Source organism: Crassostrea angulata, chromosome 3 (assembly GCF_025612915.1).
Source record: "Crassostrea angulata isolate pt1a10 chromosome 3, ASM2561291v2, whole genome shotgun sequence".
Taxonomy (NCBI): Eukaryota; Metazoa; Mollusca; class Bivalvia; order Ostreida; family Ostreidae; genus Magallana; species Magallana angulata.
This window is the reverse complement of record NC_069113.1, coordinates 23,477,498-23,599,393: the sequence shown is the minus strand read 5'-3', so window position 1 is coordinate 23,599,393 and position 121,896 is coordinate 23,477,498. Positions and strand designations below refer to the sequence as shown.

The 121,896-nt window shown below is 33.1% G+C and overlaps 2 protein-coding genes across 10 annotated transcripts; one reads left to right on the top strand and one right to left on the bottom strand.

Moving 5' to 3' along the window:
• Positions 1 to 1,078: 1,078 nt before the first annotated feature.
• On the top strand, positions 1,079 to 66,906 carry LOC128175991 (small conductance calcium-activated potassium channel protein 2-like). 8 transcript variants are annotated; one of them, XM_052841933.1, is made up of 12 exons: positions 1,081 to 1,378; positions 11,961 to 12,270; positions 31,418 to 32,701; positions 43,519 to 43,614; positions 46,485 to 46,906; positions 54,440 to 54,575; positions 54,986 to 55,096; positions 55,631 to 55,758; positions 58,011 to 58,080; positions 61,271 to 61,342; positions 63,846 to 63,947; positions 64,064 to 66,906. In XM_052841933.1, the coding sequence occupies exons 3-12, from the start codon at positions 31,835 to 31,837 to the stop codon at positions 64,433 to 64,435; spliced, it is 2,376 nt and encodes a 791-aa protein (XP_052697893.1). In that variant the 5' UTR covers positions 1,081 to 1,378; positions 11,961 to 12,270; positions 31,418 to 31,834; the 3' UTR covers positions 64,436 to 66,906. The 8 variants fall into 8 exon arrangements, with proteins under 8 accessions (XP_052697900.1, XP_052697893.1, XP_052697902.1 ...); XM_052841936.1 differs by lacking the exon at positions 1,081 to 1,378 and adding an exon at positions 7,400 to 7,543; XM_052841938.1 differs by lacking the exon at positions 61,271 to 61,342 and having other exon boundaries at positions 1,084 to 1,378.
• Positions 66,907 to 72,178: 5,272 nt separating this feature from the next.
• Positions 72,179 to 96,817, bottom strand: LOC128175226 (kinase suppressor of Ras 2-like). Of its 2 annotated transcripts, none has more exons than XM_052840694.1 (12): positions 96,347 to 96,817; positions 95,615 to 95,741; positions 95,190 to 95,248; positions 94,170 to 94,823; positions 91,816 to 91,861; positions 79,371 to 79,469; positions 77,885 to 78,046; positions 76,967 to 77,188; positions 74,052 to 74,186; positions 72,944 to 73,073; positions 72,654 to 72,734; positions 72,179 to 72,550 (listed from the first exon to the last, which is right to left on the bottom strand). In XM_052840694.1, the coding sequence occupies exons 2-12, from the start codon at positions 95,695 to 95,697 to the stop codon at positions 72,464 to 72,466; spliced, it is 1,758 nt and encodes a 585-aa protein (XP_052696654.1). In that variant the 5' UTR covers positions 95,698 to 95,741; positions 96,347 to 96,817; the 3' UTR covers positions 72,179 to 72,463. The 2 variants fall into 2 exon arrangements, with proteins under 2 accessions (XP_052696654.1, XP_052696655.1); XM_052840695.1 differs by having other exon boundaries at positions 96,227 to 96,352.
• Positions 96,818 to 121,896: the final 25,079 nt, after the last annotated feature.

Here is a 121,896-nt window from a genome sequence, read left to right as displayed (position 1 = left end):
CATTTTTCAATGTTTATTGATTTTTTGGGAAATTTTAATATTCATACGATTTTATTCATCATTTTCATCGTCCCATTTTTTCATCATCTTTTTCTTTATAATAGTCATGTCATCACAGCATCATCAGTATTCTTACAATAGAAATACTATATATAATTGAGAGGGGGGAGAGAGATCATGAAGTATAGGTTAAATAAATATTTTCAAAGATAACTTTGTAATAAATATTCATATCACTCTCGTTGCATTTCATTAAGACATTTGATGGTTTTTCAATAATGGAAGCTTTCACAACCGAATCCCAACGTACATTTATCAGTTTAGTATGATTTGCATAGACAAATACCAAACCTATATACTATACCAATAATGGCTCTCTCTCTCTCTCTCTCTCTCTCTCTCTCTCTCTCTAGCTTCTTATAAGGTCCAATCAATCTGGAGATATATCAGCAACAGGTTGCGGATACCAAACATTGCATACATTACAAATATCTCGGGCTGTCGAATAAAGAAGCCTGGTCATTGATTGAAGAACTAAACACCAGAGCAAGGTGCAATTAAAGACATGCATTTACATAGAAAGACAACCACAGCAGCATCTTTGGTCCACACAATCAGCGCATCACTTGGTGTTAATGGCGTCTCTAGGATCCAAGTGGCAATAAAGTCATGTTTATTATCTTTTCCCCTCTTCCTGCTGAGTTTATGAACACACCTGGTTATAATGATATCAAGTTGCCAAGAAGAAAAAGGTTATATTTCAGAAGAGAATTACTGGTATGTCGTCAAAATCTCGATAAGGATTAATGGAATCTGAACCTATCAAAGTCGCGCTGGAAGTTCTAGTCTGTCGCATGGATTTAGTATTAGTTTATAGTTCATCATGCGGACTGGTTCATAGCTAGAACAAATGATGATCCACTTGTCTGAATTTAAATAGAAAATTGGTTTCTTTTCAAATGCGAGGAGGTAGTGAGATCAATTAAAATGTATTACGACGCATCGGATCGAGTCAGCAATCACCGCTTATTGATGTGAAAGAACACCCAGAGAAACGCCGCGTTAAATAACAGAGAGTACGAGACTGTACGCAGTTGTCTATATTGTAATTACAGCAGCATGACCCGAGGAAAATCGGACTTCATTTCTAGGAAATCACCTTTTCCGGGTGATCAAACACGGGTCTTCGTTTTATCATTCGCTTAAGCGACCCTCAGGAAATGCCGCTTACTGTATTTTGGTAATTGGTTCAAGGATTAATTATCTGGCATGCTCGTGATGTAAAAAAGCAGTGTATGTTCTTGAGTCTTGGATGAATATAGATGCAGCGATTATTTATCACTCTGTACCGGCAATATCTCTTAAACAAGCTTTTAAGGTAGGTGTTTCTTTGGATGTCATTTTGTGTATACATGTAGATATGCTCATATACATGTAAGTATATATATCAGATAACGCAAAATTTGTGACTTTGAGACGAATTAAACTATATCCAAAATTAATTTAAAAAATTGTCAACTCCAATTTAGTGAGTACATTTTTTCTGTTGAAGAGTGACTGTGTTAAATTTTCATGAATGATGTAAAAACTTTTATTTATATATGAAAAAGACCCAAACCACACCGAGATGGTATTTTGTTGATAAAACTTCGATCTTTTAAAATACCACCACTTTGTTAACATCTGCTACACCATGAAACAAAAACAATGAACAGTCTTCGTTCAAAATAGAATATCCTGGAGTAAATTAATGTTGTTATGTACATTCAAAGGGAAAGAAAAATTGCTACAAACAATGGTTAAGATTCAACAAGATAACTCTTAGTGAAGGATGGTTCGGTGGAGTTGTATGCAGGAATAAATGTCATGGTTATTATCATACAAGAACTCTAACATATACTAGGGCTTTTCATTTCTGCTACAAGGCTTTGGGTTGAACCACCGTTCATGAATGCTAGATGGCAAACTACAATAAAACACAATATAGAACAATATGGAACACCGCGTGTGATTGATGAATGGGCAAAGAAAACATACCTTTATGTTTTATAAAAGTCAGCAGCAACATACTCATCATTCATCTTTATTAATTCCCATTTTCAACTGTACATCAAAGCGTAATACTCTTATTTTATTTGTATCTTTGATATTATATATTTTATTAATTAAGAGTCATTCCGTGAAGGGTATTAAATGGTAGTATATTGCAGGCATATTTTTCGAATATGTCGAGATCTTAGCTTCATTTCTTACACACGATAGATTCAAATAAAAGATTATATAAGAAAAGAATTTTTTTTTAATTTCATATGCTACTTAATTAGTTGTCCGAAATCTGTGAATAATTTCTTTTTTACCATTAGTTAAGATTTTTACTGCTTTGGGGTAAATGGACTTCTTTTGGGGGGAAAGTGAAGAGGAGTTGTTATTGTGGGGGTGGGGGGGGGGGGGGTAGGTTAGGTAACCCGTGTTTAAATTTTAAAAACAAAACTTAAGACAATTAAATAATTCTTTTCAAATTTACAATATGATAAAATCGCTTATAATAGTATGAAATTACTTTTTTATTGATTGGAAAATATTTGAACATAATATTATAAAAAGTCTTTAAACATGGAAGCTGTAGCTTCCCAAAAAAGTGTATGGTACATCATGACATTCCTTCAGCTGTTCAAATTAACAATGTCCGGACGTAAACAGCCGATCAATAGTTACACACACTGGCCAAGCTAATAGCCACTGACTTATTGCATAACCCTCAGATCCACTAATGACCGATCTTTCCAATTTGCATATACTGAATTGTTGGAGTTTCATTATACCGGCATTGTACCCAAAACGACGGCCATTACGTTTAGCAAGTATAATGCAAAATTATTAGCTGAGCTTCACCGAGCATGCAAAATTACAAAATGTCTTTTAGCGAACCTTGTGGCGGAAACAACGAGGCAGAGTGGCCGTATCCTCGTCATGTCTTCAACAAATTAGTTTGCCTGGGTTCATCTTATTAATTTTCAAGTTACTCGTAACAATATTGATTTCATTGGAAGCAGGGTTTTTTTTTCGCCTGCTGCCTGGAGTAGTGCGTTCGCTCCGAGTTTTCTTGTTTTGTTTTTTTTCAACCCTGGTTTCTTGTGAATAGAAAAAGACATAAAGTCTTCAATTATACTTCTTAATTTTCCATTATCGGTTATTTATGTACATATGACCACCAGAAAATATTTCGTTTTGATCACTTCAAAAATACATCCAAATTACAGAGTACAAAATCTCCTACTGAACACGGAACCCGCCACTTACTTCCTTGCGGAAATGCAACTATAATCCAATGTAAAATCTTGTTGACGTAAATCTATATACGAAATTTAAAGTACATTGTTTATAACAGACACTGTGATGATCACGAATGAAGATTCCTAAAGGTTGGTTGATATTTTTGTTCATTACATATTATCATTTTTCTTTGTTATAAGGAATTTCCCTGATTAATATTATACGATAAAACGACCGAATTGCGTATTGATGAATTGGAGGTTTGTCACTTTGTTGAGTTTCATATAAATTTTATACATATGTACCTTATATCAAGAACGTTTCGTTACTCTTCGGTAGAAAGGTGGAGTACCGTAACTCTACTAGTCGTGGGTAAAGCATATATATTAAATATAATGATACTAAATTACATGCCAGTCGAATTACTTGTATATATAACCGTGAGTTAGGATTTCTTTGACATGTAAACACATATCAATGAATAAATGACACTATCTCCATCCTACAAAAATTTGATGGAACGGCGGCCATTTTCTTTCCTTCTCTCACCCACAAATGTAATCTTTAAATTCGCCAAGGCTTCTATATAGTGTAGAAGTGGGCATTAAATGTAGGAATTAAATAGTGTAAATATAGTTACAAGACCAAGTTTTGATTGCAGATAGTGTTGTTGCGTCATAATTTATACCTTTAAGCAGACGGACATAATTAAATTAAAAAAAAAAGAAAAAAAGAAGAAAGAATTGCAAGACATCATTTGACTTTGATGGCAACAATTTTGCGACGGCTGGTTGGCCAATGCTTTTATATGTCAATTGAAACATGAAATTAAATGTATTTTTTGAGGAAGTTAGGATTCAGGCTGATAGTTGGCAAGCTAAAAGAGGAAAGTTAGATAATTAAATTTGTTACCGGAAATACGGATATGATGCAGGCGTACTGTCCTTTCCGATATATTTCATTTTATCAAATGAATTATACAACATGACTATTTAAAGTAGTCATGTTGTATATTTTATTTGATGAAATGAAATATGCTGATGACACGGAAACAAGATTTGGATGGTAAATATTCTGTACTGTACAGCTACATGTATGTATGTACGACACATCCCTATGAACGTGTTACGTACATTTTGATGAAATACTTTGTGGTTCATACAAATATGACTGTTGTAGGCATTTCAGGAAAAAAACCCCATACTACTATTAAGCCTTGTCAATGAATTACGTGAATTTCAAGTCAGTGGTTTCTACCATTATATCCCATGTGCATAAGAAAGCATTTCACTGTTAATATCTTTAGAAATTTCTCTAGGAGAACTTGTAAGTTGCAAGAACTTGTTTCCAATCCTTTTGATTTATTCAATGAAATATATTCAAAACAAAACTCTTTGCAAGTTCTATTTAATTAATAGCAGATAACAGATAATAATAATAACAGACAAACGGAGAAAAATACGTAAATCATCACATGATTGGTCAGTGTGCTATATATCACACGAAAGACTAAAAGAAAGAAAGAAAAAGACGACCATATAATTTCTTCCATATTTGAAAGTTTTACGACATTTTGTGCATGCTTTTCTTGTTGCTATAAGAAACGGCGATCCCGAAATAACCCATGCATAGTAAAAATTAAAAAAAATTGATAAGAGGAAGACGTCATTTGTGATTTTCTGAGTTTTTCTAGGCTGTCTTGATAGTGTTGATTTTATAAGTGAAAAAATTGTGGAAGTCATGAAATTGATGGCATATAATGACATATTTAACGTGTATATAAAAATAATTATTTTTGAAACTTCAGAGTTTTAAAACTCTTCCTTGTGATATAGCATTTTTTCTGACATTAACATGCTGCATTGATTTAACATAATGACTCCGTTTTCTGATATAATAATTCAATAAATCAAGCCTTGCTTCCTTCGTATCTTTTAAACGGAAACAAATCTTTCAGCATTTTCTCTTAAAATTCCACAAAAAAATATTATAGATTCTCCCGAATATTTGAATTTAGTTGCATTAGGAAAAATTTATATCATATTTTCAAGCTACTGGAGAAAATGTTCTTCCTAATTAACGTTATAAAAAAAACCCGTATTCTTCAGGGTAACTCACTTTCCTTCTCAAGATGATTTTACGACAATGTGTCTTTTGATCTCCGACGACATTTTACGACAGCCGAAAAGCTCATTATGACTAAAAGCAACTGGGAGATGATGGTGCGTCTTCTTTAAACATAGGAATGCGTTGTCAATGTTACCCAAACAAACTGTTAAAGATTTTATACTTACCTTATTAATTCTAAATATCACGAATCATCAACAGTAACTGGAACTATCAACAATTTATTGCAACGCGCTTCAATTTTGCTACATTTGAAACCGTACGTCATTTTTTTCTTGTTCCTCTTTACGACCCGTTATGTAATCTTTCTGCATGTATCTAACGTTATAAGGTTCCTATTACTGTATACAGGGTTACTTTCGCCCCTCGCGTTATTTTCGCCCCTCTACACTTGCAAATGGTTTCGCCCCATCTTAAATTCGCCCAGACACGATTGTGTACTTAATTACCTTGGAACATTGGTATTTGTTCAGTCTTAAATTCGCGCTCGCTGAAAACGAGGTCGAAAGGGGCGAAAATAAAATGGGGGCGAATATTTCCCTGTATACAGTATTGCATTTGTAACGATAACAACTTTCCTGAAACCCTGATCAGCTGAACTAATATGGTTTCATCAGAATTCGTTGAACACATTTTTTTTGGTCAATTTCGATATGAAGTCGAACCACGAAATCAAATGATTATTCAAATAAGATGCATGTCAATGTATAGGTGTGATATTAAAACCATTGATAACGAACGAAATAACTTTCAACTACTAACGCGCGGTATTCAAGTTGTCTGCACCGCTTGGTGTGTTTTAGGACCAACGACATAAAAAAAAAACATTCAGTGCTTAAGTTACATGTAATTATCCTACAGGACTCCAACTGAAGGACTTTTGTAATATAGGACTATGAATACAAATGAGCTCCCGTTTTTTTCCCATTAAACTCGATCCAACTAATTACAAGAGCTGCATAGTCGACAGTCAGTACCAGTGAGTTTATTAGAGGTTCATGTAGATATAATTACTTATATCGGATACCGGATCCGAATTCAGTACATGTACAGTGCTGCTGAAAGATTACTTTCATATCATTTCATTACATATACTCAGGAAAATGTCTCCATTGCCAAAAGCTAATCAAGAAATCTTTAACCAGCCAGCAAAAGCATTGAGTGTCATATGCATTCAAATAATGCAAAGGTTTGTCGAATTCGGTAGTCTGTTAACGCGTTTTCCTGGAGACATTATATACACATGAATCGAGAGGTTTGCCAAGTATTAGCGCTGAAGTCTCCAGTTTCCATCAAATTGTGTTTCTGTAGAAAACAATACATACTCAAAACGTCTCATCTTTCAACTGACAGCCCTCTGTATCTAATATTAATACACATAAGAAAAGTGAATATATCAGGAAAGGAGATTATAATCAGTTATAAAATTCCAACCCAGTGTTCATAACGGCCTGATACAGAGAAAATAATAAGATTATATTTATTTATCGAAGTGTTCTTTATCGTGTTGAACTTGTTTGTTAAACATCGATATGCTCCTATTTATAAGATATATTTTCCACACCTAAAATTATACACGTAATATACGTCATACATGCGAGACTGTACCGCCATCAGCAAAAAACACACTACTGCATCAGTTTGCAGCTTCCCTGTATCTGAACCAAAGACGGACAGGATTTTATTATTTTCTAGCCCTGTTACTTTTTTTTCTTTCACGTGCTATGAGGAATATAACCCCAAGTGGATTGGTGGCCCACGGATGAAAGTTTTTTCCTCCGACTTTCTGACAAATGAGTTCCGACAAACCCTGGACAGTGAAAGATCCATGAGGAGAAATTTGAACACTCAGCCTACTTTGAATGACGGGGTAAACTCGGTCTGAGCGCAGCAGATGGACTTTAAACATCAGATTTTTTTTGTAAATTGATCTTGTGTCAACTCTGTGTGGAGTCATTTTGGTCACAGATGTAATCGACGGCCTCAGCAGCAAAATAACAGACTTGCAGTAATGAAAAAAGTAGCGGGCGAGACACTATATCTATATAATCATATGTCTTGATCTTTGGCCATCTATTTCTCCGTGTTAGTCAGAGCCTTGGTCGTGTTGTGCTTTACTGGTTTTACTGAACAAGGTTAATGGGTAAGTCTCTCTCTCTCTCTCTCTCTCTCTCTCTCTCTCTCTCTCTCTCTCTCTCTCTCTCTCTCTCTCCTTTTTTACGACTGTAACTGCATCAAAAGATATCAAATTTTGATCACCGTATATAATTTACGATTAAAGTACTTGAATAGCGTCTGTGGAAATATTTTATGATTTTTCATAAACAATGAATGAAACAAACAATCGCCATTATTGTAATATATGCAGCAGTAACCAAGAAACGCAAACCTTTAGAGTCATTATTTATTATACATATTTCAGACGAATGAATACATGTATCGTAGTGTTGTGCTAATAGGAATAGTGTTAATTGAATAACAAGAAATATGAAGCAGTGGCCAACGCAACAAATCTCAGTAGACAGATAAAAACGATTTTATCAATATATTATGTATAATTGTATATACACAGCATTTTTAAACTCCCACATTTTGGCAGCATCTAAATCCAGTAACCATGCAAGGCGATAAGAGGGATATTCATGAAAATGGGTTAGTGCTTTCTAACATTAGGTGACCCTCTCAGTGCGTTCATTGTAATTTACTCAAGTGCAAAGTAGCTTAATGTAAAAGAGAAGCCTCATTTCATTGTCTTATTCAACTCTTCAAATTAAGGGGGAAAAAGGGGGGGGGGTATAAACCACTTGCTTTAAAATTAGTGATGAAGATGCCTGCAATCATATATGCCATGTTGTATAAGAAGAGAATGACTGTTTTGATGGCAGCAGCTGTTAGCTGATGTTTTCTGATCAAATCCAATGTTAATTAAACCTGACAAATTTGTTATGGTTCTTAACTGTCTCCCAATACAAAGGAATTCGTTATTATGGCAGGTTATGTCTTTCGCTTGCTACTTTCGTCTGTAATGAGGCCAAGAAAAGTATTTCACTTCTTCAAGTCAACAGGTTGAAGTTCGAATCTTTTTTTCTCAAATTGTTTTCTAATTGTTAATTCACAAGAATAGTATTTCACTTCTTCAAGTTAACAGGTTGAAGTTCGAATCTTTCCGTCTCAAATTCTTTTGTAATTGTCCATATTCATCACTTTCATCATTCCGCCAAAGATTTCTTTTTCATTGTATATTGGGAAAATTCTATATGATAAGCAAAGTAGAGGAAGGGTGTTTTAATTGTTTCGGATTTTCGCAAGACTCTCCTCTGTTTTGAATTTAAATGAATAAAAAGAATTGTTTGACAAATGGCAGATGAGTCAATTGGTATAGGGAACATACCTACATGTACCTGTAGTAAGCTGTTTATATGTATGCAATAAGATAACTTGTGTGTATGATTATAATATCAAAAATAAAATTTCAGGAGATTAACCCTTGGCTCATGCAACCACTTGCGGATACCGGTATTCCAATTTCAGTGAAAAACAATGGGAGTAGCTACATGTAAATATAAATGATGACGTGAATGCTAATGCGGGAGTAAGGTTTTTATCCATTTTGTTCAATGGAACTTCTGTTAAGACCCAGATCAGCCCGGAACTTCAGTTTCTTTTGATTTACCTTAGAACAACATTTACTAATTACTTTAGGCTGTTCGAAGTTGTATGGTTTTGTTGTTTCGTTGAACGTCATGATTTACTTAAAAGTATATGAATGTGTATTTGATGATACTGTATGCTCGAATCTAGAGGGGATTAGGTAAAGATAATGAAGGTAAGGATTCGAATTCGGAGTCTTAGGATAAGTTAAAATTTACTAAAATTGTGTAGTTAGATAATTTGAAACAGAAGCGACCGTTTTGTCATAAACCCTCCCCATTTTTTACTCTTGCACAAAATAAGTTTCGTTTGTGGAGAAAAGCTCTTACTATTCCTATATAAGTTTTTTTTTTACTGATGTGGTACAATCCACGCTAACCATGCGGTAAAAATTGAAAGATCTTCGCCTTTATTTTATATAAAAATCACAATTCAACTCTGATTTGGTACAAAATCGTGGTTTTTTTTTTAATTTTATATTTACTACGTACTTTGTGGATATAGCCCCCAATCATATTTTTTTATTGAGTTTTCTTTGATAATAGATTTGGAATAATTATACATGTACATTTTATGGTTTTTCAGCTGTTGTTGCTCAAAGGACTAAGGGTTTTTTTTAGATGTGAACAACATAGCTTATTTCTTGAGCAATCAAAATGCAGCAGCAGAGGGAATTCAATGCTTAAATCTAATGACAATAAAGGGAAGACAGGGTTGGTGGTGATTCTAACAAGATTAGAAGTTTTTTGTTTTTTTCGTGGAAATGATCACAGATAATTTGAAGCATCGCCATGCATCAGATCACATTAAATCAGATTTAGCTGCTATCGACCACCCTAGAAAATATCTGTAGTTCGCACGCATCAACTGACTCATTTACCGAATCACCCCGACCTCACACAGATGCTTGGCTATATTTACTACGCCATTTGTTGCATTAGGTTAGTATTTTTAAAATTTTACCAGGTCTTTTACAGCAGGTCAGATACTTAACGTTAGTACCGTAATATGTTTCCAAACAAATGACACAATATATGAAAGAAAGCCGGAATACGTGTATACATCTGAATCTTCTTTTTTATTTATTTGGTATTAATACTTCTTGCACTAAAAGTTTCTAGCTTCAGCCAAAATCTTGCCACCATTATGACACATGTACCTGTACAATGATGAATTGCTTCTGGTCTGATTAAGAGCCCCTTGCTATTAGGAAAGATGGAGTATATTTTTATTGAAGGGGAAGGGGTGAAATAAACTCAATAATGCAAAGGTCTATATGAATTAAATTACGATGTTGCTTCTGTTTTGGTCTAGACCCTACGGTAACACTGGTAACAGTCAACAAAGCATAAACAATATTTGAGAATACAGTTTGTGGTGTCTTTAGTTACATAATGCTTCTTCAATTATCGCAATTAATGTACCTCTCAGCGAATAAGCCTGCGAGAGCTCGTAAAATGCATTTCACTAATGACTATGTCACAGAAGACTAATGGCAAATAGCAGAGAGTTCCTCATGGTTGTTAATTTGGACAGTAGGCAATGGAGTCTGTATACATACGGAGCTAGGTAACATTTTTCTCGAGTTTTCTTCATTTTTCCTTCTTTTTGATTGTGTGACACTCACGTTCAATTTTTTTTATTCATGTATGGGAAGAAGAGTATAAGTCTACTTAAGTGCAATATTTGCCTTTAGCATTTATACACTGCATAAAGATTTACGGTTGGTTTGGATGGAATTAATGAAGTTCAACTTTAATATAACCATGATGGAGGTCCAATGTACATGTATTTCCTTTGGGAAATTAGTGTATTTTTAAATTAAAAATAAGGTCAAAATAGAAATGGCAACTGATGTAATTAAATACAAAATGAAGAAGTTATGTTTAACAAAAACCTAACTTTGTAATGTCGGCAATGACATGTATCAATGACGATACCAATCTTTGATTTTTAGCTGGGATGCAACAGCTTTTGAGGGTTGCCTATCGTATTGTTATCAAAGTTCTTTGATATCCCTCTTTTGATATCCTTGATATCATCTCTTGATATCCTTGATATCCCTCTCTATAAAACCCAAAAAAATCTACAGAGAGAGAGAGAGAGAGAGAGAGAGAGAGAGATTTTCACAATTTAATATTATATTCGGTAGATTTTTCTTCTAAGACTTGTCACAAATCGTAGGTATAACTTTTTTAAATGGAGAATCACGGAAATCCTTAAACATATTTCCAAGCCAAGCCAACAATTTTACTCTCACCGAAATGCTGTATTAAAACGTAGATGACATGTGGTTCTCGTGATAGCGATATTTTGATTTTTAAATTGCAAATACTTAAACGGGAAATAATCGTTTACATTTGTATGTGTTCTATACAAAAAACATTTGTGACAATCAGTTTAAACCCCTTGACTGTGTATGTTTAAACACTTGCTCTATAATACCAGAGATCTTTTCATTATATAACAAGACCACGTTTAGCTCGTTGTAAAAGCACAGTTCAAATATTTATAAAACTTCTCAAAATGTTGTTTTTCTTTCCAATCGCTTTTAAGACAATTTGTTTTTCCTTGTACAAGTTGTTTGCAGTATAAATCTGAAGATTTATACTGCGTCTGCGATGAATGTATTATTCCTTTTTGTTAATTGCATTTGGTTGGGAAAGTAAACTTGGTAGAATTTACTCGTTCTTGTAATGGATTTACACGAATGATCCGAATAGCAGACATTGGTGTTTCTTTGACATCACTCACTACTCTCGTTACAAAGGTACCGTTGATAATCTATGCATTTTTATCTTTGGATGCAGATAATTTGTTGTCATGACAACCCATAACCCTGTGCTTGATATCCAGCCCCACAGAAACTTTGAAACGATTATTACAGGTTGTTTCCTTTTTCTTTGCAGGTGGATGATAAGGCAACGATTTTTGATAGGCACCTGTAGTTGTTCCCAAAATTTTTCACGATACGGACAGCTATGCGGCAATCCGAGAACTGTGATATGAATTTATACGAAGAAAGTGAAATTGACCACTTTTAATAAAGTCAGTGAATTGTACTAGGATATCCGTTAGAGTGTATATACATACATGTCTAGTTTGTGGATCATTCGAAGCATCCGGTTTGTCCAAAGACAATATGTTTCAATGACTGAATGAATGAATTATAAGATATTATGAACAAGAATGGGGTGGATCAAAGTATCATAAACAAAGGTATGTACAATTTTTTTTGTTTTCGTTTCTAAAAGCATATACTAAGTAAACTAACATTTTAATTTTTACTCTGTTTTAACAAGATGATGATGTTATTTGAAGAAAAAAAATTACGCACTTTTGATAAACGTTTGCAAATATTGCGTAGTTATTGGTCCGTGTATTTGACGTTAAAATAATTATATACACATTTAACGTTTACTTTAAAGAGACATCGTTTATTCAAACATACAGTCACATGTATATTATACATGTAGCAAATTGATATTGGTATAATTGACACCACCTTACATCCATGTATATCAATCCAATTTTGATAATTCCGTTCGTTTGATATTCAAGAGTATTATATCAATACATATGTATACTAATAGGCAATGCCTGTTCCTTTAATATCCAAATCAATCTTGAAATATATAAGTTGACCTCCTCTTAAATTTTGTATTGCCCCATTATCCTTGACCAATTTAATGTAATTGAATATACTAGATACAATTTAATACTTAATGATTTAAAAAATACAACTCGGATCATATTCAAATTTTCAAATTCGATAGTCTGTTAAATACCACCATTACGCAATAAAAGTTTCCGTTTGTTTTAGAAATGAAATAAGAAATTATAATCCTTTCCGCCATTGAATACCAATGTTCACATCGTATTATGATGTATTTCCTTTCTTCATTAAAAAAAGACTTCGATTACTTCCTCGTGTATGGTATAGAATAGATAATTCTCGATGAAATTTTAATTTAAAAAAGTAATAATAAATACATATATGCTATTTATATCAATAGCTTTACGTGATAATACTATATAGTAACCTTTTTTTTTTCCTCACCGGTATCTTAATTGTTCAGTTTTTTATCAACACAAATGTGATACAGTGGGTGTATTTGGCACTTTGAAAAAATTTATAGATAAGTGGTGAAAATATTATCAGATAACGTGTTTATTCATCACAAGAAATCATGCAATAGTGTGGAATAAACAACTGTTAAACTATATATGTATATGTATATATCAAAAAGAGAAACGATAAATATGTACTGTAAATTCCTTATATTACGCGAGTACATAATTCCGCGAACCTGCCGTTTTGTATCAAATCGCGAGAATGTAAAATCGCGAACGCGGGAGATATATTCTTTATTCTGATAGTTGTCAACTCTCAGAAAATAAAAGCGATGTTTTAAAATCCGCGAGGGATGCTTAACGCAATTTTACGCGGATATAAATTCCTCGCGTTTAATAAGAAATTTAAAGTATTTGGTCTGCATGACATAGCTATAACAAGTCTGATTTGTATTGTTCATGTATCGGCCGTATATATGGCTTTCAATGCCAAGTTCTATCCACGCCCAAAATAATCAGTGAAGAGATCTACATTTATACTAGTATGCATTTGTAACTAGAATACCTAATCCTAGCAACGCGACTTATGTACCAGTGACTTGGTCCTTTTCCAGGCCTGTGCTTAGCATTCGAAAAGAAAATGTTGGAAAAAAAATGCAATATTTTACAACATTTGATTAGTTTTATATATGATCGACGAATTATTTGTCCTTAAAATTAAACGCTTCTATTGAAGACGTTTGACATAAAAATTCTACGTCTGCCGATAAAAATTGAAAGTTGTTATATACTTGCTTTGAATTGGAAATCGGAGTCGATTGGATAAAAAGTTAAAATAGTATTCGAAAAGATAACAATTTAAAAATGAAAATGAATTAAGCACAAAACACTTTAAGCAAACTGCATCGAAAGCTTTCTCTACCAAACAAATCTAGGCTACTAGAACCCGGTTTATATTTTGCCCTAACTTCCACGCAAGTTTAACTTTAGCAATGCATATTTAATGACCGACTGCCCATTGCGGGCCAATAATAGTCTCATATGCATGACTCCCAGAGGTCAAATCAAACCACAGAGAATACAGGCAGACTCTAAAACGTTAACTATCTTGTGCACGAAGGCGGAAGCGTAGAAAATAGACCTTATTTCATGCGAAACAGTTGTTGTTTCTTTTATCTCGTTGGCAACCAACGGAACAGCACACTCACACTGAAGTAACAGATAAAGAGAAAAGTGGAATATTTTAGAATAAAGGAAAAAAAGTTCAAGTTTATTATTTCAGAGGGTAAATTGGCTTAAGCTGACTTAGTTTTGAATATATTATTGGAGGCGGGGTTCGAACATAAATTTCGTTAGAACTATAGGGTCAATAAATGTTTAATCTGTACCAACTTTTATGGATAATATTTTTACAAACTTTTTTTTTCTACGAGAATAATTTGGTGTTAAGAAATCGGAACTGTGTACATACTTTGCAATTGGACTTAACAGTAGATTGTAGAAAAAAACCAATTTGAATAACTATCTGGCTTAAATTTATCGAATTAAAAAAATAAATTCCTATACAGCAAAGCAAAACATGTTGAAGGTCTCAGTTATAAGCAATTTATGACTCAAGAGCTATAGATGCATACTTGCAAACAGTGAAACAGTATCAAAATACATGAACGTGAGGATTCAAATTGTCAGAAACTTTGGTACAAATAATACATGTAGGTGGCACATCAAATACATGTATTGCAAGAAAAAGGATATTTTGGTAGAATATCATTTCTTTTTCTTTTTTTCACAAATAATCCAGACATTGCTAATGCGTTGCCATGGATAAAAATCATCGGTGTACTTAATATTGTTACGTGAGTTGCGCGTTCATTTCGACTCAAGTGAACATGCAACAAGTAAATGTATACTGTTCTTATTTAAGCAAGAATTCCTTTTCACTGGAATTGCATAATTTGATACGTTTCAGAAGTCATGAATGTACATCATGTACATTGCAGTTCTGGAAATAATTACAAATCGAATTAATTGTATTTGATATTGAAAATGTTTCTCTTCCTTTTTGTTTCATGTCTAGTAAGGTTTGTAACGAATACTGTGTGCAGTTTTTAACAATTTTATACTGGTGTTCATCGTTTTAAGTTATTTTGGTTGAAACCGCTAAATTTATCTTCTTTGACGTTGTATAATTGATTTAAGATCGGGGTGCAATAGACTACTATCGTCATTTCTTTGAGAAATATAGCCGTCGAGGCTAGGGTTAGGTTATCCACAGATAATTGCAGAACCAAACTGTACAACTTGCGCGTAATTTGCGTCGCGTAGCATCTGATACGATGGTTTGATAAGTTATTATGAAGATATCTAACTATGGAAACATGTATGAAATTATGATGAAATTGAAATATTTATTATTTTGCATTCCGAAAACACATAAATTATCAGAATATCAGGCCACTGATGATGTGATGATTATTAGTGACGTATGAAGAACAACGTACACAACCCCAATTCGACCAATCAAATTGTGTGATATAATTTTAAAAAAAAATATCTGATAGCCGTTGCTGCAGCTTTTTTGTGCAATTTAATTATATAGAATTAGTCCTGTAAAACCGCTCTCCTACGAGGTCATCTCGGAGCGACCTTTTAAATAGCCTATGAAATCGCTGCTGTCAAATTCTTGGCTGGTAGTTCGGATATGTGTTTCCTTATCACCGATGAATCTAAACCCCCGAGGTGCCTCGTGTAGATTCGATTCTCAGCACAGAGATTTGATGCAATATGCGCTAGAGAAAAAAGGGGGTATATATACATAGTACAATTGATGTATAATAGGGGAGAAAGAGCAAACAAGATATCATTGATATCTCCGATACTATTATATACCTGACTGCACAAACATTTTTTGAAATTATTCAAACTTCCGAGAAAAAGGTCGCCGTCGTTAGCTCCACACCATATCCCCCTACAATACAGTTAAATCTGGTTAACCATATTTGACAATCGGAACTCCTCGCGTGCCTTCCCATAAAGCATAGCGAAGACAGGTAAGGAATACGCATTTTGCTAGACTAAGTGCTCTCGAGCGCAAGGAACTACATTAGTCTTTTTTACTGGAATATCATGGTCCGGATAATTTTGGAAAACTACTGAAGTTAGACTGAACGATGACAATTCCAATTTAAGATAAAAATAGATATAATCCGATATCTGAGGTTTCTTAATCTATTGTTCCACATTACACATGAAAGTAAAAGAAAAAGTTTGTAATGCTAATATTTTAAAGCCCAATTGGTAAAGCATAGCTTTCCTTACAGTTAATAAACCTTTTAAGATACATGTAATTCCGGCAATTCAAGCCCAGAAAATCCCCATAACCAGAATATCTTTTCAGAGTATGTCGGAAATGACAAGAAGCAATTGATCCAACGCTGTACAATTTAATTTTTTGTTTATACATTCACTTTAAATCATCGCACAATCACAGCTATTCTAATATTACAACAGCTGTGCGGACCATTATATAGTGAACACAAACAATTCTGAGTATTAAAATGACGAATTTTTAAAAGTTCAGAGTCCATGGTTAGAAAAAAATGAATAGATATACTAACAGTTAATATGCTGTGTACAGGTTCTTTGTCTTAAAAAATGATTCATATTTTACTTTAATTAATGTCTACAAACATTACTTCGGACGCCATTGTCGATAAAAACTGCACCTTCAACCTACTATATCGAGCGCCCCCCCCCACGGCAGTACTGTCTACTCCCCCCCCTCCCCCGGCAGTATTGTCGACTTCTCCCCCCCCCCCCCCCCGACAGTACTGTCTACTTTTTCATAATGAAAGGTATCCGGTCCTCAGCCTAAAAGTATTACGTTCATCATTAAAATGTTTTTTATCCTTTGAATTTAAAACTTTAAATGAGATAAAAAGAAATTTATTGATGGTATCCAAGCTTTTACAAAGTTATAGCAATTTTGCCCACGGTGGATATAATAAATAAGAAATCATTTATTAAACTATCTTAATTTATACCAAAGTTTTGAGACTTTGAAGCGAGGTACCGTAAATTAATGGCGGCTCGTTAGCTCCCTTCTCCCTTTTTTATGTTATATATCACCCTTTTTATCTCTGGATCAGATTGAGACGAATTCCTGTGATTCTAATAAAGTGTAAGTTATTGTCATTCAGATGTATCATGGAAGAATAGCAGATCGGACGGATGTTACTCACAATTTTAAAAACTTAACCTAGCATAAAATAGACGACAGGGCATTAGCTAGAGTTTTACGATCGCGAGATAAGACTGTAAAACTATTTTAAGATTTGTTTCTGATTGGCTAACATATTTATATTTATTCATAATTGACAAGGTGCTCTGAGCTGACCTCGGCTGAGATGCTGTATGATCTTGTTTAGCCTATTATAGAGGAGCTAGTCTAATTTTAAGTAGATTGCTGGTTTTGGTACTCTGTTATCTGTGTTTTGATATTCCGATTAATAAAATAAGAGGGTTTGATTTTTCAATTAAGATTTAATAAATATATATTAAATTACATTTACCGAGGAATTTCTCCTCTATTTGTTAAGGAAACGACTGTGTTTCGTAGGTCAATATATCGAAACTGAAAGGGCTAAAATATACACGACCCAGTTCTAACCAGTTCTAGTCGATCGGTCAAAGAAAAATCACTGACCACGAAATGATCATGATGGTGTCAGACTAAAAATTCCCATATACGACGACTTTGCTATTTCTTTTATCTAACGTACTGATGTAAATTAACACTAATTTAATGAATTTTACTTACTCTTTACGATCAATTCAATGATTTGTTAAAAGTAAATGAAAGATGCATGTAAATATAAATAATAAAATGTTTTCGTTGATGATTCATGCGAGTTATGATTGTAGTTATGATTATTTCAAAAAGAAATTGCATAAATTACATAATCCGCTAACTGCACGTTACAATAAAATGATAAAATCAATTACAATATTTTCATTGTAAAAAGATACAGGTGGATCTAATTATAAATAATGCACGCCATGTTTTCATAAAAAAATTGCTTTTGAGCGAAGTACATGTAAGAAAATATAAGTGTATCAATTTGTTATTCTTTGAAAATAATCGTTCCAAAACATAGTTTATATATTGAATAACAAAGTCATTTGTAAATATGCCTTAAAAACCACCTTTTACTTTTAAGATCTTAAGACGGAATGCTGTGTATACATAAATCTGCCTATGCTTTTAGACGGCACTCAGTATGTTGGTTAATGGCAATGCTGAGTAGTCTGCCCTTGTTGTTGTTCACTTACGAAGTATTTCAAGGCTGATATACTAATTACAAAATCCATCCTGTACTATCATTCCGGCAGAGTATATTACTCAAAGTTCGAAAATGTAGGAGCTCCCTCGAGGGTTTATATAATCATCAACTATGCCAGAATTTCGGTTCGTACCTTATTGCATCGGAATGGCATTTAATACATTTATGAAATTTTCAATATTAGGCATATATCGTAGAATATTGTTTATTGAATATGTACCCAGTTCATATATTTACATACTTGTGCTTATTATCTGAATGTATTACTGGATCATTTATATTTTACGAAGGTTTGCTTTTTTTTTTTCAAATTTAAAACACGACTCAACAATGCTGCATGGAGAAGGCGCTCAAATATCACAAGAGTTATTTTCAGTCTAACCCTTTTTTTATCTTCCTCATAAATTAAATTGGTTTTATATGCCCGTAGGAGAGATGTAATTTACTGAATAATCGATGTTTGAAAGGGTCCTTAGTAAAAATAATACAGAACATTCGTCACATTACATTAGTTTCAACCAGACTTACCACGAGAGAGAGAGAGAGAGAGAGAGAGAGAGAGAGAGAGAGAGAGAGAGAGAGAGAACAATTTAAACATGATTTAATGATAAGGTGTTATTATTATTTCAAATGATTAAGTGGTACAAAAATAAATTGGAGAGAGAGAGAGAGAGAGAGAGAGAGAGAGAGAGAGAGAGAGAGAGAGAACAAATCGAACATGATTTAATGATAAGGTGTTATTATTATTTCAAATGATTAAGTGGTACAAAAATAAATTGTAGAGAGTAAGAGAGAGAGAGAGAGAGAGAGAGAGAGAGAGAGAGAGAGAGAGAGAGAGAGAGAGAGAGAGAGAGAGCATAATTTATGATAAAGTGTTAGATATTATTTCAAATGATTGAGAGGTATAAAAATAAATTGACGAGAGAGAGAGAGAGAGAGAGAGAGAGAGAGAGAGAGAGAGAGAGAGAGAGAGAGAGAGAGCTGCATCATGATCTGAATATAGCGTTACTCTAAATTAACAAGAAGACTAAAACTAAATACATGTAACAGTTTAAATAGAAAATGAAAATTATGCAAAGAGCACTTTACAAGTTCGTAATGATGATTAAAAAATTAAAAAAAATATATCAGAAATTCTGTACTGAAAATAAATACCGTGTCCTTTTAATGACAAGATGAGACTAGTTTTGCCCGCTGTGCTTGTGTTCTCTTTATTCTGAGCATGTCAGATTGTTTTACTAATCTTCTAAAATAGGAAATTATCTTTAGAAATACGAGACAACAAATTCGATAATGATAATATTTAGGTCTCATTACTCCACGGTGCACATCTATTAATAAACATCTCTTAAAATGATTGAATATGTAACAGATGGGCTAGTATTGATATAATAATTCCATTTATTGGGTTTATGGTTTTTACTTTGATTTCATTAATCAAAATGAAGTTTTATCTATGATATCTAGAAACATATATCTATCATCTATGACAAATTGATATGCTTAATATACGTTTAATTATCTTAGAAAAAAAAACCCTACAATATCTTAATCACTGAAATCCAACGGTCGAGCTTTCCATCACCAATCATCCTGGTTATCTATTTTATTATCTGCTATAAAAAAAACATTGACTCCTGAACAGGATCAACTTTGAAATATGTCATATAAATTCCAACCATTGCTTAAACCAGCAAACCAGTGCGATCGTCGTCTAGCAGTGGTCGATATCAGATCCCCATGTTATTTCCCCTGGGGGGACAGATAGTTTATGATCACACCAAAGGCGGTTAACGCGACTCTCTGCGATTCTCTGCTTTTACTGAGCCACAAATAAGATCTCCTAGCATGGAAGAACAAAGTTTACATGTGTATCCCTGGATGCGTGTGTATTTCTGTTAACTTTCTAATTTACCCGCCTTGTTAACGTATTATGATGTCATGAGAATGGGGTGACCTTTACCTTTTTCCTTTTTTTGCTTTCAAATATAAGTGGGAGGGTGGATGTGGATGTGGATGTGGATGTTTTATCTATAATTAATTAGAGTTGAAGGGTTCTTTACATGTACGTGTCAATGCAGTTGAGCACGTGTCCTAAAAGTACACGTGTATGTAGAAAATATATAATATATAAACCATTTTAACAAGAGCTTGAACTTTGGGTAGTTGTGACAATTAAACAGCAATGTGACGTAGGCCTGTCTAATTCGTCGTTGGCCACTCAGCCATGGCTCTTTGAAATCTGCAAGATTTGTCTGACTTTCGAGCTAAGACTACGCAATCAGTGCATATTTTGCTTAAAACCAGCGTCATTTTGAATTGTTTTGACGCAAGAAATAGTCACGTCCTACCGAAAGTCCAAGCTCATGTTAAAATGATTTTATCATGATGAAAACGCAGTAATTATGGGCCATGTTAATGTCGATTAATTATTATATTAAAATCTGACATTTTATTAACTTTGTTTATTGTTATAATGTAAAACTGTAGTTCACCAAAAGTAGAAAAAAAAATTAATGTCCTGTTAAAATTAATCAGGTGGAAGATTTTACCTGCTGATAAAATTTATAACCGGATTTTTGCTCACAATATATATTACATGTACGTACATGTGCATGCACATATAATTTAAGTTTAAATTTTGTATAAATGTATGGAACAGATCGATTTTTGAACCAGTAGTTGAAAGCATTTGAAATATCATAAATCTATATAGATTTAGATCACAAAGTATCATACAGTGAGCAATTTTTGACGGTGTAGTTAATATATAGTAAAACAAGTTTTATTTTCCTTTAGCATTAATCAAGAGTTAGTGATGAAAAGTTTTACATTATTTTCAAACCTTCAATCAAAAGACGAGGGTAAAACTAATATTTCCTCTTTCTACAGTTCCTGTTTCTACGGCTTTTAGTCACATCTGTACGATTCACAATTAAGCTTAATAGCGTATTTTCAAAGCACTCTATTAGCTTTTGATCGCTATTATCCACTTAGTCGATTGAAATGGATTGTGATGGTTTCTAAATTAATCTTTACTGCTGACAAATTTTGTTCTATTGATATGTGAATCGTAGACACTTATTTTCATAACGATGGCAAAAATAAGAGATTGAAGCAGTCTTATTATTTACTTTTGTCTTGGTTAATTTGTAAGGGGAATTATTGATTTGCGCTTTTCTGTTTATATTAAGAGGAACTCATTGTAGTTTTTGAGATCTGGTAATAGCAAAGATCAAAAGGAATTGCTAACAATCATAATAGTTGCATTTTTATATTTACATTGTGATTTTTGTTTTATTTACTAATTAAACTTGTTGAAGAAATTGAACACGCTTAGTGGTTGAGATGTCAATCAGCTTTTTTTAAATGACAGTGAAAGATTTGATACAAAGTCTAGAAAGGGGAAAGGGGTCAATGTTTATCTTCTTTTTTTTTTAATGCAAAAATCAGGGGTGGGGCATGGGATGAGGAGGGATGAAAACAACCCATTGTTTAACACAGAGGAAAATTTCGTCAGTTTCTAACATATATATGCAAGAAAGAAAGATTAAAACACATTTCATATACACGTTCAAGAATTAAGCCACGGTTTTCTTCATACACCTGTAATAGGTTAAAAAGTAAGCTAACGCATGGTCCAATCTGCTCTTTATAAACCAGCATTCTTACCTTTTTTTTGGTGTAACTTAGGTTTATATAGGTACTTCATTGTGTAAAAAGAGAGATAACTCGAAAAACACTTGATCAACGTTATAAACTGTGTATTGGGACAGTACACACAATGAAGACAAAGGCCTTTGTACTTGAAATAAAAGGTCGCTTAATGTAGGTTAATAAACCGTTGATAATTAAGGCTGATTGCAGAAATGTAGTGAGATATGTTGATAACTCTTAGCACTTGTCTTACAATTTTTTACAAAAATGTTATGCTTCTTAATCAAAGGCCATACCCTGATTAAATAATATCTTTAAAAATCTCCAAAAGACATTGCCAAAACAACACTAGGACTCTTCCACCCGAAATTATTCTGTGAGGTAAGATGGCAAATTTGAAAAAAATAATTGCATACTTTTCAAATGTTTTTTTTTTCAATGTTTATTTTCTTCTGTTGGACATGGGGAAACGTTACGTTTTAATTCTGCTTGTACATATATATTGAGAGAGAGAGAGAGAGAGAGAGAGAGAGAGAGAGAGAGAGAGAGAGAGAGAGAGAGAGAGAGAGACTTTTCAAATGTAAGGAAAATTGAAATATCAATATCATTAATTTGATTTGTTTATAGTTTGTTTTGATTTTCGGATCGAGATAAAACTCTTTAAAACATGTCAACGCAATGAGCTGTGCATTGAGAACAAAGATGTCGCAAAATCAAAAGATGGGAGCAAACCCCTGTAATAGTCCGGCAGACGTCCATTATTTCTAAACGGTGCATATTATGAGATTAAATACGAAACTGTTCATCCTGCCATAACAATTTTTTCCAGCAACATAAACGGCAAAAAAAATTGATTAATTGGCGATCGTAGAAAAAAAACACTACACAACCCGCCCGCTACCTCGTTGTACCAGCTGTTGCAAACGGTCCCTGGTCGATAACACTCCCACTCCATTTTTATTATTGATGGCGAGGTTTATTTTCAGCTTTGCAAGGAAAATTTCATCAAGTTTTCATACATTTTTTTTTGTTCTCACAAAGATTGAGTGATACCTCTGCAATGAAATATTTATAATTTATATTTGGTGCACATGTGCCAGTGCACAAACCTCTGGCTGGCGCTGATGTGTCATAAATGTGCACTAGGTTTATTTTTAAATTTAATGGCGCGCTTGAGGTTTTTCTCTGTTGACATTCAAGAGAAAATGTTGAATGTTTAATGAACTAGAAATGTGATCAGTGTTAATTTGTATCATTATTTCAATCTTCTTACAATGCATAAACGTATAACATGTATATTATGTGGGTTTTTTTTTTTAAATATGATCATATAAATTCCGATAATTATACATGTAGCTGAATAACCCTTTGAGGGTTTTTTTTTAAACAATTAAATGCTTTCTTTGGTGATTCGTTCGGGATATAAAGGTAGCGACATTGCAGGAAAAATACATAACCCGCTAACGCGGGTTATGTAATTTTTTGCTGCAATGATCGCTACCTTCATAACCCGCATGAATCATTTCTCATGTCGCATCTTTCTTTTTTACTAATTAATAAATTGATTATGAAAAGTAAGTAAAATTCACTAAATTACTGTTAACGTACATAGTAAGTACGTTAGCTAAAAGAAACAGCCAAATTGTCTCCTATGAGACTTTGAGTCTGGCATCATCATGATTATTTCGTGCAGTCCGTAATACATTTATTTCGTAGGTCGCTGTAGGTTAGGACCAGTCGATAAACGGGGCGTGTAGATTTCAGTCTGCCTGTTTCTATTACATAATTATTGCATACCCAATTGTTCAAAATAACATGACTTAGTATACTTTCCTTTCTGACGGATTTTATTTGAGAATAAAATATGTCAGAAAGGACAATTCCTTAGTATAAAATTAGAAGGAATTCTGTTTAATTAAATGTAGGTGGTCAATTTATGGAGACATACTAAGTATACCATATATACTGTACGTGTATATACACATAAGTACTAGTATCGACGTCACAAAAAAGCATAAAGACGGACCACGAGATCAATATAGTTTTCTATGAGTATGAGGTCAATATGTAACTCTAGATTGACCGAATTAATGGGCGACATCTGCATGCATTAATGATTGTATTCGTGATAAACAAGTGACAAAACCGTTACAATTGAATTGGCATGTTGTCAGAGAAATATACCCTGATTTTTCTTTTCAAGTCAGCATCAAAATATATATTTACGTATTCTCTAGCATGTGTTTCTAAGCAAACCAAATGGAATTTTTGAATTTCCTATCATGTGTTTCTAAGCAAACCAAATGGAATATTTGAATTTCACAGTTAAAAAAATAAACAAACAAAAAAATCATTACAGTACTACCTTAAAAAAATATCCTTTTATAGTTTCGTTTAGCATGTATATCAATGTGTAACCAAATTGTTCACATTAATATTATTAAATGTTTATGAACTAAAATTTAAAAAATACCATACCCTACAATGTACGCCATGTACACGTATATACAATAGCCTTAAAAAGCACTTCGCATTGTGGAAAAAAAAATGTGGTATAATATCGAATCAAAGTGAACATTTATTATTAAAAGCATCAAAAACCAACGGTCCCTTATAATAAAAACCAGAAATAAAAGTTTGAAAAGCAGCTTTTGATAAAAAAAAAATGAACAGGAAAAAAACATGAAAAAAACATGATATGCAAATAAAGCATTTGATTTTTCTTATCACCGTCGACTTAAATATTCAGTTATAATATAAAAAAAAAAATGAGCAAATGTGATACATACATGTAGACTTGTATTTTACACCAAAGGTAGATCACGCTAACATATACAGAAATAGCCCTGAATAAATTCTGATACTTTCTTTAGCTTCAGAAAAACCATGCGAGTTACAATTGCCTTCCCATTTCATATCCCTCTACCACGAGGGAATTACAATGTACCCCCTCTACTTGTACCTTAAAGAGAAGTATTGTTACATGACCTTGGAGTATATTTGAAGGGTCAAGGTCAAATTGAAAATGATACATCAAAACGAACACTAATTAAAATTAAGATGAAGCATTTTATTTACAACCGGTCGTGTGTTCAGTGCGATTGTTTTTGTAGCCTCATCATGTATTTTTGAATTCTGTCTTCCTATCGTATAGTGTTGGTCATGAATACCCTATAGATGCCGCTGGTACTTGTATGCCATATCTTCAATTAGCCCATTAAAGGACTTGTGGCCAAAGAAAGTCCCCTTTCCATCTTTAATTAGCCTCTTCTTCACGAACTAAGTCATCATGGTGCTATCAGAAAGGAAGTTAAAAATTAATACGTTGATGCTGATCAGATGACAATGCATGTAATTATTCTTCTTAAAGGATTAATCAATCGGTAAATAAGATAAACATATAGCAAAAGTCGACGAACAGCAACACCTGGTTGTGTCTAATTACTTTACAAATAAGGGGGGTGAGTGTGGAGTTTAGAATTTATTTTATTTTTTGCATTCGTCCAAACAAATATGGACGTTAGGATTGAAAAAAAAAATCATTTATTCCCTACTATTGAATATTCAACGGTCAATGAAAATGACCGACAATTATTTTGAATTTGTTTCATGATTTATATTTAAACGCTTTTTTGTTTGCCATACGTTTTGAACTACAAAGAAAATCTTTTAAAAAATAAAACACGTTCAAAGGAAACCCTTGCTTTCATGCTAGAGGCATTTTTTTTTAAATCTTGGTTGTGAAAGCAAAGATTATGGATCCAGATTATCTTCTTAAGACACTTTTTAAAAAAAAATCTCGGCTGCATTTCACTCGTTTGCTTGGTTCAAACATTTTCTAGATAATGGTCTTATATTTGAAAAAAAAAATCGATATCGGAACGAAAAAAAGGAGCTACAAAATAGGGCAAAGCAAAACATGTACGGATAATTAGGATTTCTTTAAATGTGACAGACTACAAAATTGTAGATCTAAAAATCAATATTCATACCCTTTTGCTACCATGGTAACCACTTTTATGATAGAGCTATACTTATTGTTAGGTATAGCATGTATCTGTGAAAACAGAAATAAAAGAAAAGCTCTTCTTTACAAAGCTTCTTCTAATTTTCCTTTATTTCTGCTATTGTTTTTTTTTAAATAGCTTTTTTCTCCAATGAGTTTGGTGTAGGGTGTTGCGGTGTTGCTTTAGTGTATTTTTTAAAATTGTTTTTCATAGCATTTTTCTCCTGACTTAAAAAAATGCGATAAAACAATGAGTTTGTTGTAGGGTGTTCAAATTATCAAAAATTAGATTTTGTTGTGTTTTAATCTGTATATTTTACAACATTATAAACGTTAAACGTTTTAAGCTGATGATCTTCGGTGCATTGCATTGCCTGCAGGCCCGATTTTTATCCAAGCTAAAATCAATTGCATCAATTTATCTGCATTATGAACATCCATGCAGGAATTTCCGAAATACAGGTAAATGCACGTACATATAGATGAACGAATGCACGTACATTTAGATTTTCGTGTTCGGGTGTAACAATAAGTGTATCAGTACTGCCAACATGACTTAATACGGTGTGTGTATATATATAAAATTATATACACGTGTTTGTGTGTGTATATATATATATATATATATATATATATATATATATATATATATATATATATATATATATATATATATATATATATATATATATCACGGCCTTCGTATATATAAATGATGAAGATTACCTAATTTATAAATGATGAAGATTACCTAATTTCTGAAGCACTTTTAGTCTGATCTCATGTGCGCTGATAACAAAAAGTACACGTTTTTGGTTCATATTGATTGACAAGCCTGGTTCTGCTAATAAAACATCTAAAGAAGATCCTGGTTTGTCTAACGCGGTGCTTCCGGCACCAATGACAGCCGCTGTTATTGCGCGAGATTTCCGATATGAAATATGATATATTTTCATCAAGTTGGGCACACCTGTCGCTGATTATATATTTTTTTCTTTTTGCTGTTGTCAGTCGTGAAAAAAAAAGAATTACGCCGAGAAAAATCAATTTTGGGGGGAGATAGTTTTCTTTTGGTATCAGAGAACTACTAAGTTTTCTACACATTTTGCATTAAAAAAATTGTAATGGAAACGCTCACGTCTCCAAACTTTCCTGTTTTGCTCAGTGTATCCCGTTTTTTTCATTTGAGGGTTGCCTCAACCCAGCCTCGATCCCATTTCAAAAAAAATCTTAAAAATAGAAACTGTAATAGATACATGTATGCTTTACCCAAAAAATCTTATTAACAGTTGAAGTTCAATTCCTGGAATCAAATTATATTTTGGGTGTTGTCTTGTATATGGCAAAGGCAACTAAGTACATCGATACATTATTTAACACCGTTGAAAAAAAAATCAAAGGTGTTCAAATGGTGGTAACTTATCGATGTGTACCCATTATGCACCTGGAAGGTAATTTCAAATCAGATCTCAGTTGTCAAGATTTGATGATGTCATTACGTCATCAGCACCTCGTCCTGGTAAAATTGTCGGAAGATTTTTTTTTTACTATCGCATTCAAGCCCCTGGCCAAGAAAAATCCCTCTGATATATTCTATCAAATCATCACCATACATATGCCTCACCAACTTCGACTTTCCCAAAATAGCTAACGCTGCGACAACTCAAAGCTGTGATTTCCTAAAAGTTAAATTAAGCGTTTTATTGCAGCACATTTTCTGCTAATTAAGGCTCTCTCCCCCGCCGAATAAAGACTTCAAGAACCAGCTATGTGTAAACAATTATTCATGTTAGAGTGCGCGCTCTTCATTTAGTTCAATAGAGTTCTAATGCGGGTTAAAAAAAAAAGGTAGAAAAAGAAGAAAGGGCTCTCGGCAGGAACCTTTTATGTGTGCATTGTCCTCAAAAAACCAACTAATTAACGTAAAATTAGATTTTAACGAAGTTTTTTTGTGTTCTCTCTCCCTCTCTTTATTTTAACGGAGAGGATTTCTCTCTCTCTCTCCCCCCCCCCCCCCCAAAAAAAGAGGCCCGCGTTCTTTTGTACATATATATCTATGTTTAAAGCAAATCAATTCGCGGTATTATAATCCACAATTAAAATCCGATAAGCGGGAATCCTCGCTGGTTAAACAAAAGGGTAGGACTGAGGTTTGCCAATCAATAGCTTTATTAAACATATAAGGAATCGTGTGACGCGGCTATGAATTTTGATTCTGATAAAATAACGGCTTATACTTCATGTTATGATTGTCTTTTGATAATCGGGGCACATACGTATGGACACATTCTTTAGTCATGTTTTTGGGACAAGATTGCTTTCAAAGTCATCAAGAGGATAGGGTTTTTCTTTTTTCATTTTTCTGTTTTTCATTTAAACTTCAGCGCGAGGCCTAAGCTGCAAAATTCCTTTCCATTATTTATATTAACTTAGTTTATGTTTCAAAAAAAAGAAAAAAAAATGACGGTTTTAAGGTAAATTCAAATCTGTTTTAAATGACATAACAATAAATATAAATAACAGGAAGTCTCCACTGCTTAACGATCAATTACAAAACTGGAACGAAATCTTCTACTCTGTTAAAGCTAAAACTGAGTCTCAGGGGACTCATTGGTTAAATATAAATTTTAGAAAATGGTAATATATGAATGGCTCGAAAAGTTTATTCCGAGTCCTGCTTGAGCGTTGTCGCTTTGAAATGATTACACTACACACACACACACACACACACACACACACACACACACACACACATATATATATATATATATATATATATATATATATATATATATATATATATATATATATATATGTGTGTGTGTGTGTAGCTGAAAAACCAATGGTGCTAGTTCATCACTGCCCCCCCCCTTCTCTCTTTCCCCATTTCTCTTCCTCACACGCACCAACTCATTCTTTAATAATTTAGGAAGTGAGCAATTATTTTGATAATGATCTATCAAAAATATATTTGTATATAAAATCTGCTCACTAGCTCCTAAGGCAAGTAGACTTACTTTGTATGAAAAACATGTTTTTCATATTCTTTGGAGATTGTAAAATAATATTTTTTTTTGTAATTTGTTTCCCCCTCTATAAAAGTCCATAGCAAGAGATATGTAAACACATGTTATATGATGATAAAAGGGTATGCTTCCCTCAAGGCTGATTTGTGTTAGTTCAGAGTAAGGAAAAACAAAGAACAACATTAAGCAGAAAAAAGTCTTTTTGAAGTCAAAGAAAATGTAATGAGTGATTGAGCAAATTTGATTTCCTCCAAACCATTCCATCGTTGAACAAAGACAAACACGAGAAGAAGAAAAAAAATGACGAAGGCAAAATTAAAAAAAAAAGAAATCATTACAATTTTGCTTCCTCTACCCCCTCCCCACATGTTTCGAAAAAAGAAATCTTTTTTATTTCAATATATTGGTTCTAGTTATAATGATCAATGAGAACCGAACACCCGATGATTAATGGGAATATAGAAAAGGATTGTTATCTACAGGGCATCTTACCATATATTTTATAGAACATCTTAATTTTTGATGACTCCACAGAGATCGAAACATGATCTATGTATTTTAAAACCCTTGATACAGTCGGAATGAACATCAGAAGAACGATTTATTACAATACATGACCAACCCTTTGTAGTCCTAACCAGAAAAATAAGGGGTCGGTATCAAATTTAAAATCATGCCAAGAAGAACCGCTCTTAATCAAGATAAACGATTGAGAATTAATGGTTACATCCACTGCGCTGACCTAAAATGTAAACGGATACGGTATTATATTCCGGCCTCAGTATAGGCATAACTGACTTGGTAAAGAAATATCTTAGTTACTAAAAGACCAGTATTCTGGTAAGTCTGCATGCTTATTTTTTTTTCTACAGAAAGTTATTTATTTTATTGGAGAAAAGTTTATTAGTTTTTAGTTATAACCATCCTCAATTTACTTTACCAAAATTAATTTTAGACGCATGGGTCGTTTGGTATTTCACATGAAGACACACGAAGTTTTTTTTTTTTAAATAGTATAATCTAATGCATTAAATCTGAGACTTTGGTCTATGTGATAGAGACGAATTAACGGGTCATCGTCCTGCATGGAGAAAAAACAATTTGTGTTGAAATATTTAAATCTTTTGAATCGGCTTTTCACACCTATAAATAATATCTAAATAAAAGAATAAATGTATAAACATACATTGACTGTGTAATATTAAAACCTCTAATGAAAAATAAGTTAATACTCAATGGAGAAATGTTCCTTTGAACAAGTCAATTTTTATGTCAAATGTTTTTGGCGTTGTTTCATTTTTTACTTTGTATCTTTGAATATTTATACAATCCTCTGCAAAAAAATCGGCACGAAGTCTTTCTTTGTCATTTCAAGGTGATCTGTTGTAGTGTAATTAAGGCTAAGTGAGTAATTCCCTTTAGAGTATGGTACTTTAAGGCGTACAACTAAACTATTCAAAGTGTAAAGATATGTAAAAAACGATTATCAAAGAAGAAGGGTTTCCGTGTTGTTGGGGGTGTTAATCTCCCAGGGTGGTCTGTGATTATTTTGATCTTTTACAAACTCCATACACGAAGTAGCAAAGAAATATTTTTCACCAGTAACAGAGAAAGAGAAAGTGAGTTAAAATTATTAAAGTTTTTCTTTAAAGCTCAAACGTAATGAACAAATCGGTAAAAAAAGAAGATGAAAAATACCACGTGATATAAAAACTGTTGTTAGTTCATAGTTTATAGGGCTCTGGAAAAGATGATTGCATGTAGTACATGTAAAGTTAAATGCATCGACAGTCAATATATTCCAGTGCACTATATGTCACATTGCAAAACGAAAATTATATACTGATTGCGATTGACTTTTGCCTAAGTTATTTATATATAACTGAAATATTTTCCCGATCTAATAGAACGTATGAACCATGTGATATCAAATTGTTTCTTAAAATGTTGAGTTGTGATTCAAAAATATATTAAAGCCAATGCCTCATCAAATTGTTTTCAAAATAACATCTTCAGGTGGTCCTTCTTGTTTCGTAACTTTTTAATATTACCTAATCTTTTAATTTAAGTAGGAAGTCGGCATGTTCACTACACAAAATGCTTTTGGCTTCAACAAATATCAATCTCATTAAATCAAAGCTACGGGAAAGAGTGGACCAAAAATAAGTATGTGATCTATAATTATTTCAACGCATTCAGCACGAAAATCTAGCACTACTTTGTATATGTACATAACGTTCTGATTCCTGTTTTCGTTGTAGGGACAATCCAGTTGGCTTACATAAAATTTGATGCCTGTTTTCAACAACAACACCAACAAACTCCAGCGTCTAATGAGCAGACGTGCTTCTATCGTCTGCGTTCTTTTCCCGTGCTTCCATCATAAGTAACGATATATTTAGCTATATTTTGGCGCAAAACACACCGAGGTACATAACAGCTGGGTAATATTCAAGTAATTATTCACATTATAGAGCCATTTTACATGTGTTCGACTGTAATAGGTATTATCCTATAGTTAAAAAAAAAATTTGATTAATTTGCGTGATGTCGAGAGAAGACAATGCGAAGGGAATGCTACGAGCAATGGTGTCACGCTCTCTTCCCCATTTGTCTACCTGTAGTGAATGACAGCTGTTGAATCGATATTTTGATTGAATTTTCCATCACATTTGAATATGTCAGCTCTCGTCATGGTCGAACCAGCCAATGAAAAAACACGTATTGATTCTACGGAGCAGCTAATACGCCAAGTGCCAGTAGCATTCGCGGATCCAAACGATGAAACCAGTGCAAATGTCAAACGTCCCAATTCATTGCCGAACAGCCTCGATAAACATTCAGAATGTCGTACTGAGCACAAGCAAAATGCCAAACTTTTGCAGGATTTAAAATTCCAGGAACATGGAGAAATTGACGGCCGCATTAATCAGGCCTACTCCTCACCTGACATCGAGTTACAAAATTATAGCTTTCAGGTAAACAAGAAAGTTGACCACGGCAGCCAAACAGACGAAGAAGTAGGTAAATACGATTCCCAGATGAGTCTTCAAAATACTTCCATTCCACACACGCGGTTGCCGCAAATAGATTGTGCCATCATCGCCGAAGAGGATACGTCGAGAAGCGTATTATTAGAGGATGGTGGGGGACGAGAAGAGGCGCGAAACAACAACAAAGCCACGAAGGACAACATCATTTCGGACATTGGTGCCGATATAATGAGAGTGAATGGGGCCATTGGTTCGTTTAAGCAGCTACAGAAGCCAACCTCCATGCAGTCACTTCCCACTTCCTCCAAAATGAGTTTTAATGACGAAACCGGAGCCGGTACGGCTCTAGTGGAGAAAGGTGATTCCGGAAAGTGTATGGACGATAAACAGAAAAAGGATAATAAACCGAATGCGGGGTATAGACTCGGCAAGCGGAAAGCCTTGTACGAACGGCGGAGGAAAATCTCCGATTACTGTCTCGTCCTCGGCATGGCCGGGATTCTGCTTATGATCCTGGAAACAGAGCTCATAATGGCCAAAGTTTATGTCAAGGTGAGTGCGATTTTGTTGGGGTCATCTTAAAGTCTGTTTTTGTTTTATGCTGTTGTGTGTTTTGATTTTGTTTAAAGGCGCCGTTATAAGTGCATAATATTTTTCGGTGTCGAGGCAAAAACATTGTTTGGATGCCGTTAAGAACAAGTTGTAGTAGGAGTCGATGATGATGAGTAACAAATTATGAGATCCCCCGCTTTGCCCTGTGCATGAACACATACATATCTACTTCGATGCACAAGGCATACTTCACGAAAATAATAGCGCTCCAAGCAATTACCCACTGTATTTGACTCAGCCCGTTGGCATAAATCCTCATCTGCACTCTCCCCAGGACAAAGATTTTAACTTTCCCCCATCAAACGACCGAGATGTTTTTTTATTGTTTTTCATGCTGTGTTAAATATCATTTTATGATCTGTCGCATCCCACATGTCATTTTTTATATTAATTCCGACGCTACACGATTTGTCTTTGTATCGGAAGTTTTCCCAATTGTGTCTGTATATATATATATATATTTTTAATTTTCCACAAAAGACCTACAGGGAAACGAGGAACTGTCAAAGACACGGGCTCAGGTGTTCTTCGTTAAGTAAATATGCTGCTCACTGCATTGAGCCATCATGTATCTTGGCACATGTGCCTAAAATTAGCCTTTCGTTTTCTATCTTTCATGTGATCCTAGTGGTGTGTTTGTGCATTGTTTTCATCTTCATCTGTCATTTATGTGTCGTGAGAGATAACATAAAAAAAACCTCACATAACCTCCTGTTATCATATTCGGGGGGCTGATGAGATGTTATAGATATTGAAGAGAAGGGGAGAGGAGAAGGATTCAGAGAGAGAGAGAGAGAGAGAGAGAGAGAGAGAGAGAGAGAGAGAGAGAGAGAGAGGGATATATACACCCAGAAAAAAACCTGCCATTTTCATTAACCGCACGCAGTTGCTGAAACAGACATAGTGTGCCGGGGGCTTGGGTCTCAGCGGGAGTTTTGTGTTCCACGTCATCATGGCAATTAACGCTGATCAACTTCTCCTGACGGCGACATCGTAGGTGAAATAAACATATTCCTTATTATGTAAAACACAGTGAAAAAAAATCAAAAACCAGAGAGCGTTCAAAAAGCGAAAAGAATGTTAAGAGAGGGAAAAATCGTGCTGTATCTTGTCCGGTATCGGCAGAGTGTACTTTAATTAACCGTTCGATGTTTCAAAAATAAAAGAGTTGGCTCGGAGGATTGAAAATTGATTTGTTTTAATGAATACTGTTTTAATGTAAATCCGGGGCTAATAGCTGATTCTCATAGACGTTAGTCAATTGATCATGCGGGTCACTGATTTTAATGTTCAACATGAAACGGTTTTGAGTTCCATTAGGGAATACAGTTTCATATTGAACTAAGCGGCCAAAACAGTCCGTCATTGTCATATTAGACAACACATATTTATCAAATGTTTAATTGAGTCATAAGCATATTTGTGAATGTCCATGCCACTTAATCATTCAAAAAAGAATGAAAGGAAGAGGGTTTAAATTGTTTTTTCGATATACATATTTAGGTTATTTCGATAATTTAAGCGTGTCTTGTTTCATTTGAAAAGTGCACTTACATAAATGTATGATTATCGAAGCGATTCCAATGTACGTGATATCAACATAGTATTACCAAAAGAGATTTTTCTCAAAAGACTCCCTTCTTAGTTAATCTACTTCCCTTTGAGCAAGAGCAGCCAGAATGCTCCTACAGCATGCATGAGACTCAAAGTCAAATTGACGATTGTTTCGTCAGATGTTTTGCGAGCCTGAGAGAACAGAGCAATTAGTCAACTATACTAAGATAATGCATAATTTACGAACTGATAGTTTCGTCACAGGCAGATAAAAAAAAAATTCCATAAAGAGCCAATAGAGGTTCCTCTTGAAGCACAACTACGTCACTTTCTAGAATAAATGGCAAGTTTTCACAAAAATTTGAATTATTTATTAACTTTTTCCCCCGGTGGCACAATGGTACTCTGTTAAGTTGACTGTACATTTCTCCATGTGCGTTGGGATTTGAAACGGAGTATTCTACTTTGGAATTGAACAAACGAATTTGAAATCACAATCAATGGATTTGGTAGAATGAATAAAGATTCTCGATTCCATATTTTATGCTCGTTAACCAATGTTACATATCAAATTGAAATAAAGCGAATCGTATATCCCCTCCCCAATTAAAAAAACCAAAACAATACTCCAGATATTTCAATGTTTTTTCTATGATAATTATACTTTAAAGTAATGATTTAAGTATAGGTGGATTGGGTTTCTAGTACAAATAATAAAATGTTTAGTTTCTAGCTAGGGTCATTTAAAGCATTACACGGATAAATTGTTATAGATACACACGGCTTTTTGTTTAATTCAGATCAGATTATCTAAGGTTGTAATTTTTTTGAAAAAACACGAACCTTAAGATTTTTATCAGAAAAATGATTTCTTGTAAGATAACATTTTGTTGATAAATCGATGACAATGTTTGAATGCACATGAAAGAGGACACTAGGAGATGGTACGAAAATCGTTAGTATGATGTTATTTCGAATATAAGATTTTCCATTTAAATGATGAATAAAAAATTAATAAAACAAAAATTCAGAGATATAACTTTCAAATGTTTTTGGCTCAAAAATATCTGACATCGATATCTGACTTTAGTTGCATATATTGTTGTATATGTCTCTCGGTTGTTTAGCTTGTTTGGTGGGGTTTTTTATAGGGGGGGGGGGCAGTTGGCGGAGAGAGAGAGAGAGAGAGAGAGAGAGAGAGAGAGAGAGAGTATTAAATGCATAATTTGTTTTACATATATGTATGCTTATCTCTAGCGTTCTGAGCCACAATTAATGTTTATATTCGTCTGCAGCCCACCCGGATTTGAACGAGATAAAAGTTTCGATTGTAGGTGTTGATACATTGTGCAAATCATAGTTCTGATTGATAATTGTTGGGTGTTTAAAACCCCGTATTCTTCTGTAAATCGAAGTCCAAATGGGGTTCATATCCCCCCGGGGTCTCCATTTTTACGACGATCGCACAAATTAACAACAAAACCAGTTTTCGATATCAAAACTGTAACCTTTTTTATCGAGCTAATGGCGTTCTTACGTGAGAAGAAGATTCATCAGTCATGAACCACGGTTTATCCGACGATTCCACGGAAATTCTCTTATCGGGAAAAAATATTCCAGAACACGAGAATACCACAAAAGGCCTGTGACCTTGTATTGTACCCAAAACAATAGCCGCTGGTTTTAATGGTCGCCAAAATCGTTTAGTGTTACGTGTTAACCGTCTCTTAATTGTTTAGACGGATTAATTAATCAACCGATGTTCATCAAGCCCTTAGACGAGCAAACGTAGGCTTGGTGTGTTATGTAGCAATAAACTTATGTATGTTACCTTTGCGAGCTTTCTAAATGAGTGGGAAACTTTGTACACGTAATCTTTATAGGATTTAGTAGAATTACGGCATTGACGAAACCAGCTTAAATCTGAACAGCTCACTCCACCCCACCCAGTAGAAAAGGTTAATAAGAGGGAGAAAAAAACCCTAATCAGATTTTGATTGCAGTCGAGTTATGACATATGAATATATACACCAAATCATCGATAACAAGCAGCAATCTACATGTATGTATACATGTGTCTGTAGTTCATTGTCATCATGCCATGCATGTTCGGGAAGGATGCCTCTGATTAATAAATCTAAAGAGAATGTATATACCTACTTTTACAATTTTCATCATTTGTCCTGCATGCACACGATGTCTAGTTTTTGTAGCTAGGCTCAAGTTTTATAACATTATTAACGTGAATCCTAACCATTACATCATCATTGGAGGCCGCTTCTAAGAAACAAGCATTACTTTATTTTTTCCATTAAAAAAAATAACATTAAAAAAATCTGCCAGCAATTTAAAACAAGAGTAGAGTTAGAAATTCGTGTACCCCAGATTTACACAGGGCATCAAGGTAAAATATCCCCTCAAACCCGAAACCAACCCCTCCCCCATCACTCCAAAATTTCTCTCAACAACTCCAAAATTTCTCCCAATCACAAACCTGATTCCATTCAAAGCATTTGGTGTTATTAATTTAGCAACTTTGCAAATTACAAGTCAGATTTTATCGTTTTATTGGACTGTACAACCTAATAGTATCATTATTACAATAAGTACCTATACTTAGCGTTTCCCCTGAGGTGTAAGGTGAACGTCTTACCGATTTTCTGGAAGGGACGCCATATTTATGCTTTTGCAATTGGCCTAAGTGAACCCACACGTTTCTGTTATCTGTCCTGTCTCGATGAAGTAAAAATAAACCTAACAGCTGATTGACTTTGACTAATGAAAATGAAGACTGTGTGACTGATTAAAAAGAAAATACTGATCATCCTCAAGATGTCATGACTATGTAATTAGAAAACCCGACTTCAGCTTAGAAATATAAAAATCAATAGGATGGCCATTTAATAAACTACATAGTATTATACATATTTAGAATATCTCCAAGTACAATTATTGAATCACTGGCCATGGTATCTTTTTACTTCTTTTGTTAAACTCTTAATTAAATTAAAAAGCACAGGAATTCTAGCTGTGTCTTTATTTACAACTGACTGACTCGTCGTTAAAGCCCCATTGCTTCTCTCTCAATGAATAAGTACACGTATTATGGTACACATCTATAATTAAACACTTAGCGAGCAGGCTTTCTCTGGCCCAATCTCCGACCGGTGCGGAATCGAGTGCTCTTACTGTCTACAGACACAAGATAAACTCTATAATAATTCCCATTTTAGGAATCCCATAAAACACACCTCATTTAGAGCGGTTGGGCCGGTAATAGGCGAACCAATATCCACAGAGTGCTGGCGATCCCTATACAAACACTATCTAGAGGTTCAATGAAGTTGCCGATAATTGTTTTGTTTTGGTTTTTCTCGAGTCGGTTCAGTCAGTATATATTCGTTCATATGTGCATATAATGGCATAGAAATCCTAACCATAATATTCTCATTCTCTCTCTCTCTCTCTCTCTCTCTCTCTCTTTCTTGCTCCCCCCCTTTTTTTTTTTTTTACATGTAAATAAAAAAAAAATGAAATCGAAATTCGCGTTCTTTAAATAAGTTGTAAAAACAAGTGCAAAAAATTTCACGACGCTAAAAATTCAAAGGGGAATACACCCCCTCCCCCTTTTCCCACTAGTAGAGCGCGCGCATCAGGTGTATCTCCGATAAATCCGCCGACGTTTAGTACTGCTCCTGGTCGACGGATCTTCATTGAACCTGACAGGTACTTGCATACAGACACAGACCTCCTGAAGTCAACCACCGAGAGAGAGAGAGAGAGAGAGAGAGAGAGAGAGAGAGAGAGAGAGAGAGAGAGAGAGAGAGAGAGAGAGAGAGAGAGAGAGAGAGAGAGAGAGAGAGTGTGTTCAACATTCATGATGCATAATAAAACCGATTGCAAAATGCAAAGTAAAAGTACAATGTTTCTTTTTTTTTCAAAAGGCCAATGATAAGAGCTGCATACAATTGTGCGGGGGAGTTGGATCACAGAAGGCTTAATGTTCTAGTTTTGCTGCACAGGGGCGCGCGAGATGCGCTGCACACAGGATTCTCCGCGGCAGTTTTTATGCAAATTATGCCAGCGCACTGCAGCCAATTTAACAAAGTAATAACCACAACAATTATTTCGTCAGCCACACAAATTGAAATTGCAGCATATTGTGCCTCCATCATCTACTAACTTTCATCACCATCCGAGCTGCCCATTATCATTCTTCCTAATAGTCTAATATAATACACGGAATTGTTTCATCCCGGCCACATTTGATAACGTATCGGTGCCGAATTTGGCATCACTTTCACCTTACGTTGACCTCTATGCAATGTCGTTGCAAAGTTGTAATGGATGTAATTGTTAATGTTGGTGTTTTTTTTTTAAAGAAAAAACCCCTTTTGAAAATAATATGATTTTCTCCGAAAGTATATTCCATGCATTGCACATACTTAAAACTACACCATATGATTACGTATTTTTTTTCCATTTTTTTTTTCTTTCTTTTTTTTCAATGTCATAAGATAAAACATGTGTTTAGTGTCCACAGTGACAAGAAAAAATGTCACAAAGCGTCCAGACGCTGACATATCCATGATTTCATCTGATAAAGCTTGTCATCAAGGAGTTAAAGGCAGATATTGTTTTGCCCATATATGGTACATTTAAATAAAGATTTGTCTTTTCTTTTCCCCTATTACTGATCAACCCTTTGATCTGCAAAATTAGAACAACCCCATGAAAAATCCATCGTAACCATAACGTATGTAAGCTCTTATTAAAGAATTACAAAAATTGATTCTTTGTGCCAAAGTTGAAATGCAACATAGAAATACAGACTGTTACAACAGTATATAAACAGTTGTGATACCCCCCTCTTTTTCATATTCCATAGAAACAACAAATAGATACGGAGCATGAAAAATATTAACCTATCTGAAACATCGGTTCCATTTCACCTGCAACTGTTCAAAGGCTTACCGACTTCATTCACTATCGATTCTACTTTAATACAAGTAATTGCATTCTATCAACTTTTTTCATTTTTATTCTGTGTGTTTTGCACTATAAATTTTTTTTATATAATTTCCGAAAACATCTCCCATTTTCCTTTTGCAAACAGAGGGGAAAAAAGGGAGCAAATTGTAATAGAATTTGCAGACTTAAGTGTTAACGAAATTTGTGAGCATCTATCGCGACCCAGTATCTGATCTGTCAGACTAGAAGAAATTTCCCCAAGGCGCAAATTAAGTTTCTGGAACGTGATATCTTTAGATTTGACCACTCCATTCGTGCAATATATCCTGTCCAACGCACGAGAATGGAACTTGATAATCATTAATTGTGAACACAATGGCGCTGTGACTGATTGAGAGTGATTACAAGTATTTGTCATGAGCGACTCTTGACTTCCATTATTCCTCAGTATAAAGCCATAAAGACATGGCGGCGAGCGGGTATATTGATTTTCATTGGCTACAGAATTTTCTTGCTGAAAATAGCGCGGGTCTTTAGAGACCACAGTCGACACCTTTTATGGACGAATTAATATTTGATTGAGGAGACTCGTCAGGGCTGCAATGTGTATCCGAGTGTTTCTGTAAATTTATTGCCGACATCAGGTTTTGTTAAAATCGTTCATTAACTTCCCATTTGAACCTGTAAACCGTATCATCGGACAGGGAAATAGCTTTCAAAAAAAACCTTAAGAAATCTATTTCAAAGAGTACACAAGAAATTATTTAAACATTGACCAAAACGACAACCAATTTAGAATCGATACTTGTCTATTGCTACCTTTTAATTTTTTTCATATTAGCAGGACTAATGCTATATCATTTAGAATCGATTTCATCTCGGTTTGTTTGGGGGACAGTTACCCCCGGGAAATTATATGAAAGTCGTGCAAAAACACTTAATTAATCCCTGAAATAGAATTTAAATATTTGCAAACTGTATATAGCTTTTTCATGATAGCTGGTATAATTTCTTTTTAATGTGAAGTCTATCGAACGAGGCTTTTCCGTACATATCGGGGGTTTCAGCGTCATGTTTAATAACGCACCATAAAGCACTTGACTTGAGTATGATCTAAACACGTGATTTTTACCATTAACGAAGAAAAACAATTTGAAGGCAACTGTAGAAAACGTGTGAGTAGGCATAAAATTAAAAATATGAAAGTATTTGATATTATTAATTTCGCTATTTATATTACAAATTGTCTGCTGTAAACATTCTTTAGCAAAGTGTGCCTTTGAAAAGCAAAATCTTGCTTTGTTCTATTATATGAGCTATATTCAACAGAGAAACAAAGACAAGATTGTGACACAAATTGACCTTAATCTCTATAATAAGAACATTCAAATACCATAGAAACAGAAACACGTACATTCTACATGTTTTTGAATATTATAGGGTTTATGTCTGATTTGTTCAATTTATCCTCAAACCGCTTAGTTCTTGTATTTGTTATTATACCATATAATTGAGGGTATTATTTTTGGCACGTAAAACCATCTGTTTTAAACAAAAAAGATGATTTGTGATGCAACAATTGTTGGCCATCTGTTGGCAGCTTATCATGTCATCCAGGTATATATTCAAAAATTGTCTGACGGGTTTCTCATTTTAACAGCGGTATTTTTTTTAGTTGAAATCCCAAACTATTGGACATTCGAAAGCCAAACATGTTATAAACTTCATATGTGGATTAGAGAAGGAGAATGGTAATCGGTAAATCGGTAAAACGACAAAAAAAAAAAACCCGCACTGCACCTGACCTGAAGAAAAACCCTTAAAGTAACAGAGTTTTTCTGTCTGTCGAGACATATATATTAGACAAAAGTCCAAATTGTACTGGAACCTTAGTTCTTAGTTGTTTTCGAAGTTTTTGTTCTTACTTAAGACCTCAAAAAATTCTAATTTCCGTTTCGACCTCCAATTCAAAGATGCAACTCAAATATTTATGTATCTCAATCGATTTGGTTTCATCCCCTCCCCCATTGCTTGGCACATTTATCTTACAACTTTAAACAACGCTTTCCATTCAAATTTTTAAATACACTATTTAAGGAGTTGTCTTTATACATTACTAACACAAACAAAACTTTTATTGTCAACAGTTCAAGTGGACATATGGATTTTCTTTTATTCCATCGGTAAATACTAAGATATTTCTACGTTTTTGTAGAGTGAATCAAACTGCATTACACAGATGAAAGAACGGACTTTGGTTGCAGATTCCGGGGGTTTTCTTTTATGATCTTTACACAGTTGATGAAATATTTGTTGAGCAGTTCAATATTAATTTTGTAATTGGCTTTTTATTTGACGGTAACGTATGACGCACGTTTCTGCTTCTTCCTTGGGTTTACTAAGATTAAATATTTAATTTCGTTAAGCACTTGGTCATTTATTTGTTTTCTTGTTTGATGCTTTGGAAATAAAACTGATGGCAGATTGATTTTCAATACTGGGTTGAAATCCCTAATTAATTCTTAAATATACCTTTTTTCTGATTTACATTGCATCTTCTTTACAATGTACATGTAATACGTGTTTTCAAACTTTAAGCATTTATTTGTGTGTGCCCACTGGTAAAATTGGATAAGGAATTTAGATCCATGATGACCATGATGATATCTGTTTAAACGTTAACAGTCATTCGCCTACTAGGCTTAACCTACTCAATATCTGTAAACATGCACTCTTCAATGTTACACCCCCCCCTTCCCCCCGAAATGCATGCAGTTGAATTGTTTTGCGTGATGGACAATTTTGATTGCCATCAAGATCAGCGATATTGTGAAAAGTGGTTTTTTTTTACATTTCTGTGGCAGTTGGAATGCACTTGTAAGTCATAAAGTCATATATCCAGGTCTCACGAAACAAGACTAGACAAATAAACATGCACGAGTTTTATTATTACGAGACACTGTGTTTATGGTTAAATCTTTAAACGATACTGCCAGCGCTGGTAAGCTTGATATTGCAAATAAATGTTTGTTTTTTATATTCTGATTTGCTGTCGATTTTGTCGATTTAGAAATAGTTTCTGTAATTTTGAGGGATTCGTGAATTTACCAATTTTTCGTATCATCTTCGTATCATCTTGCTGATTATTTATTGTTCTTTGAAGGTAAAAAAAAATAGAGACAGAGTTGTCGTGCGTTTTCTATTCCATTTAATAAGCATGAAATTGTACATAATTATAATTTATCAAGACACATATTAAGTTATTTTGTTTCACATTCGGTTTCTTTGAAGCCCAGATTTTCCTCTTTGGTCCCAAAAGTAAATGAAGAATTCGCGTGCGTAGAAACCGTATGCGTGCACTGTTCTACTTTGGTCTGAACTCTTTGATTAGTAATCTGTAATTGTAATAAGCATATTAGAACGAAACATGTTCATTTCCTTCCCCAAATGGAAAAATCGTTTCTGGTCCAACCTTATCTACTTGGGGTCAAATAAAAGATTTAGTAAGACACCAAAAAACGTCTAAGATACATGCACGCAATTTGTCGAAAGGAACACTGATTTTTTTTTCTTCTTAAGAATGGCCCCCGTCAATCATGCGATTCTCATCAAGTTATGCATAGTTTCTTGTCAATCTCTGGTTAACCTATTATTTAATCAGAACGAGAGAGTCTACGATAAAGAGCATCAAAGACTGACGAGTCCAAATTATTAAATCCAGAATCGGAGACCGTTCGATCCAGCTATTTCCGGTATGGCGGCTGTGCAGACATAATGGAAAATCAGAACTGCTGAAACATAGGGTTTCTTGACAAGCTACCTTGGATGGACTGTAATTACTTGATGTTTTGTTTTATAATGTTGTTTGATAGGATGAAAGCGGACTTTGTCTCATTAAAATGACCATGACAAGCTATGATCCCTTTTAAAAACGTTTGCATCGACTCCTACATACCTGTCTACAACTACAAATGTTTTTTTATTCGAAAAAAAAACCACAATACTTTTTTTGGTGAGTGACTTCATTAAAAATACAACCAGTATTGCAAGGCAAACCAGCCATTTTAGTGATAAATCATGCAAATTTATCAAAAGGCAAAAAAAAAAAACCAAGAGGATTGTACCTAAGTATCATGGCATCTAAGCATTTGAATGTGTCAATATGCAGTAAGATGTCAGATTCATCTCCAGTTTAACGCGATATATACTTGAGAACTGGTTTCTATTTTCAGGACAGTTATTACTCACTGGTGTTGAAGGCCTTCATCTCTCTGTCCACTTTTTGTTTGATTGGTCTTATACTCGCCTACCACGCCGTCGAGATTCAGGTACGTCTTTATTTTTTTTTCTAAAAATTAGTAGTTCTCTCTCTCTCTCTCTCTCTCTCTCTCTCTCTCTCTCTCTCTCTCTCTCTCTCTCTCTCTCTCTCCTCTTTGTTTTATTGTTGTACAAGTGCAAAGGCCTAATTCCTATCTCCCGGTACATTGTACATGTACACATATTACAAGAATATTACACTAGGTTTTATCTCTCATAATTATCACGTTAAGTTTAACACTTTAAAAACGAAAAGAAAGAGGGAAAAGAGAGCTGCAGATTATCAGTATTTATGACGAGTGGGAGACAGTTTCATTCATGAAAATGAAAATAAACATAATTAAATGAACAATTTTCGGATCTGCTTCTAGTAAACATGTTCTGGTTTTCCTCATGTATCTTATGATTGCAAATGAACTATTTGCTGATCATGGGGTACATACCTCAGTTACCATTACGCTTGTAGTGCTTTAGAAACCATAGCCTACTATCTGTGTTGTAAAAGCTTTCAAAAACATTTACAACTGTACAGACACTAGTAAATGCAGCTTATAAAATATGCTTCAATTGACGTATTTTGGACGTTGGGTATGGGTAGTGGGTTAACAATTCTTGCAATACCCGTAACACTTCTCACTGATGACGAAATATTTTGTTTTGCTCTCTGGATGACGCCATTTTTTCTTGAGTAGATTAAAGTAAGTACCAGCAATGAATTACGTTTTGAACTTTTTGCTTGTATCACTGTGAGATCAGCGTTTGCGCTTAATTAAGAGGAATGAAAATTGCGATCATGGCAAATTCAAGTTTATATATGAACTTTTATATGAGTTTCAAACGGCATATTGCTGCATAGACGCCTTACCAAATGCATAGAAGCCTTACGATATAGGGCGTTCTTTCCTTTATGTTTTGCATTTTGATAGGTTTTAAGAATTTTTCGTAAGCCATGAAAGAATCTAAATTAACGCCAGTAGATATGATTTCCTAAGTAAATATGTACTACTCTGCAACATTTGGTAATTCTTAAAAGTATTTTCTGGTATATCATAACAAGCTCTCAAGATTGTGACGCCTTGCTATACATATCTACACATTTACTTGCGAAGAAAGCTCTTTTTTGGGTTTTTTTTTATGCTTGCACGTGTGTGTATATATATATATATATATATATATATATATATATATATATATATATATATATATATATATATATATATATATATATATATCACACTCACACTTATTTTAGCTATTTCTAACACCTTTTTAGGCAAACTGCTTACGTACACTGTCTCGTTGTATAGCTTTACATGTAATTTATCCTCAGGCTGGTTGTTTAAGATGGATTTACAATAGTAGCAATGTTGTCATTTAGTTGTTCCCCCCTCCTCCTCTTATCATTTTACACAATTACCTAGGACGACACCGGTGTATTTTGAACATCTATGACAATGCATTCAGTTGAAATTATATGCGATTTCTTTTCAGTTCAACTGTAAGTACGGTATTTCTATAGCGTTTGATCACGTGATGTTGATTCAAGATAAGATCACTTCCGCTATGAGGGCGAGGCGAAATCCTTATTTCAATAGAGCAGCAGGCATTAATTGTAGACGATTTGTAGATGTACTTTAATGAAAAGTTACGGTAACTGGTAATAGATGGTAGATCCTGTCTTCACCTGGTACAGTTGAAATTCGATTCATTATCCTAAATGAAATACAGATAAACACATTGTGGAACATCTATTTGACGTTTATGGGAAATTTGCGAATTGAATGCGTCATTTATGTGAGACATTTCATAATGAATTGTCGAAAGGGCCTGGGGCTTTTAAAATTTCTATCATCTATATAGATTTTAACAAAAATAGCTCCTGAAATTGCCAAAATAAATTTTACAGTGTACACAACCCCCACATCTTTATTCTATCAAGGATGGAAAATAGCGGTTATTAATTTGACACTAGCACATCTTCCTAAGACGCGATGGTCAGAAAGGTATTATATGAATGGCACATAATTTGTCTGTAAAGCCAATTGCTGATGTTGCCACTTATTCAAAAAGGCAATTTTTACCGCAAGGCTACATCGATCTGAAATAAAATGAGCATTTGCAGAATAGACTTTTACGATAATTTCCCAGAAGTCCGTGGTCCCACAATCGACATCTTTGCAAAAATTTTCGCCATAATACCGTTCAGTAATTGCTACTGTAATATAACGATTTCTGTTGATAAGCACGAGCTGATCATTTGTGATAGGACGTATTAAGCCAAAGTTAGGCACTTGCCTTTTGGCCATTTAACCAGATTCGCCAAATTAACCCCAAGTTATTATCACAATTGGGCTTGAGTGCGAGTTTCGAAACAAGTGGATTTTGAAACTTTAAAACATGGATATCTACATGATTGTATTTATATGGTTTCTTTATTAAGGGTTTATTATCAAGCTATACCTGAATTTTGTTAAGAATGGAAAGAACAAAGAAAATTAACAGAATGAAATGATATAAATACTGACTCAGTCTGATTGTGATACCAATACAAATGTTACCAAAATATATTTAGTCAAAGCATACAATAAAAATCGTTCAACTATTGAAAATTGAAACTTTCGATTCGGAATTCTGATTTAGAAGCAAGAGAGAGGTCGTTCTATCGGTACAACACATGCATTCTCAAAATATTACTGTGGTTTTGTTCCAATAATGTATTTAAACAATCTGTTTATTAAACTACATTCAGAAAACTAGAATTGATTGTACATATAGATGAAGTAACAAATTACTTATTAACAAGTTGTAGTTGTTTATTAACCTTTCTTTATAATTAATTGAACTCCTTACGAAAACGAATCTAATTTCTCTATTTAAATAGTTGTTTGCCATTGATAACTGTGTGGAAGATTGGCGGATCGCGATCTCATGGAAGAGAAGTTTCCAACTTAGCCTTGAAATCCTCATCTGTGCGGTCCATCCGATTCCAGGGGATTCTTTCTTCTTCATATGGAAGACGGAACTGTACGATGGGCAGACTGTGAGTGAAGAACCAGTGCCAGTGGATATACTTCTCTCTATTCCAATGTTCATGAGACTGTATCTCATCGCCAGGGTTATGTTGCTCCACAGTAAACTATTCACGGACGCTTCCTCGCGGAGTATAGGAGCGCTGAATAGGATTAATTTTGATACACGTTTTGTGTTGAAAACTTTAATGCACATTTGCCCAGGAACTGTGATGCTTGTATTTACTCTTTCTATGTGGATTATCACCAGTTGGTTACTACGTGCCTGTGAAAGGTACAGTAAACTCAACATTAAATCTTTTTTCTTTCAAGTACAAACCCGTCTTCGCTAGCCAAGGGTTTTCGGTCCACTCCGCTCCGAAGTGGACCAAAAACCCTTGGCTAGCGAAGATGGTGCAAACCGTATATGGTAAACTTTTATCTGCAAAGTAACCTTTTGTTAAATAGTCACCCTAATGCAACCAGCACCCCAGGCGCCGACCCCCTGGGCCATGCACTAAGTCACTTGACATACATAGTACATATAAGCAGCAAAGCAGGGGAATTGATGTTGTGTTTTTCTATATGTTACATGTACATACTGTTGAGACATTCAACCAATTCATTTTTATTATTCATGTGAACCCATCGACATAAATTGCGGCTTCCAGTGCTGACAACATTTCGACACTAATGAGAATACGATTTATATATCGAATGCTCGTTAACATGTAAAATCATATATTTCATTTGGTTGCATTAGGTACATGATACTTGTAAGTGATCAATGTAGACTATATTATCGGTCGTAGATTTGATTGAAAGGGCTATAGTAGAAGGTTTGGAACACAAAGTGAAGAGGTAAAATTACCGACTACTTCAAGATAACATGATGTCATTTTGTAATAAAGAAGAAACACTCAACCGTCAATAATCTGTATGTGTGTGTGTATGTGTGTGTGTGTGTGTGTGTGAGAGAGAGAGAGAGAGAGAGAGAGAGAGAGAGAGAGAGAGAGAGAGATTTAAAGTTGACATAGCAAGAGGTACTTAGTGTATGAATTTATTCGTGTAGAGAAAAATCTTGTTAGAATAAAATGGTATTCCTTATGATTTTTTTTTATATTACCTTGCCTACTTTGGTCTCCATGGCAACAAGTCTATAACAATGCTGTTTCTGAGTTTTATTTTCTAGAATTATCACAGACAGATAATGGTCAGAATAGGTTTTTCCCCGAATATTTGATCTTTTTATCAACCTGCAAATTACACGTTTTAATCCAGTCATGCTTTTTCTTGGTTTTGTACCGTATAAAAAGTAAAACGAATGACGAGAAAATTTGGGTTGATGATTATTTTTTGTAGAAGAAGTGATATTATTTCAGTTTTCACATATTGCTGTGCGTAAACGCTAAAATGATTTTTTTTTTTGCTGCATTCTCTTCGACCGCAAATAAGAATGAAAACAAATCATCAACTTATTTTTGGCACTAGTATCAAATTGGTCGTATGCATAGTAACCGCGGCTAATCAAGTATGGTCCATACAATTACACAATACTCTTGCTTTAAATTGCTGGAGATGAAACGACGTCAGACAGAGCACTTCCGTCTACAATTTTAGTTTTGGATTTTGGAAAGAGAAATTTTGATAAATTACTGTGGTGGATTTTCCTCGCTTATTGAATAACGTTCATTACGCTAAACCAATTTCCAATTCGAATTTAGCTACAAAGAAGGTTTATTAATCGGCAATTGCCTCCGTTATAATTCAATCTTCCATCACAGTTTGTACGCGATGTTGCCATCACCTTAAAATAAAAGAATGAGACAAAAATTGATATCTTGGACATTCCTTCTTAAATGTTAGGGGCGAAATGGGAAAAAATGTTTCGCGAGATCAACGAAATTTTAAAGCTTTTATATTGTTTGGAAATCTTAAAGTTTTGTTCATATTTATGTAGATTGCAAGTGTTTGAAAAGCCTTTTATAAAATTAATTTAAGATTTTTAATCTGTCATCTTTATTAAATTCAATAATACTTAAGGGTATTTCAATACAACTACTTTTAATTTAAGCAAAAAATAGACAATATTTGCATGAAATTGATATTTTCCTGGCAGTGCGAAATATTTGCAGTGTTTATTATACATTTGTAAGTCATTTCCGGTCCGCATATTAAAACATCCGGTGTCCTGGTAGGTTTTGACACGAAATCCTTAACATCTAAACATATATCGACATTTGAAGTCAATTACTGTCTTTCTTGACATTTAAATATATTCCTCCCGGAATCGACGAAAGGTTCTGTATTTGTTATTTTAAAATTAAAATAATGGATAATCTGAAAAATATACTAGTATATTTAAAAACCTAAAGAATTACTATTTAGGTTTTTAAGGTATATATTTTTTAGATTACCATTATGGTTTCCCTAGTTTACTACAATATACATGTACATTGTATTACATCATCTAGTATATTCTTTTACCAATTTTAAGCGCTTGATAAATTTGAAATCAAGTATTTGGGTTTTTTTTTCTCCTTTTAGTGAAACAAAACTTTCAGATTACTTTCAGTAAACATTATACGATAAATGTGATTGTCGCAAGATTAAAATAAAAGAAAACTCGTATTGATAATCGACAGGAGAATAAATGGTAGGCTATACCGCAATATGTCATTCGCAAATCTTCCTCGACAGGAAATTTAACACTATACCAGATGTATAAGCCAGTCCCAAGGTTGAAATTTTGCAACCATCTAGGGTACAGTTTTCCTATATATACTCCGTATTTCATTGGATAGACCATTGCTAATGTGTAAATAGCTTGTAGTCTCTTTTGGTTTTATAAAAATTCCATAAAATACTTTACAGCATATACTGTGGGGAAAAGCTTTTTCAAAGTTTAATATCCTACGTGTCAGGAGAAACAAAAGCGACCATATTTAGTCATGTACTCTTTAGGCAATGGTCTGTATGAAATATGGATCGTAAGATAATTGCACCCTAGACGGATGCCAAAATTAAAACCTAGGCACTTAGTTATCTAGCAAAGTATATGAAGATTTTTCATTATTTAATTAGTGTGGTTAGTATCACATGATATTTCATATCGAATTGATGCAGTGTTTTCCAAGTCAATTTCACTTAAGCGTGCTTATGCGTTTCATGAATGTCTGTTAGTGACTGTTCACAATATTAATGGCCCCAGGAGAAAAAAAAATCTCTATTAATTTTTTTTTTCATATGAATAAATATGATTTGGAAATGATAAATGAAGTCAAGCATAGAAAATCAGTTGTTTTGGAATAAAGTACTGTCCTTTACAAAAAAGTTGTGATGTACAAATTTTGATTCTCAATAATCTAAATTTTTGTAAAGGACAGTACCAACAGCTTAGATTCGGGTACAGGAGTGAAAGATATAAGGAATAGAATACTAGTTAGCTCACCTGAACCAAAGGTTCAAGTGAGCTTTTCTGATCACCCGTTGTCCGTCCGTCTGTAAACTTTTCACATTTTCGACTTCTTCTCTAAAACCACTGGGCCAAATTAAACCAAATTTAGTACAAAGCATCTTTATTGAAAGTGGACTATAAATTATTAAAATAAAGGGCACATCCCTTTTCAAAAGGGAGATAATTGCGAAACAGTGAGTATAGGGTGCGTGTCTTTAAAAATCTTCTTCTCAAGAACCACCATACCAGAAATGCCAATTTTTTACACAAAAGCTTGTATATATAGTGAAGATTCTAAATTGTAAAAATCGTGACCCTCTGACCAAAACTGGGGCCCCAGGCGGGGTACAAAGTTAAATAGAAATACATAGGAAAAATGTTTAAAAAATCTTCTTCTCAAGAACCACTGCACCAGAAATGCCAATATTAACACAAAAGGTTGTATATATAGTGAAGATTCTAATTTGTAAAAATCGTGACTCCCAGACAAATAATGGGGCCCCAGGCGGGGTTCAAAGTTGAACATAGAAATACACAGGAAAAATGTTTACATGACTTTTGTTCCATTTATTCAACTAAATTGTGCCCCAGAAAACCCAACTGTGTCTCCCTGATTATTGACAACTCATTGCATAAGTATATAAGGTTGTTTAATCAAGAAATGACGGATGAATACGATAAGGTGTAAAAATTCACTAAATATTATTTCAGTTTATCGCTTACATTTTATTTGGATACCCTGCCCGATAAAAATAAAAATTAATATGTAAATTTATTTGTTATCGGGCACGGTCTCCAAAATAAATATAAGCGATAAATTTATCTTGTGATTTTGTTGCAATTTTACATCTAGTTTGGTTGAGCATTATAGATACGGCAGATCAACGCACGTGGTGTGGATTTATTTGTAAAAAACCATACCATAGATAATCTTGTTTCACATGGGAATTAAATTTTTAAAAAAGTATGTTTTATTATAGTTAATGTGTTACCCTTGTATACAAATGATGAACCTGTGAAATTTGTTCAAAGAGTGTTTAAAGCAGAAAGAAGATAATTTATTTTTGAACTTTGAAATTTCTTCGATCTTTGTAACCATGATGAGTTATGATTCATTGTATTACAAATGCATCACTACGTATTTTATAAGGAAATATACTGAGTATACAATCAAATGGTGATGTTAAAATTGCATATAAAAATATAGTTGCATATTGTGGTATTTATGGACTTATTGTACGTAAGACCTAACTCAGACAGCGCGTGCACGGATCTCCGCGGGCTCCCTGGTCGAGGATGAATGTGTTCCGGTGCATGGCGAAGGCTATTGTGAACTCTTGTTGATGAACTCATGTTATATGTGTATTTGTTTGTTGTCTGCTTGGCAATAAATACTATAATATGTACAAATTTAGTTACACAAAATATTTTTATTCTGATATTATTTGATATACAACTATTGGTACAGAAATTTAAATTAATGATACCTATCTTAAAGAAAATGTCAGCTCAAGGCCTTTGTGGGCGTTCTGGCCTTTGATATGTATAGTGAAGACTCTAAATTGTAGAAACCGTGACCCTCGGACCAAAACTGGAGCCCCAGGTGGGGTTCAAAGTTTAACATAGAACTACATAGGAAAAATGTTGAAAAATGTTCTTCTCAAGAACTACTGCACCAAAAATGCCAATATTTACACAAAAGGTTGTATATATAGTGAAGATTCTAAATTGTAGAAATCGTGGCCTCCAGACAAAAAGTAGGGCCCCAGGAGGGGTTTAAATTTTAACATATATAGGAAAATGTTTTAAAATCTTCTTCTCAAGAACTATAATGCACCGGTTTGGGATATTACTATGCATACATGTACATCCTTAAATAATGTAGATTCTAATTTGTAAACATCGTGACTCCCGGACAAATAATGGGGCACCAACAGGGGTTCAAAATTTAAACATTTTAAAAAATATAAAGCTAAAGGAAATGCCTAAAAATTTTCTTCTCAAGAACTACAATGTTATAGTTTGTGGAATTACTATGCATGCATCCCTAGCTTATGTAGATTCTTAAATGGTAAAAGCGTGACCCCCGGACCATTACTGGGGCCCCAAGATGGGTTCAAAGTTTATTATAGAAATATAAAGGTAACATGTTAAAAAATCTTCTTCTCAAGAATTACAATGCTTCAATTTGTGAGATTACTATCATGCATACAACCTTGCGTAATGTAGGTTTGATAGTTTTAAAAAAGTGACCCCTGGACTAATACTGGGGACCCAAGCTGGGTTAAAAGTTAAATGTAGAAGTAAATATGGAAAATGTTTAAAAATCTTCTTTTCGAGAACTACAATGCTTCAATTTGTCAGATAACTACGTAAGCATCCTCAAATAGTGTAGATTCAAAATTATAAAAGCCGTGACCCTCGATCTAATACTGGACCTGAAGAGGTGTTTAAAGTTTAGCATAGAAATATAGAGGGAAAATGTTTAAAAATCTTTTTCTAGGGAACTATAATGCTTCAGCTTGTGAGATTACTATGCAAGCATCCTTAAATATTGTAGATTCCAAATAAATAAAGCTTTGGCACTGGACTAATACTGGGGCCCCAAAAGGGGTTCAAAGTTTAACAGAGAAAGATATATTGAAAATGTTTTTCTCGAGAACTATAATGCTACAGTTTGTGAGATAACTATGCAAGGATCCTCAAATTGTGTTAACTCTAATGTAGTGGAACCAAGAGTTATCTTTCTCGATGTTGTACAGTCTGAGAGTTATTCCTTTTGATGTGGAACTCTTCTATGTTCAGTTTTTCAGGCTGTCTACGTTCGGTCCCGGCGCATTGCTACACATTTTCATTCCTATGTTACTATTTATGTTGTTAAAGCCAACTATAAACCTCGGACCAATACTGGGGCCCCAGAAAGGGGTTCAATGTTTAAAATAGAAAAAGCATATGCTACGAAATAGAATGTTACAAGGAACTGCTGTTCAGGTGAGCGATGTGGCCCATGGGCCTCTTGTATATCATATTACTATGGTCTGAAAATAAAGTATGTCATGACAGCTTCCGTTAGACATTTAGAGATAAACTAGTGTTCACAATAAGAGCCATTTCCGGGAATGATTGAAATTTACGAACGGAAAGATATATTACAAATTTCCCAAAGGATCTGCAGGATAAAATATCTCGGAAAATCCAGGACTCTAACGTCCGGTTCCGCAGCAGTACAAGTGCGTAAAATTTCGCACAAGTACAAAAAGGTGCGGACGTGATCATTTATCTGAAAAAAAGATTTTAATGCTTGTTTATTAATGTAGCGGGAGTGTTAATAATTCATTTAACAAACGATTCTATTTGGTATAGCAAAATATAACCTTGGCCCAAATTCAATGCTTTCACTTCTGCGTAAATATCTTTTTAAAAATTTTGCATTTCTTGCATGTTGTCAATTGCTATTAAGCTAAAATCAGATCTGGCTTTCATCGATTTGGTTGCTGAAGACTGTGGATTTATATCAATTAGTCAACCTAAGACCGCCTTTACCCACAACGTGACAAATGACTGTAGAAGGATCAATACTTTTTTTGTAAAAAAAAAAGAAAAAAAAAAAAAATAAGGTTTAGGTCGATATCTTCTAGGACAGTTGTGAGTTGAATGCGCTTTGGCATGAAATTCTGCAATATAAATTATTAAAGTATTTCCCGCCTGTTTTTCTTGAATTTAAAAATCAATAAAGCTTTTTATATTGCATCTCAAATTTTGTAGGTTGCCAAATGAAAATTTGATATTTTAAGTCTTTTCTAATTGTCGTTTTTCTTGGCTAAATTTCTTAGAAACGGCTTAATTAATTAATATTATTCCATGGTTTTTATTACAGCAAGTGCATGAACAGTAAGTTCTTAGCTTAATTTCATGTCTTCAAGACTTCATCTCTCAAAGCTGGTGTCTTCCCGCTTGAAATTGAAATTTTCTTAACATTTTGGTGTAAAAATATTATTGCATATGTAAAGTAATGTATACACAGTGGTGAATAATTACACACATAAATTACACACACGTACACTCATACATGAACATACGCTTGAAAAATAGCAGGTGTTATATAGAGATCTGCTAAGGACTCCAGTAACCTATATATTAGACCGATTTATTTATCTGTCTATTTATCTACTTTTTGCAAGAGAGAGAAAGAGAGAGAGAGAGAGAGAGAGACGGACGGACAGACAGAAATTTGGTATACGTTGTGATAACGTTATAATTATGAATTCAGATCAGTCTATAGTGATGCAGATATCTACCTAACAGATGTACATGTATATAAAATTCTTACTGTTTAAAATTTAACAAGATTCCTGGTCGTTTTTTCTACAGCTATTTTGATCATCGACATGAGAACATTCTGAACGCCATGTGGATGATTTCAATCACTTTTCTGTCGGTGGGCTACGGTGACATAGTCCCAAACACGTATTGTGGGAGGACCATCGCCATCGCGGTGGGCTGTATGGTAAGATGTGTACCATTCATATTGCATTAGCAATATCTTTAATAAAACATCATAAATGGAAGAAAAAAAATTTGAAGTTTGAAAAATTGTGAGTTCAAAACCGTGATCATGATCATGGCCCTGTAATACCCGATAACGTTAACATTTGGAAATTATCGCACATGTCTGTACTTATCAGGAAAAAATGTTCAATGCCAATAAGAACTAGTACGTAGTTCCATTTCAACACAATGCATATTTTTTTTTTAATTTAGCATATTAAGTTTCGAGTTTCATGGAAAATCGTAAAGTGCGAACAAGTTCGTGGTTTTAGCGTCTCCACGATGTTCAAGATTTTCATGGTTTTTGCGTGTGATAATTTTACTTTTTTAAAAAAACATCAATTAAAATGTTAACATTTTTGTTTTCAGGGTGCTGGTATTACTGCTTTGATCGTTGCTATTTTGTCCAAAAAGTTAGAACTCAGTAGAGCCGAGAAACACGTCCATTTCTTCATGATGGACACCCAATTGTCAAAACGAGTAAGTACATGCTGGACTCACAACACGACACAACTCTACGTATAAGGTTACTGTCCTTTTTGATATATTTCATTTTATCAAATAAAATTTACAACATGACTAGTCGTGTTGTATATTTTATTTGATAAAATGAAATATATCAGAAAGGACATTACCTTAACTTCGTCTGAACCACAACAACCTCCCTCTCCTTCTCGCTTTTTTTTTTTGCTTAAGGCTTTAGTTAATTAAATTTAACACACAAATGGCATTCTAGGGCACATACACATATAATGCAATCAAAAGAAACTTGTATTGTCTGTAGTAACTTAAAATCAAAATATTTTCTTCTATTTTAACTGTTGCGTATAATTTTATTTATTACATTGTACTTTGCAAAAGAATTATTCACTTTACCACATCCTTTCAAACTTTTCTAAGCAAACGTACCTAATGAGCCGTTTGAATTTTATTTTCATGCTTCATATACTACATTGTTTGCTACGTAGGTATTAACTTTTTAAAAAATTTTTCATGTTTTTTTCTCATTTTCAGTTGAAGAATGCGGCAGCTAATGTATTGCGAGAGACGTGGCTAATATACAAGTACACAAAACTTGTCAACAAAATCGACGCCGGGAAGGTCCGAGCTCATCAGAGAAAGTTTCTTCAGGCAATCCACAGGTAAACGCGACATAATACAACATTCCTCCCCCAAATAGTATTAGCTTTGTAAGGGGCATGGTCACGATTTTGGTCAACAATTATTTTTTTCGATATTAATTTTATAATGCTTCAGTAAGGCATTTTTAATTGGCAACCAAAATTTGAGTGTCATTGGTTGTGTTATAAGTGAGTTACAGAGCTTACAATTTCTTGCTATGTAAACAAAGCTTTTGTTTACATTTTGAATGTTGAAATGAAAATTCCAGTTATAGACCTAAAATGAATGTGTTAATCGTTAGGAACTGTTTATTTATGCTTAAAATGAATAAGAATATAGACAAATTATCTTGAAAAAGATTTGTCACTGGTATATTGAACCTATGTAAACAAAAACAGGGCACGAACCTTGTTTACATGACCAAGAATTGTGAGCCCTGTATCTTGCTTAAAACTCATCGACGGGCACCCAAATTTCATTTGATCATTAGAAATGCATTCATAAAGCATTGTAAATAATAAAAACAAAAAAATAAAATTTGACCAAAATCGTGACCATGCCCCTTGAAATAGAAGGAAATAACTTTAAGACGAAATACAAAAAAAAAATATGTGAGATCACATATCAACTATACGGACTGGTTTTGAACGTACGGTATAACAATTACTTAATTCAAGTTGTTTCAAACAAGAGTCTGTAGATGGTTTGTATTTGTAATTTTTAAATCTTTACTTGAAACTTTTTGATTTTTTGAATGCTAAGCTATTTAGATAACTTTCCAATTGATGTCTGCTTTTCAAATCATAATTATTTATATCTATTTGGAGGAATGCCGCTTAATATATAGTCTTGCATTGTTATTTTCTTGATGGTGCCAGCAGCCACTTGCAGCTATATAATGATGTTAACGTATTCTTTTCGTAGCTAGAAGTACATAAACAAGATCTAGACAGTTAATCAGTGTTTGAGTATCGAATAATTTGCATTTAAACGCCAACTACCGATGTAAATTATTAAAAGAAACGCCATCCGTATTATTCTAATGAAAAATATGTCAAACTTGATATTGCACAGAACACCATTTTTCACAATGACTAAGTACAATAGCGGCATTTTATGAACAAAGAGTGACACCAGTTTAATCACCTTGATGTGCAAAGTGACTTTTCCGCAACCAAAAGCTATGTCCCGGGTGCATAATGGATTGAAATGAAAATAGCTGTTCTCATTAAACTAATGCAGTTGTTCTTTTGTTTGTATGGGGGATCCGGCGACTTAAAATTCTATGAAATGAAACAGCTAAATGTCAAAGGCTCAGCACGCCTCTACTATCACTGTTGCATAGTGTGACACATTTTTACAATATTGAATGCAAACACTTTTTGATGTAGTGGGAGATTTGGTGCAGTCGATCGTAGATTTTATTTTTAAAAAAAACTGTAAGCAATCAAATCTGTTAATGGGGTGGGACGTGATGGGGTGGACAATTATCAACCTATACAGAAGTATCGGGTCAAAGGATGAAACTGCACCATTCAGTCAACTGATAGGTGACTGAAAGGTAACTGAAATGTGACTGAAAGGTGACTGAATGACGTAGCTATACCATTCATCGCATTTCCAGACCTCTCGGTCAACGATCAGTTGACTAAATGGCAGAGCTTCATCATGCACGGGTATTATAAAAAAAATACATTACCGACATTAGTCCTATTCAATTTTGTTATGTTCTACTTTCATGTATGAATACAATTTTTATATCACACATAAGCCATAACGAGAACATCTTACTGATTCTTATTAACGCCGTTCTTTTAATCTTTCTTTGACTCTCTTGATAAAATGACCGAGTAAAAGATCTTTGTTAATGAACAGAAGAAAAATATCTACCTTCTCTAGTGTTAAGTTTTTCTATTTTCTTTACGTGCCCATTGAAGTTGTATCCGGTTTAAAATTAAATTGAATTGATTGCGATAAAAAATCTTCCTTCAAATATATTATTTTTTCTACATTGCGATATTTGTTTTATTATTACAATTTCATTCCAGGTTTGTTTTAAATTGCATTTTTTTTAAATCAAATGCATTGTTTAATGTTACCAGAAGAGGTATTCAGCGACTTTAACAATGTTTATATTTCATCTGATTTATTTCAGTATTCGCGACATAAAATCTGATCAAGACAAAGCAGACGACGAGAAATTTTCTTTTGACGACATGGCGAAGGTAAAATGAGGGTGATAATACTAACAAACTTAATTTTTCTCTTACAGTTTGCGCAAAGTAAAAATGGGGCAAAGGAAATTGGCCGAAAATCAAAACACACTAGTTGATATTGCGAAGGTACTCTCGTCAGTTTGTGTTGTAGCCTTGCAATATATATACACCCTTCTTTGAATGTCTTAGTAGTCACTTGCACGTCTGTATTGTGTCATGGATGTGACGTCACACCTTCGTCACGTTTTTATTATCTTTCTTTCCTGCTACATGCATCAAACCTGCATGATCCCTTCTATAAAGTAAATATGAATGTAGATTTTGGGGCTTTTATGCTTCTCAAGACCTCTGTGTTAAAGCCTTTGATAGCTTAAACGTTTTACATAGCAAAGAAGGCGAGTAGGTTGCACGATTGCATCTGGTCTTTTGATATATATATATATATATATATATATATATATATATATATATATATATATATATATATATATATATATATATATTTAAGACCTTTTTTGAAATTACTCCTCGGATGATTTTTAAATTTAGGTACCAATAAAATGATTTTGAAATAAAGGATGCCATTTTGCTTAATAGTGTTTCAGAAATCAAATGTGATGATTCCATTTCAATTTTTATTTATTCTTTCTTGCAGAATAGCATGGTTCCAATAAGAATGCCTTAACTTTGGAAAAATTATTATTTAAACAAGTTCGGTTTAAATTGTAAAAATATTCTTAAGTATATATTTATGATAATTAAAATTATTTAAATATGGCATACTAGTATACTAGTAATTTCGTTACAAAGGATATTCAATTCACCGGATCCTTAAGGGTATAATTGAGGAATTTAAAATGAATATCTTGAATACTTAAATACCTTGATATACAACAAAGGCTTTGAAATTGTTTTAAAAAGTTAAACTACAAACTTTCAGATAAAAACGTTCAGATAAAATCCAGTTATCAATTAGGATAACTGGAACTGCTTTTTTCTTCATTAATTTAAACTTGTTTCTATTTTTGTGATTTGATATTTGTGAATTTTATGAAAGTAAAATTGTAAGAGCATACTTGACGACGGTACGTTCTTTCGTGATCACTGGGCAGCAAATCCTACTGAGTGTGTTGTTAATCAGAAAATGGCATACAATGATGATTGAGAAATATGACCCTACTCCAAATAAATATCAAAATGACGTTTCTCGATTTAAGAGATTGATATTCAACGTTTAAAAGAACATTTGGAGTTATATCAACAGTTCTAGTATATTGGTAATTTTTGGGGTAAGACCTAATGCTTTATATCAGCAAATATTGTTTTTATTTGGCCTACAATATGTAGTATATGGTTTTTTTTTCAAGTTATTCAGAGTGCATCAAATTTCAAACCCAATTAAAATGCCTAGATAAAAGCATATTGTCTGCTCATAAAAGGATGTATGAAAGTCGCTTTGCAAGATAAGATATTTCGTCAAGATTAACCCCTCCCCCCTCGACCTTATCAATTAAGAGTTAGAATTATACAACCCTATTATTATAAATAAAACTATATCAGTAACCACGTAAACAAATCGTTATATGTATCGAATTGTAGTTTTGTATTTCTTGTGTATAAAGAAATAAGACAAAAGACTATATTTTACATTTAATGGCAAATAATAAGACTATATTTTACATTTAATGGCAAATATTGCTACATGTAGTAATGATGACATTTAAAGCAATATGAGCTGTATTTTTTAGAATTTTATTTTGCTGTAAAAACTGCTAGTATGCTAAGTCTGCATGTAACTTAAACTTTTATGATAAATAAGGTTGGAAAAATCATTTATTTCTGTCAGAGGAAAGATATCTCATCGAAGGAACATAGAGCATTCAATTTTTGTATAGGACAACAATAATTCAATTTCGCTCCAATTAAGGCTCCTTAACGGCCTTTTTCACAAAAATTTCTCGAAAAGAAATTTTAATACCATGATATTTTTGTCATTTTAGCTGAAAATAACATTTTTGTTAAAAAAAAAATCATCATGAAAATTGCAGCTCATATTGCTTTAAACGTCAGTTTCAAGAAAAGAATAAAGTGCAAATGATTATTTTAAATACAATATAAGTACCTGTAAATATAATTGATTATATAATCAGTTGGTACTATACTAGTAATTAGTTTGATGTCTTTGTATTTTCATACCTACATGTACATGTAAGATTTATCATTAGAAATCAGATGATTCCAAATTCATACAATAAGGATTGAATAAATTAAATGAATATTCTAGAGCATGCCAAAGTTAGGAACATGCATATAATATTTTGTTACATGAGTGAGAATGTATTATTGCATCCTGATAGTTTGTCTATGAAAGTTTTTCTGATGGAATTGTTCGTAGAAGGATGCCGTTGATTTAACGCCAAGAGAACTTAGAAATGGTGTTTTGAACTGTTTGGTATTAATTTAGATTTGGTAGGATAATTTCAACCTACATTATGCATGGAAATCCCTTTTGTCTTCCACATTGCTATTGTTCTATGGTGTGAATTCGTTGTTAGAAATAGATTACAAAGAGATCAACGCACTTATCGGTGGCAGTAAGATAAAAGAAAATATAAAGAAAGTGATTTTTTTCCCTAAACCTTTAGTGCACCCCAAAATAGTTGAATAGCCTCGTTACTTTTTTCTGAGTGTTTTATGGCCGTCAGTTAAAACACTCTCTGGAAAACAAAAAAAGACCGTAATTAAAAGTCATTGTCAACAGAAAACACCTGCTTTTCTAATACATTCCATCTTTCCTTTCTTGGCTTCGTAATTGGATTACTGTGAGCGAGTTCTTGGTGAAAGTGTGAGCATTGTCTGCTACAATGGAGCAATAATTCTTGTCATGAGATTTGTAGTGTGTAAACAATCCTCCTCCCTCCACCAATGTATATAGTTTTTATATTTTTTTCCTTAATGTATATATCATTGCACTCCTTCCGCAGAAACCTTTCTTCTTTTTGTATTCATTTTAGCATTTCGTTAAGTCTTTGTAAAAGACATTCAAAGGAAAGGGATATATCCCCACTTGATTCATGTTAAGTCCAAAAATCGTTTTGCTTTCAATAGCAGCAGGCTAAAATGGATACAAAAAGAGTATTTAAAATAAATCCTAACAATAGTAATTGGAAAAAATCATTTTGATCAGGTACATTTTCTATCACCCTGTCTCTTACTCTCTTAACTTTTTCATGATTATTTTTAATGCTGCTCACTTTTTGTAGATTTTATTGGTCTGAGTCAAGAAGGTTCGATTATCCCTTTCCTTTCTTTGTAGAATTTAGGTCGTACAGGCCTGGAACCGCCTCACAGCGTCTATATTTCAATCCCCCACGTGCAATTCAAACAGGTTTGACTGCATAAATAACTGTGCACACTGTGCAGTTATTAATATATATATCTATATGTGTAGCAGGCAATATGCATCGTGGGCTGTAGCTATTAGTAGTTAGATTGTCCCTTATATCACGCATGCACGCGGGGCACATTGTCTGTCGGTTTATTGTCAATTAATGTGGCGTTTTCATAAAATTATTTTTTATTATGACAATAAATTAAGTGGGATCTTTTCAAAATGGTTTTTGTATATTAAAATTAGTGCTTGTCCTGGTTGAATTTTCACTGCACGAGCTATTGTCAAGTTACTATTACGCCATAAATATATCGTGTGTTGTGGATACAGTTGGCATGGAACTGAATACATGACATGCATTTATTTAGTGCAATTGCAGCTTTTTTCCAGCACTGTTGCATAAGTTTCACCACAGCGTTTGCATCAAACACATACCTTTTCTTGAAAAAAGGCAAAATAAATGTCTTTGTATCTGAGTACATGTAATTGTGAAAATCTAAAATTAGAACAAACTGAATATACTTCAAAGTCAATTTGTTGGATATCTAAATGTGTATAATATTAAAAAACATTTAAAGCTTTTGCAAGAACGGGGGAGGCATTTGAACAACAAATAAAAGAACATATATATTTTTCCAGCTTTCCTTAATCCTTCATTTTAATTTTCGTGATGCAATTTGCTTGGGCGCTTCTAATTCATAGTGTGGTTTTATATGGAATCGGACACATCAACCTTTTTCTTCAACACTTGTCATAACAGTGGACAAGTTCAGTTTCCATTAAGCCAAAAAGAATAGGTACCGAATATCTGACAGGCATACAAAAATCAACCCATCACAATGTGATTCTTATTATCCCCTTCCTTGCAAGTGATTAACCGCGCGTGTTGACGTTCTTACATAATTGTTGCGATAACTGAGTACAGAAAACAACCTGTACGCATTCTCTAAACAAATGGTTAATTAAGGTTCTAAACATAGTATAAGCCATGTTCGGTTGAGAAAGTACATGAACAGAGATAGAGAAAAAGAGGGAAAATGTAAATTGAGACATGTTGAAATAATTATCTCTAGATCAAATTGAATTTCACGTATGATAATACCTCTAACTTTTAAGGTTATTATATTTTGTCACTTTTCATAACAGATATGACGACTTTGTTTGTCTGATCTATTATGTTCAATAAGTGATAGTTGATTGCAAGACTTCATGTACATACATGTACTAAAGCATGGTGACATGAAAACTAATGTATCGTTCAAAATTCTAAGTTTAGGCGCCATTTTTAGGTTAGAATTTTTAATTATGTCTGTATCTCACCATCCTTATTTCTTGTTCACACAGAATGTACAGGTGAGATGACTGTTTTCAAGTTTCTTGAATTTTCCAGGTGCTGGTCATTTTTCTTTGGTTTTTCCTAATAACCCAAACACAAAGATTTTGATGAATTTTCTTGAGAAATAACAAACGTGTCCTTTTGGGCTATAGACGTGATTTAGGCAATACCTCAAACATCAGTATCTTATCCGTACCTCATATTAAACACTTTTCATCATAAAGTATATCAAATGCAGACATTCATGTTTTAAAATTATATTTACATACGATTTTTTTTTCATGTTCAATAGAGAAAAATAATTTGTTTCTCCCGTTTGAAAAATCAAACCTTACGCTTTTTTTATTTTGAAGCTGAAAACATAATGAGGATAGCGATCTCTTTTTTTTTTGAAACACAATCATAAAACCTCATTATGTTCAACAAGCTTTAAAAACCTCTTCGCATAGTTCCCTTTCATAGGGCTTTGAGGCTGTAAGTCGCCCTATATTTACACTGTTTGATCTTAGTTATAAAAAAACCCCGTCGTTACTGTACTATGAAGAAACGTTTTTGTATCTATGGATACAAAGTAGTTGTTTCTCCATGTTCATATGTCGTATGAAGACTAAGTCGAATAGAGGCATTGAAAGGCACTATGGCCTGTTGATTTCGTGTTTGTTTGGGGTTTGTTGTATGATTGCTTCATATGAAATGTGCTATATGTGTATGTTACGCATACTGAGTGAAATGTTGTGCTGCTGTCGTTAGATGTATACATGTGTCGGTACATGGTTGCAAAATGGTTGGTTGCGGTAGACTTGGCTTATGATTGATTTACCTTACTAATTTATAACAACTCTAAACATCGCTTTCCGTTTCTTTTGATTGGAAGCAAACTGCTTGATAATGAATTGGACTAGAAATTAAAAGTGATGTTTTTAGAGTTTGTTTAAAGCATAGCAATTTTTTTAAACGCAGATCGTTGTTTCTTTGATTTGCAGGATATTAATAAAAGAAAAGGACAGCTGCAAATTATAAACTGTTTAAAGGCACTGTTAGTTCTGAACGAAAAAAATTAAATATCGATTTCGGGTATATTTATTCCAGAGATCTTTTGGGGAAAAAAACACATTTTGATCCAAACCACATTCAGAACGAAAAAGATATTCTTGTTTTTTCCAGACACAGGGACAAATTCATGACACAGTTTCAGATGTCTTTACGAAGACATCTACGCTGGAAGATCGTGTGAATAAAATAGAAAACACACTCGTGTCTTTACAAGTAAGTATCTATAATCAATCACCAGAGTACAACTATGAGAAGTGGAAAGCCTAAGCAAAATTAAGATAAAGAAACTATGAATTTTCCATAGGCTACATCAATATTCATTTTTACAGGGTCAGCTTGAGAAACTTCCATTTTTAATTGCGGAGAAAGTGTCCTTACGAAGGAACGAGCCGCATTATTCTCTACCTCCCGTTAGGGATTTGGACAGGGATCGTAATTCTCGCGAAATACACGTAGAACGTGAGAAGCACGTAGAGTCACGTGACAAACTGTTTGAGCCACGTGAGCAGGTAGAACATCGAGAGCGAGAGAGGAGGCACGAGGATGTTTTTTCTGACCTTCGGGACAGTGCAGAGTCCACCCGATCAGAGTTTCATCAACTTCGGAAAACCTCGCCCCCTCGTCGACGTCAGCAATCCGCACCTTCAACAAACACTCTTACACAATACCCACCTTCTCAAGGGAGTATGAGTCAAATCTAATATTGACCCAGATTGTCTCTGGAAACCCCCTCAATTAACGATAGCGGTTTTTTTGTCATGGAATCATGTATGGTGCCAGTATAGTCATTCCAGTGTTATTGTGTGAATACCACTAGACTCCATATAGCTTTATATTGATTTCTTATTAACAGGACTATCAACGATTATTGCTACATGAATACTTTAATCGCTTGTGAACAAGGTGATCATTTATTTGATGATTTTTTTTTTGTTTGGTTCGACTTTTTCCATTGCATCGATGAAGGTTTTCAGAGAAACAGGACTCTGGTGATTTGGTTGCTAAGTGACATGGATGTTTCATGAAAACTATATTATTGCCGTTAATTTTTGTTTGTTCTGTCGAACTTGATTGGCAAAAGCTGTGATATACACAATGTTATTTTGTGATGTTAAATGTTGTTTGACGTTCCATAGAAACTGAACGTTATATAAACGTTAAGTGTTGAATATACAGGTGTGGTTCCAGTGGTGAATGTCATCTTATAATTAATACAGTGTCTTCCGTTTGCAGGGCTCACCCTTTGGATCCGCCTCAGACACATTCCTCATGCTTTAATTCCTTTCCTTTCTTTAAAAAAAAAAATATGCTACAGTGCCTCAACGATTAACATTAAGCATGCTTTTCTAACTAAAACAGCATGCATACAAAGAACTGAAAAAAATCCAAAGGTTTTACCTGTTTTCAATCTTTGCAGTGTATCAACTAAATTTTTTAAAAGACATTGCTCTACGCTCATATGGTATGACAAAACATATGTTATCAATGTTTTGTGGTGGAAAAAGAAAGATAACTCTTGAGGAGGCAATCGTCTCAATTCAACAGAAGTTTTTTAATGAATTATTCGTTATTGTATAACTGCGTTAGTAATTATGTTTCTTGTTGTATTTTATGTAAATGAAACTGAAAATATAAATCCTGCTTTGGCTTTCAAAATTTATTCACTAACAAAATGTGTTAATACCTTAACATATAACTTGCCAGAGGAAATTTTGAAAACGTTTTGTTACAATTGGCAGAAAGAATATATTTTTGTAGACTTGTAAATATATAGTTCGTCTTTTCGAAGAAGTACGTTTTTTGTTTTGTTTCGTTTGTTATTTTGTCAATACTGTGTTACGTGCTTAATCATTCCCCATGTGCTCAACAGATTTCTATAATTAAACTTTAACACTTTTTTAAAATTAATGAATAACAATAACCATTATCCAAACAGCAGCCTCTAACCTTTTCCCTCTTTACTAACATAAGCATCAGCGCATTCAGTCACCCAGGTACTTTTGATTTAAAAGATGTATCTAAGCACATCTGCACGAAATTCGCCCTTACATTCTTTTTAATCTATGAAACATATGACTTGTAAGTTAAAAGATATTCCCAACTTAAATGTATCTCCACTTCTTTGATACTATAAAAATTTCTAGGCTCATTGTTATGTGATATTCTGGGAAAGCAATTTACGTTACAATATTGTACTTCATTTAAATATTTGGTTCCTGGGCAATTGCAGATTATTCAAAATGAAATGTTCAGTCTGTTGATTAATTTTATCAATAAATGTATCTTGAGTGTTGAGAAAACAGATCTTGCAATTAACATTATCATGGTATCCATGGAAATGTTTAATTATAACATTTTTGTTCATATTCAAATTCAAAAGAAAACGTGCAGAAGATATATCTTTGAAGCAAACTATTTTAAGGAAAAGAACTTTAAGATCACAAGTACTGATTATGTAGGTTTTGTTACAATGTATTATTTATCATTTGCAAGAATTTTTTGTTCCTTTGAAAAATTCTGATTCTCACATTCTTGAATTACACTTTTTGTGTTACTTAATTCATTCATAGCCATTTATTTTTAAGAAAAATAAAATGGAAACTGAAATTTAAAACTGACAAGTGCCTGTAGTTTGCAATAACAGAGTGTCAAAATTAAACAAAATCATGTTATTAAAGCAAAGAAAAAAATATAACTTACCGTTCCTCTTCCTTGATTTCATAATTTTGCATCAAGACTCTGTTTCTCCTGTTGAATCATCTTCCCGAAGTATGAAGAGATGAAGAAATGACTTTACACATTCCAGTTTAAATATCTTTTTTCTCATGAAATCCTTTAATGAATTATGTTTTTTCCTCTTTGTTTTACTAATACATCGTGTGCTAAGACAATCACAATTATCTCCAGATATTTATTTGAAAATAAATATTTTTGTTCTTTATGATTAATTTTAAAACAGAAATCACTTGTGAACTTGACAATTTCTACTTTCATAGACCTGTTTATAATGCGTTTTTATTGTTTTATTCCAATGTCATTGTCTTGTTTTTCTTATGGATATAACACCAGCAAGCCCTGATATTAAAATAATGCACTCATATAATATATAAAATCATTGAAAATTATGGTTTGGAAGTGATACTGCGAAATAAAATGATATATATAACAAACATTGGCAGTTTGTCTTTTATAGAATTTAGAAAGATTTTCCCTATGAAACATTTATTTGTGGAAGTAGATTCCAATAAATGCACACGATAACAAGACTTGCTCAATAAATCTGCAGGCATGTTCACGAAACTTTCCTAAGATATGACCTAAGTGTGTTCCTAAGATATGACTGAGGAAAAAAGTTAGGAACATCCTAAGATCAACTTAGGACACGTCTTAAGATGTAGCTCGACGGTTACTTAGGAACATCTTAAGTTAGGATATCCTAACCTTCTACAACCATTCTTATTTTTCACGATTATTCATTCAGATCGAATTTGAAAGACTTGTGTAGGGATGAATCATTTAACATTTTGTCTCGGTAGTTAACACAAAAGGCCTAAAACCAGTAATTTTAATTTATGCATTTTAATAATTTTACATTTACCTATTAAATATATATCAGTTACCAATAACAATTTAGTTTGTTTTTCTTTAGATGAACACCCCCCACCCCCCCCCCCCAAAAAAAAAAATTAAAATAAAAAATATTACAAGCCCTCCAAAATTCAAATAACTGTTCTTTAAAAAAAAAAGAAAATAAAATATTTATCAGGACAGAATTGGCTTACAGGCAGATAATTATGTAAACAACACGTGTGTATTGTCAATTCATAATTAACATTAGAGAATCTTGTCATTCAAGTACATGTAATACATAAACACGCGATTTTCATAGAATTTGAAACGTTACATGAGGAAACACATGTACTCGTACAAACACAACCAATTTCCCTTTAATCTGCAATATATAGAATACACGAACATGTTAAATAAGAAATAAGTTGTAATATATCTCGAAAATATATAAACATAGTTCATTCAACATTACAAATTTTTTAAAGATAATTTTTTTTCAGAATAAAGTGATAAAAATTAGGAATGATCACGCATGGTATATGTAACCCGATGTAAATTTACTTTTATAGCAAAGGACATTTAAATTATTGTTATCAAAAATTATTATAATCAAAACAATGAATGTAACTCATTTAGTGTACAATGTAGATAAAAAAAAATAAGTGAATATATTTCATTCGTCCAACAGAGATAGTATTTGCGGAAAAAAATCTTAATTTGTCAGCCCCAAGGCAGGCATATAGCAACGGGGAATTGGTGAGAGTTTGGGGTCCCCCTCCACATCATTTTGTTTACATGAACATACATGATAGTATAATTAACTATGCCCCCCCCCCCCCCCCGGATCAGGAATTTGATGTTTGTCGAAAATGCTGGAACTGTGGAAAATATTGCCTTATTCTGACAGTCTTAAGAAAAGGATTCACAACATCCCAATATCCCTATAAACGTGATTTTATAGCTTTAGGATGGTCTTAGGACAAGGTAGGTGATGTCTTAAAGTTAGGACAAAGTTATGGCGGTTCCTAAATTTAGGAGAGCTTCGAGAAACAGACTTAAGACTAAGACGTATCCTAAGATGTACTTAGGACACACCATAGTCCTAAGATAGCTTCGTGAACATGCCTGCTGGGCTTTAAGTGAAAGATAAAATAACAGGCGACGTATAAACATCATAATACGTAATTACATTTGCAAAACCTAGTTTTACCAAAAGAAATCAATTCTAATTCTATTACGTCCACATGCATCAATAATAAAAGATTGTATTTATTCAATATCTTTTTTCGCTGTCAATTACGTGGTAAAAACTTTTTTCTGGAAAAGTGTCTGCTAAAAAGAAAGTATTATAAAGTCATCGGTTCTGTGTATCATTTACATTGTGATGAGACAGTACCTGACAAGTGAATTTGACCCAGGCATCGCGAGCTAGTAATAGTAGATTTCTAGTTTCTCGTTTTCACCCCTTACAAGGACAATACATGACATAACTTGCTTATGAATAATGGAAACCGGTGAACATATCATATTGAAAACGGGTACAACTGAGCTTGGACTGTACGAATTTAAGTCGCGATCCTGAGAATGAAGAATTCGTTAACAGTAAGGTTCTCATAGACAACATTTCACTGACAATATACTCTTATACTTTTTGTTATTTTCAAATTTCATAAGCATTATTTCTTGACGTATGACCCCATTATATTTCATAGGGTTTCTTTAGGATATTTTAATATGTTAGGAGCCCGCAAGTGATATTGCCGAATGAAGATCATTAAGACTAACAAAACGTCAGGGACTGTACATTTCCAAAAAGTTTACCAATATGAAAAAAAATGAAATGTGATATATATATATACAAAAATGTATATATATATATATATATATATATATATATATATATATATATATATATATATATATATATATATATCTCACATTTCACACACACACACACACACATATATATATATATATATATATATATATATATATATATATATATATATATATATATATATATAAAATGTTTTCAGGTCTGTTCTAGGCTAAAAGTTTGCAAAACCCCAGCTGACCTGGTGTACATTACATTGAAGGCTATGATTTAATCATCAGAGGCTAACGGTTTCGCTAGCGCTGTTAAACAACTAAACTGAAGATTAAGTTTATTGAACAGTAATAAAACGTTCATAATATGGAGATTTCTGGGATGCCTTAACGCCCCTTTATGCTTGAGGATAATACAAGCCTATAAAGGTCAATGGAAGGGCAAGTCGAAGTTGGATAGAGCTACTTCTTCCAATTGTATGTCATAGTTTGTGGATGCTGTTAACGAACGTTTTAATTCTTTTATGTATTTTGCATGTATGAAAGTAAATGCAATAAAGGTCATCATATTTTTTGGCGGTAGCTGCCGATTGTTTTTCTATTTAATTTAAAAATTTAACAATTTTTTATTAGTGGCATTATCATTACGTTATGCAAGTCTTAATTGATATAAATATTAACGTTGGTCGTGATGAGCCGTGATATTTTTTTATTTAGTATCCAAGCGGGCTTCTTAATAGGTCATATAAAAATTTACTAGTCATTTAACTACTAAGAAGTTACTACATTATATACTTGCAAAACTGGAAAAAGCGTTTAAAGACAGACACCCAATGTTTAAAAGGTGACGATTGCTTCATTTCAATAAATCGACTTGATGACGAAATTTCACTATAATTATAGTTTGTTAATTTGTAAGGTAAACGTAGAACAAAATATATAAAGAAGAAATCCAACTTATTATTCTACAAGTTCTTACGAGAGTTACGACCCGTACAATCTTCGAGGACGGCTAAACAAGTGAATATTCTTCAAAACAAAGAAGCAACAAATGTAGACTGAATCATCGCATTATATCCATCGCTTTGAGCTCTATAACAAATGTTAGGTTCATCTACAATATACTCATGCCACATTGAATTTTGTTTCTGTACATTTGTTTCTGTACATTTCCATCTTATATAAAAAAAACAAAAAAAACATCGAGCACTAGTATATACAGTAGTTAACCATGAATGAGTTCCCGAATTGGCGGCGTCGACGATGTAAACAAACTTAGTCTGCTAAAAATCAAACTCCGATATTATGAATCACTTACCTTAATTCTTGTTTACCTTCTTGTTAAGTATTTAGTTATTTGTCCTTTTGTGCGTTTTACACATCTAATTCTCCGTATATATGTATAGTGAAGAGGTAACTAAATTAATGCGGTCCACGTTTCCAACGTAATGCGTTTCAAGTCTTCGGCGTTTTTAATTTCAGATGTTCGTTGCTGTATGCGAATTTTCAAGGTTTTCCGGACATTTTCAACTATGTTCAGATCTTCACTTTTGGGCTGACCATGGTATTGTGTTTATATTATTGATGATTTTCCAAGCATTGGCCCTATAGCAGACACATGGCAAGGGGCGTTATCTTCCTGGAAGATCCAGGGTCGGTTCGGGAAATGTTGTGCAACCACAGGCCATAAATGATCATCAAAGATAGAAATACATTTATCAGTATTCATGTTGTCGTCAACTGGTGAAAGGATTCTTACGCAATGGTATGAAATACACCCTAAAACATAATACATACCCTGTCTCCCAATTCACCCAGACACTCGGGTCGTAGACGCTCCTCAGGCTTCCTCCAGACGTATATCTAATTGTTGTTACCCGACATGATTTTCGTTTCATCACTAAAGATGACTCTAGACCAATATTCAAAAACAGTCCGCGTTCATTTTTGTCTACAAAATCGTGTCCGTTCTTCTCGATTTACGTGCAAGAAAGTAGTTTGATTAGAAACCACACGCCTCCTAGCTATATCCATCATCACAAAGTCCTCTTCTTTCAGTTCTTTTAGACACATTACACCTTGTAAAGTTGTTAAACCTACTTCTCAGATCTTGTAATGTTTGTCTTCTGTTGCCTTTCTCACGTCTAAATAAAACTCACTTGTCTCGAAGTGTTGTTTGTTCTTATCCCACTTCGCCGCTTAGGTTTTGTAGTTCCTCTCTCGTTCATCCTTCCAAAAATTTCTGAATCGTTTTGCTGTTTATATTAGTGAACTCATCAATTTTGTAGCTTTAAAACCCGTTATTTTTAAAAAAGATATCATAATAATGATGGTTTTTTTTTTTTTTAAATCTTCTGTCAAATCTTTCCTATGGGGAGCCGTTGTTTCTATACAGACGATAAATTGTTTACAAAAGGGGAATAATTCAGAAAAAAACAACCCAGAAATCGGTTAAACGTTTTTTTCGGATAAAATTGAGTTTGATACGCTCATGATTTACGGTAAAGTTTTACTCACAACTTTCAAAGCGGAAATTATTTTCAAACGCCGCTGCAATTTTGCGAACTCATTCATGGCCAACTACTGTTATAAACAAGATGATTATATATGATAATGACAATGATCTTTTATCAATATATTCAAACTCGATAAAAGAAATGAACAATTCGTAACAACTTTTTACATAAGCATGACTTGGGTAAGTCATTGCCTGGGTTCCTTTATATTTCGGTATGACAGTAGTAAGTAGGACTTGGGCAGATCCTAAGATTTCACCAAAGTCCTACAAATGAACCTACTAAAATCGAAATCTTAGCACAGATCCTAAGATTTCACCAAAGTCCTACAAATGAACCTACTAAAATCGAAATCTTAGCACAAATCCTAAGATTTTACCAAAGTCCTACAAATGAACCTACTAAAATCGAAATATTAGCATGCTTTTTATGTTACAAGTCCCTGTATTGCATAATTTTAAAAATAAACACGTCATTGAAAAATACAAAGTCGTTAATAATCTCTACCTTCACAAAACAAAAAGAAGAGGGTTTAAAAGTTTACTGATAAAAAGTACTAATATTCAAAGAACATATAGATACGAAAACTACAATGACTTTAAAATGCAATATTTTACACAATCATGTTTAATGAAACATTTTGTATAACATATAATATACGGCCACATGGCAGCCACGGAATATTTTAATTGTTTTTCCATCAATTTATACAACGTTTAATACATGCATACTCATTTTGTCTTGGGAAAAAATGTAATTCTATCATTGAAGATTGATTTGATTCGATTATTTCTAATATCTGTACATTTGATTCCTTCACTTTAGAAAGCCATTCAAAAGGTTGGTTCCAAATCGTCCTGAAATGTCGGGCTCCGATACACTATGCTGCTTGTGAAGATTTGCCTAAAACATAAAAAATGAAATATATTCATTTGACGAATGTCATCAAAATTTTGTAAACACTTTGAAATAATTTCAAATTATTTTCTTTTTTAAGTAATCTTACGTTTTTATGCAACGTTTTGCTGATATCCTGAAAACTTGGCCGTTTCGCTTGATTGTGCGTCCAACATTTGCTTGTAAGAGTCTGAAAAGTGTCAAATATTCTTTTTTTTCTCGCAATTCGACACTTACAATGTATTATGCCGATCATTGATTGTTTTTAGTGGAGTGCATGTTAATCATAATAGAGAACATTTGATAAAAGACTAAGATCTAAGATTTATTACTAATAAAAGCCTGGGTAGGTCTTAAAAAAACTTTCGACCGTTAACAAGATGAAGAAGTTACACGTACCTCTAGAATTTTCATGCCGGTCTTATTAGGAATCCCTCGTTTTTTGTCCTTACAAGTTTGCCAAATAATAAATTCTGGGAGTTTTCCGTAGTATGGATAATGTCCTGTCAGCAGCTCATAGACAACGGTTCTTTAATTAGAACGAGGAACATAAACGTCAAACATTTAGTTATTTACAGGCGACATTTGACATTACGGATGTGACAATCAAATGAGGCACTATGACGAAAATGACGTAGGCGTTCTCTATTTGTCTTGATTCCTAAGAGATATTAGCAGTAAATAATTTCCTTGTTTCAATCTTTTATCCACAGAAAAGCACCAAATTTAGCTGCAGCTCGCGTAAAATTGCTAAAAGCAACTCTCAATATTGTTTAAAGAAAGAACTTTTTGAGTGGATTTGCATTATTGCATTTAGGTAACAAGTCTCAAAAATGTCTTACTTCTGTCTTCAATTGCTGATGATAAATACTTTGACATTTCGGGGTTTAGAGATTTATTATATCTTTGCATGCAACTGTCGAAGCTGCCATAATGGTGTTATTTCAAATTTTGAATTATGAAAGCCCATTGCCATTAAGCCAAAAAGAAATAACAATTTAAAAAAAGGACGTTTTTGTTTTTGTTTTAAATGCGTTAGTGATCTTTTCTTTACAATCATTGAATCACCATATATTTATGGAATGAATTCAATTTTTAATAGTTTTATTCGATATATCGGTATACTTGTAAACCCTGTAAACACGTTAAAAAAAAAGCTTTCGTTTTATCTGTGCTATCGCGGTAATTGGGCCGACAAATTATCAAAAATTAATTTCTTGTAAGAAAAATACCTCAGTCAATATTTGTAACGTTTCCGACCATTCAATCATTAAACCAGCGGTGAATATCAAAATACGTCTAAGTGCCAATAACAAACATTATAGAATGACGTGCCACATTGCATCACGTCGAGAAAGTTGACAAATATACTGACGTCACTGGTGTCACTAGCTGCAGAAATGAATAATATTTCAGCACGATTGTAACGTTACCATGGAATTTTACGTAATGATAATATATGTTCATTGTTCACTTGACTGTTTAAAGTTGGGATGGAGAGACCTACCCGAAGGCATATACATCGGTTTCATTAGTGAAAGGAACGCTGGGGACGAGCATTGGAGGAACAACAGACATGGAACATAAGACTTCCGGCGCAATGTACGTCAGGTCCCCTCTTGGCAAGCATGCGAATCCGGGTCTGTTAATGAGAAAAAAAATATATAAGCTCACGTACATAACTATAACATAAATGTTAAACATAATGAAAGACAAAGTTTGCATTAAATACACAAAATACTAACAACTTAATACAGGGATACAAGTCAATTACAATCATCTTATCAAATGTTCTTGCAATATCTATGCACATCTAAACTTAAGGTAGTCCATCTATAACTATCATATTTCATATCTAATAGATTGCAAGTTTGATCACTAAAATCTTAGTGTGGTTTTAAGGAGTCTATTAAATAATAAAGTTTCACCTTTGAAATCTTTAAAAAAATTAATTTTAATAAAATGTATCATATGTTGAAGTTAACATTGAAGTCTATGGGAAAAATGCATTTTTAAATACATTTCTATAGTACAAGTAATTTTCTCACATTTCTCTTGGTAAAAAGTTTTCTCTGTCTTCGAATATGCTAAAATAATTAATAGTTTACCATACATTTTTTCAGAAAATGGTGTTTTTTTAATTTTCCTAAAGGGCAGACAAATCTTTAAAAAAGTTTTAAGTGCAAAAAGTTTATTTAATTGACTACATACATAAACCCAAGTTTGGTTTATGTCAGCCTCATAATAGCTTCAAAATAGGTATTTGATGTAGTATAGATCAATCAAAATTGTTAAATTCACCTTAGTTATAGATGGACTACCTTAATTTGTAAAATCCTCCAAATACAATGTCGCTTGTTAGAAACAATTAGCATTTTCATTTCCGGAATTTGTTTCTCTTTTTCAAAGACAATTTCTTCCTTTACTTTTTGAGATTCTTGTTGCCAAGAATCAGACAGTTTAATAACAACAACACTATAAGTTCAAACGAATCGTGCTTCACAGAAAAATCACTAAATTGAAATTCCGTTGCGTGGACACAAAACAACCCCCAGACTGCCGGACGGGTCAATGACATTATACCCGCGTAACTTATTGTATGAGGTGTAATAAAAAAAAGCCTTGTTAAAATAGTATGATCATGGGAGGGGGGGGGGGGGGGGATATAAAGGAAGAAAACATAAAAAAACACTTCTCTGTTGGTATGGTTAATTAAGTAAAGTTAATGCATTAATATTTCGTTCATTTGATACTAATTAATTTACTTCTGAAAAGATATTGTTTCTGCTACCATTACTGTTCCGATACAATTGCGGCTGATAGCCAAGTCTGTTTATTCAATATTTTTTTTAATAGTCAAACGACCTAAAGTTTTCGAGATAGTCATACCATAAATGAATATGTTATTACGGTTTTTTTTAATTCTGCAAATCCTCGAAGTTTGTGTTATCAATCATACCATAGTTTGATATAACATTACAACTTAATTCGGGATATCTGATAATTAAGCATTGAATCATTATTTTTTGAAAGATGTGGTCTCATAACTGCAACGATGTGTGCACACAAATTGAATAACGCGCGCTAGCTAACGAGTAATGCGCAATTAACGGAAAAGCCATTGGAACAGCCGAATTGTGCTATCAAAAATAGTGCAAAACGTTTTAGATTCTAATTATAACACAATTCTATTTTTTCATTGTGTAATTAGATGAATTTACTTTTGGTATACTAAGAAATTATTCAACTGAATTCATTTAACTGTTGAAAAATATTTACATCAATGAAATAATAATCAGCGTAAGTATAATATCAGATCGTGATCCGGTTTGAAGTCACGAGGAGAGTCAGACTGAGTCATGTTCACCTAGAAGTAAAGAAGGAAGACTGAATGTATTCATTCGCACCAGATTAGGTGATTGAGTCCTCAGTGTTATGCGTAAATATCACTGTAAACAATCAATACAGTGTAATAGGGAGAAAAAAAGGAAATGTAAATATATTAATAATACATGTATCTACTTGTTAAATTCAATACCATTAATTCCTATACCGAATGACGTCAAATCAAACAATGATGCATGATGAAAAAAAGACTAAGTAAAATATTTATATATTTGATCGATATCGATATTTTAGTAAACGTTAACGCAGCTCAAAATCCAGTAAAATTGTTAAAATCAAATCCCTTGCGTTCGAGTATGACGACAATATAATTCGACGTTTTTATATGTTATTCAAAGAAAATAGACTTCTAGTGTTTCGTTCTCAAAGGGGTTATAAAGAACGTACCGCGTGAATTCTACTGGGTTTTTTTTTTTTTTTTGTTAATTAAAAAATACAGCTTACTCTGGCTTGCTATCGAAATATTTGTTCTGTTTGCACATCATCACTTGTCTAAATACATGATGCGCACCTTCTCAATTATAACTTGCAATTGGTGAAATCAATTGATTATTGTAACGTAATAATGGATTATATTGGGAGACTTTCAATTCAGCAGTCATTTACTATCAAAACACAATTACAAACGACATTGGATTAAAAAAAGAAGAATAAATATTGCATGCATGCAACGGAAACTGTAATAATAATGTTGTTTTATCAATATTCGTTTAATACCGATTTTCATCCCAATCTTTCGTTACAGAGTTGATCCATAAAGTTTTATGTTCATTAAAGTGCAATATCTACTAGACTAAGTATTGATTAAGTAAACGTATTGTATTGATAAGATAATTGATCACGAAATTACATATCCTTAGACAATGTGATTTCCACTAAATGGACGTTAATTGACACCCACTGATTAGAGTTGAAAACACGGTAAGTGGCAATCGCTACTCCTCGGGCCTAATCGCAACTTCCCGGGCCTTTCCGAGCCTGCCCGAGAAGTTGCGATTGGGTAAGCGGCTTACGCACCTGTCGTACTTGACCTCCGCCAACCCATAATCAACAACGCTGATTCTAACGTTGGGACACAGGAATATATTTCTCGTTGTAAGCCGCTTGTGGACGATGTCTCTGGAGTGTAGGTACCCCATTCCATAGGAAACCTGTCTGATGAACTGGATTTTTGAGATCAAGGAAGTTTTTTCACGTTGTATGTGGATGTGGTCATACATAGAGATACCGCCCTGGCAGCTATAGATATAAAACAAAAATGGTAATGGTTAAAGCAAAAACAACATCAACAGGAGCAGTCAAGAAATATAAATGCAACGATCATTATTTTGAAATTTAATGAGACTTAGCTTTTTAAATGTTTTAATGTGTTCACATTTTAGGATATTTTTCAGTTGAATTCTGACAAAATATTGCACTTAATAAAGATGTATCTTGTACGAAAGGTATTCTATAAAATAAAAGAAGGATGCTGCTTTCAATTTCGAAAGAACTAAGGTGAGAAATCGGAAATATCGATTGAGGAAACAACTGATTTTTTAAAATATCGTCTGTACTGTGGTTATGGAAGAGTAAACTAAGGTGTTCAGTTCATATTACAATAGTTATAATGGTGTACTGGCATGCGCTAATTTAGTTTTTATTTTCCCAGGGAGCAGGGACCTAGGGATAATTATTTATTTTGGGGTGGGGGTGGGGATAGGATGGGGGGTTTACTATATGAATTTTACTATATAAAAAAAATTGAACTACCACCCCATAGATCCGCGCATGATTGGCACCTTTTCAATAAGCTGTCTTATAGTCAGCAGAATTATCATTTACTTCCCTTCTGTTCCAATGTCGGTAGCTTTCTATCTTTGTCTTAATATCAATAATTTATATATCAAAACCATTAATATCCAAATCAATACTCCCCAAAAAAGAGTAATTTACCTTAATATAATTGCAAGATGGCATTCTTCTAAGCAAGCCCCCATAAATAGAACCAAATTTTCGTGACGTATGCGGCAAAGTTTTCTGACTTTATTCCAAAAGTCACTCGTATCTGATACAGCGTGGAAGTCGTGGATATTAACATCTCCGTGCCAGCGTCCTCTGGAAGGAAACGAAAATCAATCTAACGAATTCTAGTTTGGTCTCGTAAAATCTTCATTAAGTTTTAGCTTATTTTTTTTCGACTGATTTAAGCCCGTTAATCACTTTAGTCAAAATTTCCGAAAAAGCTAAGCAGATAATTTTCTTAATTACCAATATTCTAGAATCGCTTTTATTAGAAGCTCATATATGACCTAAGTGGTGCTACAGCGACTGTAATTTTCACTGCCTTTCGTAAAGATTTTTAGATAATCATTATCATCGATAACAACGAATTCGAATTTTGAATGAGGTTAAAAGAGGTTAATAAAACTAATATTCTCTTCATTGTCTATAGAAATCAATGTATTCATTTATCTACTGGATTTGCTTCGACTCATTAGCTTCCTTTATATACATTCAGCTGAAAGAAATAAGCGAAAAAGTATATAATGAATTAATTAAATAGTGGATTACAGAGTCGATTTTCTGATAAACCTTTAATGGACAAAAAAGGGTTTCCAAGTTCGCATTTACTTTCAACAGTCCTTTCGATTTTGCAGTAATCGTTTACACCAATCATTCTGTAACGATCTTAATCAATTATTTTCTCTTTGATATTAGGCATCCCCTGTCCTGATGCAATGGCACGATATTAAGATTTATCACAAGTTAGGCATCAGGGATGGACACATCAATGGTGACCGATGGTTTATATTCTCAGCACATGTAAACAATTTTTTGAAATAACATCAACAACAAGATATATAATCGATTCATTATCCATAAAATAAATTGAGTGTCAAAGAAAAATTTGGTTCTATTCCATAAATTTTGCTAAATGTTCTTTTTATGTTGTACCAAAACAATATTCATTTATTGATAGGTGTGGCCTCTAAAAATCATATTGCTTCAAGTATGACTCAAAAAATTCTTGAATAGAAAATGTAGACACAAATTATCACAACACGTAGGTACTTTAGCACTCGGGCAATGCATTTCCTTTACATACAACAGAAAAACAGCTCTGTAAATTTGTCCGAAGACATTTTTAATTTGTATGTTAAGAGTTGATTTTTTTCTGTGATAGGAAGTCAACAGTCTTTTTAAGAAACAGTCTGAGGATGAGTACTAGAATTCTAATTATGCAGTTACATGTTATGTAAGCTCATTAATTTTTTTTTAATTTAAATTTTAGAGTTGTCGTTGTTTAATTTTCCAGTGTAAGTAGGAACAGGCATGCTTTGTGGATTTGTCTTCTTGCTTTCATAGAAAGGATGAACAGAACTCATATCATGAAAACATATGGAAGTATCTTCCAAAAGTATTACGGGTTTCACACTACCTGTAAATACTTCTCTGTCGTCCAACTCTGAGACAATCACCGAACTCGATATCCTCATAGGCAATGGAAAAGTCCTCAAGTCTGTCGTGTTTCTCAGATCTATAGATAAAACAGCCAAAATACTATAACAACTTCATTTGAAATTAGTATAATGCTTCCCGAAAAATTTGAAATAAAGTAAATATTCAAAATAATGTCCTTTACTTAATTGATCATTTGATATAACCCCCTACACAAAACAGATTTAAAATAAAAAGAACTGAAATAAAAAATAATAATAATAATAATTAACTTGCATCGAGACGGCAAAATATATTTTTCAGTTTTTTTTTAAATTAAGGATGACGTTTACTCAGAATGAAAAAAAAATCCACTGATGATAATGAAAAACCATCTATTGTGTGTTATAGACCTTTGCTTGTATTGTTATTTTTCACTTTCAGAAAAGTAGGTCAATGACCTACTTTTTGAGTTAATGGCCATTGAATATTTATTGAAAATTCAAGAAAAATCCCATAAAATTTAACACTACGATTGAGATTTTCTTAATTATAAAAATATTACAAATAATAAAAAAAATTAAAAAATAAGATACAGTTTACGAATGGTAATGGCACTAAATAAGTACACAACATTAAGATTTCAGCATCAATTTTTAAAAATAATTCAGTCCGAATTTCCTCTATCAGTTTTCAAATCCCTACCCATTTTTGATTCAATTTTACAAAAAATTGAATGATGATAATGCAAAAACATTTATGATATTGAACTACTTATATTGACCTTATTCTGTTGGCATAAAATTTATATGAGGTCAATGATCAAAATTTTGAGATATGATGTCTTTTAATGTTTTTAAGCATTTTTCAATATTATTATTATTCGGGCCATAAGATTATTTTAATGATTAAGTGAGGTAAAACCAACGGAAAATATGCAAAATTACGTAGACTTAAATATAAAATCCTAACTTTTGATATTAGACTACTGCCAAAAACTTTTAGCAGAAAACAAAATCTGTAAAATTTAGTCCGAATTTCCTCTGTTTGGCTTAAAGTCAATTTTTGTTTGAGCATAATTCCATAATAAAGTAAAACTATTGAATGTTTTGTCAATAATAATTCATTTCATAAATACTTATTGTGTTTAGAGCAAATTTTACTCATTATATTGAACTTTTTAACAATCGGAATTTGAGAACTCAAACCCTGAGTAAATAACACCCTTAAGAGAAATTTACACAAAGACGAAGGAAACTGTAACTTGTGATACATGTCCACGTATATGTACATGATTAATGTCCAAGAATATGTACATGATTAATGTCCAAGTATATGTACATAATACATGCCCACGTATATGTACATGATACATGTCCACGTATATGTACATGATACATGTCCACGTATATGTACATGATACATGTCCACGTATATGTATATGATACATGTCCACGTATATGTAAATGATACATGTCCACGTATAAGTACATCATACATGTCCACACATGCAGAATGAAGTTTTTTTTCTTTTTTCACTATTTAAACCAGATATAAGTACTAGTTACTCAGCACGTGTACACGGTTCTATCTCGTGCAGCCTAACACTAAACATTTTAATTCATTTTATTAAAACTGCTGTAAACGCATGACCAGAACCATTTCATCTCAGTTTCTCGGGCTCTTATTTTAAGAAATTACAATCAAATTCTCCGCAAAAAATATATTTGATATAATTAGTTTTGGTTACAAGTAGCTCCAGCTAAAACAAATGTACGAGGAAGACTTTCGTGTTCCTCATTTGACTGGCCAAAAATCAAACTATGATGCACCAGAAAACACAAACGAACTTCCCGTAAGCAAATTAACTAAATCATTGCGTTGCCATGGATAAAAAGAGTTTCTCTTGCGAAACAGCACAACAGGAAATTCATTTGACAGTTTAAAGATTCAAAGACCAAATACTCCGCTACAGTGTGTCATTGTAACTATTGAAAAAATATTCCTTTTATATAACATCTCATAAGATTGTTTCTTTACAAAGCAGCAATGTCCACAATTGCATTTACTTATATATTGTTCATGTACAATATACTATTTACTTCTGTATTTTGCTCAACATTTCTATTCACTTAATTGTCCCTCTAGTTGCTATAGATATATGCCTTTCCACATAATCCGCATATCAAAGGAGGCGTACTTTTACACGTAGATATATTATACGTAGTATTTTCTCCTCTATTTCCTTCGAAAACTGATTGTAATCAATAGTTCTAGAAACGAGAGGCCTGTAATCTAGACAATCCAGTTCTAACCAGTTTTTCAATCGGTCTAACCCTTCAACAACCTAAAAAAAAATCACTCACAGACTGCACGAAATAATCATGCTGATGTCAGACTCAATTTCCCATAAAATATAAACTCTATCAAAATAGAGAAAATGGTCTTCCAAGTTGAAATGTATGCATAACAATGTAAAATACTCTTGTGTATACGTTTATGAGAAATAAAATGTGTTCGAGGTTTTTTCAACGAGGGCACCAGTAGCCTCATGTGTATATTGTAATTACATTAAAGAAAAAGAACATGATTACATTGGAATATGTATACGAAACTGTTCTTTAGAATGTTTTTAAAACATCTGTATCATTCCAAAATTCTTTTGGTCTTTCAAAAACTTTTAAAAATTGAATTCAAAACATGTAAAAGTAGGGCGACTTCCCAAGAAACAAATGAAACGTTAAAAAGGTCGCTTGCGTCATAACTTTCTTTGAAAACACTCGTAGCAAAACACTTTAAATCGCGTTTCATAAGATCTATTTACTTGCTGTGTTTAAGACGGCTTGCTTTATAGACTGTATTGATCTCAATTAAAAGAAGACTATATATAGAAATATTGGAAAATCACAAAATTTAAAGCCAAAAAATATGGGTTTTTTTTTTTTGCTTTACTAAATAATTATAGTTTATGGCTAAACAAACCATATTTTAAATTTTAGGTAGATCTAAAGGTCAATTTGTTGACCATCCAACCTCCTTAAGTTATTTATGAATCATCCTTTTTCATAGCCACCCAATCGTTTGTTCACAATATATATTGATCTATATATCGTCCAATGGACGTATAACTTTGAAATGAAAATATATGTGCCAAATGATTACGGATGAAATAAGAGTTTTAACATCTCAGTGGGAAAACATGACTACACACTTGCCAAATTATCTAAGTGTGACTTGCGTAAGCAGCTGTTATTAAATAAACTAGTAACTGACGTCATTTTCCCAACACAGCTTTACATCTCGCTACAGCATTTCATAATGAAATTTGTTTCAACCATTTATCTTCTTGTTTGTAACCTTTTTTGAAGATATGTGCCATTGAGTTAATCTACATTTGAATCTGGGAATGATAAAACTAATACGATAGTAACGTTCCTAACCAACACTCAAAGACGATTGCCTAGCGTTGAAAAGATAGATTCACGATCGTAAAAAAAATCTAAAGGCCCGGGAACCTTATTGGTCACCTGAATATAATAAATTATGTAATGGATTTATATAATAGCATTTACTGAAAAAGTATTTTTTTTTTTAGTGGTTCGTATTTTCTCTGCTCCTGTTTTGTATTTTTTCTCTGGACTTTTGAATTTAAACACTGTTTTTTATCAGCACATGTCATCTAATGCACAACTTGTCTTTTGACTGGTAGATGTTTAATAGAGTGAATGGTCCGATGATCAGAATGCAATTTAACGTGCAATCAAGACACATAAGTAAAAGTGGTTGTAAGTTAAGTAGGATGAATGTTATTGATGGAACAAAATGCTCTGTTTCGTGTATTTTTTTCATTATGTACAGTGTGCACAATGTAGATTTTAATCGGAATTGGTTCAGATCAGATCTACAGAAAATGGTCTTCCAAGTTGAATTGTATGCATAACAATACAAAATACTCTTGTGTATAAGTTTATGAGACGTAAAATGTGTTCGAGGTTTTTTCAACGAGGGCACCAGTAGCCTCATGTGTATATTGTAATTACATTGAAGAAAAAGAATATGATTACATTGGAATATGTATACGAAACTGTTCTTTAGTATGTTTTTAAAACGTTTGTATCATTCAAAATTTCTTCTAGTCTTTCAAAAACTTTTAAAAATTGAATTCAAAACATGTAAAAGTAGGGCGACTTCCCAGGAAACAAATAAAACGTTAAAAAGTCGCTTACGTCATAACTTTCTTTGAAAACACTCGTAGCAAAACACTTTAATTCGCGTTTCATAAGATCTATTTAATTGCTGTGTTTAAGACGGCCAGCTTTAGACTGTATTGATCTCAATTAAAAGAAGACTATATATAGAAATATTAGAAAATCACAAAATTTAAAGCCAAAAAATATGGGGTTTTTTTTGCTTTACTAAATAATAGTTTATGGCTAAACAAACCATATTTTAAATTTTAGGTAGGTCTAAAGGTCAATTTGTTGATCATCCAACCTCCTTAAGTTATTTATGAATCATCCTTTTTCATAGCCACCCAATCGCTTGTCCAAGATATATATATATATATATATATATATATATATATATATATATATATATATATATATATATATATATATATATCGTCCAATTGACGTATTACTTTGAAATGAAAATACATGTGACAAATGATTACGGATGAAATAAGACTTTTAACATCTCAGTGGGAAAACACGACTACACACTTGACAAATTATCTAAGTGTGACTTGCGTAAGCAGCTGTTATTAAATAAACTAGTAACTGACGTCATTTTCCCCAACACAGCTTTACATCTCGCTACAGCATTTCGTAATGAAATTTGTTTCAACCATTTATCTTCTTGTTAGTAACCTTTTTTGAAGATATGTGCCATTGAGTTAATCTACATTTGAATCTGGGAATGATAAAACTAATACGATAGTAACGTTACTAACCAACACTCAAAGACGATTGCCTAGCGTTGAAAAGATAGATTCACGATCGTGAGAAAAATCTAAAGGCCCGGGCACCTTATTGGTCACCTGAATATAATAAATTATGTAATGGATATATATAAAAGCATTTACTGAAAAAGTATTTTTTTTTTTTAGTGGTTCGTGTTTGTTCTGCTCCTGTTTTGTATTTTTCCTCTGGACTTTTGAATTTAAACACTGTTTGTTATCAGCACATGTCATCTAATGCACAACTTGTCTTTTGATTGGTAGATGTTTAGAGTGAATGATCCGATGATCAGAATACAATTTAACGTACAATTCAGACACATAAGTAAAGGTCGTTGTAAGTTAAGTAGGATGACTGTTATTGATAAAACAAAAGGTTCTGTTTCGTGTATTTTTTTTAATATGTACAGTGTGCACAATGTAGATTTTTATCGGAATCGGTTCGGATTGAAAATAAATTTTATAACATTTTTCATTACCATGGATATAAAATTGTCAACAAATAAGTAAACGAATTTCCATTTTAATCAGTAATTATTATTTTTTCATCTACAAGATCTACATTGTTTTTTATCTACAAGACTTACATTGTTTGATTTTGTTATATTACCAAATCTCTCTCTCTCTCTCTCTCTCTCTCTCTCTCTCTCTCTCTCTCTCTCTCTCTTTAACCACCAAACGCTAACTCAACATAATTATATTCCAATACAATTACTATATTGCATTTCTCGAACATTTTTTTTCAATTATCAGCTGAGTTGAATATTTCAGCAAGCTGAGTCAATTGTTTTCATCGTCACAACATGACCATGAAATTTCCCATCTGAACAATCGTATGATTTTTTAAGCGGATGAAAATCAGATTATATTTGAATTAAAGAGTCATTTATACAAATAAAATTCTTTCTTCGGTGATTCATGCGGGCTATTAAGGTAGCGACATTGAAGAAAACATACATTTTTTCTGCAATGATCGCTATATTCATAACCCACATATATCATCAAACAGAGCATTTTTTGTTTATATTTATATCTTTCCTTTAACAATGTAATGAATCTATCGTAAAAAGTAGGTAAAAGTAACAAAATTATTGTTTACTAATTATGTGGATGTACGAAGTACGTTCGATAAAAGAAATAGCCAAGTCGTCTAATATGGGAATCTTAAGTATGACATTATCATAATTATTTCGTGCAGTCCGTGATTTCTTTTAGGTTCTTGAAAGTTACGATCGATGTATAAACTGGTTAGAACTGGATCGTGTAGATTTCAGCCCTGTTAGTTTCTAAACATCTGTAAATTACAATCATTTTACAATCAATAAGAAATAGAGGCAATCGTACTTAGTGGATGTAAATATAAACTGTATCAATCCTGTATCCAAGCAATTTATGTCATATATATTCATGTACATGTTTAACATTTGACTAAGGCTGCTAAGAAGGCATCTTAACTTTTCTCATAACGAGGAAAAACTAACATGAGCTAAATTTTTGGATGAATTTAAGAATTAAATTTTGTCAGATCTTAGAAAAAAAACTTCGGAGTTAGATCTGACCGAGTGTTTTCATATCAAAGTCTCGTTTGCACAATGAGATTAACGAAATGGCAATACTCTTCCTTTTAGATTTACTCTTTCTATGTAAAATTTGGATTTGCTGTTGCCCTTTTTACTTGTAAATCCAGGAATTATCACAAATTTCGGAAAAATATTCCAAAAGCTTCAAATCATTCGATAAAACTTTCCAGCGAACAACTCATTAAATACCTGCAAGGTCGATCGGACATGACATTTTATTAGGTTATTACAGATCATTGTGAAGTGAACTAAGATTGAAGTCATTTCCCATAAAAAGACCTGATTTTTATTAAGACTGTCCATAACACAAATTATTTTGAAAAGTGGCTGAAATATGTGTAAAGGCTGTTCGCTGGAGTAACGTCACCACGACTGGAGAATGAAGCTTCATAAAAACGGATGTCAAGAAATTATTAAGTCGAAGATTGTCAGATTGAAAATTCTTAAACGGAAGAAATGTTGACGAGGTTTCTCTTACACTGACGACATTAATATAGTTTCTCATCTTCTGGATGGCTAATCCAACAATCCTTGTTTGGTCATTGTCCTACTACAATTTCCTGTGATTTTTACACATCAGAACGGCTCAGAACTAATTTCATGAATATGCTTTTAACAAGAGTGCGACACAAATGAAATTCTCCTTCTCACTTTAAAGGAAATGAAAGTACTGTACCTTGATTAAAAAAACACAGTATTTTAGATTTTAAATTTTCAGGCATGCGTATTTCCTTTTTAATACACGTAGTTACCATTTCCGCTTATTAACAGCAACTAGTGGTGTTCAATAGAAAAATAAAAGATCGCAAAATCAATTTCAACACGAATAAGTAACGAAACCATTTTTGAAAAAAATTCTAATACATAAAAATGCAAATCAACAAATTGACATCTAAACGCAACTTGAATTACAAAATCCATAAAATTGGTCCGTCAATCCTTAACTATTTGAAACTTAAAACTTCACAGCTGATTAATACATAATAAAATACACCAGCAATTGATTGGACGCTTTTGAAGCTATGACGTATTTGTGTAGTTTATTTATCAAAACAATGAAACAATTAATCCAATTGTTATTTTATTTAAGAAACTACATTTGTAACTCAATATCTAAACGTTATACTCGTATAACCTGGGTTGGGGCAGTTTACGCTTTAAAATCCGCGAAGCGGATTATGAAAAAGCGTAACAGCTCCATGTTAAATTTTTAAAAATGATATTGATCTGTTCAAAATTCAAACGTTACGTAAAGCGGATTAGTACGTTTTTGACGCTGGTGCATTATGACGTGTCTTATGAAATGCAAACCAAGTTATACAAATTAACTTTTTTTATCCAATCAAATGCTGCATTACAACCAGAAATAAATTATTTAAAAGTAACGTAAAAGTAAGTAATCATCTGGTATCACTTTTTTAAACGATTGGCATTTTACATTAATATATTTTTGGCTGACAACTTTTTGTCTCTATGATTATGATATATAGGATATTTTTATGTATTGCAAATCATATTTGAGTTGTTGCTAAGGTCATACATATCCCTTGATTTGCCAAATTTAAAGTAAAAAAAATACTATAGCTTTGAGGCCGCTTTGACATTGTGTCAATTTTGATTGTTTTTAATTGTATAAAAACAAACTAGACAGCGTACAATTCTTTGCTGCGTGGATTTGAACTAACATCTTTTATTATTTGGGTGAACCAAAGGCTAATTTTCAAATAGCCAAGCATTAACTTTCTCAGTTAAACAGCAGACTGTATCAAATTCATCTATAAGAGAAGTTAAGAGGTTCGGCTCCTTAGGTTTTGGGTAGCCATTTTGGGTCACCTCTAGTCTGAAAATTCTGCATCACATATTTATTCTAGTAGTATATTTATATTTTACAATGCCAAAAAATATATTGAATAAATTTGTTTTTTTTAAATAACATTTCTACAGTTTAGTAAAGGACTATATTTTGTGGCGGAAGGTTTTCAAGAAGGAAATGAACAATTTTCATAGTTTTAGAGTACTGTTACTTAATCTTCCTAAATTTCAGCGCAGACAAAACTTCTAGATAGTTTGTGTATTACGATAGATTCATGATATTCTGAAAAACATATCTAAACAATATTTTGAATTTTCTATCGATATATTTTGGCATATTTAGCTTATATTCCATAAAAGTTAAGAAAAAATTAACTCCAATTTTGGCTTAAAATTAGCTTATTTCATGCTATATCTCAAATTTTTGAAATGTGATCCCTTCTTGTTTTACTTTTAATTGAGACAATAAATGCATGTCAATTTGTATGCAAAGTTTTGGAAAGATGACATTACTGGCCTCTGAAGCCACCAGTAAAGCAAGAATTTATAACCTTTGACTTATATTTTACTTAAATAGTCACTACACGTGTTCATCTTCATACTGTATTAAAATCATAACAAAATAATTGTTCAGGCTATAAATATTTGTTTGATTTCCTCAAATTATCAATTTCTATGTCAAATTTTAGCAAAAATTTCCGGGAAATTATCATAGCATTTCTGTTTGAGGCCCTATACATGTATTTCCAAAAAATGGCATGTAACATATATCACAAATAAAATAAATGAACATTTTAGGTCCCCATCTTTATATCTAATTGGTTTTCGGATGATTGACATTACTATTATTTCAGGAGCCAACCTCCTTAATTCAATTCATCATTGTACGAGAACAAATCAGCATTCTCTATAGAATAAGACCAAAATATTATTTATTCTCTGATATTTAACTTTTTTCTCCATTAAACCTTAAAGCACGGTATTTAGAACATATTCTGATTAATGATAAAAATTAAATCAAATCGTAAATGAAATGTTGTAGATATGGGTGGAATTTTTTCTCTGACAAACGTTTTTAAATTGTGCGATTTTTCCAATGGTTTGGTCCGAGCAACAACAAAATATACACACTCAAAAATATCATTCATAAAATATTTCATCTTATCTGCAAATATGTATGATAAACCTCGAAGTTTATAGCATTTTCTCCTCTGACTTTGTCATAGTGAGGAAAAATAAGAGAAAATTATTGGTCATAAACTAAAAAATGTATGAATTTTGTTTCCGTGAAATAAATGTAATCTTATTATTATGATCATGTGATGATCTGTATAAAAGAAAACCATGTGACTAATGCGAAAGGTTATTAATTTGTATTAGCTATAGTTGAATGCAATGGTACATTATAATAAACAGTTTACCATAAAGTGATTAAATACTTTTCTGATAATACTTGTAACACGAGGCCCAGGTGCCAAATCGATCGCCTGAAAAAACCTACAAAAGCTTTAGATTGTCCTTAGAGTAAAAAATACAAATATCTAGAAAAATTCGTAGATTATACTAGTATCTTGTTTTTCAGAGATTTTTTCTCCAATATAAATTATTCTTGAGTTAAATATTGACCTGCTTCTTGTTTGTTTCAGTTTTTGAGAATAGGATATATAAGGATTTTTCTATATTTATTCCAAGATAAAAATTCAACCCCTTCTATTGACGCCCCGTCCTACTCCCAGGGATCATAATTTGTACAATTTGAACCTACACTACTTAAGAATGCTTCCATACAAGGTACAGCCCTTCTGGCCGTATGGTTTTTGAGAAGAACTCTGTTATGGGTTTTTCTCTATAAATCCTTTATGGTTTTTAAAAAGAAATTTAAGAAAAATACAAACAAATTATTGATAATTCTAAATTATCTCCCCTTCAAAGAGAGCGTGACCTATAATTGAACAAATTGGAATCCTGTTCGCTCAATATTTATGCTTTGTGCCAAGTGTGGTTATATATTGGCTCGGCAGTTTTAGAGAAGAAGACGAAAATGTGAAAAGTTTACAACGACGACGGACAAATTTTGATAAGGAAGGCTCACTTAAGCCTTTGGCTCAGGTGAGCTAATGAAAAATTGAACCTCTGTGCTTTTCGGCATAGACCGTTATTGATTAAATCACACAAAGTATTTACATTTGGGGCTTTTCAAACATATCACACAGCACCTATGGAATCAGTATTACATATTAATATTAATTTTGCTCTTTGAAGTAGACTACTGAATAAAGGTCCCACTACTAAATTACACATGAAAGTCATTTACGTCATGCAGAAAATCATTTCATCAAAACACAGTGCTCGTTAGACAGCAACTTTATTACATTTGAACTTGTTACGAAACAATTTTGTAAAATGTACTAGTGATTAAAAATCTTGCGATCCTAAATCAAATAATGTTTGACATATTAAATCCCCCTTTTTTTAATTCCAAGGAGATTTTGTTTATCTGAGTACCAACAAATTAAAAAAATATTTACACTAATAGGATGAAGATCAAAAATTTTTCTTTCCCGTTTCCGTAATCTTAGAGATATTAGAAACCATGCAAATCAAGTGCAGATTGGAATTTTACTTTAAGTACTTTTAGTACAATATATACAAAAAGAAGACACCTGGCGAGACAGACAAAGAGCAAAAAACAAACACTTTCGAAGTTAATGAACCCGCCTCTGGAACTCAGATTACTTCAAAATAGCGTAATTTGTTCAGTCTATGGCTATAACTGCATTAAAGTCTCATAATTTGAAAACCAGGTGATTTTTCAAACACTGTTCGATCGATTTCAATCTATTTTTTTCACAAATAATCAAGTGTCAGCAATAGAATTTCTTTTATTGTTATGGATAACTAATAAACGCTTATTCTTATATATTGACAAGCAGCTTTCGTTTGTTTTATAATCAAATTAATTGTTCGTATGAATTGTCTTAAACATTGTATCGTGTGATATGGCAAAAAATGAAGGGAAGAGAGCTATCGTATAATGGTATAAAGGGAAGAAAATGAGTTCTTGCCAAAGCCTTTTGTACCTCAAGGGACGAACAGAAATTAGAAATTTTAGGCAATTATAAACTTTATCCTTGACTTTTTCATACAGTATAAACTCAAAAGTATCATTTTCTTTGGTTGAGGATTGCGTGTAATGAATTGATGCCTGAAAGCAGCTCATTAAATAATTGACTATTTCGCTGAATGTTCGGTATACATTGAAAAAAATATTAAGCGAAACAGAACTTTCAATTAATCAATGTGTATATGACGGTTTTTGTAATTGTATCATGATATGAAAAAGAAAGAATTATAGAATTACAATTATGGATTCTTTTATCATTATACTTTTCATATATCTTGTAAATAGATATTTTTTTATTAATCCGATAAATATGACCAGACACTTTTTCATCAGTATTTAAAAAATAATTATTGATTTCTACGGTTATTTAACAATTTAGTTCACGCTAGTTAAAATGAATTCTATATTATCTAATATTTCCAATTGGTTGGTTTAAAGGTTTTTAGGGGTTTTTTCTTCTGCAATACACAGCATTAGAGCATAACCATCTGTCTACCTTGCTTTTGTTAAGCCTACAAATTTTGATAACTTTTAATGCCACATTTACATTTCGTCAATAAAGATGATTAGGTCAAGTGCATTCATAAATGATAATATGCACGACGAAGGAAGTATTACACACCAACAAAATTTGATTAAGTGAATACAAACATAGCGGTGTTCTCATTTTTCATTAAAACATCCTTTTCTCATTTTCCACAATAGAATATTGAAACTTTAACCCTTAAGCAAACTGACTGTTATTTTCATGTTCAAACATTTGATAAAAATTACTCCACAAATCTCCATCTCTTTCTATATTAAAAAGTCCATGCCCTTTTTTAGTCTCAATTGAAAATACATTTTTAACCACGAGAAAACTATAAGCAACATTCATCTAATAATTTTATACAAGGGTTATGATATTGTTTGAATCTATGTGCCTACGTGATAAATGAAGGCTGCAAATGTCTTCTATTGCAATACCAACCTTGCGTCAATGATGAGTTTCTCGAACGTTGGATCACACTCTTCCTCTGTAATTTGAATGTCAATGATTCACAAATGGATTATTTATATTATGCTGTAATAATATTGTATCTGACTGGCTGGTGCCGTTGAGTAGATTTTATTGCCTCTATCTTGTTAAATTGATTAGGCTTTTAAAGGTGATATATTGTTTTCTGAAAGTGCATTGCAACCGAGAAACATATGTGTGCAAACGTAAATCAATAATTGAGTGTATTGTATTGATTTTAAAATATAGTTCTAGGCAGACTGTAAGAATGTAGGTCAGACAATCAAATACAAAGACTAAATCAACCACAAACTTTTCTCTTGCATACTCTCATATTTTGATTCTGAAAACCGTGTAGAGGCATAAATAGGCGGTGGTTTACGTTCAAACCAATGCTTTGACTACCCTCTGTGTGAATGCACTATACGTAACAGAACATAATTATTTTTACACAGTATTCATACACGTATGCATATTTATAATAAAATCGACACCTTTTCATCGTTTATCCATTTTAGCTTGTCATTTGCCACGGTTTTAAATCATGAAAGCCTATTTTTATTAACAGGAGCTCCCTTTATCGGTTGAAGGGAGAATAAAAATTAGACATCATTGAGAATGTGTCCATTTCTAAGGGCCACGCTTAAATAATGGAAAATAGGATAAAATCATTTCAGATGATTTTGCTTTAACTTTAAATTTTGCAATTGGCATACAACTTTAATTTTAATTTTTTGTTTAATCTGAGCAAGATTAAGCTAGAACCATTTTAACAAGAGCTTGGACTTTGGGTAGTTGATACCAAACAGCAATGAGACGTAGGCCTGTCTATTTCATTGTTGGTTACTCAGCCATTGCTCTTTGAAATCAACAAGATTTGTCTGGCTGTTGAGCTAAGACTACGCAATCGGTGTATATTTCGCTTGAAATCGGCGTCATTTTTAACTTGTTTTGACGCAAGAAATAGATAGTTACGTCCTACCAAAAGTCAAAGGCCTTGTTAAAATGGTTCTAATTAGAAATTAATTATGGTCTCAAATGGATTTTAAATAGATCTGCTACAGTGTATGTCCTTCTCATTTGACCTTGAAACTTATTTCAAAGTAACTGCACATCCTTTACCCAAAATCTGTTTATGTGAAATATGAGCCAGTTTGGGTTTAGAAGAAAGTAAACATGCTCTGAAAAAAATTGCATAGTATCATAAGACCTTAATTCCTCACCTAGAAACTACAGCAATGTACAGCATTTAACCAAAAGCACTCTGTGGGTGAAGTATGAGTAAGACTGGACCGAGGGGAAATATAGAATGCGGACAAGAATTTTTCAGTCCATTATGCTATGACCTTAACCTTAGATCTAGAATACCGGTTCAAGGTCAGTGTACAGCCTTTACCAAAAGGCACTCTGTGGGTAAAGTTTGAGCCAGATTGGGTCAAATAGAGAAAAGATATGCTCCGGACAAGGGATCTTTAACGGACAGACTGATCACTATAGGCGCCCGCAGAACAGAATCTTAACACCAAATAGAAGTTAGTTTACTAAGCTCATTTTGTCTAAAATGTTTTAAACAAATTGCGTATTATTAGATTTAAAAATCAACAGCTAAAAATATAACGTATTTACCTGCATCTTTTATTTATTAAATAGTTTAATATCATATAAATAATTCCTATTGAGCACCAAAGCTTATACGTTTATTAAGAGTTAACAGTAGGATTCACATGATTAAGACCTGGTGCAGGGAATGTGTCAAAATGAAGAAACAGTAAGCAAATATCGATTTCTTTTTATCAAAAGCATGAATTACATACAAGTGTTAAAGTTGCAGAGAAGCAGGTTGTGTAAATCCTAGCAAACATCGGTCAAAGAAAAGATCGTAAATATGTACAACATTGACGCGGTTTCTAGAATCAAAATTTGAGGGTTTTCGACAAGAATGGGAGAAGGATATATCTTTGAATTTTTTGTTTCAATAATAAAATGTCTACTACATTTCCTAAATAGTAAATGAAGTCCGAGATCAAAGTTATTTTCACTTGACCTTATTTCATATGTAGGATTTGTGGTCACGTGTCAATTAACAGCTCGATACGATCAATTGTTCATATGTTGAAATAATTGATGGTGTTGACAAGCACGTTACAGGAACAGATTGATGACACTTGCGCCAGCAGTCACATAAATATGCTACAAATAGCAGGACTTTTGTTTTGAACTATATGGAACACACTGGTTTTGATAGCATGAAAAATTTGATTTTCAGTAGCACACAACTATCAATCCACTTTTCTCTGCAAATTTAAATATGAAATAGCTTTATTTACCTTTTTCGTCCAACTTTCGTTTGGTCAGTGGCCAAGTTCCATAGAAATTAATGTTTAATATACCGACGCCACTGCTCTTTCTAGGGGGGCAACTGGAGGTCGCTCCCAGTGGTTGCCTTTCTGGTGAAACATCCTTAATCCTCACATGAATTGCCGAAACATGAAGGGTGTTCGAAGAAACTGGTTTAGCGGGCGATAAATTACATACGTCATTTGTGTTTTGTTCCTGAACCACTGTTTCAGACGATTTGTTACAAATATATACATAGTTTACGTCACATCCGACGGGTTCTAGATGAATTGTCTCTTCATATCTATAACTGTTTGCACGATTGTTGTCCTCACGAGAAAGGGGGTCAATTGCAATAGTTCTAGTGACATTTCGGTGAAATTTTGATGTGGAAGTGTCCTCTGCATGGCTTTTCTGCCTGTTTTCTACGCGACATTTGGAATTCATCCATATGTAAAACCTGCGAAACAACGACGTGTGTGATTTCTGGACCTCCTTGGATTCTTGTTTCAGTCGTGTCTTTCGAAAAGGTATTTGTATTTTTAACCTTTTGAGAGACCTACGGATTAAAGGACGATGTGGTCTAGAATGAAAAATGACCGGTGTCTCGTTTGTTGTGTGAAACTTCCGCCAATGTTCATCCCCTGAAATCATCACACTGCTAATGATCATGATTGTTTGAAAGAATGAGAAGATATATTTGCTAACATAATACCATTTTTATAGAGGATTTAAAATTTTTTGTTGTTGTATGAACATTCGTACTGAATCTAGTCAGTATATTAAGTATTTGTTATATCACAGTATGTTATTCACAACAAGTGAATGAGATATTATCATTAATACTTTATTTCACTTTTTTCGATCTTAAAACATACTTGTATTTGTTTACTTCCTCGGTTTCTGTTAGTAGTGCTTAACATATGTTTTTCTGAATTTTAGTCGTAAGAAAGATTTATTATTCTAAACATACTTGATTCCTTTTTTAACCACAGCTTTCAACTTTATACCTGATATTTTCTTGGAAAGCTTTCGCTGGCATGCCGATTTATCTTCAGATGTTGAAAAACTGAAAGAATTAAAAGCATGAATGAAATCTTTAGAGAAAGGTTTACTCAAAATATCTTGTAGTGTTTATAAATCAAACAATTTTCAACGCGCTGCAGTTGATGCTCTGGGTAATATTGTTCGTAAGTCATCAGTATAATGCCTTCATAATATCATATTTACAGCTTGTTATCGCTCATTGTCCAATTTCGTATCTTGCAATTTACTGCAATGGCAGAGTTAAATTAAGTTCAGCTCAATAATATTATGCAAGTCACTGACATAAGTGAGTAATTTCATTCATGCATATGAAATGTTTCACAAAGTACAGGTTCTCATTGATAAATGTAATTGAAATATACATTTGTATGTAACACAGAAGACTTACATTGAAAACGTATGTCGACGTCGCAGGGGCGGACATTCCTCTAAATCATCCAAACAGTAATTGCTTCCAAATTTTTTCGTCATTTTAGATCACATCTTACTCTTTTTTCTTTGATCAACTGGATGCACTATACAATGATCATCATAAGATTCATACGTATACAAATTAAATATTAGTAGTCGCACCCAGAACATGTGATATGTTAGATACACGTGCTATGGTTCGGTTTCAATTTTATACTGCTTATAAAGTAGCTAGTCAGGAGATGGAAGTAAAAAATATTCAGCAAGCGACAGAGAGACTACATCTTCAACCTAGTTTGAAAAATATAATTAACTTCGTTGTTTAGAACGCGTCTGTAAGGTATACTTTATCAATAGCAGCCTTTGATCAAATTAAAGACCCCTCTTCTGATTATTAATTACTGATGAGAGGATTTTTTTTTCTTCTCAATAGTACAAAACTAAGGCTGCTCCAATTTCAGACTGTATTTTTTTGAACTAATTCATTAGCACGCAAGACTCTTGTCAAATCTCAAGGGAATTATGAACAGAACTACAAAATTTGTTAGCAATTGAAAACGCAAAATAAAAACAAATAAGTAATCCTTACCGTTTGACAAATTCCGAAATCTCTTTTAAAGACCAACAAAATATATATTTAAACAAATGGTACATCTTTTTGATAATTAATAAAATGGTGCAAATGACGAAACAAAGCAACTGAACATACCTAGTTAGAGCTTCGGCGCTGTTCAACCAAGCAATGTTTGTGATCGATACGAGACTGCGCTTCTACCGACGAGATGTGTCAGTCACACGCTCTCGGCGAACGGTCTTTCTTCGACGGCACTGCTGTGACATATAAACATTGATTACAACCGTTGATGTGCTAATAGAAATATCATCAAGAAATATCAATTCTTTCTTTCATCCATTCTTCTTTTTCTAATATTACGTATTCTTCGCTTCTTAGTAAAAAAACAATTTTCGTGGTAGACAAACTGATTTTGTGTATCCCTGTGCACTGGGTACATGTATATCCGTTTGAAAATCGATCCATATTGAGTGGCAAACTATGCATTAAATCCAGCAAATTATTAAATATATTACTAAACAGGATATCAGAAAAATATCAAATCAAAAATTTCTAAGTAAAAGCAAACATCAATACGCATTATTATGTCCTTATTTTCAGCATCGTTTCATGTTAAATTCATTGGATAGAGGAGCGGCATTGATAAACTGCTTTGTTTGCATTTTCATTGAATGGCCCTTTTTAAATACCCAGAAAAATTATTAGAATAAAGATTTCCTTCAAATTTGCACATCTATATATTATGTCCTTATTAATTTTAAAGTTAGCGTTTTATGAGAAGTTCGACACAAAAAAAGGAAAACCGACGTTTGACTGATGGACAGTTGGGACTCAGAAACATTTTTACCCAAGCAACCTGTCACGTGTTGTATGATTAATGTAATTGGATCATGTAATTGGTTACAACCACTTATACTTTGACTATTTCCAACCGATCGAGAAAAGGGATCCTGTACCAAGGATACATGTAGCTGCAAATACGTGTTAATAAGATGTAATTTACGGCGCACAAATTGGAAAATTTATATCGAAGACATGCTTTCTGTATAAATAACTGATTTAAAAAAAATTCTACGATATTTTCCTACAAATATAGTTAATTTATTTGGCTTTATTGTACTTTTAAAGGCCAACACTAGCCCCGTAAAGTGAAGTAATGCAGTTTATTTACAAGTAATGGGGCAACTCTAGAGGAATCACATCAAATGTAGTTCCATAATTATATACTTCAGAATTATTTTTTTCTCTGACTGAATTTTAACATTGTCCTTTGCTGAAAAGGAAAGTTCGTGTATTTTGTTAGATGATGATCTTTTTTCATAGGGAATACTTCTTTTAAGGCACATGCAACAGATTCCTGGGGAGTGTGCAGTCTGTTTACATACAAACGGAAAACACGTGGTTTTGAATGGTAGACCTGTTTGGAGCTAGATATTTTGAGAAAATGCCGTACCGTTTGCCCAGTTTAGGTGTCAGCTGATGAAACAGGTAACAAATAACATTTCCTCCGAATATTTGGTCAAGAGAAATACAAACTGATTTTTAAGAACTTTTTTTCTCAAAAGTGTGGAAACAATTACCGGTTTTCTTTTATGTGAACTGTATCCATAATCCATGTTAACCACTACCTACCGTATCCAGTGAAAAGGAGCACCCATATGCAATACATGTATTTTGCCAAAAATGACTAAGTTCAAAAGCTGGTATTTGTTTTCATAAATTATCAGAAATCAAAATCCTAGCAATATGCACACCTCTGATATATGTACAATTGATATGCAAAAACTGTAGGAGGAGTTATCCGTACAATGAGGGTACCCTTTTGGCAGCCGCCCGCTCGCCATTTTCCACATTTTAATAACCGGATATTTCCGTTGGCAAACCCGGTTAAAAATCAAGTAAAATTTTATAAATGATTTCTTTCTCAAAATTGTTACCAAACAGCGTAGCACAGTGGGTTGTAGGGTTCTTTACGAATTTGTAAGTTATGAGTTTAAATACATCCGGCCCGGGGATTTTAAAAGTTTTACCTTTCAAAAAAAATTTCAAAACGTATTTTTGGTTAAATAATGTAAAACTAAAAACAAATTTAAATCGGTGAAAGTATTAATACTGACAGGTGCCCTTTAAAACCTTAGGGAACCCATCAATTTAGCTCGAAAGTTGTCCATCCGATTTTTAACAAGGTTTTCCATACTAAAAATCCGGTTATTGAAATGGCGGGCTGGCGGCTGCCAAAAGAGGTACCATTTTGTATGGATAACTCCTCCTAAAGTTTTCATACATGTATGAAAATTTTGTTTTGCAGATCAATTGTGCGGACATGTACTTTATAATGGGAAATATTCGCCCCGATTTATTTTCGCCCCTTTCGTCATCGGGCGAATTGAAATGTCCCCAGTTATCTTTCTTTAAACACAACTGTGTCTTGACGAACTCGAGCCGGGGCGAATTTGTTTGCAAATGTTGTAGGGCGAAAATATATTGAGGGCCAAAATAAATCTGTATACAGTAATATATCAAAAATGTTAATATTTCTTCAGTTTAGATATTTAAAAATTAATGTAAAAAACACAAGCAATTAAACTTAAGTCATTGTTTTGCACAATTTTGCAGAAAAGGTATTACGTTTGTACGGATAACCCCTGGATTAAAATCAACATTTTGTATGTTAAAGACCAATTCACAATTCACTGTTAATGGCTTTAAACAATTGAATGAAATTGGTGATGGAGTGTGCAATAAGGCAAATCTACTTTGTGAATATAAGATAAGAAGTTATGCCTTTAAGAATATTAGAAATATTGTTGACGGAGTTCAAGCAAAATTTATGAACATAAAAAACAGGAGAATCTTTTTGTTTTTTAATCGTGCAATTGTAAACAAGATAATATATTCTTATTTAGAAAATTTGAACCTCCAAAATATCACCGTAGTTACAAAGAAATGTACAATATATTTCCTGAAAATTGAAGATCTATATATCTTTAAAAAAAATCAAATTTGCTTTATATAAAAGTGTTGCTGAATTCAATAACAATTTTTTACATAACATGTTGTGCTGTAAAAAAAATCATGTTTAAGTGAAAAAAGATGGATGTAACAAGTGCACTGTGTTCCTAAATAGAAGATTTTCAACATCGTGTATTCACACTGAGAATGAACGAAGCACTTGGAATTTAAAAAATATTTTTGATCAAAGTGAATTTCAATGGAAAGAGGTTTTTTTTTTATTCTATTTTGATTGTGACAAAAAGGCACGCTAATTTAACAACCTCATTTTTTGGTTCCTTTAAATGTTTAAAACTACAAGATGTTTTGCAGACTAGAAAGTCTAATGAAACATAAAGTAGTCTAAGAAATCATGTTAAAAATGTACTATTTTCTGCATAAATGTGTTGAAATTTAGTAAACGTGATTAAGATTAAGATATATATAAACTACATGTATGAAATTGTATAAAATGATTGAAAAATCTTGAAATCTATCGTTATAACTACACATCTAAACGTATTGTATTCTGAGCGATTTTTGGAATTTGTTTCAACTATCAAATATTAGGTTGAAGAATAGAATGTTACCAAATCAGGCCAAACAAACATTGTAAAATCAAGTGATAATTCAGCTCGGATTCTTAGAGAATAAATGAACTTAAACTTGATGATGGAGATAACAATGGTGTAATCCAATTTGCACCTACAAACCCATGTAATTACCGGTACAGGTACTTTCGCTTTGTCGTGACAAAGGAAAAGCATAACGTCATCTTTGATTTAATCTGATTTGCATTTTGAGTACTAGTATTTCAAAATAGCAGCACAGTACTGATCATCTGGATGTTGAATTCTTAACTGTCTTCTCTTAATTTTACGTTGAACATTGAGGCAAGTCGTGAAGTTCATTGCAGGTTTGTAGGTGCAAATTGGAGTTGCAGCAAATTTACCTCTTATCTGGTCTACTGGGCTATGCCCGAACGAATATGATATATTTATATATAAATATATATATATATATCATCCAAAATGAGTAAAGTTGATTCACACAAGTATTAAATAATGGTTTATTCAATAGCAGTTTACATTATATTCTCACTGTTTCAGATCCGCAACAAAGCATATATATATATATATATATATATATATATATATATATATATATATATATATATATATATATATATATTTATATAAAATAACAGAAAGCCGATTCAAAACTCTACCGGTTTCATTATAATCTTCAGGAAGTTGAGTTATAAGCAAGTTACAGAGCTTACAATTTTTTGCTATAAAGTAAACAAAGTAATTGTCAGAAGTAAAAATTCTAGTTTTAGACCTAAAATGAATGTGTTAAAAGTTTAAAAAATATTATTTATGGTTTAAAAAAATAAAAAGATAAACAAATCAGCTTGAGAAAGATTTTTAACAGGCATATTGAACCTATGTAAACAAAAACAGGGGACAAGCCTTGTTTACATGACAAAGAATTATAAGCCATGGATCTTGCTCATACCTCTACACCTGACTCTCAAATTTTAGTTGATCATTGGAAATGCATTTCTAAAGCATTGTAAGTAATAAAAATAGAATTTGACAAAAATCGTGACCATGCCCCTTTAAGGTTGCTCACTACATTTGGAAATAGTTTCTAAAATCAGCAGAAAATAACTGCTGATAAATGATAGATAACATGATGCAAAAGAAGTATAAAAGTCTTGAAACTTTAACACCTAGCTGAGCTCAAATTGACTTTAAAAAAATAATGACAGAACATATAAATCGTCTTTTTGTGACAACAGTGTAAATCTTGATGTAGTAAAGTAACTTTAAAAAGTTGAGGGTAGTCAAATGGGTTCGGAAGGTGATTCAGTTCAATGAAATGCATTAATCTAAATGCTACTTTGCATGATTCAATTGTTACATTTTTTTTATTTACCTGATTCTCCATCCTCTGATAGACAAACTGCTTCTGTCTCGTTGTAAAAAGGCAAAAGCTCCTCAGGCACAGAGTGTCTTTGAACTGCCTCCATCATTTCAATTTCCTGGTAATTGGGATGGTGCCTGGCATGAAACAATGTAGCAAAAACTGCTTTGGATGAAGCAATCCTATCTAAATCTCCCACACGTAGGCCTGTCCTGAAATTCTGTAGGGCTTCCAGGTATGTCAAGGTCATGGTCCCTAAAAAGATGTAGTTTGGATTTCTGGCCTCTGTCATCATATACTTCAGAAATCCAGCTGAGGTAATTGCGTTGTTCATCAGCATTGACTGTCGGACGTAGGGTACCATGAGTTCTTGAAGATACCATTCATGAGCTATTTGGAGGAGTGTCCAGGTTTTGTGGTGGTCGGAACACTTCTTGGCGGCACGTTGGGCGTTCTCGGATCGAAATCCCATGACTCTGGACAGCTCAGAGAAAAAAACATCCCAATTTAACTCAACAAAAGTCTTGCACATGTTCATCTCGAAGTGCCCATTACCTGGACGCAGGATGACCCAGTCAAATTCAAGAAACTCTTCCTCCTCCAGATCTAGATGCAATGATGTATGACGTTTTTAAAATCTTCTTTAGAGTTGAAGGAGTCGGACGAGCGTGGACAGAGTTTACATCTGTATGTGTTCTTGATCACTTTGTTGACAAAGTCCAAAAGGTAATCCATCGCAAACCACAAACGTTGTAAGTTGTTTTATTTACATATGGTTGGGGAAATTCTTTCGAAGCCCTTTTCTGTCGATAAGGCTTTGATGTTAAAGCATGTCTAGTGTCATTTGTTTGTTTCTATCCTGTCTTTGCACGAATGTGAGAGTGAGTAATTACAAATGTACAGAAATGAACGTATCCAGACCAATACTTGTCAGTATACATTGTTTGCCGTTCTCCGTCGAAAATCCCTTGCTACTGTTTACTTTCTCGTATAACGCTATAATTAACCAATTTCCATTTTTTATTCTTATGCGTGTGTCTTTGCTATCTTTCAACTGTAGAGGTCTTCGGGGTTTAGAAAAGAGAAAGGATGTTTTTTACTTTAAAACAGAAACAAAAGTCGATTTATTTTTTACGAGATACACATTTCACTGAGGATGATGTAAATATAGTTAGATCAATGTGTGGTTTTGAAATTATTATAAGCCCAGGCAGAACTGACTCCAGAGGGGTAGCTATTTTATTCAATAGTAATTTTGAATATGAAATATTACAGACAACATCTGATGAAGTGGGAAATTACTTAGCAATTGAATTAACAATAGAAAAACATAATATTCTTTTAATAAACATTTATGGACCTAATCGAGATGATCCAGAGTTCTATGAAAAAGTTCACGGTAGTGTAGAACAATTTTGAGAGGAGGCGATTTTAATTTGGTTCAAGATACTTCTTTAGATTACAATAATTACAAACACATAGGAAACCCCAAAGCCAGAAAAGTGTTACTTAACTGATTTTTTCAATATGCCAATGATACAATAATGTTTTTAGATGGAACAGAGAAAATTTTAAAAGCAGCCTTAGATCTGCTCTTCCAATTTTCAAAATATTCAGGATTAAAACCTAACTTTGGAAAAACAAAGGCAATTTGGATAGGATCAAAATCTGGAAGCAGTGAAATCTTATGTCCAAACTTTAAAATACAATGGACAAACGAAAACTTCAGTGTATTAGGAATTAAATTTAACTCAACTCTTACTAATATTACAGAAATAAACTTTGATCCAAAACTTGTATCAATTATCAAAGAAATAAATAACTGGAATTAATGACAGTTGACTCCTTTAGAAAAATAATGGTCATTAAATCACTTTTATTACCCAAATTGACCCATCTGTTTATAACTTTACCTACACCCTCTAAACAGTGGATAACAGAACTTGAAAAACTATTTTTTCAATTTATTTGGAATGAAAAAAATGATAAAGTATCAAGAACATTATTAGTTCAGGAATATACTGATGGGGGACTCCAAATGTACACTTAGGATCATATATCAAATCACGCAAATTATCATGGTTCAGAAGAATTTTACAATCTACAGATGATCTACTGAATACTCTATTTGGTGTAATCACAAAAAGTACAGTCTCAAAATTTTTGCACATGGGATCTAATTACTCAAGAAATATTAAAAAAAACAACAACTTTTTTTGGAAAGAATCATTACTGGCATTTAGTGAATACATTGACATAGGACAAAAATCATCAAATAAACAACAGACCCCAGTGTGGTTTAACCCCAGATAAAAATGGATAGAAAATCAATATTTTTTTAAATACTGTATAAAAAAAGGGTTTATATATGTATCTGACTTTTCCAATGAAGATGGAGAGTTTATCCAGCTCGATCAATGATTTCAATGTAAATTTACCATTCACCATTATACTTGGACTTAAAAGAGTCCTTTGTTTATTTGTGAACAAAGTTAATGAATGTGATAAAATGTTGCCTATTTTGCCAAGATACATTTCTAATCTTATTAAAAGCAACAAAGATGTATATTATGTGTTTATAAGTAACTATAATACATGTACTATTGTCAAACACGAAGAAAAATGGAAAACTTTATTTAACCTAGATGACTCATTCTGTTGGAAAGCAATATATAATGCACTTTTTAAATGCACAAAAGACAGTAAGCTGCTATGGCTGGAATATAGAATACTTCACCGAATTCCAGGAACAAACATGTATTTATTCTATTGTAAAATAACTAACAACAACAAATGTAATTTATGCACAACTGAGTCTGAGTCAGTTGAACATTTGTTTTTTTTACTGTAATAAGAGTAAACAACTGTGGTTGCAGTTGGAATACTTAATATCAGTCTATTGTCATTTCAATGTCCATTTTTCATTGTGTGAAATCATGTTTGGTTATACAAAAGAAAAAAATGATATTTTTAATTTATTAATTTTGTTAACAAAGAAATACATAATTTACAAATCAAGAAAAAGCTCAAGCCTTTATATTAGTGAACTAAAAAAAATTAATATATTCATATTATTCGATAGAGAAAAAAGTATATGCTACTCAAATGATGTTAGATAAATTCACTATAAGATAGGGTATGCTTGATAACTTTACTACATCACTTGAATAATGTATTGGTCTTTAATCAATTACTTTTTTTTGGTTTTTGGATTTTTGTTTGTTGTTCAATTTTTCCCCTCATTTTATCATCCGAACACAATGGAAATATTATCAAAATGATAACTACTAGACTTTGTACATTTTGAATGTGTGTGTGAGCAAATGAGTGTGAATATGTTTGTCTTTGTCTCTTCTTGTTCTGTTCAATAATTAATAAAATGTAGGGGGAAAATGAGATACCTTAGTGCTGTTTATCAAAAACAATGTGATCTTTTGTCGGAGATCAGTGCGAGAAAATTAACCCACATCCTAATGCTTGTTTTTAAGTTTATAATTATAATCAAATGTTCGTTAATGTTAATATTCTTTTATTGAAGTGATTTATCTGATTAGAATACGAAAAGAGGGTTACTTTTGAAACGCACAGATTCTTTAACATACCAATGGAGAAATTATTGTTCGGCCAGCTCGTTTTTTCAATAACCCTCCATGTACTTATACAGAGCACATATCTTTTTCCGATCTTAAATGTTTACCCAAAGTTGCTGAATACCATATGTTTTGGAAAGAAAAATGAGGGGAAGGGGACCTTCTTCTTGAAATTAATTAAATGATGCACTGATATTTGACCTGTATCTTTGGTTAACCCCCACCCCCATCCCCGTTCTAAATACGGTAAATTATATTTACGAGTGTTAACAAATCATCATACTAACAACAAATTAGAAATTCAGTTCCAGAATTTCTGATATTGCTATTTGTCAAAGTGCGTTAAGAGTGTCGATACTAAAAAATGTTGATGTACATTCATAACACACTTTGAAAAAATTTCCACAATGGGTTAACTTGGTCCAAAATTTAACGTACTTTGAAAAAAATTTTCTAAGTGCGTTGATTTTGTTCAAAATTTAACGCACTTTGAAAAAGAGCAGTGGTAAATAAATAATATATTTTCACGTGTACGTATAATAACCCCCTTTCTCCACATTGACGCATTTTAACGCATATATCGTTTCCTATACGTCACGCAAAATATCGCATATACCGTTTCCCCGCAATCTCGCATTTTAACGGACTTTTAATATTGTACTTATTATGATATAAATATTTACTTACGTAACGTTTTATTTCTTGTTAACTTATCTGAAGCGTAAAAGAATTATATTATTGTATGAAATATTACGTCATAAACAGTTTTCAACTTCAGTTTTGAGCATTGATGACGTAGATCTGTAAGGTTTTTGAGTCTCAGCAGAATTTGTTGAAAGACACCTGCTATGGCCAATTCATATAATTTTCGGAGTCTCTCTGACTCCGACACAGACTCAGATGAAGGAGAGACCGACAATGAGAGTCCATTTGATTACGACTCGGAAACTTCCGACGACTGAAATGATGAAAACGATGACATCCCACCTACCTGGAAAGCTGGAACCTTATTCACAAAGCCTCCGTAAATTCCGCAGTCGCGCTAAGTTTACGGGAGGCTTGCGCATACTTTACGGAAAGATTACGGGTGGTTTACGGCTTATTCACGAAGCTCCCGCAAACAAAGCGTAATTTACGGAAATTTTGCGGAAGTTTTGCGCACATGACGGGCACCTGCATAGTATTTTTTTAAATCTTAATTGCTTAATATGTTGGGTTATTCATTAAAACATTCACGTGTGTGTGACCCATGAGAAATAAAGTAGTGGAGGTGTCGATACTAGAAATATTTTTAAAATGGTTAGGCCAAAAAAAAAAATATGTGTGTTTCCGGTAACCAGACCGACCCTAGCACTTTTTATTGCAAATCCGGATTATGTAACCGTAATTTGTTCTAAAACTACAGTCTTCAAAACACGCACAGTTGAAAAGACGCTTGAAACAAATGAATAAATAACGTCTTTTCAAGCGTTTGAAATATTTAACATGTGCAGATACTCGACAACATGGCGGGCATCGCAACCCCAATCCATCACATGTTGTCATGGGGTTTAAGTTAAAAAAAAATATCTGCATTCACCCGAAATTATGCAATAAATAGCTTTTCTGGGCACTGGACTGTGGGGAATTTATACAGAGAAATTCGTAATTTTGAAGCAAGCAAAGCCAAAGGATCGACGTTCGAGGCATTAAATGATTTCTATTGAGATGACGAGTCATTTCCCATTTATTATAAAATGTTTTGTAACACACAGGGCACACATGTTGGGGCTCACTATCATGTTTCTTCATACGTCTCTTGAGGGAGGAGAAGAGCTTATAACACTGTGCCGGATAATTATGCCAGTGCCAAGGTGGCATTTTTGCACCCGCTAAAGAGGCAGTTTTGGAAAAATTCATACATACAATTTGATAGACCATTGTCTAGAGAGTATATAACCACTTTTGTATTTAGTGTGTTTCATCTGACAGGTGAGATATTTACCTTTAAAAATTAATATCCCATAGGAAAATGATTATTCCCATAGGAGCAATGATTGTCCTACAGGAAATATTGACAATCCTATAGGATTTTCTAAAAATCCTAGAGGAGGTATATTTCCTGTAGGAGAATGGTATTTCCTGTGGGAATTTGATTCAGACAGGAAGTTTTCCTATAGGAAACTAATACCTCCTATCGGATTTTATCAAATCCTGTCGGAATTGAAATTCCAGTAGGAAGTTCTTGTATTCCGATAAGAAATTTCAAATTTCCTATAGGAATACTGTTTTTCCTACTGGAAAAATTATTTGAAAGGTAAATATCTCACCTGACATGTGAGTTACGATGATAACAAAGGTGGTTGTAAACTCTTTAAGCAATGATCTATCATGTGGCATATTTGAATTTTTCGATATATGCAGCTTAGACGGGTGCAAAAATGCCACCTTGGCACTGGCATAATTATCCGGCACAGTGTTTTATAAGAGTTTAAGACCTCTCGATTCTCTTTAATTGGGGCCGATATTCGGCCCAATTCCCAACGTGAAAAAGGCATCTTTTATCCCAAAATTGAGTGTGTTTTTCCCAATTGTAGATTGACTAAAATTAATAATGTAACTAAAAGAAAACCATATTTATTCTAATGAAGCATGAGTAGACATTTTGTTTTTACAGAAAAACAATGGGTTTCAATATTTCATTTACCTTTTATTATTACCTCAGACTCTAAATTTCAATGGTTGCAGTACAGAATAAACCATTATATATTAACTACAAACAGTTTTATGTATAAAATTGGTAAAGTGGATACTAATCTATGTACCTTTTGTGAAGATGCTGAGGAAACAATATATCACTTATTATGGGAATGTCCAAGGGTACAACATTTATTAGCAGAATTTGTTAGAGTTTGCAACTCTAAAGGAATTAGAATAGTCCTTGATAATAAAACTTTTATTTTTGGTGTCTTAGATGATGTGAAGTCAAAAGCGTTCAATATTGCACTCATATTGATAAAGAAATACATATACAGAAGTAGATGCCAGAAAAACCAATTAACAGTAAATGCCCTTATGAATGATTTAAAACAGTTATATAAAGTATTCCAATTCTGTGCAAAAGAAAGAAGTGAAATGGATAAGTTCAATACAGACTGGGAAATTTGGACCCCTGTGATTAACTCACTCTAGATTGCTCTCTCTCTCTCTCTCTCTCTCCCCCCCCCCTCTCTCTCTCTCTCTCAATAAAAAAGGTGCTCAATATGTATTTTTTCTCTCTCTAAGTAAACGTTCATTATATATGCATTATTGATGTAATTGTTTTCGTTGCTTTCTTAAACATACTTTGTGTCCTTGAAAATTTCTGATGTATGTACGTGATGTATGTAGAAGCAGTTGGCTTATTAATAAACACTTCATCAAAAAAAACAAAACAAAAAAAAAAACAAACAAATAAATAATTTAGGTACCATAGAAATTATGTAAAAACAAGCACTAATATATACATTCATGCACCATAAACCACTTGCAACATGCAAAAAAAAAATAATAAATAAAAAAACAACTAACAAATAAGTCAGACGAACATAAATTATAAGAACACTAAAAGGTATTTACAAAGCACACCTATTTGTCAAGACAAAAGGAGCTCCAATATGCGCAATCATATATATGCAATATTTAAAGCACTAAAAAGTTCCTGTATGCAAAACAAATAAACAGCCGAGTCTTACGAACATCAATTATATAAGAACTAAAACATATTTACAAAGTACACCTATATGTCATCTTAATAAAAAAAAATGGATTTTTTGATAAATAAGTTAAATCGAACTTGGTCAATATCGCATGTGGATCAAACTGTTCTTATCGCTTTTACACGACGCCCTACCAAGGACCAGACTCAGTTTATCCAAGCATACAAGTTTAGGGAATCGTCCATCATCATTTGGTTGCTGGTTTTTATTGGCATCTGGTGGTGTGTCTTTGTAATTGCAGCAGCTGTTCGGAGAATTTTCGGGTCAGTCCGGGTATATGCTTCATTGGTTCTGGTGTTGTTTCCATGGGGTATCTTTTGGTTTTTGAATATGCCTTGGTATTCCACTAGGGCGATGTTTTCCTTCGATTGGAACGGTGTCGGTAGCCTTGTAAAAACTGTCACTCTTTTCTGGTACTCCATTGCAGAATTAATTTTGTCGTGAAATACATATAACACTGTGCCGGATAATTATGCCAGTGCCAAGGTGGCATTTTTGCACCCGCTTAAGCTGCACATAACAAAAAATTCAAATATGCCATATGATAGACCATTGCTTAAAGAGTTAACATCCACCTTTTTTATCATTGGATCTCACCTGTCAGGTGAGATATTTACCTTTCAAAAATAAATTCCTATTGGAAAATAATTTTTCCCATAGGAAAAACAATATTCCTATAGGTAATTTGAAGTTTCCTATCGGAATACAAGAACTTCCTATAGGAATTTCAATTCCTATAGGATTTGATAAAATCCGATAGGAAAACTTAATATCCTATAGGAAATCTACATGTCTGAATCAAATTCCTACAGGAAATACCATTCTCCTATAGGAAATGTAATTCCTACAGGACTTTTATAAATCCTATAGGATTGTCAATATTTCCTGTAGGAGAATCAATTATCCTATGGGAATTATCATTTTCCTATGGGATATTTATTTTTAAAGGTAAATATCTCACCTGTCAGGTGAAACACACTAAAAACAAAAGTGGTTATATTCTTTCTAGACAATGGTCTATCATTTGGTATACATGGATTTTTCTGAAACTGCATCTTAAGCGGGTGCAAAAATGCCACCTTGGCACTGGCATAATTATCCGGCACAGTGTTTTATATAAATTATTTTTATGGGTATTACAAGAAATTAAAGTTGGTACTTACCGGCAAAGTGATTCAAATTCCAGTCCGAAACTTGTTTGATGAGAGATAAGTGAAATGAGAACCTGCTCTTATAACACCAACGTCTCATAATTAAGTTCTCATGTTTTAATTAATGAAATTCTATTGGATATTTTAATCAACACAATTATGCACGATCATTTGATTGGATAAACAAATAATTAGTAATTAGTTAATTACATTACTAAAAATAATTGAAATGAATTTTAAAAATCAATGAAAAATAAACACAGAAAAAATTCTTAATTGCAACATTTTTATTGAAATAAATATAAAATCTTTATAAAATTGATCTTTTGGGTCCTTTTGTGTCCTTTTGGGTTCTTTTGGGTCCTTTTGGGTAAATTGATGTAACGGTTAAATATAATATGAAGTTAAAATAAAAAGTCAAGTAAAAAAAAAGTATTTGCCTACCTACCTACCCTAATTTGGGGGACGTTACCGGAAACACACATATTTTTTTTTGGCCTTAGTACCTTTTTAATATATTATACGGCAAATATGTGTACTATTTTGTCATAGTTTTATAAATGATTACATGATTGCTTTACTTGATAATAAACAGGAGAATATGAAAACATTGTCATAATTTTATGTAAATTGTAAATTGAATACTATATTATATCATATTCAACAGGCTTATACTTCTATTTTTTTAAAATTTAATATTATGAAAAATATAGAAATAATTTTTAAATAAAACCTCGATATTTTTCGTGACGGTTCAAATTGTGACGTCATGACGTAAAAATGACGTCACTAAAACAACGCTGCGACCATGGAGGATAGAAAGAAGAAGCCGCAATTCAGCGAGAAAGAAATTGAACTGCTTGTTTAGGGAGTTAAGGAAAGATCGGACATCATAAATTCAAAATTCAGTGATGTAATCCATAACTCGAAGAAGAAGCAAGCGGGGGTCGAAGTGATGGAGGCCGTCAACGCGGTTTCGTTCTCGACAAGAACGGTTGACGAACTTAAAAAGAAATGGGACGATGTGAAGAGGGGGACCAAGAAGAGGGCATCTGCCGTACACAAAGAGCGGTGTAAGACGGGTAGCGGAAACTAAGATATTATGCCGCTTAGCACAATGGAAGAGGACATTGTGTCAGTAATGGGAGAGGAGCGAATCTTCGGATTCAGTTCCTATGTCGACACAATGAGTCCCCTTATAAGTTAACATCGTTCAATTACCTCGTTTGTTTTACTTACATTTCCATGCCTCTGGCGATGCAATGAGAGAATGAAACTTATTCTCTGCTAGAATCTGGTCACTTTCTCAACTTTCACATGTAAAAGCTTAAACAGTTTTGCAGATTTATAGTTGCTTAGAGTGTAAATGAACACATCGAGATCCTTATAAAAAAAATTAATGTCGTTAATGTTTCCTGTATTTTCTACTATACAAGTACTTTTAAAATTTAAGATTTTAGAGAAATTGACGTACCGCCATTTTTATGCACTACTGGACCCAATCATGATCTCGGGTTAGTCGCAAAAGAAACAGACTTCTTTAATCTTGTATTCGATTCCAATTGCTTGAGGTAATTGGCGACGGAAACAAACAAATATGCCGCTAAACAGCAAATACAAAATGGTAAGAAATAAACGATTTCATTATAAGAAGATAACACCTTTCATTCATACGCTCAGTTATGTATTAATTTATTTCTGTTATTAATCAAAAGCCCCCCCCCCCTCTCTCTCTCTCTCTCTGGAGATAGCAGAGTAGCAGATATGATAGAATTAATCTATAAATTAAATTAAAACTTAAAAAAACTAATAGTATTGAGAGATATTGAGCAGAATATATACTCAAAACAATGGAAGGTTCATGAATTATATTGATATTACAGAAAATAAAGTCTTAAAATCATTGTACATTCTCCTATTAGCGCTTTGGCGTGACCGTTTATGTATTTGCAATTTGAAAATCGATCTAGTAAAAACAGTAACCCTTTTTTCACGGTATTTTATAATCAAAATATATTTTCTCCTAATCATATTTGTTCCTATTAGTTATAATAATTACTGACTGTATTAACACAAATGCGTAGTCATAATTCTAAAAATAAGATGTTCAACAATGAAAACGATCAAAATTTTAAAATTCTAAAAAATTTATTCTGCAGGGAGTGACAAAAAGCACAAAGATTATGCCCCCTCCCCCGTTTCTCTCGCTGCGACTACCCCAAATTGTAAAAAACATTTCTTTAATACCACCTAAATTATTGTTGCTGAAATATTTCTCACATGCAACAAAAAAAAAACCCCAACCCTAAACCCTTTGAATTTACAAAACGTATTTTTTTATATAGTTTATTTAATTTCATATAATTTTGAGATATTGAGACGAGGGAGGTTAATTTACATGCAACTCTTTCCCCTCTTCTTCACTAATATTACATTAAGGTGAAATAACACATTGTCAAAAATGGCTGACCTCTGATCAAAACGACATCTCTTTTTATTAAAATGGTTTTCTAAACAGATCCATGTGACTTACCCTATAGCCGAGTAGATAAAGTGTCGGGCTTGTGATCCGTACATTTCGTGTTCGAATCCTTCAGGGTCTTTTGCTGTTACTTACTGAATTGTATTTTATTTTTATTGATTTTTATCCCCAAACTGCCAAATTTTCTCTCATTTTACATATCCACAGTTTATTTGTAATTATGCATTTCATTATCAAACTAGAGGTACTGTGAGCAAGCTCACAATTGATATCCCCCGCTAAGAAAAAATCATAACATGTATTTTTTCTATTGTAAAAAATATAAGATGAATTTATTTCACCGTCCATTTTCTATAAATAACAACTGTTTTATTTTTTTTTTATACTTTTAATGCTTATGTGAGTACACAAACCAAATTCTATTCTTTAAATTCCATTTTATTTGAAGTTGAGTTAATGCATGAGGATATTTGCATCCTTATGTTAACAAACATGACTCGAATCAAACGAAAATCAACATGCCAAGCAGCCATTTAATATAAACATTTTGAATTATTGGTTTACTGAGCCCGATTATTTTCCGAATTTTTTTTTCCACACATTTTATTTAAAAAAAAATACATTAGGCCAGGCCATTTTCAGAGAGACGGGGTTGAGAATATAAAAAAAAATTATGTGGCCTGAGACAGGATTTGTGTCAAATTTTAGCTTCTAATTATTTCCATTATTACAAGACATGACACAGACACTATTTAAGCATTTTTTAAACAATGATCTTGAACTTTCTCAATTTACCTTGGGTCAAGGTCATGACACACCCTCAGGTTATAAGCAATCTTTATATGAATTACGAACTTCCAATGTTTCTACATAAGAAAGATACGGACCGGACAAGAATTTTGCACTTTTTTGCCAGTGACCTTGACCTTGCCCGAATGACCTTCGGTCAAGGTCATGACACATCCTTAAGTCATAAGAAATCTTTTGTGAAGTAAGAACTTCCAATGTTTCTCCACTAAAAAAAAGATATGGACTGGACACGAATTTTGCACAGACAGACGGACAAACGGACAAGGTGATTCCTATATACCCCCCCCCCCCTCAAACTTCGTTTGCGGGGAATATGATAATTAACTGTTAATTCAGGTGTTTCTTTCTAGGTTTGTTATTCCACCTTAAATTAATCCTAAAAAATAATATTGTCTTAAATAATTAATATACATGTATTAATTCGAGTTTCAATTTCCATTTTTAATGACGTGCATAGAGTTTCAATATTGAATAAATGTATAATTATTATTAAATTACAGGTCATGATCCACAATGGTACTATTGTACAGTTGAAGAGATAAAAGCCTATACTGGACTTCTGATTTTGATGGGCATTAATAAATTACCAGACTATATGCTTTACTAGAGTAAAACAAGTTTATGGCAAACGCCGGTTTTCAGCATATCATGCCAGTAAAACGCTACGAAAAACGAAACACAGTATCTACACTGTAGCTTAGGTGACCTTGTCATCACTACTGATGACAACGACCAGTTGTGCAAGATCCGCGAATTGATGGATATGATGATTTCCCTAAACATAAGCAATTCTTACAGTCCCCAGCAGTTCCGAACTACATGTATTGACGAAGGAATGATTGCATACAAAGGCCCCCATACGGTCAGCTTATTATTTGAAATCAAATTAAGGTGGTATGGAAAACTTCCATGTTGTGACGTATTGTTTATCGAAATAAACAATAAAATAAAGTGTAATTATATAAGTAGTTTCTTTACAAAAATGGTCACCTAACTCAGTAGCGCACTGGGTTAGAGGGTTTACTACGAACCTGTAAGTCATGAGTTCGAATCCCGCTGGGGGTTTTACATTTTTTATCTTTTCAAAAAATTTTAAAAGCTATTTTTTGGTTAAATATTGTAAAATTTGAAAATTCTAAACCGGTGAAAGTTTTTCAATTATATAGTACTTTAATCCATATTAATATGTCCCATACCACCTTAAGTCATTATTGAAAATCCTATAGGCCTATAAAAGATCAAAAAAAATTTTTTAAGTGCTATAAAGCAAGCTATTACTTTTAAAGCATGTAAAATGACATGTTAATTAATCATTATGTGTTTATTATAGGCAAAACAGTATATACCATCTAAACCTGTAAGCTAGGGCCTAAAAGTATGGTTACATTGCGACAGTGTCTCTGGTTTTTGTCACCAGTTCGAAGTGAACATGGAAAGAGCACGTGGTCAGCGACAGAGCATTTCAGGGCGTGGTAGAGAGACTGAATTTTTAGCTGAAACCATTTTAGGCTGTATTATACACATTCATTCGAAGCGCATTTATTTGGTTTTTTATATTATAATTATTTCTTCTTGTAGTGGATAAGAATAAGATATTCTAAAAGTTAAACTCTTTAAGCTCACATGAGCTGAAAGCTCAAGTAAGCTTTCCTGATCACATTTTGTCTGTCGTCTGTCTGTCTGTCCGTAAACGTTTCACTTTTTCGACATCAGAACTACTCGGCAAATTTCAAACAAACTTGTCACAAAACACCCTTAGGCAAAGGGGATGCAAAGTTGTGAATATTAAGGACCACGCCGTTCTTCAAGGGGAGTTAATTAAGAATTATTGAGAATTTGAGAAATTTTCAAAAATCTTCTCAAGAACCATTTGGCCAGGAAAATTAAAACTTGTGTGAAAGCATCATCAGGTAGTGTAGATTCAAAGTTGTGAAAATCATGACGCCCGGGGGTTGGGTAGGGGCACAATGGGGGTCAAATTTTAACACAGGAATATATAAAGTAAATTTTTAAAAATCTTCTTCTCAGAAACTAATTAGCCTCGAAAGCTAAAAATTGAAAGCTGGACCTTGTGTGAAAGCATCTTCAGGAAGTGTAGATTCAAAGTTGTAAAAATCATGACCTTTCGGGGTAGGGTGAGGCCACAATGGGGGTCGAATTTTTTCAATGGTATATATGGACTAAATCTTTAAAAATCTTCTTCTCAGAAACTGATTAGCCAGGAAAGCTGAAACTTGTGTGGTCGAATTTTTACATAGGATTATCCAGAGTAAATTTTTTTTTTAATCTTATTTTCAGTAACTTATCTTTTAAATTGTGTAGATCTAAACCTTGGCCCTGGACGATTCTTGTGCGTCACAAAGGGTTAAGAGTTTGATGTAGGTTTATATCCCATATACATAAACAATTGTTCAGGATCTTTTTGAGAACTGCAATGCTCAACATGTTTTATGACTATAAAATTATCCTGTCAGAAAAGGGACTAATGATAATAAGAATAAGAAAATCCAAGGGGAAAATATCTTTTTTATACATGATCTACATGTATTCTACAACAATATCCAGATAGTTTGTACATTTTTATTATGAATTCATTAAGCTGATTTTATCATACCTACTGTTCCTCAGGTGAGCGATGTGGCCCATGGGTTTCTTGTTCATGCTATAGTCATATTGGCCACATCCTAAGGCCAGGAACCATAAATTTCACAATTTGAGCGTTTTCGAATACATTAGGGAAATACAGAATATGTTTTAATTTTTAAAACATTTTAAACATAGGGCCACATTGTCCCCATCCTTTTTTTTTTACCCCTCACACAGGGGTCATGAATTTCACCGATTTGGTACAGAGCTTCATGGAAATTGTAACAATGCATTTAGTCCCCCCCCCCCCCCCCCCCCCACACACACACACACACACACATCTGTAGGAGAAGAAAAGAAGATTTTTTAATATTTGGTCTTTTTGCATATTTGGCCCTGCCTATTAAGCCCCAGTGGTAATGAAATCATTAATATTACAATTTAATTTCTTCTTATCCTGGAGTTGCTTCAAACCAAAAATCATAATAATTGGCTTTGTATTTATCAAGAAGATGCACAATGGACGACCAATTGGATTAGGTCATCTGAGTGACTCAGGTAACCTAAAAATTCACTAGAAAAAATTTTGGTCAGAATCAAACTTGAACTCAGTGATACTGGATGAATTAAATGTTCCTTGAAAATCAGGTTTCTAGAAACGTTGGAGCATAATCAATATGATAATATAAATAAACTCGAACATTTAAAATCATTACCGTGCATAAAGCATTGTCACTCTGTATGTCAGTGCTGTTTATACATGTATTCGTTCTCAAGATTTCCAAAAAAAAAAATCAAGTAAATGAAATATATTTAACTGCATTTCTATAAGTAATTGAGAATAATAAAATACATTTAAAAAATAAATAAATGTAATTGCCAGTAATTGAAAAAAATTATTAATGTATTTGAAAGTTTTCAATTAGTACATGTACTTGTAATTGACCCTCACCCTGATATACCCATTGTTTACACACTGCAACCAGTAATAAGAGTTCAGTACTAATTTCATATTTACTGGACATTGTGGATTTGATCTTGACATTCCCACCTCGAAGTGCTCAAGCTGAAAGGGGATTTTCCAAGCTCAAAATTGAAAAGTCTGAATTGAGAAATAAATTAGGACAAAATTCCTTTAACAACATCTTTGCAATCAAGTGTTTATCTAATGACATTCATGCTTTATATCCAGGTAAAGCTGTTGTCAACTTTTTTATGACAAAGAATAGAAGACTTACAGTAAGAAAGATTGTCCCTGTGTGTGTCAGTGCCAGTGTTTTGCAGTCAGACAGAGGGTGAGTGAGAGATGCTGAAGTTGATCATGAAACTGAAAGAGAGAATAGTGAGTCAGAGATAGTAGGAGAGAATAGTGTATCAGACCCGGTACATCCCCCTTTCTGAAATTTCTTGAGTCGCTACTGTCGAGAATTTCTCAGATATTTCGATTTAAATGTAAAGAATTAGTAGTTTTGGGCCCCCAACTTTATATAAACACACAATATCTTTACAAGAATTAACTATTACACGAAGCGACACAGTATAGTTCTTAGAAGTAGGAGGGGGTGGGGGACTCTTAGAACTTAGTAGAAATTTAGAATACAAGGGGGTGTGAAGCAACTCTTGGGAGCTGTGCTTAAGAAGTAGCAGGATACACAATAGCTATGCAAAAATATGGGAAGCGGGGAGACCCCACCCCTGGATTCGTCCATGCTATGTTTGTTGAAAGCTAGATAAACAATGAATATTAAAAATTGTGCTTCTCGTATTTTGACTATTACATGTAGTTCAATATGCAGTTTATTGTCGAAAATGGATTTTTTCTTTTTAAATTTGCTTTGTCTCCCTCTCCATTTTCTTTACAGATTATTGCAATTAGGTATATTGTATGCGTTATCAATATAAATGTGTAGTTGTGGTATGTCAGTAATTACTTTATTTTGTTGTCATGGAATCATTTTGTTTCCAGCGTTTATCATGCATACAATTAAATATGACAGGTGTTATTGGTATTTCCCCCATTTTTTTTTTAGTTTTTTATTATTCATATATTGTATTTAATAGCATTGAATGGCATTTTCCACCTCAGTCTGGTTCATGCATTTCTTACAAACTGACATTTTATCATTTTTAAATCACTGTGTCCAGCTCAGTTTTTATTTCTTTAGTATTAAGAATTTGAAAATCAATAAACGTATAACTATGCACGTGTTTTGAGAGCACGTGTTTTGAGCTTGCATAAGAAGAACATGATTACCAGTTTCTTTAGAAATGTACAAAGAATTTCGGGTTGAAAGTCAAACGAAATTTTGAAATACCAGAATTTCTTTCAGAAAAACGTTCTCGCGTTACGAAACATGTCAGTAATTAAAGCGCGTCCATGTATACATTTTCAAGCGATTGGCGAGTGCGTCGTTCTTAAAACTACGAAGGGAATACTCAGATTCGAACTTGTTTTCTGTTAATATTCATGCTTAAAATTATAAGAGGGCAAAACATACGTCAATAATTATGGCATTGGATCTTTTATAAACAATTTTTATGCCACCTTTGAACAAGAGGCCCATAGAGCCATATTTCCCACCTGAGCAACAAGAGCCTTAACTCTGATCAAATTAGCATTACAGTATTAAGTCAAATATCTTGACAACTAAGTACAGTACATCTTGCTAAAAAAATTTAAATATGCCAAATTTTATCTACATATTTTACGGTAATTACCAAACCCCTTTTTTGTTGTACTTGAATGAAGATTTTAGCTATTCCTATATAACTCCTGCCCCCCCCCCCCCCCATTTTCTCTAGGGAATCATGGTTTGATCAAACATTAATCTGCAAAACCCGTGCTTTCACACAAACTACTGCTTTTTGGACTGAAAACTGATTATTTTAAAGATTTTCGTTATATATTCCAATATAAAAATCCATTTCCCCAATTGTGGCCCGCCCTACCCTCGGGGACTATGATTTAAACAAACTTGAATCTACATTATATGAGGATGTCTCAACACAAGTTTAAGCTTTTCTGGCCTAATAGGTTATAATAAGCAGATTTTTAAAGATTTTATTACATTCTTATGTAAAAACCAATTACCCAATTGTGGCCCAAATCCCCGTGGACCATGATTAAGATAAAATTGAATCTACATTACCTGAGGATGTTTCCACTATAATTTAAGCTTTACTGACCTAATAATTTTTAAGAAAAAGATTTTTAGAATATTTTCTCTATATATATTCTGATGTAAAAAAAAAATCAACCTCCATTGTGGCCCCGCCCAACCCCAGTGAACCATGATTTGAACATATTTGAATCTACACCGTATGAGGATGCTTCCACACTAGTTTTAGCTTTTCTGGCCTAATAGTTTTTGAGAAGAAGATTTTTAAAGATTTTCTCTATATTTTCCCATGTAAAACTTGATCCTCCCCATTGTGGACCCACCCTACCCCCAGGAACCTGATTTGAACAAACTTAAATCTACACTACCTGAGGATGCCTCCACTCAAGTTTAAGCTGTTATGGATAAATAATTTTTGAGAAGAAGATTTTTAATGATTCTCTCTATACATTCTTATGTAAAACTTGATCCCACACAATGGCCCCATCCTACCCCCCGGGGACCATGATTTGAACAAACTTGAATCTACACTACCTGAGGATGCTTTCATAAAAGTTACAGCTTTTACTGGCCTAATAGTTTTTGAGAAGATTTTTGAAAAATACGAACAAATATTCAAAAATTCCTAATTATCATCATTTATAGAGGGTGTGGCCGTAAATTTGAACAAACTTGAATCCCAACAAGTGATGCTTTGTGCCAAGTTTGGTTGAAATCTGCCCCGTGGTTCTGGAGAAGAAGATGAAAATGTGAAAAGTTTACAACAACGACGATAGACACCGGACAAATTTTGATTAGAAAAGCTCACTTCAGCTTTCAGCTCAGGTGAGCTAAAAATGTGGTATTTTAATATGCAGCCGTTGGTAGTTGGTTGGAAGTTGTCTGATCTATATCTTGAAACCCCTCAGCTGGACAGACATCAGTCTTGGTAAATATGAACTTCATCAGTCGTGGTAAATTGGAACCCTAAAACGTAAATGAGTGATATATTTTAATTTCAGTGGCCCTGTATAAAAAAAATACAAAATAAAAAGATGCAAACGTGAAATGTTGGGGAGGGAAAGGATCTTAATTGGTATATAATCTGTCGATTTCAATTTTTTAAATCGAATATCAATATTTCACTACTACATGTAACTTGTACTTATATAGGCCGGGGTTAAAAATAAGAGCCCTTAACAGTTACCCGAGTACCATAGCCCAAACAAAGCCTTGTCGGAGGAGTCTCATGTGCATTTGATTATGTTAAAACTTATTTCTGGAGTAGAAAAATTATAATATGGTAATGAAGACCACCTCCCTGCCTGAAATCTTTATAAAGGACTATGAAACTTATAATCTTAGCAAAAAACGTAAGATCATAAAAGAGTGTATGACCTGATATTGAAAAGGAACAAAACTTTGATAGAAAATAATTTTCCCATTATTGTTACCTTCAAGATAAGTTTAATGTTTATGTTTTCATAGATAAACTAAAACGAGGTAGCTAGTATACGTATTTTATTTAAAACAACATCCCATCCTCAGGGTCAGACAATAAACTGTCCATATGGGCATTTAAAGCTGCTTGGTCCGATTTTATATCAAATTTTATGCACGCTTTTAAACGATGGCTATGCTTAGTATATGTATAATAATAGACATTGCAGTAGTTTTACCCGTAAATTATGCCAAATTTCAATGAAGAAAAATACGTACAAAATTTGCTAACAAAACAAAACGACATTAAAAGGTACTGCGTTATTTCGCCTCATGTTAAATTTCACCCCTGACGACGAGACGGGTATGGTTGCATTACGAATTTGACATCGCTTTAAATAAAGATCGAAATGATCGGACAAATTACAAATAAACATGTGTACGTTTTGTTAGCCAATATTTCTATAGTTTGCTTTCTTTACAATCGATGCATAGCATGCGGGTTGAATACCCCCAATCATTCGGGGGACGAAACCATGCGGTTCCCTTTTCTAAACATTCCCGTGATGCATTTTGGCTTGTTTTTTCGTTTGCCCATAGAGAAATTATTTTTATTAACTTTGAATATTTCTAACTTTGAAAGGAGACTGATTCTGTTGGTGTAAATAGGAGAAAGTCCATAACTTTCTAAGATAAAGGATTTGTATATTAAAAAAAATTGAAAATTGATACTGTAATTACCAAAAAATCGGACCAAGCAGCTTTAAACAAAAACAGCTTTAAAATCTTTAATGAATAATTCACTTTTGTTCCAGCTTTTGAATATTCATCCTTCATTGACATTTTAACTCCATCTGGTATTTATACCAAAATCATTATACATGTACTGCTTATCAGTAAAATTGGTTAGTCAATTATTACTGCCTGTATTAAGAACAACTACTCTATACACTGTATGAGTGGTTTGGCCCCGTGCTAGATTAAATTCCCTTTAATGGGAGACATGAAATTTAAAAATTTTGATAGATGGTTTTATTTTCTTTCTTTACAATTTACAGTCAGTTTTCAGTATTAGTACAAGAAAAGAGGACGGTTTTTAAACATAAAAGCATTTACAATTTATAACTATTTTGGCCCGCCCTTGAGTCAATTCCCATACTTCAGGGCTCATGAAATTATTACAATTTAGTAGAGGACTTCCTGGTTAACCTAATTATGAAGTCAGTTTTTGTTACAGATGTGTGAGAGTAGAGAAGATTTTTAAACATTAATTTCATTAACACTATATGACCATATGCCCCCCCCCCTCCACCCACGGTCTGAACCCCTTGACCAAGGGCCACGAATTTCACAATTTCGGTAGAGGAGTTCGTGGACATCATAACTTTCTCACATGTGTGGAAGTAAAGAAGATTTTCTAACATTTAATACATTTTCACGATATGGCTAATACTGGCCCTGCCCTAAGGCCTAAACTCCTAACCCAGGGGTCATGAGTTTCACAAATAAGGTAGTAAAATTCATGAACCTCATAACAATGCATTTAGCTTTTATCAAATGTATATGGGAGTAGAAATGAAGATTTTCTAAGATTTAATACATTTTTGCTATATGGCCATATTGGCCCCACCCTAGAGCTTGAACCCCTGACCCAGGGGCCATGAATTTTACAATTTTGGTAGAGGGCTTCATGTACATCATAACCATGCAATCAGCTTTTTCCTCACACGTGTGGAATAAGAGAAGATTTTTTGAAAATCTGATCTCTTTCTGCATTTTTGGTTCCGCCCATGGCGCCCCGGGGGATGTGGAGCAATGAATTTTACAATTTAGATTTTTCTTATTATAGAGATGCTTCACGCCAAAAATGG

What these genes read in the sequence shown, in the direction of transcription:
- LOC128175991 (XM_052841933.1), top strand. Translation starts at nt 31,835, where the DNA reads ATGTCAGCTCTCGTCATGGTCGAACCAGCCAATGAAAAAACACGTATT. An exon ending in CCATCGCGGTGGGCTGTATG is followed by an intron (nt 54,576 to 54,985) that starts GTAAGATGTGTA and finishes TTTTGTTTTCAG; the next exon opens with GGTGCTGGTATTACTGCTTT. An exon ending in CACTAGTTGATATTGCGAAG is followed by an intron (nt 58,081 to 61,270) that starts GTACTCTCGTCA and finishes CTTTCTTTGTAG; the next exon opens with AATTTAGGTCGTACAGGCCT.
- LOC128175226 (XM_052840694.1), bottom strand. Translation starts at nt 95,697, where the DNA reads ATGACGAAAAAATTTGGAAGCAATTACTGTTTGGATGATTTAGAGGAA. An exon ending in CATCTTGCAATTATATTAAG is followed by an intron (nt 77,189 to 77,884) that starts GTAAATTACTCT and finishes TTATATCTATAG; the next exon opens with CTGCCAGGGCGGTATCTCTA. An exon ending in CCGGCATGAAAATTCTAGAG is followed by an intron (nt 72,735 to 72,943) that starts GTACGTGTAACT and finishes GACACTTTTCAG; the next exon opens with ACTCTTACAAGCAAATGTTG.